Source organism: Castor canadensis, chromosome 13 (assembly GCF_047511655.1).
Source record: "Castor canadensis chromosome 13, mCasCan1.hap1v2, whole genome shotgun sequence".
Classification (NCBI taxonomy): domain Eukaryota; kingdom Metazoa; phylum Chordata; class Mammalia; order Rodentia; family Castoridae; genus Castor; species Castor canadensis.
The window spans coordinates 4,019,518-4,159,002 of record NC_133398.1 but is presented as its reverse complement, the minus strand read 5'-3'; the positions used below and the strand labels follow the sequence as shown (position 1 = coordinate 4,159,002).

At 51.8% G+C, this 139,485-nt stretch overlaps 4 protein-coding genes across 11 annotated transcripts; 2 read left to right on the top strand and 2 right to left on the bottom strand.

Moving 5' to 3' along the window:
- The first annotated feature begins 26,380 nt into the window (after positions 1-26,380).
- Positions 26,381-44,055, top strand: Gtf3c5 (general transcription factor IIIC subunit 5). The gene is made up of 12 exons (XM_020170681.2): positions 26,381-26,830; positions 28,516-28,735; positions 30,452-30,650; positions 35,922-36,117; positions 37,319-37,423; positions 38,508-38,622; positions 39,074-39,154; positions 39,351-39,448; positions 40,620-40,702; positions 41,476-41,618; positions 42,460-42,644; positions 43,186-44,055. Exons 1-11 carry the CDS (start codon positions 26,678-26,680, stop codon positions 42,615-42,617), a joined length of 1,551 nt encoding a protein of 516 aa, XP_020026270.2. The 5' UTR covers positions 26,381-26,677; the 3' UTR covers positions 42,618-42,644; positions 43,186-44,055.
- Positions 44,056-48,060: 4,005 nt separating this feature from the next.
- Positions 48,061-56,244, top strand: Cel (carboxyl ester lipase). Its single transcript, XM_020170683.2, has 11 exons — positions 48,061-49,194; positions 51,253-51,403; positions 51,487-51,609; positions 51,843-52,040; positions 52,622-52,752; positions 52,909-53,016; positions 53,185-53,302; positions 54,266-54,452; positions 54,644-54,847; positions 55,305-55,502; positions 55,843-56,244. Exons 1-11 carry the CDS (start codon positions 49,132-49,134, stop codon positions 56,156-56,158), a joined length of 1,797 nt encoding a protein of 598 aa, XP_020026272.2. The 5' UTR covers positions 48,061-49,131; the 3' UTR covers positions 56,159-56,244.
- Positions 56,245-60,944: 4,700 nt separating this feature from the next.
- Positions 60,945-105,114, bottom strand: Ralgds (ral guanine nucleotide dissociation stimulator). 7 transcript variants are annotated; one of them, XM_020170675.2, is made up of 18 exons: positions 104,951-105,114; positions 73,047-73,157; positions 71,955-72,148; positions 71,299-71,394; positions 70,611-70,804; positions 69,973-70,373; positions 69,039-69,254; positions 68,613-68,716; positions 68,095-68,179; positions 66,674-66,742; positions 66,179-66,265; positions 65,679-65,711; positions 65,257-65,378; positions 64,983-65,078; positions 64,528-64,729; positions 64,107-64,349; positions 62,854-62,968; positions 60,945-61,944 (listed from the first exon to the last, which is right to left on the bottom strand). In XM_020170675.2, exons 1-18 carry the CDS (start codon positions 104,966-104,968, stop codon positions 61,769-61,771), a joined length of 2,562 nt encoding a protein of 853 aa, XP_020026264.1. In that variant the 5' UTR covers positions 104,969-105,114; the 3' UTR covers positions 60,945-61,768. The 7 variants fall into 7 exon arrangements, with proteins under 7 accessions (XP_020026264.1, XP_073909007.1, XP_020026265.1 ...); XM_074052906.1 differs by lacking the exon at positions 104,951-105,114 and adding an exon at positions 88,752-89,018 and having other exon boundaries at positions 71,955-72,193; XM_020170676.2 differs by lacking the exon at positions 104,951-105,114 and adding an exon at positions 88,752-89,012.
- A 3,422-nt stretch (positions 105,115-108,536) lies between these two features.
- Gbgt1 (globoside alpha-1,3-N-acetylgalactosaminyltransferase 1 (FORS blood group)) lies at positions 108,537-118,092 on the bottom strand. Of its 2 annotated transcripts, XM_020170677.2 has the most exons (7): positions 117,574-118,092; positions 116,630-116,792; positions 116,078-116,143; positions 111,924-111,974; positions 111,811-111,846; positions 111,037-111,171; positions 108,537-109,836 (listed from the first exon to the last, which is right to left on the bottom strand). In XM_020170677.2, exons 2-7 carry the CDS (start codon positions 116,698-116,700, stop codon positions 109,152-109,154), a joined length of 1,044 nt encoding a protein of 347 aa, XP_020026266.1. In that variant the 5' UTR covers positions 116,701-116,792; positions 117,574-118,092; the 3' UTR covers positions 108,537-109,151. The 2 variants fall into 2 exon arrangements, with proteins under 2 accessions (XP_020026266.1, XP_020026267.1); XM_020170678.2 differs by lacking the exons at positions 116,630-116,792; positions 117,574-118,092 and adding an exon at positions 113,278-113,356 and having other exon boundaries at positions 116,078-116,128.
- Between the last annotated feature and the right edge of the window lie 21,393 nt (positions 118,093-139,485).

Sequence of the window (139,485 nt, the reverse complement as noted above, 5' to 3'; positions counted from 1 at the left end):
CAGAGCCAAGGCAGGGAGTGCTGCACACAGAGCACTAGTGTAAAGGACCAGAGTGACAGGGTGCAAAGGTGGGGCCAGGTCCATTGTGGGCTTTATCAGTCTCCCGTGGCCACTGTAACAAATCACCCACATGGTGTGATTTGTGGTGTTGCTTCATGCAACACCAACTCACCCGCTTATGATTGCAGCGGTCAGAACACACAGCGAGCCTTACCCAGAGAAATCTAGGTGCAGCAGGCTGCGACCCGCTGGAGGCCCCAGGGCAGTCCCTTTCCTTGTCTTTTTTCAGCTTCTGGAGGCTACCTGTGTCCCTCAACTCATGGTCCCTCCCTTTACCACTGACCTCTCCTTCTGCCTTAGGCCTTTGAGCTTTCCTCTTATAAGGACTCTTGTACATGGGGTCCACCTGCATAATCCAGAACAATTGTCCACCTCAGGGTCCTCAGTGTAATCCCCGTGGGAGGCAGAATAACGGCCCCTGAAGTCTACATTCATGGTATCATCCCCACAACCTGTGAGCCTTACCTTGTATGGCAAAAGGGACCTAGCACATGTGACTAAGTTAAGCCTGGTGCTGCCACCTTACTACCTGTGTGACTTTGGGGGTTGGTGGGGGGGGGGGCTGTCCTCCCTGGGGCTCAGCTTTCTCCTCTGTAAATTATAAATGTAACAGCTGACATGGTGGAGTTGTTGGAAAGATTCCCAAGACCCAGCCCCCCACAAGTGTAGCCAAGTCACAGACATCCTTATTTGAAGATCTGCCCTTCAAATAAGGCTGTTCAATGCCACCTCCTCTGTGAAGCCTTCCTGGGTCCTGCAGTAGATCCTCTCCCACATGTGATACCCAGCCATTTGGGCTCCTTGCTTCCTGCTCAAGGGCCCCTAACCATGGATGGCAGGATTTTGTAGGTAGCTTTCATCTTAGTAGAAGGCAGTCTCTGGGCTCTGCCTCCCTCCCTTCCAGCAGGTATGTCTGAATGAATTCCTTCCAAGTGTTGAGTTAGCTGAAGGTTTCCACAAAAATTCTCTGTAAATCTCTGCCAGGGAGTAGTCTTTGTCCCCTTTTACAGATGGAGTAAGTGATGCCCAGAGGGGTCAGCCATGAGAGCGTTATAAGCAAGAGGGCTTACACCTTCCCAGACGGAGGGGGGCTGGTATTTGCAAAAAAAACTTAACTGTAAAACAAAACCATGTGCCTAATATGCTTGAGGCTCTGGGTTCAATCTCCAGCAGCACAAAACAAAACAAAAGCCTCAAAGAAACTCCACTGTTGTCAGAAAGCTCCTCTGCAGGATGTCCCTTAACCCTGGGCTCCAAAACCATCTCATTAGCCAATGTCTGACCCCTAGCCACTCTGTGAGGCTCTACTGTCAAGAAATGTCCCCAAGAAAAGGCCACAGGCAGCTGCTGGACAGCACTAGAAGCCATTTTTGCACTGGCCTCATCCTCCTGCCTCAGGACAGTGAATGCTGACCACTCCAGGTTCACGTGCACTGTCACCAAGGGGCCCGTGGAGCTTGCTGGACTGCCAGCGCAAGGGTTCCTCATGGTGTGCTCACAGACCTCCCAAAGGTGCCATGTTTCAAGGGAGCAAAGGGAACAGTGGCCCGGTGACCTAGGGATGCTGGGTTAGAGGTAAGTGGAAACTTTTATCACATGACCTTTTTCTTTTGGTGGCACTGGGGCTTAAATTCAGGACCTCACGCTTGCTTGAGCCACTCCACCAGCCCACCACATGACACGACTTCTTAATGCCTTTTGGGTATAATATGCACGGGTCTACCTCCAAGAAGTGGAGTCAGCGTTCAAGGTTTTCCTAACATTTCATTTGAGCAGAGAGTTGGGGGGAGAGAGGGAGGAGGAGGAGGAGGAGGAGGAGAAAGGTGTCAACCAGCATCCCAAGGTCACACAGTGGGTGAGTCAGAGTGGGGATCAGGGTTAAATTCTGAGTCCAGGATGTCTTCTTCAAGCCTCAGTTTACCCTCCTGTCCTCTGAAACCCACAGGAGTTTCCTCTAGTTCTGTCCTCTGGCATAGGCCTCTGTGGGTTTGAGGCTGAAGTTGAGGCTCACATCTGGCCTCCAGCCACTCACAAGCAGAGGCAGATCCCACCTCCGCCCCCAGGCTGCCCAGTCCCCAATGTAAAAGCTCTTCCTGTTTCCCCAGAATTTTCCCAAACCAACCTGTCAGGGGTGTGGAGCTGGGAGGGCAATTTGTGTAAGAGGATGGGCTGGCCTTTTCCTTGGTGTCCTGCAGGGCAGCCTCTTGAAGGCAGGGAAAGACGGATTCTAGCTCAAGTGCCCAGGGCACCCGAACCAGCAAACCTTGGAGACATTCCCTACCCCTCCTCCTGCCCATGGGGACAGTGACACCCAGAGAAGGCAAGAGTTTTGCCCACAGCCACCCTTGTGGGACCAGACCCCACACCTCTCCAGTTAGGAGAAAATGTGAGGTTAGGTGATGGGGGAGGAGGTATGTTGTGCCTCTTACACATCTTACACGCACACTAATGCACACCCACCCCCCCCCACACACACAGGGATTGGGAGCTGTTTTGCATGCTCCTTGTTTGCTAAACAAAACCAAATAATACCAGGATTTCAGCCACTTCTGCGGCAGAGCTGGGCGTGGAGAAGCAGCACTGTGAGGGGAAGGCAGACTCTGGTCCTGCTTGTGGGCGAGGTTGGGAGAGATTGGGGTTGAGCTTGTCTGCCTTTTCCACTGACTGAGTGCCTATGTAGCAGAGAGGGAGGGGCCACAGCAGCCTCGGAGCTTAGGGGCTTGGCACTCCATTTGCATATGGCAGAGAGGAGCCTGTGTGAGGGCAGGTATTCGGGAAGCCAGGAAAACTTGCTTCCAGAGGAAGACTGGGCCCAGAAAGAAAAGGCTTGGGAAGGTCATTGCTGGTACAGCATGCTCGGAGCTTGCTGTACCTCAGTGCTCTGAGCTGGGATGGGGTGCCCTGATCCTTCATCACCCACTGCCTGGCTGGTGGAACCCGGGGGCTGTCACAGGATGGACTGACTCCACATGCGGAGCTGGAGTTGTCCCCTGGAGACAACTTGCAGTCTGGCACCAGCTTACATGTCAGTGGCTGTTTTTGTGCCCATGGGAGCAGAATTCTCTCCAGGTGTTTTGTCTCCTTCACGCCCTGTGGGGCAGTGCTCATCACATGGGGATGGGTGGGAGGGGGACTCCTCTGTAGGTGCAGTGGAACACCACCCACCTTCTGAGATTTCAGGGGAGTTCAAGTTCCCCATTCTCCACTTCCTGTTGATGCTCCCTGGCTTCCTGACTGGCCTGAAATTGCCACCACCTGAGTCACAATGTGATCTGGAAGGTACCATCCAGCCCTATGAAGAAGATTGTGCCACCTCCATTTGCCACACAGGGAACAGAGGCTCAGAGAGGGGAGCCATCAGCTCAAGGTCACATTGGCAAGGTCAGATGGAATCCATGTTTCTGACTCCTAGTCCCTGTGGCCTTTCCACAAGAGCCACTGGGTTGCTGGATTTCGGGAGCTCCATCTACATAGAACGTGGAGCTGTGGCCTCCAGAATTGCATGGTGTGATGAAGGGGCTGCCAGGCTCCCAAGACTGTAACCCTGATCCTGCTGTAGAGGGCTGGGTGGGGGCAAGTGGGGCATGGGGAGATCTACCAGAGTCTTAATCTAAATGGTAAATGACAAAAATCATTATTTTAATGCTAAAACAAACTGGCCATGCATGTTAGGGACCAGAACATAGCATCCAAGTTAATTCTCAGCTAAAATGTCTTGTTAGAGGTGACTGCTTAAGGCTGCAGCCCCAGCCCCTGGGCTCTGCAGGCCACATGCCAGCAGGGCAGCGCCCCCATAGAAATCACTGATAAGGACAGAAAGGCTCTCTGGGGTTCAGCCATGGACTGAATTAGCCCCAGCCTGTCCCCATCTGCTAGTGTCAGGAGTGTGTTAGCAGGGAAGATGGAGGGTGTGGGCAGATGGAGGCCAGGAGACTGGGACCGGGTGCTGGCAGCTGGGGAAGTAAAGAAGGGTTCTGTGTTATCTATAAGATCGGAGCCCCTTCTGAAGGTTCCCTAGATACCAGTTGTGTTCCCTCACCCCATCACCCAGATAATTGAGCCCTAGTGCCAGCTGCTCACCATTACTCAGCTTTAGGGGGTGACCCCAGCCCCTGACTTCAAAGACCTCACTCTATCTCCACCCCATATGGAGGCTCTCCCAGTTTGACTTGGGTGAAGACCACCCTGAGGGAAGGAACTGAGAATGATGGAAAATTTGGGATAGCCAGCAGCCTTCCAGCAAGGCTGAGGGACTATTGACCTGTGGGCCCGGAAGTGGCAGGGGAGCTGAGCTTTGAAAGACCATCCAAGGTGGGCACACAGTGTGGCACTGGGGTTTGCTTGAGGAGTGGAGGGTGTCCAGAGATGGAGGAGAGGCAGAAGGCAGGGAAAAGGCCCAGGAGAACCAAGGCTCTACCAGGCCCTGCTACCCTGGGGTTCAAGATAAGCAGCAGGGTCTTTCCTGTTATTACCCCAAAAGGCTTTTAGAAAATTCTAAATGCTCTTTCTCACCCTTGCACCTGTGCCCCTAGTGATCCCTCTACCTGAATGCCCTTTTCTCTCTCCCAAACCCTGGTAGACTTTAGTCCCAGCTCAGACACACAAACAAAGCTCTCAAAATCTGATCACCCCTTGACCCTCCATGTCACTCTTAGGAATGCAACTTAAATAGTTACGAGTGGACACACAGACTGGCCACAGAGCATCTTTGAAGCCTGTTTCCACTGGGAAAAAAAGAAAAAGAAAAGGGGGTGAGGAAGCCATCCTAAATGCCCACTGACTGAACAGCTGATGGTACAGCCATATGACAGTGTCTATGCCATCCTGAAAAGAAGCAAGTGTGCTTTATAAGAACTGGCCTGAAAAGGGGTCAAGGAAGCTGCTCTGAAGTGAAAACAGTATGAGGCCTGATAGAAGCCAGATCTGTAAAAACAGCACCGCATATATTGGTACAGCTTACGGTGTACTCACAGGTTCTGCATCTGTGGATTCAACCAATTGAAAATATACGAAAAAGAACATCTGTACTGAACACATGCAGATTGCTTCTCATTGTTATTCCCAAACAATACAGCGTTACAACTGCTCGTGTGGCTCTTAGATTGCATTAGGCATTAAGTCACCTAGCGGGGACCAGAGAACAGGAGAGGACATGCAACTGTTATTTGCAAATCCTGGGCCATTTCATATAAGAGATTGAGCATCCATGGATTTTGGCGTCCCCTGGCTGTCCCAGACTGAATCCCCATAGATAAAAAGGACCAGTGGGAGTGCTTACAAAAGCAAACCTGAGGAAGGCCACAAGCTGTTGATAATACCTGCTCCTGATGGCTGAGAAAGACGGGGCTCTCACATTCCCCACGCTACCTGTTGAAGAGACAGATTTGTTGTGTCTGTGTGGTTTTGTTTTTTAACTGAGAAAATGTAAATGAAAATCGATTTTGTAGTATAAATGTATCCATGGAGGAAGCCATTCATAATTCAAGGGGAAAAGTGGTTGAAAATCAGTATATATCCTGTGACCCCATTGTGTGCGTTGTATGCACACATACAGAAAGGAAGTGTTAAGGACAGGGAGCAGGGCTGCCAGCTAGGAAAGGGGTGTGTGTGCTTTTTTTCCTTTAATTTTCAGTGTGTATGTTTTATTTCTCTGCAATGGGCATGCATGATAACATTATCACTGCTATTAAAAAAAGACTCACTCAGCTCAAATATAATTTGACCTTTGTATTTGACCTTTTATATTAACTTGAGGTTTGCTTTTCCTCTCTTTCCCTCAAAACTGCTGGTCCCTCCAGGCTTCTGTCACATGAGTAGACAGCTCCTTGGGGACGGAGTGTCTTTCTGCCATGCCAATGCCAGCAGGCTTCCCCACCCCCAATCCCAAGAGCCACCTCCCAGCAGATGCTGGGTCCCATTTTTTGGGGACAATGCCTAGCTATCCCCAATAAATTTAGGATAGATGTGCACTGCCCCACACTGGGGACCCCTGGCTCCTTCTTGGTAGCTGGGGTAAGACCTCCAAGACAAAGCAAAGGCCTGGTTCGGGAAGTGAGGGCTGAGTCTCTTCCCCCCAGCTGGGGTGGGGGCTGTCCCCCACAGTCTCCACGGGTGTCTAGCTTGGGTTGGACCCTGCCAAGTTCCTGGGGAGGTGGGCTGCAGGAAGGTGGTGGAAGGGAAATCTGAGGCAGGGCACGTTCCGACCCAGCGCGCTCAGGTTTGGACTGATAAGTTTATCACCCGATGCCGGCTGCCAACTGTCAGCATGGAGCAAGCCAGCGGGCCAGGCAGGAGGGCGCTCCTAGGTCGATAGTGCCTTCCAAGTGTTATCAGGGGCCTGGTGGCCCAGAGAGCGGGAAAGGGAGAGAGAGCAGGGGAGAGAGAGAGAGAGAGAGAGAGAGAGAGAGAGAGAGAGAGAGAGAGACAGAGACAGAGAGAGACAGAGACAGAGAGAGACAGAGACAGAGAGAGAAGGATTCAAAGCATCAAAACACTTCACCCAAAGACTAGAGCGCCTGGGAGGAAAAGACCCTGACCACCCCTGTGGCACCAGCACATGCAGCTGTCCCAGGCAGGCACTGCCTGAGTATCCATTAAATCCCACTATAAGCTTCCAAGGCAGGAAATGGAGCTGATGCATCCCAGCTCTTGTGCAAGGTGTAAGGCAAAAGTCCCTTTTTGGAAGGTCCAGGGCCCCAGAGCACCGGAGAAAAAGCAGGAGAAGGGACTCCCTGTCCTTCAACCCCCTCTCTGCCATTCTTTCCCAAATCACCCTTTCACCCTTTCTTTTCCTTCCTCAGGTAAGAATCAGACTCAGTTTACATTTAGTGAGCCCCTCTGGAAGGTCCAGCCCAGCACTTGTCACCATTTGGGAAGGCACAACTTTTCCAACATGATTGTCCCTGCCCATGAATGAGGACACTGAACCTGGGGGCTTGGTCCCACAGCACAGCCCCCATGGCAGCCTGATTTCCAGCTTTGTGCAGCCTCTGTCAAGGATCATAGATGCCCATAGCCACAGGGTAGCTTTGGGGTGGGTTTTTACACTCTTCTTCACTTTTTCTGGGTTGCCACAGTCTCTACAGTGACAATGCATGTTAGAGAGGGAGAGAAAGGGGATGGTTCCTGCCAAGGCTCCCTGGCCTGTTGGGACCAGGGACTGGGCCTCCTAACCCAGGATCAGTCTGCAGGGCCCACTTCTGCCTAAGGAGGTGCCCAGGGTGTCTGCAGAGTGGGTAGCATGTCCCTTGGAGTCACATGAAAGCTGGGCCCAGGACCCATGCAGAGGTGCATAGACCATCCTAACAGGTTGGAAATCACTCACTCATCCACTCATATCTATTGAGGGCCACTAGCCAGGCAGCATTCTAGGTGGTAAGGACAGGGCAGTGGGAAACCAGATCAAATCTCTGCCCACCCACCCCATTCCCCATCCCAAACTCAGAAGCAGAGAGCAAACAGAGTTAGGAAAAAGGGGATTAGTCAGGGTGATGGTGGCGGTGGCCTGGGGAGGACCCACCAGAAGCTCTGGGTGTGAATGGGGAGCTCTGGGAAGGAAGGCAGGAGTGAGGCATGGCATACGGACCCCACAAGGCTGGGTGACTTTGGTCAGATACTTTCCTCTGGTCCTCAGTGTCTCCCACCAGCAAGGTGCCATTTGTGATTTTTTTAGAAATCTCAAAGTTCTACCTACATCCTCCAGGGCCCCAAGATCACCTTTTATCAGTTCTCAGATAAGGGAAGGGCTGCAAGAGAGAAGATGAAACCTGCACATTTGTAAGGGTCCACATCGTGGCACACATAGGACACACTTTAAAGATAGGGACAACAGAACAGAAGTCCTTGATGCATATTTGCTGCTTAAACTTCTATCTAGCATCTCTGATAATAAGCTAATATCTAATATTTCTTGAAAGCGGATGAAATGCCAGGCAATAGCATTTATTTATATAAGTTAGGTCTTTGGGGGTGTTTGTTATTGGCACCCCCTTTTTTGATGGGAAAACTGAGACCAGAGAATTTAAATAACTTAATGGGTCCACAGATGGCCCGCTGCACCTGCCAGCACCTCTTTTTTTTTTTTCTTTTAATTTTTGGTGGTACTGGGGTTTGAACTCAGGGCCTCACGCTTGTTAGGCAGGCATGCTACCACTTGAGCCACTCCACCAGCAAAAATTAAATTTGGTTACAGTTTAACCTTTAAGTAGCTGATTTTTTTTTTTTTTTTTTTTTTTGGTGGTACTGGGGTTTGAACTCAGGGCCTCATGCTTGCTAGGCAGATGCTCTACCACTTGATACTGGGCCTCTGCTTCTGCTCCTTCTGTCTCTTCTACCCAAAAATCTCTCCCCCCAGACCATTTTGCTCTGCTCTTTCATAATCATCCTGGGCCAGCTCAAACCCACTGCTTCCAGAGGCTTCCTAGGTGGCTGGTTCCTCTCTGCCTCATGTGCCATGATTTCAGAGCCTTCATGCAGGGGGTAGCACACAAACATGCTGGTCATTGTTATCATCATCACCAATAGCTCTGTTCTTGGGGCACAGATCTGACCCTCCCAGGCCAGGGCTGGGGAGCAGCTGGGGCCCTGCCACTGTGTGATGAGCCCAAATGAGCCATGTTCCTTGCTGGGCCCTGCCACCAGCTGCAGCCACAGACGCCAGGCAGAGGCACAGAGCTATTTCTGCAAAGGGTGACTTGGAACTTCCTCCCGGATCTCTTAAAAATAGAGGGGTTATCGTGGCCCTCAGGCCCCTTCCTCCACATGGGGAGCTCTGACATGATTTCTGGGGAAGGCCTGAGCCCCCTGGCTTCTCTCAGCCCCGCAAGGACTTATCTCTGAGCTCAGTTGGGCAGCAGGAAGGGAGCAAAGCGACCACCGTGGGCAGCTCTTCCTGCCCCCAAAGCCCCTTTTGGGAGCAGCAGGGGATGTGGCCACTGACTCAGGGGCGTCAATCACCCCTCTTTGCTGGGGCTGTGGTTGCCCACCAGACTTGAGGGAATCAGAAATAAGCTGGGTTGAGAGCATCCTGGGGAAGCCCCCCCAGCACCATCCAGCCTGGCCTTTCCGCCTTCCCCCTGTGTCCAGTATGACCCCCCCAGACTCTGTGTGGCCCACTGCAGTTCTGGGTAGGCATGTCTTCATTACATTGTCAGGCCCCAGAGAGGGTGGTGGGCCAGACACGTGGAGGCTGGACCAGGCCACTCTGTAGAGAGAGTGTGGGGCAAGGAGGCAGAGATGGAGGGGAGGCAGGCAAGGCCTGGGCTGGGCCAACCTCTCCCAGTCTCTGGGTCTGTTCTGCATCCAACGAGAGGCCCTGACTGGCTGGTCATCTCCTCTGGAGATTTCTTCCTACCATGCAGGCCCCAGACAACATCCCTCAGGGTCAGAGGAGAAACCCTAAGGCTCCATTCAACACATGTTTGCTGAGCATCTGCTCTGGGCTGGACTGGGGAGGGGGGAGACCCAGTAGAGAGGACACTCAAAGGGACTTGGGAGGTCGCCAAGTCCAGCCCCAGGGGTCAAGGAACTCTTCCTGGAGGAAGCAGGCATGGGAAGAATTGGATCAGCCAAAACACAGCAGGTGCAAAGGCCAAGGGAGACCAGAGCCCTTTGATCTGCCCAAGCTGCTCCCAGCCTGCTGATGCGCCTCAACCAGCCAATGTGTAAACCCAAGGTGACCTGGAGTGCTCTTAACATGGCCACTGTCTCTGGACTGCTTTCCAGTCCCTGCTGGATCACAGGAGCCCCAGGGTGAGGTTTGGCTGGCATCTGTGACTACCTGCAGCCCAGCCCTGCCCTGGAATCCTCTAGAAGGAAGGTTCAGGATCCCTGGGTTCAGACTCCCCAGGGCAGCTCTACAGAAGCGACAATCTTGGCTGGAAACCGTCAGAGCTTGGGGTTTCCTCCCTCAGGCTCCCCAGTGCCCCTCAGCCCAGCCTCAAACTTATCACTGCTCTCCAGCTGCCTTGCCCCCAGCCCCCTCCAACCACCTCCCCTGCATGATTCAGCAAATCTTCCCTTCATGGGGGGAAAAACAGGGTGAGAAAATCACAATGTCAGATTACAAGGTTCCAACCGTAAGCCAGGCCCCGGGCAGGGAGATAAGGGTCTGCTCTCCACCCTCAAAGCCCCTTGGGTAGATAAGCCTCGACTAGCCTGGGTGCTGCAGGTATGGGCTAGGGAGTCCCAGCCTGTCTCGTCAGTGTCTGGGCAGGGGAGGCAAGGCCGTTGGGTGGCCCTGCTAGGGGCTGAGGGCCCAGGACTCCACTACTGCCCAGCAAGCTGGCCAAAGAGGAAGCACTAGGGCCAGCTCTGGTGTTGCCATCCGCCTCCGTCCACAGAGGGAGAAAGAGAAGGGCGGGGGCCTTCTTAGAAAGTTTGTAGGGAGGGTACCCCACAAATGCCCTCCACCCCAAGTGTGGGTGTCCCTCTGCCAGCTCATCTGCAAACCATGCTGCCTGCAGGGCCCAGCTGCACCCGCTCTGCGCAGCCCAGCAGTTGCTGTGTTGAGGAAGTGGAGGTGCACGACCTCTGGAGGCCAGACTAGTGGAGGGAGGACAGGGGATGGCATTCCCAGCTGGAGCCCCCTCCTCACCAAAGATGGTGTGGGGCCAAAGGTGGGTCAGCAGGGTCATCCCTGAAAATCTTGGGGAACCCTTGCACTCCAGACTAGAGATCTGAAGATGCTTGACACAGGAGACCCTCTGGTCATGGGCAGGAGGCTGGGTGGAGCCAGGGGAAGGTGGAAATGACAGATTGGAAGTTGGGCTGTGTGCTGGGCTCTGCCACCCTAAGCAAGTCATTGTGCTCTTGGCCCCGTTGTTAGTCTGTAAGATGGGAGAGTTGGTGTCTTGGGGAGCAAAGGTGCCCTTGGCAAGCAGGGGTGGTCCTAGGCTTGGATCTCTGTGGCATAGGACTGGAGGCCAATGCTCGGATGGAATGGGGCACTTGATGTACAGGGTCCAGGATCCACCTGTCTAGCCCTGTAAGGACTGCTCTCCTTTATCTGGGGACACTTTCCCACATCATTTCTTAGAACCCACAGATGGCCAGAGTGGAGCAGGCAGCTGAGTGCACACAGGCGTTGGCCTTGGTTTCCAGGCTTGATGCCTGTGTAAGTCTTCCCATGGGTTTGAACTCCTTGAGCCTCTGCTGTGACTTTGAGGAAGTCCCTTTCTTCCTCTGAGCCTCAGTTTCCCGAGCTGCAGAAGGGAGAGAGCTGGTCACGTGAAGCCTCCAAGCTCTTTACTCTAGAATTCTGCAAACTACCAAACTGCTCAGATGGGGATGTAGCTTAGGTGTAGAGTACTTGCCTAGCATAGGCAAGGCCCTGGGTTCAATTGCCAGCACTACAAAACACAAAAAACCAAAAACCTACTCATTGTGACTGTAGTTGGCCCAAGGTATGCACTGAAGAGGCAAGAAAAGCCAGCAGGAGTCATGGCAGCAACAGTGCATAGGTCTTAGTAGTCAGAAGGTGGCAGTAACCTGAGTGATCACTGACGGATGAATGCTTAAGTGTGGAGGGAAAAGGAAGGAAATTCTAACACGTGCTACAACATGGATAAACCTTGAAGAAATTGTGCTGAACTAAGCCAATCACAAAAGACAAAAACTGTGGAATTCTACTTCTGTGAGGTCCCTACCTAGCTAAATTCATGGAGACAGAAAGCAGAATAATGGTAGCCAGGGATGGGGAGGGAAATGGGGAGCTGGGAAGTTAGTGTTTAATGGAAGGGGGGCGGGGCAAAGTTTCAGTTTGGTAAATTTTAATTTTGTATACATATGCACACATATGCACACGTGTGCGCACACACACACACACACACACACACAAAATACAAATCAGAAATCAAGCAATTGGTCTTTGCTGAATAAAATCTTGAGTATCAGAGCCCATCCCTAAACATCTCACCATCCAGGTAGAGAGACAGGGCAGGTTCTGTCCCCTGGACTAATGGCTCAAGGCAGGAGCAGGGAGACACCTCAGGGCCTTGGGAGAGCTGCAAGAGAGCTTCTTCTCTCTAGGGGTGAGTCCGAGCAAGCACCAGACAGCAGTATCAGAACCCCAGCGTCCTTCTCCTAGACTGGCTTTGCCTGCCTCTGAGCCCTCAGGGATGCTGTTCTTTGTGCCTGGAAGGCAAGTTCCTCAATTCTTCACCTCTGCATTTCAATTCCACCCACATGCACTGCACAAGGAAGCTTCTCTGCCCCAGTTATAGACTCTTCCTTCTGGTGCTAGTCATAATTGTCATTAAACAGGGTTGGGTGTGGTGGCACACACTTGTAACCTCAGCACTCAGGAGGCTGAGGCAAGAGGATGGAGAATTTTTCCATGGATGATAGACAGTTGGGTGGACTGGGGTTAGATGATAGGGTAGATGGTCCTGTATGGGTGGACTTTTTATAGCCTTTTGCCTGGGACCATAAACTGGAGTTCAGAGCCTCTGTTAGTCCCTCCTGAGACTGTGGCCTGTGCTATGGGGGGAGGATGTCAGGATCCCAGCCCAGAGCTGCACCTAGAGGATAGCCCCCATCTCCCACAGGGAGAAGGAGCCTCCATCTGAGCTCCATCCAAGTGTCACCGTCTACCCACACTGAGCCCTTGCTGTGTGTGTCCTGCTTACCACTAACTGAGCATTTCCCATGTAAATGGCAAGAGCCACTTACCCTGGCTGGAAACAGAGCACCAACCTGACCAAGGTTCACTGCACTTTAAAGGACCTTTCCCAAAGACTTTTTAATGACTAAGGAAACTAGGGTTTGGTGATGGCTCTCCTTCCAAGACCCTGGGACTGAACAGCAAGTTCGCTCAGTATAGGAACTGGGCAGGCTTCCAGGGTCAGGAAGGGTGCAGCTCAGCAAGGCAGCAGGTCGGAGAAGCCCAACCCTGTCCCATTTCCTCCCTCTTTCTCTTCCTCCCATCCAAGTACTAACCAGGCCCGACCCTGCCTCTTTCTCTTCCTGATTGCGGGTGTTGTGGCCCTGGGGGAAACTCCGGAATTATTTGATGACAGGTTCATTCATCCTGTCTCTCAGGACCTACCCACCTGAGCGCTGGCCAGGCCGCGGTCCTGTCTCCCTGCAGCCCCCTGGCCCAGGATCCTGGTCCGCGCGGAGCCACAGTGGTGGGGGGGGGCGGCGCCCCCTGGTGGCCGCGCCGCGCCGCGGGGGCTGCGGGAGCTACGGCTCTGGGCGCCTTCGCTGTTCATCAGCGACGCACTGGGGGACCTGCCATCCACAGCAGTCCCAACCGGGGTGCGCTGCAGAGCCTAGCCTCTTCAACGTGAGGGCACAAAACCGTCCAGTCGTCATCTGGAGCTGAGGTCTTGGAGAGGCCCTGGCATCGCAGGGTTAGGAATTTGGGAGAAAGGGACGAAACGAATGTGGTTGGGAGGCGCAGGATCCCCGAGAGTCTGTTTAAGGTTGGGGGTTCCCACCCCACAGCAATGGAGAGCCACAGTAGGTCTTAGGCAGGGTAGGGAGGAATCAGATTTGTTTGGGGGAGAAAAGCCCTTCTGACTTTTTGTGTGTTATGTATGTATGTTGGGGGAGGGGGATGTCAAAGGCAAATAAAACCCTAAAAGTGACGTTACCAGAGGGAAGTCCTGCAGCTCCAAGGAGATGAAAGCCACTGCTGGAGGATGGCCTCATGCCTCAGAGGCCTCTGTGACCCTGACGCAGGCAGCAGAGTGATACAAACAGTTGTGGCCCCAATGAGGAAATTTAGAAAGGTCTATTAAAATCACAGATGCACACACCCTTCCACCAACACCACCTTACAGATTTCTCCCCAAGTGTGAAATCACATGCTACAGTGATTCATTGCAACAGTGTTTGTAATGGGAGGCTTGGAAACAACCTAGGAGCCCACCCAGGAGGGCTGGCTAACTAAATCATGGTCAGGCACACAGGGGAACAGTGTCTGTTGGAAGAAATGAGGAAGCCTTCTCTGAATTGACACAAAGTGATTTCCATGACATGTTGCCAAGTGAAAAAAGGAAGGTAGAAAGGGAGTGTCCAGTAGGTCCCATCTATAGTCAATGATTGATTGCTGACTTTAATAGACCAAGGAGTCATAGTATAACCTCAAGAGAAGCCAGTGAAAGCAACTATTTATTACAGAACAAACAATGATAAAACTCAGCTGTGGGCTGTTGAATGGGATGGGGAAAATATATATGTGCACAATTTTTTTGGGGGGGGATGGCATACTCAGAACCTCGAGCTTGCTAGGCAGACACTCTTCCACTTGAGCCATGCCCCCAGCCCTTTTTGCTTTGGTTATTTTTGAGACAGGGTTTCACTTTATGTCCAGCCAGCCTGGACTGTGATCCCCCCATGTATGCTTCCTGCGTACCCTCAGGATGACAGGCACGTGCCACCATTGGTTGAAATGGGGTCTCAAGAACTTTTTGTCAGGGCTGGCCTGGAACTGTGATCCTTTCCATCTCTGCCTTCCAAGCAGCTAGGATTACAGGTTTGCTCACCATGCCCAGCCCAATTTTGCCTATAACTACGTAGATTTTTCTCCAGAGAGATAAACAAGAAATCATTTGCATTAATCACCTCCAGGGAAAAGGTGGCCCAAGTGTCTTGGGGAGGGGGTAAGGAGGGAGACTGAGTCTTTTGGGTTTTGAATCATAAGCATGTAGCTACCTGTCCCCAAATGTGAGGGTGTGTAGAAGACCTTTCAGAAGGCTGTACACAATAGTAGAGCTGAGAGGTGTGAGCTCACTGAGGGTTGTGGAAGCCAATGGAAAGAGAAGTATCCCTGGTGCACCTGGGAGAAGCAGGCAGCTGATGTGGCAGTGGCTGTACAAGATGGGAGTAGGGGGATGGGGAACCTGGGCTGAGAGACATTTCCCCTCCTGGGTGGTCTTAGAGGACTGGCACTTCCCAGACTGGCCCTGCCTGTCTGGGTTAGCCCTGGGTTCAGAGGCTTCCTTTGCTGCCCTGTAGCCCCATCTGACAAATCGAGTTTTGGGGCTCAGTAAGCGATGCAAAGGATCCAGTCACCCTCCACCGGCCTGTTCCCCTGGCCACATTGCTTAGGTGACTCACCTCAAAGGAACCAGGGAATTCTTTGGGTGAGTGAAATACTCTGCTATGATTGCAGGATGATCTCGGTCATCTATTTGTAAACTCAGAACTGTACACTTACCCTGAGCACGTGTATTGTATGTAAGTTATACCTCATAAAGTTGATTTAAAAGTACATATACTCACCTCCACATATGTCATCATAACAATAGCACAAAAACTAGGAGGCATCCCAATATGTCTTTACATTGCCATGGAAGTGGCAAAAAGTATTAATTTGTACAAATTAGTAGGTCTATCCACTTTGATAGATCAAGGAATCATACTATAATTTCATAGGGCAGCCAGTAAAAGTTTATTCAACTATTTATTAGATGGAAAGTAGGGCAATAAAATATAATTAGTGTGAAAGAAGGAGAGAAGAGAGGAGGGAAAGGACATATAACAAATAGGACAAACAGAAAACAAGTAGATGTAAACCCAAGTATATCAGCATTACATTAAATTCAAAAGGATCAAATATTACAGCTAAAAGACAAAGGCTATTAGACAGGAAGGAAAAAACAGCATACATGCTGCTTACAAGAGACAGACTTAAAACATAAGGATACAGAAAGACTGAAAGTGAAAGGCAGAAAGAGATATATACCATGAAAAATACTGAAAAAAATCTCTTGTGACTATAATAACCATATAGCTTAAACTTTAGTAGAGATAAAGAGGAAATTTCATGATGATTAAAGGAGCACTTACCAGGAATATGTAGCATTTAAGTTTTTACATGAGTATAATAACAACCTCACATATATCTGAAACAAAACTGACAGAATTAAAAGGAGAAATAGGCAAATTTGCAGTCATAGTGGGAAAATTTAATGCACCTCTCATAGCATAAGCAGACTGAAACCTGACAACAAATCAAGAAAAATATGGAACACTGTACCTGATGCTAGGAGAATACATCGTCTTTTCAAGTGTACCTGGTACACTTTTCTGGACTGACCATATGCTAGCCACAAAGCAAGTCTAGGTAAACTTCAAAGGTTTATCTGACCTTGGTGGAATTAAGCTGGAAGATGATGATGACAGAAAAGATTATTTAAAAATTGAGCAAGACATGAAGAGCAGTGGAACAGAATAGAGGATCCAGATATGAAGCCACACAACTATAAGCAACTTATCTTTGACAAAGGAGCTAAAAATATACGATGGAGAAATAGCAGCCTCTTCAACAAAAACTGCTGGGAAAACTGGTTAGCAGTCTGCAAAAAACTGAAACTAGATCCATGTATATCACCCTATACCAAGATTAACTCAAAATGGATCAAGGATCTTAATATCAGACCCCAAACTCTTAAGTTGATACAAGAAAGAGTAGGAAATACTCTGGAGTTAGTAGGTATAGGTAAGAACTTTCTCAATGAAACCCCAGCAGCACAGCAACTAAGAGACAGCATAGATAAATGGGACCTCATAAAACTAAAAAGCTTCTGTTCATCAAAAGAAATGGTCTCTAAACTGAAGAGAACACCCACAGAGTGGGAGAAAATATTTGCCAACTATACATCAGACAAAGGACTGATAACCAGAATATACAGGGAACTTAAAAAACTAAATTCTCCCAAAACTAATGAACCAATAAAGAAATGGGCAAGTGAACTAAACAGAACTTTCTCAAAAGAAGAAATTCAAATGGCCAGAAAACACATGAAAAAATGCTCACCATCTCTAGCAATAAAGGAAATGCAAATTAAAACCAAGCTAAGATTCCACCTCACCCCTGTTAGAATAGCCATCATCAGCAACACCACCAACAACAGGTGTTGGCAAGGATGCGGGGAAAAAGGAACCCTCTTACACTGTTGGTGGGAATGTAGACTAGTACAACCACTCTGGAAAAAAATTTGGAGGCTACTTAAAAAGCTGGACATCGATCTACCATTTGATCCAGCAATACCACTCTTGGGGATATACCCAAAAGACTGTTACTCCAGAGGCACCTGCACATCCATGTTTATTGCGGCACTATTCACAATAGCCAAGTTATGGAAACAGCCAAGATGCCCCACCACTGACAAATGGATTAAGAAAATGTGGTATCTATACACAATGGAATTCTATGCAGCCATGAAGAAGAACGAAATGTTATCATTCACTGGTAAATGGATGGAATTGGAGAACATCATTCTGAGTGAGGTTAGCCTGGCTCAAAAAACCAAAAATCGTATGTTCTCCCTCATATGTGGACATTAGATCAAGGGCAAACACAACAAGGGGATTGGACTATGAGCACATGATAAAAGCGAGAGCACACAAGGGAGGGGTGAGGATAGGTAAGACACCTAAAAAACTAGATAGCATTTGTTGCCCTTAACGCAGAGAAACTAAAGCAGATACCTTAAAGCAACTGAGGCCAATAGGAAAAGGGGAACAGGTACTAGAGAAAAGGTTAGATCAAAAAGAATTAACCTAGAAGGTAACACCCACGCACAGGAAATCAATGTGAGTCAATGCCCTGTATAGCTATCCTTATCTCAACCAGCAAAAACCCTTGTTCCTTCCTATTATTGCTTATACTCTCTCTACAACAAAATTAGAAATAAGGGCAAAATAGTTTCTGCTGGGTATTGATGGGGGGGAGAGGGAGGGGGCGGAGTGGGTGGTAAGGGAGGGGGTGGGGGCAGGGGGGAAAATGACCCAAGCCTTGTATGCACATATGAATAATAAAAGAAAAATGAAAAAAAAATTGAGCAAGAGACTTCTAAATAACCAGAGTAGATATTGTAATAAATACACTTCCAAGTGGAGAGAAAGAGAGAGAGAGAGAACACATAGTTCTGAAGAAAGGCAACTACTATTCCCATCATAACAATGACAAAACTTGGGATGGATTAAAACTATAAAGCTTCTAGAAGAAAAAACCCTTCATGAATTTAGAGATAAGAAAAGGTTTCTGAAGACAGCACAAAATGAGCCATTTTAATGCAACAGATTTTAGCTAAACATTATGCTATTAAATATTACATATTTTAGCTGTGTCAAAGCTGAAACTTCTGCTCTCAAAGGCAGCATAAGAAAGTAGAAAACATACACAAGAGGAAGGTTTTACAATCCATGTCTCTGACAAAAGAACTTGAATCCAGAAAACACAAAGACTTCCTAACATAAAATATAATAAAGTTATATTTTGTTGAAACATAAACCCAACTTTAAAAATAGGCAAAAAGGCATTATTCACAATAGCCAAGTTATGGAAACAGCCAAGATGCCCCACCACTGACAAATGGATTAAGAAAATGTGGTATCTATACACAATGGAATTTTATGCAGCCATGAAGAAGAACAAAATGTTATCATTCGCTGGTAAATGGATGGAATTGGAGAACATCATTCTGAGTGAGGTTAGCCTGGCTCAAAAGACCAAAAATCATATGTTCTCCCTCATATGTGGACATTAGATCAAGGGCAAACACAACTAGGGGACTGGACTTTGAGCACATGATAAAAGCGAGAGCACACAGGGAGGGGTGAGGATAGGTAAGACACCTAAAAAACTAGCTAGCAGTTGTTGCCCTTAACGCAGAGAAACTAAAGCAGATACCTTAAAAGCAGCTGAGGCCAATAGGAAAAGGGGAACAGGTACTAGAGAAAAGGTTAGATCAAAAAGAATTAACCTAGAAGGTAACACCCACGCACAGGAAATCAATGTGAGTCAACTCCCTGTATAGCTATCCTTATCTCAACCAGCAAAACCCCTTGTTCCTTCCTATTATTGCTTATACTCTCTCTACAACAAAATTAGAAATAAGGGCAAAATAGTTTCTGCTGGGTATCGAGGGGGTGGGGGGCAGAGGGAGGGGGCAGAGTGGGTGGTAAGGGAGGGGGTGGGGGCAGGGGGGAGAAATGACCCAAGCCTTGTATGCACATATGAACAATAAAAGAAAAAAATAAAATAAAATAAAAATAGGCAAAAAGACTCAAAGAGACATTTTACAGAGTAAGTTATCCAAGTGGCCAATAAGCAGCAAAAGATACTCAATATCGTTGGTGAGGAAGAAGTGCAGACTCAGGACACGATGGCACACCACTGCCACCTACTAGAGAGGCAGACACAAAAATACTGAGGATACCAAGTGTGGCTGAAGAAGTGGAGTAACGGGAATCCTGCAATGCTGCTGGCGGGCGGGCGTGAGGAACGGTACAGCCGCTTTGGAACACAGGTCTCCCATCTGGTCAGCACACACCTCTATCTGACCCCTGATGGATAAGGGCTGCTATGCAGGCAATGACCTACAAGGATGATCACAGCAGCCCTCTCTACCCCACTGTCAAACTAGAAACCGTGTGCTCTGATTACGCTGGCTGTCTACCAGATGGTCCCCCAAATAGAGGCTGAAAACAACAGTGACCATTTATTTTCTGTCATAGTGTCTGATGATCAGACAGGGCCACAGGCCAATGATTCTCTCTCCTCTGGAACGTCTGACACCTCAGCTACAAGGCCAGAAGACTGGCAGTTGGCAGCATCTGAAAGCCAGAAGGTGACCCTCATAGGATGTGCCTGAATAAACCTTTATCCCTTGTAAATTACCCAGTCAACGGCATTCAGTTATAGCAACAGAAAATGGACAAAGACAATGTGCTTTTGGATGTGTACCTTATGCTTAAATTACAAAGGCCATTTTTAAGAAGAGAGATGCCGCCAACATCCATGGAGAGCGGGAGTGGGAGATGAGTAGAGATGGAGGTGGAAGAGTTGAAGCATGAAACGAGACGTTCTGGGGAGGGAACAGCATGTGATATGATCATGCAGACGGTGTCACTTAACAACAGGGACACCTTCTGAGAAATGGGTCATCAGGCGATTTCGTCATTGTTCAAACATCATAGAGTATGCTCACACAAACTAAGACACTATGGCACCACTAGGTGATAAAATCTTATGGTGCCATCGTCATCATACATGTGCTCCATCATTGACTAGACACCTTTATGTGGCTGTGGCTGTACTCATTTGTTCACGTTTACTTCGTGTCTCTGGGATCACAGATGGCCCCAACTTTTGCAAGTCTTGAATATTATACAATTTTAGGGTCCTTCTTTAGCCAAACACACAAAATTAAGAATACAAAATAGGATGTAGCTTAGTGGTAGAGTCTAACATGTGCAAGGTCCTGGATTTAATCACCAACAGAAGAAAAAAAAGAGGGCTGGTGGAGTGGCTCAAGTGGTAGAATGCCTGCCTAGCAAGCATGAGGCACTGAGTTCAAACCCTCGTGCTGCAAAAAAAAAAAAAGATACAAAATTAGGTATGGAGCCAGGTGCGGCAGGAGAATAGCAAGTTCAAGGCCAGCCTGACTTAAGAGACCCTCTCTTAAAATCAAAAAAAAAAAAAAGATGTGAAAGAAATAACTATTTAGGACAAGAAAGGTAATAATAAGTTATCAATTCTATATGATAGAATTATATTTACATTAATGAATTGCTGGGCATCTCTCTCTCTCTCTCTCTCTCTCTGGGCAGTACTGGGGTTTGACAGGACTCAGGGCCTCATGCTTGCCAGGCAGGTGCTCTACCACTTGACTCATGCCCCTAGTCCCAGCCCTTTTGCTTTCGTTATTTTTCAATTAGGGTCGTGTTTTAATGCTTGGGCCTGCCTAGACTGAGATTACAAGAGTGAGCTACTGCACTGAGTGCTGGTCATCTCCTTACAGTATCTTTACCCTAGATTTTTTGGCTACACTCTTTGCTCACCTCTGTAATCTCTCGGTCATCATAGTTGACTGAGTCTTGGTTGTTGTTACTGTTAGCTAAAAACATTTTTCTCAGCTTCAAAATTTATTGATAATGCTATGCTAAGATATGATCAAATACCTTATGTAATCAACTTATGAAGACAAGGTTTTACTCTGGTTCACGGCTTTGGAGGTTCCAGTCTGACTGGATGGACACTCTGCTTTTAGGCCTCTGCAGCACATCTTGGTATAAGTGCAAGTCAGAGTAAACCTGCTCACCTGATGAAGTGAGAGGGGCAGAGGGAGGGGCTGGCCCCAACTGTCCCCTTCATGATCATGCCCCAGTGACTGAAGGCCCTCCTACCACCTCCCCATAATGCCCAGCCTATACCACACTGGCCTTGGAGGACATGTCAGGCCCAAACTATAGCAGCTGAGGAGCACAAAGCCTTACACCCAGATGTGCTCACTGACAGAGGTGGGTCAGAGAAATTCTATTTTGTGTGATCCCATAAAAAACAAGAACAAATGTGGGTATGTTTATAATCGTGTACTCTGCATTATTCATTTATTCCTGACAGTAGAGAATGTCTGTCCTTACTGGAGGTCAATGAGAGCCAAATCTGCAGCTAGTCTGTTTTAAAAACTTGTGGTGAAACACACACAGCATAAAACTTACCATCCTAACCATTCATCAGTGGTGTTTTCAGTAGTGTTGAGGATATGCACTGTTGTAGGACTATCACACCATCCGTCCACAGGGCTTTTCCATCCTGCTCAACTGCACCTTTGTCCCCATTAGACCCTAACTGTCTGTTACCCCTCTCTCAGTCCCTGGCATCCATCATTCTACCTTCTGTCTCTTCAACTCTGACGACTTTAGGGACCTCATGCAATTGGAACCATATGGTGTTTGCCGTTTTATAGCTTAGTATTATAACCTCAAAGTTCATCCATGTTGTAGCATGTGTTGGGGTTCCATTCGTTTTTAAGGCTGAACAATAGTCCATTCATGGATAGACCTTACTCTTTTTATCCATCTGTCCATTGATGGACACAGGTTGCTTCTACCTTCTGGATATTGGGAATTACGCTGCTATGACTACGTGTGTGCAAACAGCTCTTTGAGACCCTGCTTTCAGTGCTTTTGGATGTATATACCCAGTGCAACAGCTGCACCATATGGCAATTCTTTTTAAATTTTCTGAGAAAATGCCATACGGTTTCCCACATTTTACCTTCCCCCTTTTCAGTTTTACATGTCTGCTCATTGGTGGAATTTCCGAGTCTGGATTACAGCTCCGAGAACTGTATCTCCTTTGGTCCTAGACTTTGATGTCACAGCACCAGTAAATTATCACAGACTGAGGAAGGACTGTGTATTCCTGGAGGCCATTCCTACATATGATGACCAGCAATGATTTACTACACATAGAAATGATTGCAAATCACACCTACCTATTCCATTCAATCTAAACTAACTGCACTCCTAGATTACCTCTCCTTAGTCAAATACCCCACACACCTGTGATTTGTGTCTCCAAACACAAGGGAAGCATGGTAGAGACCAGGAAAGGCACAGCTGTCTTAATCAATGGCAGCTCAAATATCTTACTTTTTTCAGCCTTTATAAAAACACTTGTCATGGGAACAATGAGAAGTGACCTCCTAGGGCCTTCAAAAAGGGCACATGCAATAGTACCTTGTTTTGTTTTTAATATTTTAGCCTGGATGCTTAAGTTTTATTTGCTTCATTGTAAGTTTGCCTCTGTCAGACACATTTGCGAAAATATTTAACTTGGCAACATATACTGTAGGAACAAACTTTCAAATCCAGTCCTGTCTGTATTTGGTTTCACTTTGCTTTGGAAAGAAAAGTGGATTATGAAGGAGAATGACCTTTTGAACAGTTTGTTCCACTTGAAAGTAAACTGTAAGACTTCTGTGTAGACCCCATGCCCAGGTCCCATCATTCGTCATCCAGTGATGATACTGTGTGAGTTCCTGAACCTGAGCTTGCATGTAAGTGTGCATGGTGGGAACTGATGGGTGCCCCAAGCTACCTAGGGAACAGGATGCTGACCCCTGGTCCAGCACACACCTTTCAGGAGGCTGTCAAATTCCCTGGGCCCTGGCCTTTTCTTTCAGGTGTCCATAAACATCACCACTAGGTAGAGGTGTTCTCTACACGGAGGCTCTGTCGCCATCTCCTGACCAAAAGTAAACACTACTCCTGCATCGGGTGTCAGGAGTAGGTGAGGAAGAGCTGAGGAATATTAAACACTCCCTATGTGCTCCATTGACTGACCTAGAGGCTCCGGAAAGAATACTCAGATTCTGGAACCCGAAGAATTATTATTTTCTGTGCTGTGCGTCCCCCCTCTCCCCTAGAAGTAGCTTCCCCCAAGAGCATTCAGTATTCAGATGCTGGACAGGAAACAGGTATCAAGGAATTAGGAAGGCCAGAATGGCCAGGCTGCTCCCCACCACTCCTGTCCCATGGGATTTGGCCCTGCTAGTCATCCAGCAGCCCCTTCCACTGCCCTGGGTCACCTCAAAGGACAGGACGGCTGTGTGTTCTCCCCAAGTCAGTACATGGAGGCATGGACTGGTATTCAGCTGGACATTGGGACAATTAAGGACTGGGCACTGCATGTCCTTAATACTTGGGCGGGCCAATGGATGAAAGGGCATTAGGGACCTGGTTGTCCCATCTGCCAGGATGCCCTAGCTACCCAGGGAGGGCCTGGCCTGGTGAAGAACTCACCTGTGACTCCCTGGGTCTGGAGGAGTGTGCTGGGACCTGTTGGGAAAATGTGTCTGGCATGGCTGATGGCAGGAAAACAGCTAAAATGCACTGAACACTCAAATGAGTCAAGTGACTCATTCAGTAAATCTTTCCTGAGCACATGCTTTGTGCCCAGCTCTGTGCCAGGGCCTGGGAAGCCACTGTTAAACTAGACAGAAGTAGTCCCTGACCTAAGGAAGCTGCCACACTAGTGGAGGAGAAGTGGGGGCCAGTAAAAATGAAAGAAACAGTGCTGCAGACCCATGGCAGGTGACTTTGGGTGCCTTGGGCACAGAGGACAACACCAAACTAATCTTATGGGATCAGGGAGGAGCCCCAGGCAGGAGGAAGTCTTATGTAGAAACCTGAAGGAGATGAGGAGCAATCATCCTGGTGGCAGTGGTGGTCATGGTGGTAGAGGGGAGCCACTGGAGACAGGGATGGAGGGAGAGTTTATTCTAGAAAGATCACTTTTGCTTCCCTAAGGAGAATAGATTACAGCAGAAAACCTAGAGGGAAAGGCAGGCTCCTAAGGTTCCAGGTAGTTTGTAATCTACTTTCTAGGTTCAGAATCTCAATTCCTTCACACCCAGAAGTAGTGTTAGTGGAACTCCCAACCACAAAGCTAGGCTTTGGGTTTGAATGCTCACTTGCATTAAGAGAAAAAGTGTATCTGTATCCAGCTGTCTATGGAAAAAATGAATTTATAGTTTTGGCCAAAATTGGGGAAGAGAAAAAATTCTTAATTTGTCTCCGCCTTGCCCACAGCACTGTTATGACTTACAGAAAAGATGAAACAAAAGCTAGGAAATAGTGCATACATAAATTAAGGTGTGTACCCAGTTCCTGACACTAGGAGACAGACCTTCTCCTGTGGCTAGAGCTCAGGACAGGGCCATTTTCATTACTAGAGTTGTATTTCCTAAGAGGGATCCTAATTCCTATTAGGAAAGAAAAACACACATAGCTATAGTAGAACCTCAGATGAACAATGAATAAATGTTTAATATTAATACATTCCAAATACTGCATGCGATGCACATCCAATATTTTACAGACTAACTCTGCTGATAGTGACTCATGTGTCCCAAACCTACAAGAATCTGATGATATAAATACATTTATTTATTAATTTACAACTGCAGGCAGGGGTATCCGAGAGTATGTGGTTCCAAAGAGACTGCTGGCGAAAAACAGCGAATGCTCAGAATGCATTAGAGTTCAGTACTGTAGTGCAGATGCCTGAAATCTCAAATTTTCATTTTGTCACCTAAATTAAACACATTAACTTTTACATTGCTTGACTGGCACCACTTCCTTTTGGGGAGGCAGATTTTCACAAAATTAAGGTCAGGGAAACACTGAGCAGATCAGATGACGACTTCAACACAACTGATGATATCCTCAGATTGACTGAGAGCTTCTCTGCACCAACTGAGCTGTGTAATGCACGTGCGGAAATTAAAATATTTTGTTTTTGAAATTTCTTTTGATTTTTAAAATTTAGTTTTTGCCCATACTTGATCAAAACTGCATGTAATGAATCTGTGAATAAGGTGGGCTTACTGTATATATGGTATTCAGATTCTCCTTTCTGGAAAAATCAAACCATCACAAGATTTCCTGGAGAGCACAAAACAAAAGGACAGGAGAAATTTGAAAGGAAATTTCATCTCAGGGTGTGGGGAATTCTGAAAAAGTAACAGGGCTTCACTCCCCAGAATCTCCTTTGTGGCAGAATGCACAAGTCTCCATTGAGAGGGCAGGTGGGGAACCGTCAAGACCTTATCTACAGCTCTCTGTTGAAATATGCGGTTCTGGCAGCTCACCCATCCCTTGCTGTTGGTGGATTCCACATTGTACTCTCAGAAAGGGCCTTTCAAAGGTGTGGGGCTCCTGGGTGAGCAGCCAAGACACTAGGTCATGCCTTTATTTACTTATTTTAAAAATGTATTTCGTGGACTAAACCTTGCAGTCATTTATGCTGCTTTCTTAAACCCATCATTTCAGAAACTTGGGGTGCCCATACCCAAGGGGTCGCTTGTCCTTCTGATCTTTATGTCCTAACATCCTCAACTCAAGCCCTTCTTTCCACCCTCACTGCCACTTCCCCATCTCTTACTTGGATTACCCACTTTGCCCTCTCTGATCCACTCTCCACACATAAATGCATAAAATGATCATAGCTCTTTTGGCATAAAACTCTTCAAATCCGTCGACCCCCGTGTATGGGGGAGGGGGGACCTGCCTTTCATCCTTTTCCCGACCTGTCTAACCCTGATCTCCCCGCCTTTGTTCCTGGCTTTCGGGCTTCGCACCAGCCGCTCACTCGACAACTATGCTTGTGCGCAGTGGCCAGCACACAGCAGGCGCTTAATGTATGCCTGTCTCATACAGGAACGGGGACGCCTGCATCCTGACCCCAGCTCCCGGTGCTTCCGAGTCTTCTGGGTGTGAAGGTACGGCGAGCACTTAACCCACAATTCTCTCCCTCCCGACATTTCCGCACAAAACTTCTTGCCTGCTGTTAGAAACCTGGTCCCCGCACCTGAGGTCGGAACCCAACAGAGGCGACTCACAGACGAGAGAAACTAACCCACCGCTCGAACCTTTCCACGCCAGGAGGCGGGCCGGAAGTCTGGCCTGGGCCCGCCCCCAAGCTCTCATTGGGCGGAATCCCCGGAAGCGAGCAGGAGGGGAAAGAGAGGAACGTGGCTACCTACGGACTCCTCATTGGTCAAAAACTCAGCCGTGGGGTCTCACTGGCTAAAATCGAGCTCTGGGTAGGAGAGAGAAGCCCTCGTCCCACCCCTTTGTCCAACCCTCTTCATTTTAAACAAAAAGTCGGGGACGTACCTGTTGTTTATCTTGAAGTCCTTGGGGCCTCCCCACGGGCCTTTGCTCCCCGGGGGTCTTCAAGTCTCGCTGAACCCAAGGACTTAGGGTGAGCGGTGAGGGAGGCCGGAACAATTCCTTCGCGGAACCATCGAGGCGAGGCCTCTGGGAGCGCTTTGAGAGAAGGACCGTGGCGGGCCGGGCCGAACTGGTAGGGATGGCGACGGAGGCGACGGACGCGGGGCCGAGGGCTGCAGTCCCTGTGGAGCTGCGGCGGGAGCGGCGCTTAGTGTGCGTGGAGTACCCGGGCGTGGTGCGCGACGTGACCAAGATGCTGCACACTCTGGGCGGCGAGGAAGGCGTTTCCCGAGTAAGGGGCTGGGAATCTCCGGGACGATGCGGGAGGGGCCTAGCTGTAGGACTACGGCCTAAGGGGCGGGAACACCTGGCTGGGACTGGTTTCCTTGGCAACGAAGAATGGCGCGGACTCTGGGGTGGCCAGTGGGCGGGGCTTTGATTTCCCTGGGAGATCTTTCCCATCCTGACCCCAAATATCTATGCCCCACACCTTCGGCATCTGTGCCATGAATTCAGCTGCAGTCCCGCAAGGTTAAAAGTGGTCTTATTAGCAGACATCTTTACTGTGCCAGACACGTTCTAGCTGTTTACTTATCATTCCTTCTTAGAACCTGCAAGGGTAGGAACTGTCAAAGTGTGGCCTCTTCAAGGCCTCACAGCACGTATCGGAAGTGGGATAAGGTTCTGTCTATGCTTTACATGTGCCAGATAGTTTTGTTTTGTTTCAGACAGTGTCGTGCTGTGTAGCCCAGGCCGGCCAGGAATTCGCAATCCTCCTGCTTTGGCCTCTCCAGTGCTGCGGTTCCAGGCGTGCACCACCATGCCCAGCTTATGTGTGCCGAGTCTAGAGATGTCTCATCTTTAGAAAGGCTTTCTCTGACTGCCTAACCTAAGTTGCCTCTGACAGTTAATATCTGCCTTCTCATCCTGTTGATTCCAGTCTGAAATTTTCGTTTTGACATATTGTGGTTTAGCAAGTTGGCCTTGAGACTGTGGACTCCCTGAGAGCAAGGACCCAGACTAGCACGTGGGTGACCTCATGAACGTTGATGGTGCTTTCAAACACACGCAACTGACACTCATTGTGTCTTACCCTGTATGAGGGAAGCATTCATTCACATGTAGGCGAGGTATTGAGAGTTTACCAGAAGTTAGGTACCAGGCTAAGTGCATTAAGCCTACTTTCATTTAATCATTGTAACAGCTGTATGAGGTATGGACTTATTATTGAGTGTTTTAGGTTATTTATTTATTTATTGGTGGTTTGGGGTTTGAACTCAGGGCCTCACGCTTGCTAGGCAGGCACTTCACCAGTTGAGCCATTCTGCCTGTATTTGTAGGGTTTTTAAGGAGAAAGAGCTGGGGCCTTGAAAGCTCTGGGCAATAGCTAGTCAATGCAAAATTGGTTATTACTGACTGATTTACTCCCCTTTGGACCTAGAAACATCTGCATAAGAGACTGAATACTGTATTCAGCCCTGGAGCAGGGCCGGATGGTTCCTGGAGTAGGTAGCCCTAGACGAGTAGCTCAACCCTGAGACTGCCTGTGGAGCATTGCTAAGAAAGTCCCCTTGTGCGCCACACTGAAGAGTCACTTGATAGATGGTGCTTTTATTTAATTGGCTGTTATCTCTCAGTTTACAACCTATTGGTAGGAAGGATACTGTTTATCCTCATTTTCTCTACTACACAAACATGGAGAGACACTTAAGTTTAAAAAAAATGAGTCTGGGAGACTGATGGTGTGGCTCAAGTGGAAGAGTGCATACCTAGCAAGTGCAAGGCCATGAGTTCAAAAAACTCCAGTAGTACCACCAAAAAAAAAAGAGTCTTTGGGGAATTAAAAGCTCAGAGGAAACATGAGTTCCTCACTCTTCCTAGCTGGGTCATGGTCAGGCTTTGTGGAGAGAGGAGCTGCTTCCTGCTGTGTGCTCGGCTGCTCATTGCTTCTCTCTGTGTCCCTCTGTCTTGCTGTAGATCTACATGGACCCCACCAAGAGGCTAGAACTATACTTCCGGCCCAAGGACCCATACTGTCATCCTGTGTGTGCCAACCGCTTCAGTACCAGCAGCTTGCTGCTCCGGATCAAGAAAAGAACAAGGCGACGGAAAGGGGAGCTGGGTGCTGAGGCCAACCCCGAGGTCACGTTTGACATGGAGATCCTTGGCATTGTCTCCACCATTTACAAATTTCAGGGTAACTGCAAGATGTCTCGTGGGGAAGGGTTATTTAATGCCTGCCGTGAAGTCGCCAGGGTCATCTGCACCAGGGACAGAGGCTAAGGGGCACCAGGCCTAAGGGGCAGGGAGGACACAGGCCCTATTCCAGAAGTGACCTTTCCTCCCTCCAACCAGCTGTAACTTGGAGACCATGGGCCCACTGCTATACAACCTTCTGTGTTCTTAAAAGCTACAAATAATAGAATTCTATGAGAAGTCTCCTAGCTTTAAGTAAAACCATTGTGTGGGGCCACATCAAACTGGTAGCTTCAGTGTTTTGGAGCCCTCTCTCAGTCTTTTGTTTGTGGTACTTGAGTTTGAATTCAGGGCCTTGTCCCTGCTAGCAGGGACTGTACAACTTGAACCACATCCCCAGTTCCCTTCCACGCCCACTCTTTTTTAATGAGATGGGTCTTGTTGGGTTGTACAGGCTGGTCTGGAACTCCAAGGGTCAAGTAATCCTGGCTTAGCCTCTCAAGTTGCTGGGATTATAGAAGTATGGAACTACACCCGGCTCCTCTTTCAGTTTTAACACCTGCTAGCCTCACCACCTCTCTGAAGTCTTCCTAACTGACCTCAGCTCCATGCATCTCATTCTCATTTGAACTGGATATCTCCTGAGGGGTCCTGAGTCAAGTTTGCTACTTACAGGGTACCCCAGGAAGGGGGCAGGTAGGCAGGGGCTGAGAGGCTAGGTCAAAGAGAGCATGGACTTTGGAATTGTTTCTGCCTGGGCCACGTATTTCTTTGGGTGTGTGGCTTGGCTTCTTTCAGCTCAGTCTCCTTGTCTGTACTGTGGAGGTTGCACAGCACAGTTCATGAAGCCCTCAAGAAGATTCAGAGAGATAGTGCCTGTTAAAGGGGTGGGCCCAGGCACATGGAAGGTGCTTGGCAAATTACCAAACACCTTAGACATGTCTGTAGTGACAGCTGCCATTCTAAGGCAGAAGCTGAAGCAACTAAGGACTGAGAAAGGAAAAGCGGACTTGAAGGAGGAAAGAGGGGAAGAGGAAAGTGCAGAGATGGGGAACAGGACCTGGGGTCTCCCAGGCCGGGCATTGGTGCCAGCCATCATGGTAGAATGGGGTATTCACTAGCAAGGACTGCTCTTTCTGGTACAGAGACTTCCAAATGACTCCTAAATTACTATATGTGGTACTTTTCTCCTTTTAATCGAGCCTATGGCCCTGGAGCTTGGTGGAAAGGCAGCACCTGAGAAGCTGCATGTAGCCAGGCCCAAGGTGATTTTATGCTGTGTTTTAAGAAGCCCTGCTCTGGCTACTCAGGAGGCACAGATCAGGAAGATGACAGTTCAAAGCCAACCTAGGCACATATTTTTTGAGGCTCTATCTCAAGAATACCCAAAATAAAACAGGGCTGGTGGAGTGTATCAAATGGTAGAGCACCTGCCTAGCAAGCGTCAGGCCCTGAGTTCAAACCCCCATACTGCCAAAGGGGAAAAAAAAGAAGCAGCCCTGTCCTGGACTTTACCCTGACTGTCCTGAGCTCGTCTATCACTTTATATTGAAGTGACTTGGGTTGCACCCAGCTGATTTGCACATGCACTGGAAGATGGTTGCTGCATGGCCACTTAGCACCTCCTTGAAAGGATGTGGTGTCGGTGTGGCAGCTGCCAGTTCCTGGGCAACTATCCCTGGTAGCAGTATTGCCATCTGCCCACTTTTCTTTCCAGGGATGTCTGACTTCCAGTACTTGGCAGTGCACACAGAGGCCGGCGGCGGGCACGTGTCCATGTATGACAAAGTGCTCATGCTCAGGCCTGAAAAGGAGGCCTTCTTCCACCAGGAGCTGCCGCTCTACATCCCTCCACCCATCTTCTCCCGGCTGGACACTCCAGTGGACTACTTCTATCGCCCAGAGACACAGCATCGGTAAGGACCCTCCTCAGTGCAACATCAGGAATAGCAAGAGTGCTGCAGCCAGAGGGCCTGGGGCTAAGGCTCCAAGTTAGGAGGCCTCAGAGGTGCCTCTTGTCCTCAGTTTCCCATTTTAAAAAAGGATAACAATAGTATTACTCAAGAATTAGGATTAAATTGAAAAAATCACATGTCCTCAGGATAGTAGAAGCTCTTCATAAGCAGTGACCTGCTGATCACTAGATTGGCTTTGTCCTAGGGACCCCTGAAATACAGAGAACTTGGCTGTGGGATTTGAGGGTTCTGGCTAAGGAATGGTCTCTTTGGGCTGGTGGAGTGGCTCAGGTGGTAGAGCACCTGCCTAGCAATCGTGAGGCCCTGAGTTCAAACCCCAGTACTGGGGAAAAAAAAAAAACAATGATCTAGTTGGTTTAATTCCAGGTCATTGCTGACCAGCCACTCTCTGGACCTGTAGACACCAGCAATGACATACTAAGAAATGCCATTTGAGAATGTCACATTCTGCCCCTAGCCCTTTTCCTCTTTCACCCACCTCATGGCCTTGCTGCTCCCATCTGAGGTAGAGATTTCATGGCCATCTTTGTTATCTGTCCTTTTCTGTTGTTTCCTTTGCCACGCTCACCTACAGAACCTCAGCCCCAGTTTGCCCTTGCTTTTGCCGCCTCCTGTCTGCTTATGAAGTTGCTTCCAAGACTGTCCAATCCCCCATCCATCTCCCAGTGCTGTCCCCTCAAGCTGACCATGACTTTCTCTGGATCTTACGCAGTTGAACTTGGCTATAGTTTCTATCTTGTCCCCTCTGGAATGTAGGCCTCTCTGTAATCAGAGGTGGGCTTCTCCTGCATGGAAGGTTGTGAAAAACCAGATGGGCACATCCCTAATAAGGTCACATGTAATTCAAATAAAATAAACTCTTCAATTTAGACAATATTGACATAGTAGAGAGCCCCATGGGTGGTTGGAAAGGCAGGCCTGGCATTGGCAAATGTTGGTTTTTCCCTGGAGGCCAGTCACACATTGATGTGAAAGAGTAGGATCTCTTGTGTAGAAAAGCCAATACTGAATAGTATGGAAAAAAATGAAAAAAAAAAAGACTTTGCAAATAGCCAACTTGAGATTAGCAGCATTCACCAGCCCTGCTGGAGTTAATCAGCATACCCATGGGGAAACGCTGCTGTTGCTTTGTCCAGGCCTTACAGCAACTCACCTGCTCTGTCACCCCCATTTTACAAATGAAGTTGAGACCTTTTGCAGTTCCCAGGCCACATGAGAAGCACTGAACCCAGTCTTGCTCGCTGTTTGGGCCTTGCTTGATCCTTAGTGCTACACTGCCCTTATTTTTGTATGTTTTCTTTTAAAAAAACATACACTAAGACATTCAAAAAAAATTCTCACTCTGTTGTGAGTTCCCCAAAGGTAGCAATTTGGCCTGCTTTGTTCTCTGCTATAACCTTGGTACCTAGATCAAAGCCTACCCTGAGAGGCACTTTGCTGTATTTGTGGGCTTGTGAAGGAAGCTTTTGGGTAGGAAGATTAGTACTGACAAATAAGCAAAAGGAAAACATTTGCTAAATGGGCAGTAGGTGGTGATGTTCCTCAAAGAGTTTCCCTGTAGTTGGTTTTGAGAGTCTTCAGAAGATGGGGCTCCGTGTACTGACGTGGTACAAGTTTCCTTGCTCTGTGAAAAAGTCAGGTGCTGGAGCGGATTTGGTGGCATAAAAATTAACTGTACTGTGATAGTAGACACCTCAAAAGTCTGGAAGATGGGATCAGAATGGTTATCTCTGGAGGGTGGGAGGGCAGGAACTTACCCTCTCCTCATAAACTTTCCTTCATTAAGTCCTGACCATCTATTGTGGCCCAAGGTACTCCTTGAACACTGATGTCAGGAGACCACATGGCAATGAGGCTCCTCCATTCTGGACTGGGGACCAGAGAGGCCCTTGGAGGAGCTGATGAACAGGGCCGGGCAGGTGAAGTTTCAGGAACAGTGTTCCAGACCAGGGGTTTGGTACATGAAGAGGAGGCTTCTGGAGCTGGTGCCACTGGTATTTGGGTATTAGGGTATTAGAGGTCTGGTCTCCTAGACCATGGCAACAAATTTAGGTCTCATCTTAAGAGGGGCATTGTTCTCTGCTTTAAGGAAAATACTATGAGTGGGCCATGGTGGCATTTGCCTGTGGTCCCAGCTACTGGGGAGGCTGAGGCAGGGGCATCGCTTGAGCCGAGGAGTTCAAGACCAGTATATAGAACGTAGCAAGACCCAGCCTCAAAAAAAATTTGTTTTTTTAATTATGGCAAGTTAGAGAATTGAATTATGTAAGAGACCCTCATCTGCCCATCATAAGGGCGCAACATCCTAACTCCTGTTTCCTTGTTCCCCGTCCCCACCCCAGCAGCACAGCCTGCTTCAAGGAGCAAGCCTGAGCCAGGCCTGCAATTTTAGCTAACTGGGAGGCTGAGATCAGGAGGAGTGCGGTTCAAGACCAGCCCAGGCAAATAATTCACGAGACCTCCTCCCCATCTCCAAAATAACCAGATCAAAACAGACTGTGTAACGCAAGCAGTAGAATGCCTGTTTTGCAAGTGCGAAAGCCTTGAGTTCAAACCCCAGTCCCATTGGAAAAAAAAAAACAAGTCTGAGTGCATTTCTAAACATGCCTGCAGCAGGAATATGGCCCAGCACCCCAGAAATAAGGACACACTGTGCCAGACCTTGCTTAGTTTCCCCAGTTGTTTCAAAAGCAGCACAGGAGCCAGAAGAGGGCTCCAGGCACTGCTTTTAGTTGATGTCCCCTAGGTCTGTCTGTTTGATCTGTCACACACCCCTACCCTGTCCCCAACTATTTTTCTGGTTCTGTGAATTAGTAAATTGTGCTTGCTAGGAAAAAGCAACTATTGTGAAAAAATAACTAAAAAGAACAAAGTGACATTACCTTCCTGCTGAAAACCCTGTCTGTGGAATGATACACATTTCCATAAGTGTAGTGTGCCCAGTGTGAGAGTTTTAAGCTGAGGTGTATGGGATGAGGGATAATGACTGTTTCTTTAACGTTACATATATCTGAAATATTTTGATTTTTTTTTCCTTCCACAAGCAATTTACTCCTGTAGATGGAAACAAACAAAGATACAGAAGAAGAAAGGGAAACACCTTCTGTGCTGCACCCTGGCACTGGGTGGTAGCCCAGAAGTGCCTGCCCTGTCTGTGGGGCCAGCAGGAGCTATTTCCAAGCTTCTGGGGTGGGACAAGGGAATAGGGCCAGCCACCCTTGAGCCCTAGGCCCTTCATCTTCCACATGTGATCTGTTGATTTTCCAGCATGTGGAAACAACCTGTCCTTTTTCCCAAGGCTGCTATAGATTTTTGTGCAGTGCTGGCCTTCCAGGGGGAACCAGGCCTGGCTGTCACCTCACAGGCCCCTCCCTGGTTCTTGGGAGGTTGAAGGTGGGGAGCAGAGGGGAGGCTGGGAGTCTGGCAGGTTGTTGAATCCTGCTCAACATCTGTTCTTCAGGGGCCCTCCATGGACTCCAGCTGGAGATAGAGAGAGTCAACAGAGGCAGCCCAGGGCCTTTCCCTGCAGGGACCAGCACAGTTGGCCCCTCCTGTCTGCTGTTCTTTAAGGCCACTGTGGGCCACCTGCCTTCCTTGGGGATGTCAGGGCCTCAGAGAGGGATCTTGGAAAGCAAGATAAAGTTGCCACCTACCTGAGATGGCTTTACTGACAGGCACATTTGAAAAAAGCAGGCTCGATCCCGTGTTTCAAATTTTGCTCCCCATTGTGACAATCGCTTGTTACTCTTTTTGTATGAGGATGGTATATACTCAAGTACAAAAATACGATAAAATCTAAACCAGGCAGGGGGCATGTGTCTGTTGTTCCAGCAACTCAGGGGGCCAAGGAGGCTCACTTGAGCTAGGAGTTCAAGGCCAGCCTAGGCGACGTAGTAGTGGGACTGTTTTAGGAAAAAAAAAAAAGGTAAAAAGGAAATAAATTTAAAGGTACTAATCACCTGACTGAAATTGTTAAAATGCACTTTGGAATGTTGTGGTTTGGAGTGGGTATGGAGGAAGTAGAGGTAGCGGTGATGGTTGAAGCTGGTGATGAACATAGCAGGGTTCTTGGTACCAGTCTCCCTGCTTCTCTTTGATGTTTCTGACATCCAGCCTTAGAAGTAACAACTGCAAGTATTTTGGAAAACATCCACCTAGTTGTGTTCTGTGCCAACACTCATACAGAGTTCTAGAACTCTTGCTTTATGTACATGTGTGTTTTAAGACTTACTTTTTTGCAGCAGTTTTAGGTTCACAGATGAAGGTACAGAGGTTTCTCATATACCCTAAATATGAGAAATGCACACCCAGCCCTTATTGACATCCCCACTGGAGTGGTCCATGTGTTCCAGTGGACAGACCTGCATGACGTCACCACTTGGAATCGTAGTTTCTGTAGAGTCCCTCTTGCTGCTGGATGTGCTGTGGGTGTGGATAGGAAGAGCTCGTGCTCTGAACCTCTGCGCTCTGACGAGACCATCAGCAGCATCCTTTGTTTGTTTGCCTGTGTGTCGTCAGCTGCTTCTGAGCCAGAGTCACGCTCTGGTAGGTGGCAGGACAGGTGGCTAAGGGAGGGCTGCAGCCACTCTCCCTGGGGCTGAGTCCCACCTCCTCTGTCACATGCTCTTTGGGCAACTTTCCTAATTCCTGTGGCCTCAGATACTTCCCCAGACAATTCTTCCTTGTAGGATTGTTTTGAAAGTTAAATAAGTGAGTCATGTAAAAGTCAATGTCAGTAGGCGTAGCTTTTGTCACTGAATTAACAGCTGATTGGATTCTCTTGTGTGGCTGTGCCTTAGCTAATGTCACTTCCCAGCTCATGGACATTTAGATCGTGTCCAGCTTCTCACTGGCTGGACGATGCCATGCAGAACTCGATGCAGTTGCAATTGGAAGGCTACCAGTCTCGTGAAAGGTGCCCTTTCCTGCATCCCAGTCTCTGGGACCTTTGGACCTTGCCCACCTTCAGGGCCTCAGGACAGCTTCTGAGTGGCCACCGGCAGTCTCAGCTCCCACTGGGCAGTCTAGAGTGTGTGATTCTTCACTAGACAGCGCTGAGATTCTCTCCTTACTGGGTCTCCAGGGAAGAGGCACACAGTGTGGGCCACCAGCACCGTAGGCCTACTGAGTTTCCTGCCTCCTGGCCGGGCGTGTGCCTGGAGTGGTCCTCATGCTCCTGCCCTCAGAGCTCTCTCCCCTTCCCTCCCCCAGGGAAGGCTACAGCAACCCCACCATTTCAGGCGAGAACCTCATTGGCTTGAGTAGGGCCCGACGCCCCCACAACGCCATCTTTGTCAACTTTGAGGACGCTGAGGTACCTGTGCAACCTCTGGAGGCTGCCGTGCATACATGGAAGAAGGCCTGCACCAACCCCATAGATCAGAAGGTAGAGGAGGAGCTGAGGAAGGTGAGGCTCGTGTCCCGTCTAGCCCTGCTGGGCTGCTTTGCATACACGCTGTGTTTACCTAGCTGCTTTGTTTGCCTTGCTGTGAGATTGGCTGTACTTACTTTTCTGAAACTGGTTCATTAGTACATGGGAATTTTTTAACCTCCAGATGTCACATCCATCAACCATGTCAGCTTAAGTCCAGCCTTCTGAAGGTTGAAAAACCTTAAAATTCTTCAGTGAATGCTTTTGAGTGGTAAAGAAATGGGTGCATTGTTGGAGTGTGACCTAAATGTGGATCTGGGATCCAGTGGGTCTTTGTGACTCCATTTCCTCGCTACAGCAAACCACATGGAGTCTAGTCGTATGCAGGCCCCAGGGCCTTCACCCTGGTAGAGCTGGGGCCGTGTTGCTTGGCATCCTACCTCCCTTCCGGCCTCAAGTGCTGTGAGGATGGCGGCTGGGGCCTCTGTTTCTTGGGCCCACCGGCCTGAACGCAAGTTCTCAGTGGAGTGTGCCCTGTTGACTGAGGCTGGCTTCCCTTGTTGAAACTGAAGTCACACTCTGTTCCTTGGGGGAGGGGTAGTGTGTTTCTTAAGACACAGGTGCAGCTCTCATTGAATTTCCAGCAGTTACTGGCAGGCCGACATTCTCTGTGGCTCTTCATTGTCCCCTGGACATAGTTTACTTCCTGATCCTACCTCACAAGACCCTGTCTGCCCTAGCCTTCCATATTCTGGCCATAGTGGATTTTTTTTTTCCCTCTCTCCCCCTTTCCCTCTCTCCCTCTTTCTCTCCCTCCCTGTCCTGGGTCAGGCCATCCTCTTCGCCTTTGTGATGGTCTGACTCGGGCAGTCATAAAATCTTCCAAGTTGAGGGTGATCAGGAATCCTGAGACTCCAGTATATCTTCTCTCAGCCCTGTTCCCACTGTAGTGTGAGCTGTGTAAGGAAAGGGACCATGACCTTCATGGTTGCTTTAGGTCCCCCAGGGACTTGACATGTGCAAGGTATACAGTCCATCTCTTTGTAGAAAGGGAGGAAGTGGGAAATGAGGAGTGAGGGGCTGAGTGCAGCAAGTTCCAGAGGCTAGTTCCTCATTAAGCACTGCCTTCCATCAACTTCTCTCTAGAAGGGTCCACTGGGTCCTAGACATGCTGGGGAAGCTGGTGTAGGAAGGCCAGGAGCTGTTGGTGCTCATCTCAGCCCTTGACTTTCCCCAGCTGTTTGACATCCGTCCCATCTGGTCACGAAATGCTGTCAAGGCCAACATCAGTGTCCATCCTGACAAGCTCAAGGTCTTGCTTCCCTTCATGGCCTATTACATGGTAAGTGGTAGCCAGCTGCATACCACCTTGGTTTGTACCAGTGTGATCCTCAATACCTGATGTGACATCTTAGAGCCCTGGCAAGAGCCTGACTCCTGGAAGCCCGAGACAGCTTATTAAAGCCAGCTAGAACGGTTTCTAGCTCTTCAAGTCCGTGGTGTACTTACACCTAACGGTGTGTTTAGTTACATTTGGGTGACTTCAGGGTGAAGGGGTAATTATCTCACTAGTATGTAAGGAGATCCTGTGCTCTAGAATGACCTTGTAGGGAGAACTTTTTAAGGACCAGGCACTGGGTAAGACTGCACATCTCATCCTTTATTCCTCCCTGGAGGTGGCAGCAAGAGTCCTTTTTTCTCTGAGGAAAAGCCCAGGCCCAGAAAGGTGACATGCCATGCCATGGTTTTGCAGCCAATAAGTGGCAGAACCCCCTGAGGTCCCAGCCTATGTGACCATGGAGCCCAGACTAGTAATGACAGCACCCTATACCTGAGTGACACTCAGTGGGGGCAGATCCACCTTTGGTTCAGCCCAGGAGGGAATGCAGATGGGAGTTGTTAGGGCAGGTTCCAAGGATGCAGAAGAAAAGGGGTCCTATCTGCCAGCGGTCCCCATGCAGAGCATTAGGGGAGCCAGAATAAGATGTGATTATGAGGGTTGACAACAGATGGAGGGGCACAAGAAAGGCTCATCTCTCTTGTCCTGTTGGATTCTAGACTCTAAAGCCACCTTCTGTTACTGAGTTGTGGTATCTTAGGCCTTTACATGTCTATTCTGGGATAGAAGACATCCCATGTATCCTGATACTAACATTGTGCCCTGTGAGCCAGGTGCTGTAGTAGAGGTTCTGATTTCTTGTTGCTGTCTTCTGATGAGCAGACCAAGGCTTGGAAAGGCCAGGTTGCCTGTCCAAAGTGGCAGAGTGCACATGTGGCAGAACTGGGTGGGAGTTCAGAGCCATGTCCCCAGCTCTTTGGAGGAGGAAGGGATTCTGCTGCCTCAGTGTAGGGGTCAGCCCCTGAGCACATACAAGGGGACCCGGGTTCTTGGCCCCTCCTCACACTCCCACCTTTCCTGTCTCCAGATAACAGGCCCCTGGAGAAGCCTATGGATTCGATTTGGCTATGACCCCCGAAAACACCCAGAGGCCAAGATTTATCAAGTCCTTGACTTCCGAATCCGTTGTGGAATGAAATATGGTAAAAACAAAAAGCTTTGCTGTCTTTCTCTCTCAGTGTCTTCATTTCTAGCATTCTCTTCTGTAGCACAACTCTGTATGTATGGAGAGGATAAAAAAGTGTCATTCCCCCTCTGTGAGTCTGTGGAACACAGTAGCATAGAAATGGAGGTCCTAGTTTTGCCCTGGCTACACTGCTGATCCTTCAGTTTCTGAGCCACAGGCAGTGACCTGTGGTCCTGTGCCATGGTTGGGCCCTGCTAAGTGTCTGAGCTAATGAGCTAGTGAATGGCAGTGAGACCACACAGGAACGTCTGCTCCCACCTGCATGTACCCCGTCCTCCTGTGGGTGACAGCTGGGGGCCGTTCTCAGGAGGTGGCCCTATGAGCTAGATCTTGCCTTAAGGCATAGTCCTGGCTTTTGGCCAGGCCCTGCCCCTGCCTTCTCCCGACACACCCGCCCCTGGCTGTAGGCTATGGCTCCAGTGAAATGCCTGTTAAAGCGAAGCGCAGCACCTACAACTATAGCCTGCCCATCACCGTGAAGAAGACGCGTAAGTGGCCAGGTCTACTGCACATCGGGCTGCCACCCAGGGAGGTGGGCACTGGGCAGCAAGATGGGAGCTACCCTCTGGGATCACTCCAGGGCTCTGTCGGCCATTCCTTCTGGTGGCAGAGGGGGTGGGCTGAAGGAGGGCAGGCAGGATGGTCACTGCCCCTGTATGCCAGCACTGCTTTGCCCTCATGCAGCCAGCCAGCTTGTTACCATGCATGACCTGAAGCAGGGCCTGGGCTCATCGGGGGTAGCTGGTCCACGGAAATTGATCTCCAACAAGTACAAGCTCAAGGTGGGTGTCCTTGAGCTCTTGAGGGGAGGCCGAGGGTGGGGATAAGGTGCCTCCCTTGTAGAATTGGGCTTCTGTGGGTGATACTGGGGTGGGACTTTGATTGAAGGGCTACTCCCACTTTGAGACCCTCCAAAAACTGAGAGAGAACTCAGGGTGCTAACCACCTGGAGCCATGGAAAATTAGGGTTATCTGGGTGGAGAGGTGGTGGCAAGTCTCAGAGAGGGACATCTGGCACCAGCAACTGTGTGTGGCTTCCCCTGTGGGCCTGGGCCCCACTGAGGCCTGTAACTGACGCTGGGATGCCAAGAATCAGGTGCACACATGAGTACAGGAGCAAATCAGACCATCTGGGGCACAGCTGTAGGCTGGCGTGGGTGCTGGGGTGGACCTGGACCCTCCCAGTCTCACATGTTCATCAGTACCATCACCCAACAGTATTTGGCCCACTCGAAAACCATTCCATGCTTGGGCCCCTGTGATAACTCCATGTCCTGGGAGAGGCTGAGCAGGTCATTCCACTTTGGAATCTCTGTGGGAACACACAATGTGAGTGCAGCAGGACGGTCCACATCAGGCAATCAGGCATGCAGCTATCCCCTAGTGCCATCATGTCCTAGTGCCACAGTGCTGCTGGACCCCATGCCTGCTCCCCCAGAGTTTTCAAGACCTTGACTCTTTGTAGTGAGGGGGTAACTGTGTCAACCTGAACAAGTGTCCTTTTCCCCAAGGGCTTTCATTCACGCACCTGTGCCTGCCTCTAGAGTTGCATGCCTGGGTGGGGAAAAGAGAAAATCAGTGCTCACCTTTCCTTCCTCCCAGAAGAGACTTCAAGGCAGTGAGCAGGGCATAGGGTGGCCCTTTAGTAGCAGTTGATGAGGATAAGGAGGCCAGCTCCTGTAGGAAGGCACAGAAAGCAGAGTCCAGTACAGGCCAGGGCCAGCCCCATGCCATAAGCAGGAGGCTTCCCAGTGGTCCTAGAGGACCTGGCTGTTTCTTCTGCTTTCCCAGAGCCTCCAGGGACTGAACTTGTTTTCTCCACATCTGTTCCCCAGCCTCTGCCTGTCTGCCCACCCGGGTGTTTGTGACCACCCAACTTCTTGGAGACCCCATAGGAGCCCCCAGTGTGGGCATTTCCAACACCACTATTTTCTCTCCCCCTCCTTTCCACAGGACTCAGTCTACATCTTCCGGGAGGGGGCCTTACCACCCTATCGACAGATGTTCTACCAGTTATGTGATTTGAACGTGGAAGAGTACGTACTTGAGGGGCCTTCCACCACCGTTGGGCCCGTGGGACTCTGAGCAGTGCTAGGAAATTGCCCAAGACCAGTGTTTCCTGCAGCTTTTCCACTTCATGCCAGCCCTAAGCTCTCACCAAAAAGACTTGGCCCTCAGGAGTTAGGTGCTCTGAGGGTCCTGCCCCATGTGGTTTGTGTGGCCCTTAGTAGCCATGTGCATTGTCAGCAAGCTGCACTTCTGAGTGCTGGCTGGGTTATGTAGAAAGCAGACTTGCTGGCTGGCAGGGATCATTCTTGCTATGGAGCCTTTGCCCCTCCTCCACCATTGCCCACATGAGGGTCCATGACATGGTGCTGAATTCCATGGTGATCAGAATCCCAGAAACTTTGGTTCACTTGCTCTTAATATTTAAAAAACAGTGGGGGTGGGTCACTGTCATGAGAGGTGACAGGATAGCATGTGAAATACAGCTTGAAATCTGGGGAAAGCCATGACTCTTACTAGGAAAATGTGCCTGGGCACACACCCAGCTTTGTATGCAGTTGAGGGGTCGAGACCACACAAGTTAAGGAGCCCAGCTGGGAACATACAGCCCTGCCTACTCTTCACTGTGTGCCCACCTTAGAGACTTCCCTCTGAGTGCTTTGTCTCTCAGCACAACCACATCTGCAGAAGTGGTACTGGCACCTGTGAACAGAGGCCCACCCTGAACTCTATCCTATAGCTCCTTCCCCCTCCCAGAGACTCGCCCTGGGACTCTAGCCCATGCAGCCTACTTTGCCCACAGGTTGCAGACAATAATCCACCGAAATGATGGGGCAGAGAATGTGTGCACAGAGCGGGATGGGTGGTGCCTCTCCAAGACCACTGACGAGCTGAGGGACACCATGTCCCTCATGATCCGGCAGACCATCCGCTCCAAGAGGCCTGGTGAGAGCTGCATGTGGTAAACGAGCCCAGGGACCTATTCCCAAGAAATAGCTCCTGGAAGATACTCTTGCCCTTGCCCTTGGCGGGAGGGAAGCCTTGTGAGCTCTGGCTTGGCCCTGGGGTCAAGGCAGGAGGTGCAGAGGGAAGGGCTGTGTCAGAGGGAGAAGTTGCAGTCTGAGGCCTCCAAATGATATCTTGGTCCCGTCTTCCCTTCCAGCACAGGTAGGCTGGCTGTCCCATCTCCTTCTTATCTTAGACCCCATGCACTAGAGGAGGAACAGAGACAGCAGGGTCTGTGGGCCGTCGCCCTGTACTGCATTTCCTGGCTCCTTCTCAGGACCAGGGCCAGCACTGGTCACTGGGGTGCTGGGAAATGGGACTAGCACTTGCTGGGGTGAGGGTCTGAGAAGGCTGGGGAGAGCAAGAGGCCCCTTGTAGGGCCTTCCTCCCATGCTTGGGCAGGGGACATCCCAGCATCTGACTAGCGAGGTTTTTTTTTGTAGTTGTTTGTTTTGGAGACAGAGAATTGCTGTGTAGTATGTAATCCAGGCTGGCCTCTGCCTCCCTAATGTTGGGATTCTCCACGCCTGGCCAAACTGCTTGATACTGCCCATGGCTCCCCTGGCAAAGCAGCTTCAAACCTCCCTACCTCAGTATTTTCTGAGATGCTTACTAGGCCCCATCTGCCTGGGCTGCCCACTTTCTGTAGTAGTTTCACCAGCACATGGACCCGGGTACCGGTTAGTGTAGATGGGCTCCCTGGGAGCTGTACAAGGCCTGTTTGAGGCCACCCAGGAAGCCTGCCTTGGGACATACGAGACCTTGTTTCCTCCTGGTCCAGCTCTCTTTTCCAGCCCAGGCAAGACTGACCATGCAAAAGGACAGTTGATGTTTGAGTCCGGGGAGGAAGAGGAGGAGGAGGAAGAAGAGGAGGAAGATTTCAAGCCCTCAGATGGGAGTGAGAATGAGATGGAGACAGAGATTCTGGACTATGTGTGAAGAAGCTTTGGTCCCCAGGCTGACCAGGTGAGAATGGCATTCAGTCTGATAAGGAAGGCAGGGCGAGCCATGCTCCCCCTGTCACCTGCAGTAACAAGGATGGCCCTTGAAGCTGCTCTGAGGAAAGCTGTACTCCCACAGTCAGGCCTTGGCCCCAGCTGTGACATGGTGCTTGGTGCTGCCTTCTGCACTGGCTCCATGTACTGATGATCCAGCACAGTGCCTGGCAGACTGAGCTGGCACTCTCAGCCTCCCTGACTGAGACCAGCAAAAACCAGAGGTGGACGTAGTGCAGCAGGGGCACAGCCCATCCTGACTTGGTTCTTGTGACCCTCGTGGCAGAGCTGGCATGAGGAGCCTGGTTAATTCACACATGGCCAAAGAAGGCTCTTGGCTTCAGCTGCCATCAGTTGGGGTGGTTTTGATAAAAGCCAACCCTAGCCAGAACTGTCCCTCTAAGTCAATATTCCTGAGGAATCTGGGTGTCTTAATACAAGGGTGAGGCCATAGGGGAGGTTCCTCTTGCCTTGAGTTCCCCAGCATCTTGTTTGTTCTTTTGCTCCTTCAGGGACATGCTGTAGTGCTGGCACAGTTGGGTGAGTTGAGGATGCAGGCCAGGCCTGTTTCTGACTTCTCCAAATGGCTTCGCTCTTCAGAAGTTCCCTGGAAATAGGCCCAGTTGTCCCATGCTTCCAAGTATGGAGCCAGAGACTTGTTAGGCCCTACCAAGCCCATCTCCCTGGAGAGCATTCCCATGTAGTGATCTCTGTGCCCAGGGGGCAGCCACCCCACTTCCTGCAGGCACCTGAGCCAGAGACAGGCCATTAGCCTGTTTCTCTGTGTGACCCTTAGTGCATGTAACAGCTTGGCATCCAAAATAAAATCACACTATTTCCAAAGCCAAGTGCCTCAAGCCAGCCCGATCCTGTGGACCAGGTTCCTGGGAAACCCCTCCCATGAAACAGCCGGGAACCCTGTGGCTCATTTGACCCACAGTGACCAGTCCTAGAACCAGCTATGCAGGGGGAAACAGCCAGGCTGTCCCCAGTAGCCCCTGGTGGCCTGCTCCCTGCTGCTGTGGAGAAAGCGCTTCCTGGAGGCCAGGTGAGAAGCAGTTCTTCCCTCAAGTGAGGCAAGTTGGCCTGTGCCCCTCTGTGGGACCTCCCTGTGGAGCAAGTGGTCTCTGCAAGATGTCGTCTGGGGCTGCTCCCACTTCTGAGTCCTCAGGGAGGACATTGTGCACATCTGAGGAAGGTAGCTGGCAGGGACCACCCCACTCCCACTGCCCTCTACTGCAACTGGGCCTTACCCTCCAGAGCCCTGCCAAACCAGCTTAGGTCTGTCAGATTAGAAGGGCTTCCTAAAGTTTACCCAAATTGTGATTCCTCTCCTAGGAAACCCCTTTAAATAAAAGCTTTTTGTTATGAAAAATATGAAACATACACAAGTACTGAGTACTTTGTGAGCTGTTTACCCATCTCCCACCTTCAACAGTTACATTTTGCCAGTCTTGTTGCATCCCCCCACCAGGTTTTTGTTTTCTTTTTGTGTTTGTTTTGCTGAAATTGTTTTGAGGAAGCACCATTACTTTCTTATCTCTGACACATGAGAACTTTTTCTTTATTTGAACTGCAATAACACTGTTATTAGACTTGTACTAGTCAGGATTTCCCAGAGAAGTAGAACTGTTAAGCTGTGTGTAAACATAGAGGCTTACAGTTTGTGGAAGTGCCAGTCCAAAGTCTGCAGGTGTGGTAGGCTGGAGACCCAGGAAGACCACAGTCCAGAGGCTGTGTGCTGGCAGCATCCTTCCTGCTCAGGGAGGTCAGTTCTGCCATCCAGCAGTTTACTGAACAAGGCCCACACACGGAGGGCAAGCTGGTTTATCAAAGTCCACTGATTTAAATAGCAGTGTCACCAAAAAACACCTGCTCAGAGACCTCCAGAATAACATCTGACCAAAAATCTGGACAGTTGACACATAAAGTTGACCAACACAGTACCTAACAAAATTGAGTAACGCCTTAGTACCTGACTCTGCTCCATATTTACATGTCCTTCATTGTCTCAGAAACCTTTTTATTTCTGGGTGAAGATTCAAACAAGTCTTTCTGTGTCTTACTTGCCTTCTGCATTCTTCCATGAGGTGAAAGAGCACACGCCCCAGCAGAAGCTGAGCAGATGCTGGCACCATGTTCTTGGAAGTGAGGCAAAATAAACCCCCTTTCTTTATAAATTACCCAACCTCAGATATTCTGTTGTAACAACTGAAAGCAGAGTGAGACAAATGGCCACCTGTCATATAATGTCCTGTTTTGGATTTGACCTTGCTTCCTTGTGATGGTGTTTGACTGTGCCGTTCTTCCTCCATATCTCCTGGAGGAGGCTTGGCCAAACTCAGGTTTAAGGTCTCATCCTAGGTAGTGTACCCATTCGGGAGACATAGAATGCCTTATGGTCAGGTGTGGCCAGCCTGATCCATTGTTCTTTTGTGTGTGTGTGCAGTACCAGGGTTTGAACTCCAGGCTTTTGTTTTGGTTTTATTAGATTTTTTTTTTTTTTTTTAAATGAGACAGGGTCTCACTATATAGCCCAGGCTGGCCTGGAACTGACCATCCTACTGCCTTACCCTCCCAAGTGCTGGGATTACAGATGTATACCGCCACACCCAGTACTGAAGGCCATTTAGGTTTTTTTTGTTTTGTTTTGTTTTTTTGAGATAGGATCCTTTAGTGCAGGAATTACAGGAGTGTCCCACACTCTCTTTTACTAGCTGGAATTCTATAAGGGCCTTCCTCATCATCTACTTGATTACCCTGAAATACCATCTAGACATTGAAGGCAGGAAAACGCTGGCTGTTTTCCCCTTTATCAGTTTTGAAAAGCTGGGAAACTAGTGTTTTTTTACAAAGAAGAAAAAGTCCATATAGCTGTTTCCCAATTAAATGTAAGATTATGGGGTTTTTCTTCAATTTTATACTGCTTTCTTTTTCTTTTTCCTCCTATACCAAAAAGTTTGACTCCTGATAACACCAGCATCATTACTTACTTTCTCCTGCAACATAACATGTACTATTTTCAAAATTAAAAATGTAAAGTATTTAAGTTAACAGCTGATAAATTTTATAAGGTGATGTGGTAAAATAAGATGACTGAGGATCATTTAAACTGTTCTGCTTTTTCCTTCGGGTAAGTTCTGCTACAGGTTCACCACTGACCCTCCAGGTTGCTTGAGGGGGCTTGTTCTCCATGTGGTTAGACTATCCACAGATACACAGCTGGGTCCCTCCAACTTTTTTCTTTTTTTTTGTGGCGGTGGTACTAGGTTTTGAACTCAGGGCCCTGTGCTTGCCAGGCAGTGAAGGTGCATTTTGCTTTCACAGGCAAAGTTTTTCCCTTGGAAAAAATTTGTGCCCCCACCCTCCAAGAAAAACTTTTTAAAAAGTTATTTGCCTAAATTCTGTGTGTCATTAAATCAATTAGCCTACTTTTCTACTTTGTCAACTCTTATCAATCTAAAACTTTGATATTAGAGGCTTTCCTAAGAGGGAGAGCAACAGCTGAGGTTGAGATGTAGTGGGCCCCCACAGTCTGCTTCAGGGGCAGAGGGGTCCAGATGCACAGGCAACCCTGCACAGGGGTGTGTCCTAGAGCTCCAGGGAGGTCCCAGACCTCACACATGGGACAAATCTGTGGTTGAAATTAATGTTCCCATGTGTCAATTCTCTAACTAGGAAACTAACTTGTGCCTTTTATTTGTGGATGGACGGTTTTTGTCTCTTCTGGATGTTTTTGAGAACACTCATTTGTTCTTCATTCTGTTTTTTGATCACCTACTCTGTGCAGGACCACGTGGGCTCCTCAGTAAATAAATAACCACCTCTTTTTGTTAACGTGTAGTCCTTAGAGGCCCTGGATAATTGGACTTCCACATGTGACAAAATGAAACTTGAATTGCTTACAGGTTCACCCAAAGTGGGTCATAGACCTAAATGTGAAATGCCAAACTATAAAACTCCTGGAAGAGAGCATGAGAGAAAATCTAGATGACCCTGGGTTTGGTAATGACTTTTTAGATGCACCAAAGCTAAGATACATGAAATGAATAATTGATAAGTTGGACTTCATTAAAATTAAATTTTTTCTCCCTGGCAAAAGAAAGAATATAAAACAAGCCATAGACTGAGAAAATATTTCAAAAGATGTGATCTAATGAAGGACTGCTATCCAAAATATACAAAGAGCACTTAAAACTCAGTAATAAAACAACCTGATACAACTGGCCAAAGAGCTTAACAGACACCTCTCCAAAGAAGCTGTGTAGGCAGCGGCCAAGCAGAACGTGCTCTGTCCACTGCCATCCACTGTGCACTGTTACAACGGCCAAATCCACAAAACTGACCGCCCAGTGCTGGTGAGGCTGTGGAGCCATAGGGACCCTCACTCATTGCTGGGGGAATGCAAGATGATACAGCCGCTTGGAAGACAGGATAGCAATTCCTTAAAAATGCAGTGCTCTTTTACCACACAATCCAGCAGTCACACTTGTTGGTTTTTAGGCAAAGAAGCAAAAAACTTAGGTTCACACATGCACTGAATGTTTATAGCCTCGTTATTCATAATTTCTCAAACTTGGAAGCTACCAGGTCCATGCTACTTGCTGTGGTCCATGCAAACAATGCTTATTGTTCAGTCTTGATACAATGAGCTATCAAGCTACGAAAAACAGGAAACTTAAATGCATGTTACTAAGTGAAAGAAACCAATTGGAAAAAGCTACTGTGATTCCAACTCTGACATTCTGGGAAAGGCAAACCTCTGGAGACAGCAGAAATCCTGTGGTGAAGGGGTTAGGGAGGAGGAATGGACAGGTGGCCTGTAGAGGATCTCGGGGGCGGGTAGTGACACTTCTGGATGAAACTACGATACGCTACCCAGCACATAGCACGTCCAACCCAAGAGTGACCCCTCCTGCACACTGGGCTCTGTGTGACAGTGGTGTGTCAGTGTGGTCCACTGCAGTGATGTCCACTCTTGGCAGGGGCATTGATTGTGGAGGAAGTGACTCAGTGGGTAGGGGATATGAGAACCCTGTCCTTTCTGCTAATTTTGCTATGAACCTAAAACTTCTCTAAAAGAGTAGATTTTTTTAAAAAGCCTCTTTCCCCCTCTCCCCTGCCTCCCCTCCTTTCTTTTCTCCTTGTTACTATGAATAACACTAAATAGAATATTCTTGCACAAAAGCCCAGCCCCCCCCCCAATTCAGAATTGCTTCCTTTAGCACTGGTTTTCAGAATTAGAGTAGCTGGCAAAGACCAGTTAATGAGTGCATTTCCTGCTCACACCCGACCCTGTCCCATCTCTTCTCTCCCGCCTTCATGCACCCTCCGTCTGCCCACTGTGCATCATGAAGACCTCATACAGATGTCCTTCGAGGCACGGATCTGTAGGTCCTTTGGGACTCTGGCTACAGTGCCAGAAGGCACAAGTGGGGCTGAGATCAGAGTTGGAGGCAAGAGTTCCCAGATAGGAGGGGGGCTGCAAGGCCCAGAGGGGTTGCTGGCCTGGGAGGACTTTGGATGCCCCGCCACTTGTCCCCATCACAGAAGGGGAATGTGCAGTGGGCAGAGTGCCCGTTGAGTATCTGCAGTGAGAGGTGAGCTCACATGCAGCCAACTTCTCACAGACACCCTCTGGAGATTTTGTTCATGGCCATCTGTTGCTGTGATAACCTTTTTGGGTTGCCAGAGTGACACATACATCAGCCTCCTTTCTCATGACCTGGTCTGACCTCTACCTCTGCTCAGTTCTCCCACCCTCCCTCCATGGTGTCTCTTCCCCTCCTTGCTGTCCCCTCTGCCTGGGTGTACCCCAGGTATGGCTGGTCAGTCTTTCCTCAGGGACACCCTCCAGGCAGCCCTTGCCCACTTCACATCCACCTAGAGCCTCCTATCCTCCCCTCCCAGGCTCCTGCACATGGCTTTGCCTTGTGCAGCTCTGGCCCTGCTCCCAGCTTAGGCAGCATGTGGACCATCTAATATGCCCACTAGTTGATCCTGCATAAGGAAATCACCATGGTGAGAGCTGCCCGAGCCAGCAAAGTCTGTGTGCCAGTGTACGTCATCACCCAGTCATCTCTGATCCAGACATCACATTCCTGTCCTGTAGGAACCCCCATCTAGGGAGGAGGCATCAGAGCATCAAGACAAAGGGTGCTTGTTTCTCTGAAGTTGACACCAAGAGAGTCACAATGCAGGGCACTGGGCACCCAGCCAGGCCCCAGCCCTGGCATCCCCTCCACCATTTGTGCCATCTGCCTCTGTTCCCAAGTAGGTAGCAACCTGTGCAGGTGCACTGTGGGCACCAAGCAGGGTGCCTGGAAGCAGCTGCCCTGGGAAAGATGGCCCGTTCCACACCTGCCTCTGAGCACGTGTGTGGGCAGGCACATGACCTTGGCTCCGCTCGATAAATACCTGAAGTGCAGAGGGAGGGCCACCAGAGGAAGACGTTCACCATGGGGCTCCTGGGGCTGGCTGTCTTGGGCCTCGCCTGCTTGGCAGTGGCACATGCTGCAAAGGTAAGCAAGGGCCAGCTAGAGCGAGAGAACCCAGCAAACCCCCAGCATTCCCTGGGCTCTGGCCCTGCACAGGCCCCGCCTGGCTCGCCTCACTTCCCTGAGGTCCAGTACAGTACGTGCAACTACATTTGAATTTCAGAGCAGTTTTTGGTGTAAGTACGTCCTGTGCAATCTTTAGAGTATATTTATACTTTAAAAAAAAGTCCATTGCTGACCTGAAATTCGGGTGTGCCTGGTCCTCTGAAGTTCATTTGCCAAGTCTGGCAACCCTACCTACTGACCTGGCTGAGGTCAACTTGTGCCCATTTTGCAGATAGGAAAACAGGGGCCCAGGAGACAAGCAATTTGTCTGACATCACACAGTGACAACTTTGTGTTCCTGAATAAGAATCTGAAACCTGGTCTATCCAAACCAGGGGTCTGGATCCTGGCAGCCTCCATTTCCTGCTTCTCCTGAGAGTTCCCCTACGTGCAGGGTTCCCCTGGAGCGCCGGTCAAGAGGCTGCACCAGTTCTTCTGGGGCATCCGTACAGTCTGCCCTGTAACTGCCTCTCCCAAGTGTGGGTGTGAGAACATAGCACAGAAACCTAATTTGCCCAGCCCCTGCCCCAGCAGGACTCGCACAGGGAACCCAGCCCCTTACCATACTGTTACTCTAGCCGTTCCAACACTGTGTTGCCCTCTTGGGCCCTGAGTATCCTCTCCAATGCCCTCCTACTTCTGGGACCTGCCTTTTGAAGCTGGAAGTTGGGGTGCTGGTCCTGAGCTTCTGCCATGGGAGGGAGGTTGCCCTTTTTCCTGGAAGAATTCTTTTGGGGTGCTGAAGGAATCTGGGTTTCATCCCTACTGCTCCAGCAGCCAGTCATCAGCCCTCTACCCTGCTGCTTTGGCCGGAGTCCCCACACCCTGGGGATTGCCCTCAGGTCAATCTCGACCACACACAGCCATTTCAGAGAGAGGACTTCCCAGGCCCTCGGGCACTGACCTGGCCCTCTGCCCTTCCCAGCAGCTGGGGGGCTGGAACAAGGAAGCTCAGATGCCCGGCCAGTGCTGCCCAGGGCACCTGGCAGGGGTTGGTCTGGCTGCTTCCTCTCTCCAGTTCTGGCCTGCCCCACTCTCCCACACAGCATGCAGAGGCCCCTCAGCCCAGACTTCAGAGGGCTGCTGGGACCCAGGCTGGGCCTGGGGGTGCAGGCCAGCTGCTTTCCCCTGCCTAGAACTGGGCACAGGTGAGAGGCAGGATGCAGTGGCTACCGCTGCTGCCTGGGCAAGCAGACAGGAGGCAGCACTGGGAGGGGACAGAGAGCTGGACACTGAGATTAGACAACCACTTACTCAGCAGAGTGACTTCAAGGAGGAAAGCCCTTAAGCCTCAGTACCCCAGGGATAGTAGGCAGATGAGCACCTGCCTCCTCAGAGGTGGCCCCTGAGAGGACAGATGTGTTGGCCCATGCCATGCAGCTCACCACCAAGGCTAGACACTCAGTGACAGGACTGATGGGCCAAGTGAGGTGGGGGCCACTTCAGAGAGATACCTTTCCCAGCTTGGAGCACAGGACCGTGAGGACTGCCAAGTCCAGGTCCAGATGGCTAGGCGCTGTAGGAAGGTGAGGGATAGAGAAAGAAAAAAGGGCCCCCTTGGGTATGAGACATTCTGTACACATGGAACATTCACCACTGTCCACAGCTGGACAGGTCTCCCACTGGATGGCCAACCAGCCACAGGGAAGGCATGGCTGTGGTCCATTTTACAGATGGGGAAACCGAGGCTCCAGGTATAGTAGGCAGCTATAGTGAGAACCCAGACCTCCTGAGTGGAACATGGGCTGAATCAGTTTTCTCCAGATACAGAAGCAGAACACTCTGGGGTGGGGTGGAGGGAGTGGTGAGCCAGCCCCCCAAATATGGAAAAGTGGCAGGGAGCTGCATTGTCTTGGCCCTCTTTGAAGCTGTTTCTGGGAAGCCTGTGGACACCCTGGAGCCGGTTGAGTTGGCCACCCCAAGTTCGGGCCGGTCAGGTCTGAGCCCACCCAACTCTGACACAACTCCTCACCCCAGCTGGGAGTTGTGTACACGGAAGGCGGTTTTGTGGAAGGCGTCAACAAGAAGCTCAGCCTCTTGGGTGGCGAGTCTGTTGACATCTTCAGGGGCATCCCCTTTGCCACTGCCAAGACCCTGGAGAATCCCCAGAGTCACCCTGGCTGGCAAGGTGCGGCACTGGGCACTGGGTAGGCCTTGGGTGGGGGTGCTGAAGGGCTTCCCTCCTCACACCAGCCCCTTCTGTTACCACAGGGACCCTGAGTGCCAAGGACTTCAAGAGGCGATGCCTACAGGCCACCCTCACCCAGAGTAGCACCTATGGGGATGAAGATTGCCTCTACCTTAACATCTGGGTCCCTCAGGGCAGGAAGCAAGGTCTGACTTCCTACTCTCTGAAGGAACCTCCAGTCAGAGCTCGGGACCCTGCCCTGGGTTTATGTGGGGGCTGCAATGTTGAACTCCCCTGAAATCAGCACAGGGGTGGGGAGGGGGTGCTCCCACTATTGCTCCCCAGCCTGGGGGAAGATACCCGCTGCATAGGGTCAGTGGGTTGGCCAGGGAGAGGGTCAGTCAGGCATTTGGGGTCACCCGCCTGCTCACCATCTCAGTCTCCCAGGACCTGCCTGTGATGATCTGGATCTATGGAGGTGCCTTCCTCATGGGGGCTGGCCACGGGGCCAACTTCCTCGACATCTACCTGTATGACGGGGAGGAGATTGCCACTCGAGGCAATGTCATTGTGGTCACCTTCAACTACCGTGTTGGCCCCCTGGGCTTCCTCAGCACTGGGGATGCCAACCTGCCAGGTTTGATGGGCATCGGTGGCGCTGGGGGTGGGACAGCAAGTGTGCAGGATGCCGTGAGCTCTGAGCCAAGCAGAGGGACGCGCCTCTGCACTTCTCACCCCAACCAGTGCCTGACAGCCAGGCAGAATGCCAAAAAGATCCAGAATGCCGTTTGCAGAGCCAGGAAGCTGGAGTTGAACTGTGAGGCACAGGAGCCCCTTGGCGCAGCTATAGGGAAAGAAAAGAGATTATGGGACAGATAGAGACACAGAGATTGGCCAAGGGGAACAGTACAGAGAAGCCCAGTGAGAGGCAGAATGACACACCTCAGCAGAGAAGGGTAGACATGAGAGTGATAGGACAGACAGACAAAAGGAGGGACCATGGCAGAGGTGAGCAGGGCCTGCTCATTTTATTTCCCTTTCCTGTCTGAACTCCCTGCTCCTCCTGCCCCACCCAGCCTCCTGGGAGGCTCAGAGCAGTTGAGGACATGTATTGATTTGCACCTGCTGTGCACAGGCTCTGGGCCGCTCATCTCTAGCACCCTCCAGCCTTAGTTGAGGATCCTGGATGAAGGCCCCTCCCCCCTGCCCTGCCCACAGGTAACTATGGCCTTCGAGATCAGCACATGGCCATTGCCTGGGTGAAGAGGAATATTGCAGCCTTTGGAGGGGACCCTGATAACATCACCATCTTTGGGGAGTCAGCCGGAGGTGCCAGTGTCTCTCTACAGGTCTGGGGGCTCTGGAGGGGAGGGCTCACTTCCAAGATTTGGGGAGGGAGGCAGTGGGATGGAGAGAATGGATGGAGGAGAGCAGGGCTGGAGTGGACAGACTAGGGTTTCCTCAGCCTGGGTACAGCCTGCTGACAGGACTTCCGGGTGTTGCAGACCCTCTCCCCCTACAACAAAGGCCTCATCCGGAGAGCAATTAGCCAGAGTGGAGTGGCACTGAGCCCCTGGGTTATCCAGAAAAACCCACTCTCCTGGGCGGAAGAGGTATGCGGAGGGGGCAGGGGTGGGCAGTGGAGGGGGCAGGGGTGGGCAGCAGAGGGGGTGTGCTTAGGTCCTGGTGGAGACTTCTTTGTCTTAATTCTGTATCCTGGATCCTGTATTTGCCCCCAAATTGTTCTGTGACCTCGCTGCCTACCTTGCACCTTCCCCTAGATTGCTCAGAAGGTAGGCTGCCCCACAGATGATACCAGCAGGCTGGCGAGTTGTCTGAAGATTACTGACCCCCGTGCTGTCACACTGGCCTACAAGATGCCCCTCTCAGGCCTGGAGTGTGAGTGGGTGCTGCTGGGCAGGCAACATGGAGGACTGGGATGGGGGAGGCCGCTGTCAGGCAAAACCAAGTTCTGGGGGGAGAGAGGAGGGGGCCACTGACCTGTTTGTTGTGCTTACTACCACCGGCTGGTAGGCCTCGGGGACCCCAGTGGTAAGGCAAGGGGGTGTTGTTGGTGAACATTGCTGGCCCCACACCCCCCAGCAATGCATACGTGTGCGGCGGCAGTTTGCACAAAGTTTGGGGTTGATTCACGGACCCCAGACTCAGCATTTTGTGCCAGGTAGCTTATTCACTCTTCCCTTCCCTCACTCATTTAGTGAACATGCTGCAGTGTTTGGCTCTTCCAAACGCTTGGGACCCCAGCAGCAAATGCCTATGAACGCCAGCATGGCAGCTGACAGCTGGACTTTCCTCTTCCTCACTCTTCTCAGGCAAAGCCTAAGCCCTACCAGTTTTTTTTTTTTAATCCGTCCCCCTGCAGTGATGGGGATGGAACCGAGGACCTTGTGCACTCTACCTCTGAACCATACTCCAAGCCACACAACCAACTATTTTGTTTGTTGCTCAACTGAAGAAAAACAGGCCCTGCTGGACCTAAAGAAAGCTAGGGCCTCCACTTGTGCCCAAGCCAGCTACCTGGTCTTCTAGGGATCAGTCAGAGGAGTCTGGAGGGCATGCAGACCTTGTATATGTTTTGGCTAACAGCTGAGAACCCACCCCCAGGAGAGGGTCCCACTTTTTCCTTCAGCTGCTTCAAAATCTTCCTCATTCCCACACTGCCCAGGACAGGTCTGTGCCTCACCAATTTGAGATTAACCAGTCCCAAAGGTCCCTAGTGCTGGGGCTGAGAGACCCTGGTCTAGATCAGAGAAGGAAGGAGATCAGTTCTAGCCATAAGGAGCCAAGGGCAGGGCCAGACAGAACTGGAGGGTACAAGGACCTATTGGCTTTCCCACTCAGATCCTGCAATACACTACCTGGGCTTTATCCCTGTGGTTGATGGGGACTTCATCCCCGAGGACCCTATCAACCTGTATGCCAATGCTGCTGACATAGACTACATAGCGGGCACCAATGACATGGATGGCCACCTCTTTTCCACTATCGACATGCCAGCCGTTGACAGGTCCAACAAGGACATCACAGAGTAAGCAGAGGGCCCGGGTCCAGGGCAGGCAGCATGTGCTGGAGGACAGCTGGGCCTCAGGAGCCTGGCTTGGAGACGGGAGGTCTTAGCAGAGGGTGGGAGTGAGGAGGGGACCTATGTTGGGGGGCGGGTTGCAGATGCCCTCCTGTTGGCTAGTAGAGTGGGGTCCAATGCCTATTTGGTCTCTGCAGGGAAGACTTCTACAGATTGGTCAGTGGGTTCACCACCACCAAGGGGCTCAGCGGTGCCAGGGCCACCTTTGACCTCTACACCCAGTCCTGGGCAGAGGACTCATCCCAGGAGACCAAGAAGAAGACTGTGGTGAACTTGGAGACCGACATCCTCTTTCTGATGCCCACAGAGATGGCTCTGGCCCAGCACAAAGCCAATGCCAAGTTAGAGCCCTGGAAAGGGGTGGATCCTTGGGAGGGCCGTAAGGTGCTGCACCTTCCTGCTGAGGACTTTTGGCTAACTAAGCAATAAGTTTTTAGCTCTGAGCTTCCTGTCAGTCAAGGCGGCCAGGGAAACAGATGAGGGCATATGTCTTGTCCAATCAAATGAAAAACATGAATTCACATAGGAAAAAAATCTTTCTTGATACTGAATCGCAGGTGGGTGCCTCCAAGCTTTTTGTAGAGGTGAGGAACAAATGAAATGGAAACTGTGGCACCTATGAATTCAGGATTCAGCTTTCCCTCCCCTGCTCTAAGAGGCTCACTTTCTTTGTGAGACTTGGCAGGAATTCCCCAGACCCTTCTCTGCTCCCCTCTGACTCCCTCCAGGGCCCATCACTGGGTTGGGCAGTCCCAGGTGAGGATCCTACCAACTTATGCTACCTTGCCTCCCCCTCAGGAGTGCCAAGACCTACTCCTACCTGTTCTCCCATCCCTCTCGGATGCCCCTATACCCCAACTGGGTGGGGGCCGATCACGCCGACGACCTCCAGTACGTCTTCGGAAAACCCTTCTCCACCCCACTGGGCTACCGGGCCCAAGAGAGGACTGTCTCCAAGGCCATGATCGCTTACTGGACCAACTTTGCCAGAAGTGGGTAAGCTGTGGGGTTGAGCTCAGGGCTGAGGGCAGTAGACTTGAGGGCCTCTTCCAAGCGTGGCCCTGCAGGCCTGAGTTCCAGCCCTGTTTCTTCACTTGGGAGACTTTGAGCAAGTTGCTACCCCTCCCTGAGCCTCGGCATCTCAGTCCGTACATGAAGATAAGAGCTGCTGACCTGAGTCCCAAGGCCATGCCCTGCTCATCAGGACTGGGGCATGGTGAGGTGGGCTCAGAGGACCGGGGCTGCCTACGCATTCGGGTGCAGAGGTGGCTGAGAGCAGAGGTCTCCAGCTTTCCAGAGGTCCTCAGCCCCCACCCAGCCTCTTCTCACTCTGCAGGGACCCCAACGTGGGTGACTCATCTGTGCCCACACACTGGTACCCCTACACCATGGCGAATGGCAGCTACCTTGAGATCAATAAGGAGATGGACAGCCAGTCTATGAAGGAGCACCTGAGGTCCAAGTACCTGCAGTACTGGGCCCTGACCTACAAACAGCTGCCCACTGTGATTGGTGAGGAGGCTGTCCCTGTGCCCCCTACAGATGACTCCCAGGCTGCCCCTGTCCCCCCAGCAGATGACTCTGAGGCCGCCCCCGTGCCCCCAGCAGACGACTCTCAGGGGGCTCAGATGCCTGTAGTCATTGGTTTCTAGTGTCTCTTGGCACCAAGAGGTCACCCACCTCCTCTCCTGAGCTCTTCCTGAATAAAATCTCAAGCTCTTCCAGTGCAGCGTGTCTTTGCTCCTGGGAACAGGCTGGAGGAAGGAGGGGCTATCAGTCCTTATCAGTAACAGGCACTTGATCCTCTCCTTCCCCATACAGTCCCCAGGCTGGGAAGTTCAATGAACAATCCTCAGAGGAGGAGACAGATCCAGAGAAGCGGAGTGTGGGGGTCTTTCATAGGTGGGATCGTCCCTACCCTGGAAAGCCAGCATTCAGTGGCACCCTTGAGGTTCCCTAGCCAGTTCTGAGTGGTCAGGACACACGTGGGAGGGAGGTGGGGGGATGGGAAGGACACTATGGAGGGAGGCCCGCTGCAGTCTCAAGCGCTGGGTCACATCTGCCCAAGCACAAAATCAGCAGGGAAAGGAATTCTGGGGTTCGGTGCAAGGATTCCAGGATTTTCATCTAGGGGAAGGTGTCAGCTGTAGCCCGAGGGGATCAAAGAGGCGATGTCCTGCCAGTCCACACACCTAGGTTTGATCTGTTTGCAGTTTTTCTCTCCTTCCTGTGAGTTCCAGAGTATGACTTTGAAGTTTACCTGTTCCTAATTGTGGTCACATATCCAGTGTGACAAGCATAAAATTCTTTTCTTCCTCTGAAGCTGTGGAAAGTCAGTCCTGTGTCAGGAAGTAGCCTTTGCAAGTGTTTTTGGGTTTTGACATGGGTTTTGCTATGTTGCCCAGATGGCTCTCAAATTCCTATGCTTAAGCTGTCCGCCCACCTTGGCTTCCCTAGCAGCTGGGTCTACAGGAGCTCACCACCATTGCCCCACTGCAAGTTTTTCTTTTAAGTTTTAATTTTTTGTAGGTACTGGGGTCTGAACTTAGGGCATCACACTTGCCAGGCAGATGCTCTACCATTTGAGCCTCTCCACTAGCCCTTTGGCTATGGGTACTTTGGAGAAAGGGTCTCACTTTTTTCCCAGATGAGCTGGACCAAAATCCTCCTATTTTAAGCTTCCCACTGTTGCTGGGATGCCAGGCACACGCCATCACACCCAGCTATTTGTTGAGATGGGGTCTCATGAACCGTTTTCCCCACACTGGTCTTGAATTGTGGTCCTCTAGATCTCAGCCTCTCAAGTAGCCAGGATTACAGATGTGAGCCACCATGCTGGACCACAAATATTATTTTTTAAAAATTGGGATAAAATTCATATAACATAAGTCTGACTTAACCACTTTTAAGAGTGGTAGTGCATTAATTCCAATATCACACTGTTGGGAAACCATCACTACTGTCTATTTCCAGAATTCTTCAATTCAACTAGAAACTCTGTATCCATTAAACGCTAACTCCCCCTTTCCTCTCCCAGCCCCTGGTAACCTCTACCCTGTCTCTAGGAATTCACCTATTCCAGATGCTTCTTCTAAGTGGAATCTTAATGTTCCCAAGGCTTGTCCACCTTCTAGCATGCATCCATCTATGGCTGCTTATGGCTGAATAATATTCCATTGTGGTTAGCATGCAGTGCTGCACAGAATTCTCTTATAATCCTTTTGTTTCTGCAAAGTTGGTAATAACATTCCCACTTCATTTTCAAATTCTGCAACTTCAGCCTTCTTACTTCTTTGTCAATCTTGCTAAAGGTTTGTCAGTTTTGTTAATCTTTTTCAAAGAACCAACTTTTGGTTTTACTGTTTTTCTCTTGCTTTCTATTCTGTTTCATTGAGCTCTGCCATAATACTTACCATTTCCTTCCTTCTGCCACCTTGGGTTTACTTTTGCTGTTGTTCCTTAAAGTGTAGAGTTTGATTGCTGCTTTGAGATGAGATCGGTTGTTTTCTAATGCAGGCGTTTAGAGGTGTAAATGTCCCACGAGCAGATATTTTGATTTCTCTGCATGTCTTAAATGTTGGTATGTTGTGTTTCTGTCCTCATTGTCTCGAGGAACATTATTTCCCTCGGGATCTGTTTGACCCACTGGTAACTTAACAGTGTGCTGTTTAAGTTCCACTTATTTATAAATATTCCAGTTTTCCTTCTGCTGATGGCTTCCGGTTCCATTCCACTGGAGCTGGAAAACAACTGGGTACGCGTTGTCTTCTGGACGCATTAAGACTCGTTGGTGACCTAACGCGTGGTCTGTCCTGGAGAGTTCCACGTGCACTGGGGAGCAGGTGCGCTCTGCTGTGCTGAACTGAGGTCCTGTGTCTGCCGGGCTCGCGGCTTCACGGTGCTGCTCAAGCCCCCTTCCCCTCGGATCTCTGTCTGCTCATTGCAGCCATTACTGAAGTGCAGAATTACGTTCTCCAGCTGTGTGCTTCTCCCTCCAGTCATGCCGATTTTTGCTTCATATATTTAGGGGTATTGTGTTTACAATTTTTCTATCTGTTTGATGAATTGAAACTTTTATCAACATATACTTTTCTTTTTCTTTGCTACCTCTTTGACATAAAACCCATTTTTCCTGATAATATAATCACTATTTAAGTATACTATTTTCATGGAATACATTTCCATATTTTGTCTTTTTGCACCTTTGTACTCAAAATGGATCGCTTTGAACACAGCACATATGTCACAGGTTTTAAAATGCATGCTGCCAATCTCTGCCTCTTAATAAGACAGTTTAGCTCACTTACATTTGCAGTAATTACTGGGCAGGAAGGTCTTCTGCCATTTAACTTTGTTTTCTGTAGGTCTTACATGCTTTTTGTTCAATTCATCCATCACCACTTTTTATGGATTTCGTTGAGTTTTTTTTTCCTTCCTCCAGAGCTGGGGATTGATCCAGGTCCTCACGCATGCTAGGGAAGCACTCTGCCACTGAGATATACCACCAGGTCTTTTAGTTGAGTTTTGTGTAGTGTGCTATTTTGATTCTTTTTCTCTTTTCCTATATGCCTTTTATTTTTTTAGCAGTCTTTGGGATTGCAAGTAATATCTTAAAATTTTAATAACCTACTTTGAACAAAGCCAGTTTAGTTTCAGTGGCCTCAAATACTGTCCTCAAACATCTGTCTACATTCCCTCTTTATATTGTCACTGTCAGACCGTATCTTTATATATTGTGCTCTTAACATAGATTTGTCATTAGTTTGATAAATTTTACTTTTAAATCATAAATATATACACACGTGCACACATACAATACATAAATAAAAGAGTTAGAAACTCAAAGTACAATACTGGCTTTTCTATAAGCAGGTCACCACCTAGTCTGTGGCTGTTTTTCTTCATATGGGTTTGAGTTCCTTTCTAGTATTTTCATTTCATTCTGAAAGAGTTGCTTCAGCATTTCTTAAAGGGCACATCTACTAATACAAACTCCCTTACGTTCTAGGAATGTCTTAATTTCTCCAGCACATTTTACATATGTCATCCCACAGCCTCGGGATTCCATGTTTTCTGAAGAGAAATGAGCTGTTAATCTTACTGAGATTACTTTGTATGTGAAGGATTGCTTTATACGAGATTTTCTGTCTTTTGACAATCTGATCATATTTTGGTTTGGTTGGATCTCTTTCAAGTTTATACTGTTTGAAGTTTATTGAACTTAGATGTACCTATTCATGTCTTTCATCAAAATTTGGAAGTTTTTGACCAGTTTCTTCAAATAATCTGCCTTTTCTTCTGGAACTCTGTGTGTGCACGTTGGTAGTTAGGCCGGTATTTCAGCACTCTGGCTTTGTTCATATCTTCATCTTTTCTCCCCGCATCTCAGATCTCAGTCACCTTATCTTCAAGTTCACTGGTTCTTCTTCTTCTGAACCCTCTCGTGAACCTCTCACTTCAGGTACTGTACTCTGCAGCTCCAGAATGTTTGGTTCCCTCTTCATTCCAGTTCTGTCTCTTCACTGAATTCATTCCTTCACACATCCTCCTCCTGAGTTCCTCTAGGTCTTTGGCCCATGGCTTCCTTCAGCTCACTAAGTGTATTTAGAACAGATGACTTACTGTCTTTGATGACAAATCCCAATGTCTGGGCTTCCTCAGGGACAGTTTTTGTGAAACCCTTTTTTTTCTCTTCTGTTAATGAGCCATGTTTTCCTTTGCAAGCTTTGTAATTTTTTGAGAACTGAACACTGAGTTTTACAATGTGGTCCCTCTGGAAATCACTTTGTCCCAATTCAGGAATAGTTTTTGTTGCCTTTTGAAGGCTTCATTCAGTTTTCTGTTCCTATAGTAACTTTCCAATTTTTTTTGAAGCCCGGATTCTGTATTTGTGGAGTCACTGAGTTTTCTGTTCCATTGTCTGGTCAGCCTGTGACCTGACAGTTTCTTAACTATGAACTTTAGCAGTGTCCGCCTTCATCAAGCACTCTCCTGGTTACAGTGTCTGATCACCTTCCAGTGTCCTCAAATTCTTGCTTCTGGCAACTGTTTCCCCCAAAGCTTACTAGTTGCTTCCTGAGAGATTAGACCCTGCCCCTTCCTATCCTTGTCATTTTCTGTTGCAAATGTAATTTTAAGACTCCCAAATTTCAGAGTTTGTTCCATGCTCTATGACAAACTCTCCAGCCTGGAGTCCAGGATTCTGGGGGGCCGTTCCAGCACATCACTGGTTTAGTGACACTGACATGAACACGTGCTCTGCACAAGGTGGACATATGCGTCCTTCAGCCCAGCTGAGGAGCGGCGTGGCTGGCTCTCCCTACTTCTGCATAAAACAGACTGAGTATTCTACAAAATATCTTATTTCAACATGAAATGTTAGAGTCTTTATGTCATTATCAACACAGGAAATAAAGAGCAAAACCACAATGACCAGGCTATAGTAGAAACAAGATTTTAATATAATATTCAAGTCTAGCATTTTCTATTTACAACAAATAAATATTGCCCCACCCCAATCAGTAAACATTTTTCTTTTTGCTTTTTATACAAATATTCGGTCGACCTCCCCCTTCTCCCAAACCCTCCTCTCCCCCCAACCCCCGAACTTGTGTGGTCTTCTACAGCCCAGGATGCAGTGGTGAATGGCACTTTCAGAGGCATGAGATTTGTCACCAGTGGAACTGTCTGCACTGCGGGGTGAAGAGTGTGGTCTCAGAGGGCTTCTTGCTCTGCCCGGGAGGGCTGGGGTTCTGTTGGGTAGCACTCCCTCACTCTCAGTTGGCCCTGAAGATGGCATCTTTGGTGCAGCCTGAAAAAGGCTAGAGTGGCAGGAGGAGGGGCAGGGACTCCTGTGAAGATCACAGACCAGTGCCCATGGGCATGAGGAGAGAACTGCAGTGGTCAGCCCCATTGGGAGAGTGGGTGCCCTGGGGTGCCTGCGAGCACAGGTGGCAGTGACTTGCACCTGGAAGGTATGGAGGGCAGTGCCCCGGGGCAGACAGGGCACCGTGCCCTTGCCATTGCTCCTTGGCAAAAGTCACCCAGTCCTCTGGTTCCAGAGCACAAGGCACCTAAGGCAGCGAGTGGTCCCAGGAAGGCCAGGTCAGCCTGTCCAACAGCAGGTGTCAATCCCGGCAGCAGGAGAAGTTTGGGGTGAAACTGGAGTCTGGAGATGGCCTGGGCTGGCAGGTGGGCAGAAGGCACCTGCTTGGGCCTGGGCCACTGGAGTCTGTAAGTGCTTAGCCCTGGCCAGCCGGCCCTTAGAAGATGCCTCTGGCAATCTTGAGTCCCTTCTGCTTCATGCGCGGGAGGGTGGAGCTGGCTCCATGCTCGGCCTTCGCCCCCTTGGTGAAGGTTCGCTTCTTCAGGATGAAGTCGTAGTTGACGGTAGAGTTCATGGCGTAGAACACGTTGGCATTTTCGGGGATCTTCAGCCCTGGAGGGAGAGGAGCAGAGGGGCGGTCAGCTGTGCTCACAGGGACTGGGACACCCTGACCACTTGAGAGCCAGATCTGAGCCACAGCCCTGAGATCCCTCCAGTCCAGCTCCAGGACCACCAAGGACCCCTCCCAGTGACTCCTGCCTGGGACAGAACACGCTGAGGCCTGGTAAAACTTAATGACTCTCTTAGAAAGGGGTTTGAGCTCATCCCAGCTCAGCCGGGAGCTGGCAAGGGTCTTCCCCTCCTGCCCTCCCTTCCACCTGTGCTGGTCAGAGGCTCTAGCTTCTAGAATCCAGACCACCTCCTCCGAGAGCTGCCCTACTAATCCAGACCGCCTCCTGAATGCCATCCTGCACTTTTATGCAGAATGGAGTCCCACCGATCCTGCCCACCTAACAAAAACGGTGCCAGAAGCCACAAGAGGGTTTATGATCCAGCCTCTACGGAAGTTCCAAGGCCTGAGCCTAGACGACCTGGGCCTGGGATTGCACTTGATTCTGTTGGTTTCTAGAACCCTGACTCAGCTCTCTACGTGTGTGCTTTCTGTGTCATATGCGTGGATTTTAACACGTGACACTTCAGTTCATGCACTTTGGATTCTTTCTGAAGCACACGATTTCTTAGCTAGAAAGGGGCCACCCTGCCCCATCAAATAAACCCTTTCTCTTTGCTCCTCACAGATGTTCTCTCTGCACTGCCTGTTCACACCCTGGGCAGGGCAAGGGCAGGGAGGTTCAGCAGCTGCTGGGGCTGTGAGAAGAGCCTGGGTCTTTCAGGGCCGTTCTATGGCAGGGTGCTGTGTACACAGTGCCCGCCCTTATCCTGGGCCTTGGGTCGGGGTCTGGGTGAGGTGTTGACTCTGCCCCTCTGCCATCACCCTGTCCGTCTGACTCTCTAACTCACTGCGATCCTCTGAGATGATCTGCACCAGCTCATAGTCCTCTGGCTCGTCCTCGTCTAGGTTGTGTTTGTCCATGGCCTTGCGGATGACAGTTGGGGCTTTATCTTGGCTGGTCACCTGGATGTAGTTGAGGGACAGGTAATCAGGGAAAGGGCCCTGGAGTGGCTCCTCAGGGTACAGTGGGCACAAGCCCTCTGGAGCCACCTCAGGCATGAGAATGGAGGCTCACTTTTTCCTGCTTCCATAATGAGAACAGCTCTTCCCCAACATTCCTAGTCCCATCCTCCCAAAATAACACAGCCCTAATCCCAGGCAGCGTGGGAGCCATTTGTTCTTCAGGGATGGACAGTCAGCAAGCCTGGGCACCAGACAGTCTTGTCCAATCCCAAGAGAAGAGGACTCAGCTGGATGCCCAGTAGCCTCCCACATGCTGCGTCCATGCTGGCTCTGCTCTGGGCTGAGGCTGCAGTGGTGGGAGGCAGACGCTGGACCCTGCCTGCCTCCACCCTGAGGGTCAGAGCCCAGGTAGGAATCAAAGTCACCGAGGTGATTGTTAATTGCAGCCATTCCAGCTCCAGACAGCTTGGTCAGGGTGCAGTGTAGTGAAGCACCTGACCCAGACAGGGGGAGGGCAGATCTGCAAATGGCTCATTTGCATCTGGAGACCTGAGGATGACCGAGCCTCCCCCCCTCCCCGCCCCCCGTCATGTCCATTCACTTGTGAGCAGATCCCACGGGGTTCCATGTCCGATGACACCCAGACTCTGACACGGTATGACCCACATCCACGGCCTTCAGCCTGCTGTGTCCCTGCTCTCCCTGCCTGGACCACAGTGACTGCCCCTAAGCAGCTTCCAGCATCTGGGACAGTAGCCCGCCCTCCAGGGAGTCACTGAAAAGTCACTGCTGACCTCTTCTGCCCCAACTGCCCCATCTTCCTCCAGAGAAAGTCAAGGTCCTCACAGATCTCTAGACAGTTCCTGACCTCATTTGCCCCAGCCCTGCTCCTTCACCCCTGGCCTCCTCACTGTCCCCCAACCTGCAGGCCCACTCCCGCCTGGGGGCTGGGCATGCTGCTCTCCTCCCTCTTCTCAGGTCAGCCTCTGAGCACTGGCCACTGCCTTCCACAGTGCTGTCTGTCCTTCCTGACCCACTAGACGGTCAACTCCAGGAGGGCAGGGAGGGTTGCGGGGCTCCCTGCAGGTCTGTGGCTGGCTGAGTGAGGGCACCGGGGAACGCCCTGCAGCCCGCTTACCAGGATGCTCTTGTACATGTTGCCGTTGTCCACGTCCAGGCTGACACGGATGATGCAGCAGTCGCCCACCTGCTGGTTGTACAGTGGCAGTGAGGAGCTGTGGCTGCAGACCCCTGAGACAGAGCGCTTGTGGGTGCGTGTGGCGGCCACGGGCGTGGTGGAGGCTGAAGATGAGGAGGTGCTGCTGGAGGCTGAGCTGATGCCGGAGGTCTCTGGGGAGGATTGGGAGGCAGACTCCCAGAACTGTGGGGGACAGCAACATCAGCAGAAGCCCCCACCCTGCAGGGTACCCCAGCCTGGAAGACAGCTCTAGGGGTTTCCAGAAGCTGTGTTTGGAGCCAGGGCTTCAGGTCCCTTGTGTGGACATAAGAGTGGAGTAGGCTGGCACCCAGAAGGAGGGTAGGGAAGTGAGGGCTGTCACCTTCTTTTCTTGACCGTCAGGTGACTCTGGGACAAAGCTCATGTTGATCTCCTCCACGTCGGAGCTGGAGGAACCAGCTGAGTGCACGCTGAGTGCATCAGCGATGTCCCCGCTGCTGAGGTAGGGGCCGCACCTGAGCTGGTCACAGGACTTAGAGTGGGAGCTGCTGCTGGTACTGAGCTCCGTGTTGGGGGCCTGGCGGCTGGATGGAGGGGCTGGCTTACTTGTGGGGCCTCCCCAAGGACACATCCCACCCACCACCCTCCATGTGCTTAAGGTACCCTACTAGGTGGTTGGGCAATCACCAGTACCCTATTCTCCCCAGCCATCTGAGGGTCACCGCATTTCACAGAAGAGCTGGGCCACAGAGAGAGTCAGAGAGCTGAGGCCCAGTCAGAAATGAGATCCCAGCACCGGCCTGTCTGGCTCCCTAGCTTACAGGCCCAGGCACTTACTCACTCCAGCGTTTGACAATGGCTGTGCTCTTCTTGGTCTTGAGTGTATTGCTGGCCGACTCAGATGGGGGCTCCAGCTCACATGACAGGTTGTAGCTAAGGCAGGGGTGGCAGCTGTGAGGCCACCAGGAGCCACACTCGAGTTCCCTCCCAGAGTCTGCCAGGAAGCTGGAGCCTGGGTTCCTGGCCTTACCAGGCCACGGGCCACAGGCTCTCAGAAGCTGACCCCAGGTACAGCCTGCACTTGCAGCCCTCAGTGCCCGCCAAGCCTCACCTTTCAGCCTCACTGAGTCGTTCTACAGTCCGGAACCAAGCTGCAAAGTGCTCCTCAGGTGTGATACTGTAATTGTTGCAGGCGGACTGCAGCAGCTTGATCTGGGCAATCACTTCGAATTCCTGGGTCAGGGAGAGGACAGGATGGTCACAGGCCTGGGTAGTGCAGGGGCAGCCTGGGATCTTTGTTTTGGGGTCCCCCGCCCCTCATTCCCATCCAGGCTCCTCCCTGTTCTTATAGCTGGGTTCAGACAGCCACTCCTAGGAACCTGTCCTAGGTCTGACCTCAGACCCCTAACCCTCCTATTGGACAGCCCCTTCTCTCTGTACCAAATGTCTCCATAAATCCAGAGAGGCATGTGGAGCTGAGTAAACTGCCCGGCTAGGCTCCCCTCCGACCCCATAAGGGCAGCAGCTGCTCACCTTCCTCCTCTTCTCGAAGTTGATCAATCTTCCCTAGAAGGCAGACAGCCAGTGTGGTTAGAAAGTAGCCCTCCACTCTTAAGGCCTCCATGCCTGGTGCTGCACTACTGGGAGCACCCACCAGGGGGCAGAGTACACACGTATGGACTAGGGTGAGCTCCAGCCCCATGGGCAGAGGTAACTTCTTGCTTAACCCTCTCGGAGAACTTGAAACTGAGGCTTCCAGTGGTAAGGCCTTCCTTGGCCTGAACGTGGAGGGCCTTGTTTCACTTTCCCACCCATGGATGCTACCTGAGGGGATGTGCTGTGTCCCGCTTGGCCAAACCTGCCTGCAGTTCTGAGGTCAGGCAGGTCTGGGGCAACACCAGGTAGGACATGTGGTGGCCATGAGAGTCTCCCAAGTGCTAGAGTTCAGGGGTCAGTTAAGAGGCTCTCTCCTTCCAAGTCTCAGAACCTGGTCCATGGCCCTGGGTCCCCACCCTGGGCCCCAGGTTACTCACATACAGATAGTCCTTCATAGCAGTGTCCAGCATCACCAGGTCAGTTAGGAACGTGCCCAGGTAGGGGACAGTGCCCTGGATGACACCCTGTGGCATTGGTTGGGGGCTGATAAGCAAGGCTCAGGGCCCTTCCCTGAAAGCTTCTCTACCTGACCTAGTCCTGCCGGGACCTTCCACTCAGAGCAGCCTGGGGACCTTTGGCCACTTCTCTTCTGAGTCTCCTCCCTGGATCCTAACACCCTAAATTGCCTCTGATCACTTTCCATGCTGGCACTTGTGGCCCTGCTAAGCTCTCCCCATAGGCTCTGTCAGGTCCGGGGTCTGGTGGCTTTAGCTCCACCTCCAAGATGCCAGCTGATCAGGGCATGGACCTGACAAGGTCCACAAGCCAAACCTGATAGGGCATTTCAGGTAGTAGGACAACAGGTGGGGAATGGCTGGGGGAGGCCCCTCTTCTGCTCCCTGGCAGCCCCAGCCTTGGGAACTGTTACTTACCATCTCCTTCGGCCGCCTCTGGGCTCTTTTGGGATTCATTTCCAGGGTGGCAAATTTGGAAGTCCCCTCCTGCCAGGGTTGAGGATGGAGTGAATGAGGACTTCCTCCTCTCACCTCTCCCCCATCCAGTGCCCTGGTCTTGGGCCTGGAGGACCCCTGGTTGGCTACACCAATGTTCATGTCACCCACACGTCAACTCCAGATCAGGCCCTGCTCCAGCACTCACTAGGGGGACCCCACACTGGTTCCCTTATCTCACTGTGCCCGTTTCCTTATCTACAAGGTACAGATGAGAGTACACCTGCCTCATGGGGACAGGAAGACTCAATGGCTGCTTCCTGCCATTGGTGCTGTGCTGACTTGTGCCCGTGGCCAGGCCCTGCTCAGAGCTTCCGTGCATCCTCCCAGGAGGTCAGCACCCGAGGCTCACCAACTTCTATTTGCCCAAAGAGGCGCAGAGATGAATGGCAACTTGCCTAGGGCTCTGCAGGTGCTCAGGGGGAGATCTTCAGTGCCCATATGGCCACTGACCAGAATCCTGCCCTGTAACCCCTAATGTATGTGCTAGGGTCCCTAGCTGAGCAGAGCTACAAAGGGAGAGGGACAGGTATTTTAAACTTCAACCTGCCCCAGACCCACCAGAATCTCTGACCCCAGGTAGGGCCTGCGGCCATGCCAAAGACTTCCTATCTCAGTGGAGCCCCTTCTGATGTTCCCTGGCTGAAGCCTATCTTTGTTCACTCAGGACCAGGAGCTCCCCAGAGGCCATTCGTGCCAAACGGTATGCCATGTGTGCAGGGCAGTGATGCTCTGCTTTCTGTTTTACATGAAAGATTCTGGAGAGGACCAGGAAAGCCCCCCAGTGAGTTCACCAGTCCCTGATACTGCTAAGCCACCTGGGCTCTTCACGGCTCTGAGGAGCATGGTAGACTCCCGCAGAGTCTGTGACCATCAGCAGCTTCTGCTCTAGGGCAGAGTGTGATACCACATGGTACCCCCAGAGCTACATCTTGGGGCTGGACGTTTGGACCCAACACCTGTGCCGTGCCTCTGCGGCTGGCTGGTCCCGGGCATCCCTGCCCCCCGTTCCCTAGCAGGCCTCTCCCCTGGGATGTGTAGCCCACAAAGAGGGCTGGAGGGTCCTGGCTTTGTGGGGACGGGTTGGGCTGGGTTGAGGAAGGCAACCATATCCCATCCAATAGGCTGGCTGGTGCTAAATCCTATCAGGAAGCTGGAGACCCCTATTCCTGTCTGCTCGTTTGTGCTCCTGGAACGCACGATTACTGGGGCCTCCTGTTCCTCAAATTGCCATTCACCTGCCAAGGGCCAAGTAGACCCCTCTTCCCTGGAGTTTTTCAAACTCACTCTCAGTGAGGAGCTAAGGGCCCCGCCCCTCCTCTGTCTGCTGCCACCTTCCCTACCTTGATGAGCAGCTCTCTGCTGAGGGAGTAGTTGTTCTCGTCAGAGAAAATCTCCGACAGCTTCTGGAACACCCGGAAGCTGTCCCTGCAGGAAGGGCAGACAGGTGACAGTTGGAAAAGTGAGCAGAAGGGCGGGAGTGTGACTCCACTTTGTTTTAGAACCAAGACTCCAACTGCCTAGACAAGAGGGCTACAAATGGTTCCACTGACCCTAAGAACCCATGGGCCCGGGGCAGTGCCTTTCTGCTGCCCAAGGCCCCGCCCACTTCCACTGTGCAGTTACGTTTGGATTTCAACTGGACAGAGTTCTGTGGCTACAACGTAAATACGTGAGGGTCTCTCATGTGGCTGCACCCGGTGCCTGATGACAAGCTGAGCCTGGCTGTAGATTTGCCAACTAGAGCAACCTCCCAGTGCTCCTCCCAGTGCCCTTGTCCTTGGACTTTGAAGCTGGGGCTTCACCAGGGAAGATACCAGGTCCTTGCACACCCAGAGCTCCTATAGAGAGAGACACCCACCTAGAGACCTCCTCCCATGTCCTCTTCAGGCGGTGGATGGCGTTGCTCTGCAGAGCAGAGAGAATGGCGTAGAGGGAGGAGAAATTCTTCAGGGCGCGGCACTCCTAGGGAAGAGGACCATGTAAGCCATGGCTGGAGCTCCTGCTGCTCTTCAGACCCTTGGAGGAGGCCAAGCATCTTCTAAGGAGATGCATGGTGGTATGCTTGGGAGGTCACAGCCACAATCCAAGGGTAAGAGAGCAGGACTCAGCTCACCCCAAGGGCAGAGCGTGAGGAGGGACTGTGCCCAGGCAGTGGCCTGGAAGCATCCGGGCAGCATGGCTTTGAGCAGGAGGGACCTGAGGTCCAGTGCAGGGATTCTGACCACAGCCCACATCTTCAAGAGAGAAGGTGAAGAGGGGTCCCCAGGCCACTCCTGCAGCCTACCCTAGCCACCTCGATCCAGTGCTCTACCACTCGGGCCCTGTCTGGGGCCTTCGTGCTCTGGTCCCCAAGGCAGGTGGTGATGACGCAGTTGGCCACACTGTTGAACTGGGTGACGGTGGCACGGATGGTGGGTGCCAGGTGCTCCTTGCCCTTCTTGTCCCGCTGGGACCAGATGGAACCCAGGCAGTGGTAAGGCACCACTTTCTTGAACAGTTCCTGGGGAAGAGGGGTCAGTGTCACCTGGCCCTGCCTTAGACCACAGCCCCAGGCCCAGGCTGGAGTCCTGTGGTACAGGCTGAAGCTCAGGAAGCCGAGGACTTGATTCAAGCCCTTGTGGGAGTCTCTGGGTTTTATTCTCTGACCCCTAAGTGCATCCAGTATGAGTGACCCAGGAAGAAATGAAGGGAACATTTCCCCTACCCAACCTCAGTCCACACAACGGAAAATGGGTCATGCCTAAACGTCCCAGGTGGCACCTTCTGCCCTCTTCACAGCACGTCTCATGCCTGCCTGCTGGTCCACAAGCAGACTTCCTGCAACTATGGGCCCATCTTGTGCCTGCCTGGGATCTGGTACATATCAGGTGCCTAATGAGTGCAGAGGCTGGAGTAGCCTCCTGGCAGATGATGGTGACTCATGGGCCTGGCTACACATTGGCTACCCCTCTATCTCCACCCACCCCAAGCCAGGCCTGGTCACCCTTTCTGTTTGTCTTAGGTTCTTGAAACTTCAGTCACTAGGGGGATGTGTGGGAATCCCATTTTTATTGTCCAGAGAAGAATTGAGGCCTCCGGGTTAGGAAACTTGCCCTTGTCACAGGATTTGCAACTGTGGAGCTGAGATTTGAATGAAGCACTGACTTTGGAGCAGTGAATAGCTGGTCTGGGCAGCAAAGTCTGGAGGGAACCCACCCCCGTCCTGCCCAGCCACTCACCGCATCCATCAGCGTGAACTGCTCTGCCACCAGGTCGGGAGGGAATGCTAAGAGGTGAGGCTTGTCCTCACTCAGCCCGTTCTCTGTGGCCACACGTGAAAGCCAGGAAGGCTCTCCTGATGGACCTGGCACCGAAGCTGGTTCAGGCTCTACAGTCTGTGAGGGAGCCAACTCCAGCTCTGGAGCAGGTGTGCGAGATGGCTCAGGCTCTAAAGCTGGCACTGGAGCCGGTTCTTGCTCCGGAGCAGGTGCTAGATCTGACTCTGGCTCTGAAGCTGGAGCTGGCTCTAGCTCTGCACGTGAAGCTGGTGCTGCCACAGGGCTGGGTGCCAGAGCCAGTGCTGGAGCTGGCTCTAGCTCTGGAGTTGGTTTTAGAGCTAGCACAGGAGCTGGTGACAGAGCTGCAGGAGGAGACAAATCCCCACATGACTGCCTTGCCCTAAGCCCTTCCAAAAGCAAAGAAGGCCCCTGCCTGCCTGAGAACTCCCACAGCAGGACTCCTTCCCAGACATGGTCCACTGCCTGTGGGGTCCCAGGTTTGTTCTTGCTCCTGGCCTAGCATCAGGTTTGGAGCCTCTTCCCTCTGGGGCCCAGCACCCACCCCTTCTCACATCTATTTTCCCATCCCAGCTCCGCACCTTCAGACTCAGCTTCGCTGGGCTCCAGGTCCTCCAGCTGGGCCAGGAGAAGGTGGGCACGGCGCTCCAGGTCTGAGCCAGGCATGTTGAGCTGCACATAAGCCACCAGCTGCTTGAGGCAGGGAAAGTCCGGAGGTTGACAGAAATCCTCTGAGTACTGGTCCAGCCAGGTGCCCAGGATGGAGGAGATGGCGCTGGGAACAGATGGATGGGCAGCAGCATCAGATGCCTGGCCCCTCCCTCCCCCAAGGCACCCCTATGGAAGCTGGGCTCCTGGGCCTGTCCCTGTCCACCCAGAGAGCAGCCAGGCAGGGGCTGCAGAGGGCCTCCATGGGAGGGAGCCCTGGGTCAACAGCGAGAGCAGCTCCCTTCTTCAGGGAGGCTCCACACACTCCTCTGTCTCCAGCCCCTCCCCACTGGCATGTTAGCTCCATGAGGACTTGTCCTGCCTGGCATCTGTAAGGTCCTGGTGGCATCCCATCTGTTGGCCCCAGTCACCCCTCAGCTCCCCACCTTCTATGGACACCCACAGCTATCTTCCTCCTCTTACACGTGAGGCCCCAGACCACAGCTCTCACATGAGGTGTAGGACCCAGCGTTTTCCCAGCCCTTCCCAGCCCAGCCCCAGTCCCCTAATTGCCCCACTCTGGAGACAGGTACCCACCCCCTTGTCCCAAAGTCCACTCACTTTCTGAGTTGGTCCTGTGGTCCGCCATCCTCGCTGGAGTAGGGGAGGATGCAGCCATATCTAGAGGAGGCCGTGAGGGCGTCACATCTACCGTACCTGCTTATGACGTCTAGTGTTACTGGCCGACTCCCCCACGGGAATGGAGCCCAGGATGGCAGGGGTTTTCCTGCTCTTTTCACTGAGTTGTGCTAAGGGCCTGGAAACGCATCTGCACACAGCAGGTGCTTCCTTTCTATCTATTTGTGCAGTGACTGAGCCTGACCAGCTCCTTCCCTCAGTGGACTTCAGTCCATCACTAGGGTTACCTGTTCTGGCTCCATCTCAGTCAGGGACTCCACCCCCTGCCCCCCATGAAAATTGGAACCTCCTTTACAAATGGGAAAACTGCTTTGCCAGAGGCCTCAGATAACCGAGGCCCAAGAGCTCTTTCAAGGGGAGGGAAGTCACACAGAAGAGGCCACAGCCCTGGGCAGCCCACTCAGCAGGGCCAGGCCTGGTCAAGCATTTCCAAGGCTCATTGCACTTGGCCCTGGCTTCAGCTTGGTCCTCTGATCACCCCAGTTCCCACAATCAAACTGGGGTACAGAGAGGTACAGGACATTCCCAAGGCTCAGCCAAGAGGTGGGGAGTGCCCTGGGCTTGGAGGTGGTGCTCACCTTTTGAATAGCAGGTCCAGCACCTGCTGGGTGGTGGTGAAGGCTCTGTAGGTGCACAGGAAGACTGTGACGTAGGAAAGGTCGCTGCCCTGGAAGGCGGGCACCAGGTGCTCCACCAGCTTCTCCAGAGTGCCAGCCTTTACAGTGCGCACCTTGCAGGTCTCATAGAGATTCAGGGCTGACTCGTTCTCACACTGGGTAACAGGGGAGGGGCAGTCAGTGGCAGCACCAAGCACTTCCTGGAGGGTCAGAGGCTGGAGCTCAGACTAGCGCCAGTCCTCTGTGGCTTGCAGCCAGAGCTGGACATGCATGTCTCCAGTAGGAAAAGCATCTCTGCTTTAAACGTTGAATCTCAAGTGTGGAAATAATAAAAAATACTGAAATCTTCAGGCAATTTGCAGGCTGAGTACAATGGTGTCTCAAATAACTAAGGGCTCTATCCAAGGGAGTCCTGAGAAACACCGTGTCCTGAAGATGGGAAGACAGAGGCTTGTTTGGAGAGGTGGGACAGCCTACAGGACATGTAGGACATTCCTCCATACTGCAGAGGCCACAGAAAGGAATCATATCACCATATAACAGCAGCGGGGCTGACTGGCTGTGGCAAGGGGCTTCCCTTTTGCAATATTACACAGGTGAATCACGCCCCTGCTTTTACCCAGAAAGGCTCTGGGGATGGGTTCTGGGAGACAAGTTGCACGTAATACCCTAAACTCCTGTTCTTTTAGGGTAAGGGACAACCCTGCTATGTGAGACTGCATGTAAGACTGGAAAAAGCTGTGGCAGGCCTACCAGACTGATGGCTAAATGGGACGCCTAAGGACAGAGATTAAACCCAGAAAACTTGTAGCCAAATGTACAAGCCCTCTTGGCCTTACACGAAATGAGAAATGAAAACTAAATGGTGTCTCCTCTCACGTTGAGACATAGATGCCAGCAAGGACTCTGCACCTAGCCAGGTGTGGGGCTGGACTGCGGAGTGGGGGAGGCAATGTCTGCCTAGAGTCCTCTGTGATAGGGACTGGCGTCTTCAAGCAGGAAAGCTCTGGGAAAAAGCCTGGGCTAAGGTGGAGATCCCACACCTGCACTCACCCCAAGCCAGCGCTGACCCTTGGTAGCTCCGTGGTGCAGCTGAACCTTACGCAGGGAAATGGAGTAGATGACCCCGTTGATCAGCTCCTCGCCGATCTCCTGTGTGGAGCTCTGCAAAGACAGTGCCGAGATACGAAGGGTCACTGCCACATGCAGTTGGCCCTGTGCAACCTTCTGTTCTCCAGAGAAACCACAGACAGGTGGCTGCACAGACCTCCAGCTGAGTGAAATGAGAGCATCAGAGCAGAAGGCCCAGTGCTCCCCTTCCTATCCGGTCATGACCTAGGGTGGGAACATGATGGGCCCCCCCCATGTTTCCAATGCTCCAACAACTTGTCCCTGCTCAGAACTGGCCTGTCCCTCATCCCATCCTCTCTCCAAAACAGGTACTGTTATTCAGTCATTTCACAGAAGGGTAAGTGGAGGCTACAAATGGAATAACTGATTCGAGGTCAAGCTGTCTTGACCTTGGTGGAGCCATGACCCCAAGGCTCTGACATAGCCATCTAGATGCAGGTGGCCTCGAAAGAAGTCACCACCTCCTCAGGGCCTGAGGCTAGGAATCACCCTTACCCTCATCTCTCTCTGTCCAGCCATGGGTCCCCCGATGACCTAGCAGCAGCGGGGACCTCCTCTTAGCCCAGCCCTGGAGTCAGCATTATGTGTTTGGAGCAGATGTGGGGTGTCCCTGACTACCACATCTGAGGCTACTTCCTTCCCCTTCTGCTCATTCATCCCCTTGTGCCCGTTTGGGCAACAGAGGGGCTCCCAGCTTGCTGCTCCTCCTCACGTGAGTGGGGTAGATGTGAACAGGGGTCCCACAGAACCCCCAAACCATGTGGCCTTGGCTGAAACAGGAAGGGGTCATCTGGCTGCTCCCTAGACTCCAAGGCAGAAAGGAAAGGTCCTTGTTTTAGGAGATAGCCCACTACATGAGAGGGCTGAGCAGGCTGCAGGGCTGGCCAAGGCCACACGGCCATGGCCACCAGGCTTCTCAGCCCCTCCCGCCTGTGCCATCTAGGGACAGGGCATGCTTATGTGGGGGAGTGGGGGAGATGGGAAGATACCGACTTCTGAAAGTTCAGCTGTGAACTGTAAGTCTAGTTTAGGGCCTTGGCCTATACACCCAATGGCAGTCCAGGGACCACTGACCACTGCCTTCTCAGGTGGGTGCAGAACCTGGTAGGCCCAGGTGAAGGTGCTGACTTAGCCTGGGTCCCACCAGCTCTTTGGGACCTGGACAGGAGCCAGGAGCACAGCACGCTGTGGGCTGTACTCTGGGCCTCGTGCCTCCTGCCCACCCTCAAAAGAGCTCTGGAGACCTGAGACCTGTCTTCTGGAAGTCCACTTCCTCTGACCCAAGGCCAGCCTCACACTCTGGGCTTTGTACCAACAGGAAAGCTGTGGACATCCCACTGGGTTTGTGACCCTCTACCCTCTCTGGAGAGAGGGCCACCTTGTTTCTTGGAAGTCAGCAGGGAAGGTGCAGACACACCCACGCACCCTAAGCAGCCCTCGCCTGGTGAGGGGAACTTCTTCCCGCCAGAGTCAGGAAAAAGAGAACAGGCACTCTCTTCCTCCCCTTGTCTAGAAAAACTGTCCTGGAGGAGACGAGCTTCAGAGGCAAGGAGGACCAGGGTCACTATGCATCCTCAGAGGTGAGAGGTCAAGGCTGGACTGGAAGAATCTCCCTTACCCAGCATTTCCAGTCACATTTGTCCAATACTCAAGTTGTAACCAGCAGTGTAGGGGTCTCATGCAGGATCTACCTGTGACAGAGGCACTGGACTTTAGGTCTCGGGAACCCAGCACAGTGCTAGCTCCCAGCAGGGCTCCATCAGTGCCTGATGGCCAGAAGCAGCTAGGCCCCAGCTAGGCCAATCCACAGGAGCAGTTGAGGCCAGGAGGCCTCAGCCATTCCACAGCAGGTCTAAATAGCGGCTCCTCAGTGAGCCATCAGCCTAGGCTGGCAGCCCAACAGCTGGCCGGAGTTGTGCATGGGTGTCATGTGATCCCTGAGCCCTTCCCCCACCCCCCAGGGGCTCCTTCTGTTAGCCGGGTGGGGGTAGGAGGTGCTGGTGGGTGCTGAGAGCCACACATGCCTGCCATGGGGGAAGCTGCCACTGTGTCACACAGATGGGGAGCTGCTCCAGCCTGTGCGGAGCTAACCCTATCCTCTCTGGCTCTTTCACAAAAGAGCAGCAGAGGCAGCAATGAAACCAGACCACTGGAGCAATGCTGAGTGCAGGCACCACTTCACACCAGCTACACAGAGATGACTGAGCTGTGGGCTTCAGTGAGCTGCCTCAGTCCTGGGCGGAAAGCAGCAGAGTGGAGCCTCTATCCGCTGCTCCCTTCCAGGGACAGAGAAGGAAAGCAGCCAAAGGATCTGCCTCAGTACTCTCTTGGGCAGGAAGGGCAGGAATCAGGAAACCAAAGACCACCTTGGGATGCCCTCTTAGCATAGCAGACAACCCATGCGGGCAATGCCAGGTCCCTAGGGATACTCTGGCAGACTGGGGAGATCTGAGGGGGAGGAGGGGAGTAGCCTAGTAAACAGCTGATACAAACAAAATGCCTTCCCCAAGGGCAAGCGTCCAGGCAGCCGCTCTGAGCTCTTAGAGAAGAATGCCACATGGCTGGCTATGTCCTCCCATCCCACTCACAGCACACACGATATCCCCAGGGTCCTGGCACCCAGTCTGCAGCTGTCCCCAGAAACATACTTGGGTCAGGAGAATGAGAGTGGAGGTGTCCCTGGGGCCCTGGTGAGCAAGGATCCCCACACATCACTGTACTTGGGGACATGGCCCAGAGCTCCCAGGATGGGAAAAGGAAGCATGGCCTGGGTGGTGTCACCTGATCAGCATTTTCAGGGTGATGAGCCAACAGGATGGGTGTCCTCAGCTGACTGAAGGAGGGAGCTGCAGCCTAGTACACAGTCCCTTGAGGTAGAACAGGGGTATAAGGGGCCCCGTGAGGCCTGCCCCAGTCCTGTCATCTCCCTCAGAAAGCACTCCCACCTGCACATGCTGAGGTGACATCTTCTCCCTTCCTTGTGACCCTTGTGGTTCTGTTCCCTGCCCCATGTACACCGCCCGTGGAAGCTACAACCAGGGCCAGGACGCCCTGTGCCTCCAGCCACACATGGGCTGCCTCCTGGCTGAGGGCCGAGGCAAAGCAAGAAGGACACAAGCCTGAATCATGGTTTCTCCCTGCACATGCAGATCGTCAGTCCCACTAGTGCAGGACCTGTTGGCTGTAAATCTCACTGCACCCACCTGGGCTACTTCCCAGGGTCACTGAGTCACCAGAAGTCATCTGAGAGCCCTTGCTGGTCCCTTGCTAACAACTTGAGGCCCTGGGCACATAGGGTCCTTCTCCAGGACCCACCAGACCTGGGCACCACCCCTCATGAGGATCCTGACTCATAGCCAGCTAGCATGGAGAATAGTAACAGCTCTCTACCAGGTGACAGGAAGAGGAGCTACACCTTGTTGAGTGTGATGGGCAACACCTGACACACCACAGAGCTGGCGATGAACCCCAAGGGAGGCCTGACTGCGGCCCCATCTAGGACTCTGGGAACCTTGGAGGAGAGTGCTTCAACAAAAACACTGCAGTGGGAGCATCTTTAGCCTTTGGTTGGAATGCAGCAACTAAAACAAGGGACCGTCAGGCCTGCTGGCTCTCAGGGGATTGATACCATTCTGTTCAGGTCCATGGTGGCAGAGCACCCCTCCCATTTTACTGAGGTAGAGACAGAGGCCCAGGGAAGGGTGCTAAGCAGAGTATCCAGGCTGAGGTGAGAACCCAAGTCCTGGTTCAGATCCCAGACCATAAGCCTCAGCAAGGGAGGGAAAGTGAAAACACCAAGCATCATGACCCTCCAACCTGCTCCCAGGGTATGAAAAGGACCCCTGTAGGGACACAGGGTCAGCCCTCCCCAAGTACTGAAGCCCACAGAGGCAGACTCAGCTGGGGACTGTATAGGTACCTGGTTGCCCTGGCAACAAGGGAGCTCCAAGACCCCAGAAAGGGAAGTCTGTGAACCAGCCTGTGCTGAGCCCTCAAAGAGGCTGACCTACACCTCCTGGAACCCTCCTTGTCAGCCTGAGCCCTGCTACTGGCCACATATGCATTTCACGGGCAGGAAAGTGTGCCTCAAGTTGGGGGACACCTAGCCCTCTAGTTCAGCAGGCACTGGCCTTGTCCACCTTGCTCTCCTGTTTGTTTACCACTGGCTAGTGTCAGGCCACCACAGGGCCAAGCCTGGGAGAGGGTGTGGCTGGTGGTAGCTAAAGATCCAGACCCAACACCACCCTCTGACCATAGCATCCAATGCATGCAGCACTCCCTAGCACACTTACTGCATTTAATTCTCCTAACACCCTGCCTGTGGAAAAGGAAACAGTCTGGCAGAGATGCCCCCAGGTAGGAGACAGGAAAAAGCAGTCAGGAGAGGGATTTGAACCTTGGCCTGTGGGGACACACCCAGGCCTGGCTGCTGCTTCTACCATAGTCACAACCTCAGAGCAGGATCCAGGGACAAGAAGGACTTCCTCAGGTCACTTGGCAAGTAGGAGGGTGGTTGGGCTAGCGCTTTCACACCTGCATGTCTGAACAGAGGTTTGTGGACACTACCTGGGGACACACCACAGCAGAGGTCAGCTGTAAGAATCAGGCCTGGGAAGCGTGATGCTGATGGAGCTAGGCAGTGTGTCCCAGGAACCCAGGAAAAGGGCACTCAGAAGGCTTAGGCCACTCCTCTGCCACCTGCTCAGAAACCCTAACTGTGGCCAATACCACACTCTGACACTGTGCTACTTGTTAGACTGCCTATCTCACTCAGTTCCATACTAGAGCCCTAAGAGAATGAGCTGGCACTGTGTCCACTGTACAGATGAGGAAACTGAGGCTCAGAGGGCAGGAGAGGTCTAGGTCTCAAAGGGGCTAAGCTGCCATTGTAGTGCAGCTGTCTTCCCTCCAGGGATCAAGCTTGTTCTCTGCTTTATGGTTCAAAAGGACAATACTCAGGCATGACTGCAAGACAGGCTGTAAAGGCATCCAAGGGAAAAGAAGATGCCAACCCAACACCCACAGCCCACTGAGTGCAGTCCTGGTCCCACTGCCCTGCTCCCTGAGCAGCCCTTGCTTGTCAGCCCTTCCCAGGAGAATCAAGTCTGCTCAAAGCTCAGCTCCTCTTGCACCAGGCTTCAGGCTATGATACGGTCTTTTCAGAATTGGATCTGAGAGAGTAGCTACTCTGGAGGTGAGTGTCTGGGAACAAAGCTTTTCTGGGCCTGCAGGACTGGAGGGAGGCCCAACCTAGGGACAGGGTGGCCACAGCAAATGGTGCCACGCTGTGGGATCCATCTGGGTGCAGCCTTCTGAAACCGCCCCCACTGACTGCTTCGGAGCCAGACTGCCATGGGCCAGTGCTAAAGCTACCTGGCCTGTTCTCCCCTGCAGCACAGACAGGGCATGAAAATTCTGTCCAATCTCCTGACTGAGGATCAGACTCTGGCCCAACTGCACAGCCTAATATCTCCCAGCGCTGTTCCCCACCACTCACTCCTGAGTCACAGCTACCCTGACTCTCCCAGGAAACTGGTCAGCATGCTCAAGTGTCCTCAACCTGGACAAGGAAAGAGGACCTAGTACCAGTCAATCTGGCCCCTTCCTGTTCTCCTGGGCCCCATGAAGAATAAAGCAAGAGGTGGGCAGGAAGGTTCTGAGGTGTCAGCAGTGAGTCAGTCCCCTCCTGAATTTGACATGTACCAAAAATCCCAGGTGCTGCCCTTTGGATTTAGCCAGGTACCCCACCTGGAAGATTACAGCATGTGACACACACACACACACACACACACACACACACACACACAGAGGCCCCTGAGGCCATGCTTCTGGATCTTCAGGTACCAAAGAACCCTGGGGCTAGTCTGAAGAGCTGCACATATATGATCAAGAGACCAGACAACCAGAGGGAGAAGCCTCTCTTACTGTGTCCCACTCATATAGCCTGAAGGCCTCACAGGCAACCTTGCCTCTACTGTGGTCCAGCTTGCTGATTTGGTACAATCTAATTGGTTATTTTATTTGTCAAATGGGCTATTAATAGTCCTGAGCCCCAAAGGACATCGTACATGCAAATTACCCAGCACAGGGCCTCCCACAAAGCCCTCTCTCCTGTTAGCTATTAGGTTAAACCTGTGGCTCCAGCTAGCAAAGTAGCAAAGAGTGTGCTTCCTCCTGGAAGCTACCCCAAGAGTTCGTTGACCTGAAGCACTTTCACCTGCCCCTGGACTATAAATAAACCTCCCTTTTCCTCACCTGACCAGAGCCTTCTGGGCTGCCTAGCCCTGCCCCATCTCTATGGTCCTCTAGCCAGCTCTGCCCTGTCCTCCTCTGATTCCTGACAGCTCTTTGATGCAGTATACACCCCACAGGGAATATAACCCATGCCCAAGTCCTGGCTGGGACACTTCTTGCTGAGGTCAGGGAATGTGCCTTTCTGCCCTCCAGTCTCCTAGATATGGGCTTGGCACCTACTACGTAGGTTGGTCGATGCCTGGTGGAATGAGCAGGCAGACCAGCAAACTCTTCTTGCCTGACAGGCAAGAAGATGACCTCGAGACAGATGACCTCGAGAAAGCACAGAATGGAGAAGGGGAAGGTCAAGTTGGGTGCATGGTGGCTTGGCTTAGAAGTGAGATGGCAGGTAGATGCCCAGATGGGTGAGGACATCTGACATCACAGAGAGGGAAAGATGGTGCAGTTTGATGGCAATAGTGATGGAGGAGGGGAGGCAAACAGCCTGGTGATTTCCAGAGAGGACAGGGACCTCAAGCAGGGCCACTTTGGCTCTGGCAAACTACTGCCACTAGGAAATCAGCCCCAGGATGGTGGGTAACTGGCAGGAGGGACAGGGACTTCCCCACCCCCTCCCCCAGACCAATGCTAAATGTTCATTGTGTTCAGTTTCCGGCAGTGGCCTCCTCTCCTGCCAGGACCCTGGTTTTCCTGCCCCAGCCAGAAGCTTCCCTTCTGATTTCTAAACAGTGGCCAAGGCTGCATCTCCCTGCTGAGGCCTGGGCAGGGAGAGCAGAGATGGACTGAGAGCAGCCGCCTGGGCAGGGATGGGCAGGGATGGAACCTCTGGATATTCAGGGATGCAGATTGACAGAGCCAGAGTGAAACAGCCCCACCCTAGCCAGGAACAAGCAGGGCCCCTGCGAGCGCTCAGGCCAGACCCTTTCAGCACACAAAGCCCGAGGCGCTGCCAGACATAATGAAAGCCAGATGAGTGCAGGGCTGGTGGCAGGCTTCCCACCCCCATGTCCCAGGGGTCCTACGCCAGCAGCCAGGAGGACCAGAGTACTGGATGGATGAGGGTCAGGGAACAGGCCTGGCTATGACACCTGCCAAGCTCGGGAGGCCTCTCCGGCCTGGCGTTCCCCCACTGAGAGTTCCCACGCAGGGCAGAAAAACACGCTTTGTCCAGGCTCTGTCTAGAGAGGGTAGGGTGAGGGGGCTGCCTGTCAGGTGCACCACCGGGCAGGAGGTGGACGGCATCACCCCAGCCCTTCCCTAGTTACTCCCACCTCCATTCATGACAGGCAAGAGCCCTCCTCCGAATCCTCCCAAATCCTTACAAATTCAGGGTGACGGCACATTTTCTAATCAGGCAGAAATGAGTCAAATACACCTGGTCCCACAGGTTGGAGGGACTGGTTGGCCTCTCTCGCTTCATTTCCCTGCCCTCTGTTAGCAGCCCCGATGTCTCCCTGGTTATTGCTTCCACATCTACTACCCAGGAGGGCTGTTCTGAAGGCCTCTGGAATCCCAATCATCATCGGGGTGTCTAAGATTGCGCCACCACAACTACTTGCTGGACACCTGCACTGTGAAGTCTCACGAGTGCAGGCCCGGGCTGGCAAGGGAGTGACATAAGACCAGGCCCCTGCGGTTGGGAAGTTCATAGGCCACAGACGTAAACACAGTGACAGCACCGCGCGGGAAAAGGCTCACTTCACTGTCACTGCAGGGGCTGAGATCTGCCACACCTGAGCTCCTTGAGGGCAGGCATTCGGACGAACTGAGGAGCACACGAAAAGCCAGCTCCGGTCCCTAACTGTTGGCCAGGGCGTGGTGGCAGCCGTCATGCCCACCTTGCTGCCTCCGCGTTGGAGCAAGCAGGGGGATTTCTGCGGAAGGAACCCCCCCCCCGCCCCTATGCTGCAGGGAGGTGGCCAGCTCAGGACGCCGGCCCCCCGTCCGGTTCTCCCGGGGCGGCCCGGTCACCCACCTCCAGGCGCGGCAGGTCCGGGTCGAGCTGCGTGAAGCTGTGCAGCACCACCGGGCAGCTGTCGGGGACGCCCACCTCCAGGCGCACGGCGTCCCACACGCTGCGGCTCCGCCGGGAGCCCGGAAACAGCGTCTCGGCGCCGCCCGCGGGCCCGGCCGCGTCGGCCCACATGCGCTGTACCATGGAAGGCTCGCGGCGCGCGGGCGGCCGGCGGGTCGCGGGACCCGGGGCGGCGCGGGCGCGGGGCCGGCCCGGCGCGGCGCGGCGGGGGCGGCTGCGCGGCCCGCGCGACTCGGCGCCGCCTGCACTCTGCGCCCGCGGCCCGGCCCCGCTGAGGTCAGGCCGGGGGCGGGGCAGAACGGAGCCGGGGCTGGAGGGGCGGGGCCTGCCAGGCCGAGGGGCGTGTCGTGTCTGAGTGTCAGAGGGTGTGTGTCGCCAGGCCTGGGTACCATGGGTCGGCCGGCGCACGCGCCGGTGCGGTGTGTGTAGGGTGCGTGTGTCCGTGCTGCTGGGCGCACAGGACAGACCCACCTCGCCGGGGCACAGTTAAGCCCCTCCCTAGCTCTGTGGCCTTCCACAAGTTGCTTAACCTCACAGAGCCTCAGTTTCTTCATCTGGAAAATACGGGTAATGAAAACGACTTCCTCAAAGAGTGGCAAGGAGGTTAGCATTAGGTCACTGATGAAGAACACCTGGCTATGTGATTATACCAGTACACTGGATGGGTGACAATGGCCTTGGTGCACGTGAGTGCACTATGACCTGCCTACCTTATCTGGAGTTTGGGCTGAGTGTCTGGAGGGACCTGGGGGGAAAAAATGCGCCCTACCCTTTTCAGGGAAAGGTCCTGCATTATCCCCTTTTGGTCTTCCAGCTACCCTTGAAGGAGGTCCAAGGGGAAAGACAGAGGAGGGGCAGGCAGGGAGCTGGGGCAGACAGCAGAGAGTCACCAGGGCTGGGGACTGCAATATTTGAGGAGGGAGAGATCATGAACCACAAGTGCTGGGCACAGCACTTAGCCACTGGTCTGGTCAGCTGGAGGCTCTGGTGGCTTGAACATTCATGGACTTGGGGTAACAGTGAGGGCCGAGTTGGACACAGGGCTAGGGAACCTCAGCTCCTCTTTCCAGCAGGGAGCCTGGTGTTGGCAGCTAGGTCAGGAGGGGTTAAGGATGGGTGTATAATGTATAAATGGGACCCTTCCACATCTCTCATCCCCTGCTGAGGCTCCCACCCACCCTTAGTCTTCCCAGAGGCTGGTGATCACTAACTGGAACCCCTGAAATGCCACCGTCCTCCCCAAGACCATCCATATTTCCAGGTCTCAGTTTCCCCACCTGTAAAAGGAGAGGGAAGGGCAAGACCACACATTGCACAAGCATGTCTTGCCCACCTACTGTGTGCCAAGCCTCAGCTATGGGTGGAACGTGTCTGTGCTGGGGCTGGGGGATGACAGTTGGGAAGCAGGCCAGCTTTCAGAGGCAGCAGCCACAGCCACATGCAGAAGTAAGGCTTGTTATTTCTGAATGAAGCTGCACACTTACTAATTTTCTCTGAGTTTCCTAATTTCCCTAAAATGTTTTTGTAATCAGGCAAGTGTCATAAATGCTGTTTTGTTTTAAGAAGAAAGATAGGTAGATCTGGTTTGGGATGGAGATGCCTAGAGGCTGTTGAGAAGCCTCCCATCCCTGCCTCCAGGGAGGGCCAGCCATATCAGAGGAGGGAGGGGTGCCTGGACATCGCCCTCAGGTCTAGGTTTCTCTCCCACGCCTGCTTCTGGGCCCAGGCTCTCAACATCCTGCAGGAGTTCAAAAGACTGCACCTGCCCAGGCTATACCATCTGGTCTGCTCATTCCTTCTCCAGGGACAGCTCTGTCCACTCCACAGTGAGTCCCAAGGCACACAGGAGTCACCACCTCTGCAACCTCGAATGTCAGGGGGTGGGGGGTTAGAGGAGAATGATGAAGGGGTGAATTCAACTATGATATATTGTAAGAACTTTTGTAAATGTCATAATGTATCCCCAGTACAACAATATGATATAAAAAAACCAAAAAGGTCCAGGGTGGGGTGACCCCAAGGGGACTGGATGAGAAAAGAGTTGCGAGTTAATCACACTGCACCCCAATGGGTTGACTGGTCTGATTGCCTCCTGACCCCTACCTGCATGTCACAGACATGATGAGGAGTGTCCCCAATTATCTACCTAATTGGTCTCTCTGGCACGCCACTCCACCAGTCCTTTTTTGTGATGGGTTTTTTTAAGATAGGGTCTTGTGAAAAATTTGCCTGGGCTGGCTTTGAACTGTCATCCTCCTCCTGATCTTTGCCTCCTGAGTAGCTAGGATTACAAGCATCAGCTACTGGCTTATAAATTCTTTTTTTTTTTAGGGGGAGGTAGGACTGGGGTTTGAACTCAGAGTCTTATACTTGCTAGGCAGGCACTCTTACCGCTTGAGCCACTCCACCAACCCAAGGTCCACCTGTTTTTACAAAGTTCTCTTCCTGCCTTGTTTGCCTGCCATTTTGTCTCCCCTCCTGATAACCCTACTCATGGTTCTCACTGCACACACACAGACACACATATACCTAGATACAGCTGCACATATAAACACATATATGGGACACACACACTCACAGAAACACAAAGAAACAGACACATACATACAGCCAGACACAACATACACACAGATACACATACAGGATACCGGCACAGACAGACAGACAGATGCACACACGGATGGCTCTAGTTCCTACAGAAGTGCACTCCATCCCTTTCTTACTCTCCCCTAGAAAAGTTACCTCATCTCGGACAGCACAGGGAAGTCACTGCACAGCATACCGGGCTCAGTGCCCCAGGCCCAGCAGGCCTGAGACTTGGCCTCATCCCATTAGCACCTTAGCACCGGGTCTGCAACCAGGACTCTCTGGATACCTCTGCATGCAAGACCCTCTCCTGAGACCTGATGCACCTTCCCTCATTACACCCCCACCCCTGGCTTTGGAAAGATTCCTTACTAAGGGCAGGGCCACCTGAAAAGAGAGGACAAGGACATGTGATGGAAGAATACCTCGCCATGCACTGCATGTATTCACCAAAACCCAAACCTAAAACCAAGTAGGCCTCTGCAAGTAGCTATCATTTTGGGGAATTACAGGGGATAGAGGCAACCTACAGAGGTTCAGGGTGTGGGAACCTCTACAAGACAAATAACCTTGTCTCTTTGACAAATATACCTTAGGGAAAAAATAAAGGGGAAACTACCTTCGAAGAAGGTAAGAGACGTCAACCAAATGCAAACTGTTAAAAAATAAAACAGACAACTGGGATTACAGTAGCCCCCCTTTATCTGAGGGAGGCCTGATTTTGAGTCTAATGCTGAGCCATATATTCAAGTATTGCCATACTGCAACATAGCTCAGATAATCCAGACAGCTAGTGATTGATAGGCAGGTAGTGCACACAGCAAGACTATGCTGGACAAAGGGATGGTTTTTACATCCCAGTGGGCACAGAGGGAAGGCCTGAGATTTCATTACGTTACTCGTAATAGCACAGAATTTAACACTTAGTAATTTTTATCGAGGCTTGGTGGCACATGCCTGTAAGTCTAGCACTCAGGAGGCAGAGACAGGAGTCACAAGTTAGAAGTCAACCTTGCTACAGAGTGAGACCCTTCTCAAGACAAAAAAAGAAAACACAAAAGCAACAACAAAAAACCCTAACTTTCTATTTCTAAAAATTTCAATTTAGAAAATTTCAAATTTCATGCACCAGTGACTCAGGCCTATAATCCTAGCTACTGAGGAGGCAGAGATCAGAAGGAGGATCATGGTTCAAAGCCAACCCAGGCAAATAGTTCTTGAGACCCTATCTCAAAAAAACCCAGCACACACACACACAAAAAAAGGGTTAGTGGAGTAGCTCAAGGTATAGGCTCTGAGTTCAAACCCCAGTGCTGCGAGAGAGAGAGAGAGAGAGAGAGAGAGAGAGAGAGAGAGAGAGATTTCAAATTTAATATTCAGTTGATCTCAGATAACTGAAACTGAGGAAAGTGAAACCACCCAGGGGGAGGGCACTGTATTTGAGCACTACTGGATGTGTGATGGCATTAGACATCATTTCTTAGGTGTGACAGTGGTACTGAGGTTATTGATAGAGTTGCATGCTGAGATATCTGTGGTCCAGGATTTGTGTAAATATCATCCCACATGGATGGTGGGAAGTGTGGGCTATAAGGCCCTTGGCTGACAACTGTTAAAGCTGGGGGGAGGGGAGTGGTCTTTATGTCATTTTTCTCTACTTTTGTGTGTATTTGGGATTATCCATAATAAAAGTTAAGAGACTAAAAAGGGCTTGGCTTGAGATTCACTCTCCCGGAGGCTCCTCCCAGCAGCTAAGTGAGAGCCATAAGCTTCAGACCATGGCCAAGACAGTGACACAGGGCCAGGTTTGCCACTTCCCAAGTTCCTTGCTTACTCTATGCCTACAGGTCAATCATAGCATCCTTAGAACAAGCCCTGCTTTGGGGGCCAGGCAGTGGGCAGCTTGGAAACCAAGTCTGGATATCCAGACTGGGCTGTAGGGGGAGCTGGGGCTGGAGGCAGCCCCAGTGACTGTGGGCAAGTGTGAAGCTCCTTTGCAATTGAGGAATTACAGAGCTCAAAGCCCTCCAGGAAGTGCGGGCTACTATGAATTGGTGTCTCTCTCTTAGCTTATTCCCAGCCCTCCCAGATATGCTCCCATGATATGCTCCCAAGAACAACGCTGTGCAGAACTTCCATGGTTAGGATGTTCCTCAAAAAAAAAAAACCTTTAAGACTGTGAACTGACAGCTGGCGAAAAGAACCAGGCTAAATCTAGCCCACACGTGTGTTTTGTTTGGCCTGCAAAATGTTTTTAAATTTTTGAGCCAACAGTAAAAGGTCAGGTGATTTCATATAAAAATCCGTATTTCCGGCTTCTTCTGTAACTTCAGATGGCCTGACCACACTGAGTCTGTCCTGCACGTCACAAGAGGCCAGGTGGAACTGACAGGCACTGTTGCCTTAGCCTAGGCCTACGCTCTGAGTCTGCCACAGACACCCTGGTCATCATTCATTGTTTCCTGGACCCACTGTGATTTATGGGAGAAGACCGCTGTGGTCTCTTTTCTCCCTGTCCTCATACCATCGCTGATCTCCCAGTCACGGCAGCCAAAGGGGTCTTGATCTCAAAGCCCACTCTGTGCTGCAGGCCTCTCCTACCACGCTCTGCAAGGTTCACACAAAACCGCTGCAGGCTCCCAGAGCTCCAGGCCTTCCATTCTCTGGGCCTTTGATAGTGTTTTCCCTTCCGCCTGGTGGGCTTCCCACTGACCACCCCCTCCCCCTTGGTGAGTACCTGGTAAGTGAGTGGTTCATAGATGCTGCCCAGTGGATATTCCAATCAGGACTTGAGCCTGCCTTTGTGCTGGGCCCCAGGGAATGGGGTTCAGGCCCAGGGTATAGTTCTGGGAGCGTAGAGCAGGTGGTAGCTCAGAACTACAACTAGGCACGAGGCAGTGTTGGGGCAAACACAGACTTAGCCATCATCTCTTTGGACCTAGGCTGGGTCATGGCCAGAGATTCCCCACGTAGTCTGAGCCCTGATGGAAAAACCTTTCACCTCTTGCTAAGATTTGTGACACATGCCTGTAAATCCCAGCAGTCATGAGGCTGAGGCAGGAGGATCATGAGTTTGAGGCCAGCCTGGCCTCAAAACAAACCGTCTCAAAATAAACAACGAGAAAGAAAACCTCTCACCTTTTGCTGGGCAGGTGGCAATCAACCTGCCCATCTGTCTGTCTGTTGTTCTACATTTAGAATGCAGGAAGGACACAGCAAGGGTGTGGCCTGGCCAAACCCCGCTGTCATTTCCCGACACAGACATCACCATTCCTGGCCTGCCTGGATCCTGGGGTGGCCCTGTGTGGGCGGGTGAGTGCACACCTTGGCAGGAGGTGACGCACCTGGGCCAGCATGGGAGGGCCAAGCACTGGCTTGGCCCAGCCTCCTCTGTCTGTGTATGTGGGAACCTCCACTGGCCTCACCATGGGCTGGAGGCTCAACTCTGAGCTGGTCAGGAGGCAGGAAGTGAAGGATTGGAATCCCAAGGAGGCCACACTGGGTGGAGGGATATGACGTCATCGTCACCCCAAATCTCTGACTTCACAGGGCGTTACTGTCCGAGGGCAATGGAAACAAGGTGCACCAAAGCCCTAGGCAGCGGGAATGGCCCAAACCAGGACATGGTGGCTCAGGATCAGCCACGTGCCCATGTGGGGTCTTGTTGTACCCCATGGAAGTGGGCACTCATAACCCTGGCTCTCTACCTCTCTGATATGGAGCAGGAGGCACTTAGAGGAGGCACAGGGCAGTCTGGGTGCCATCGTGAGAAATGCAGTCCAGGGAGCAGGAACCGGGGCCACTCTGACAACTGTCTCCCTGACACCCCTGGGGCCACCAATTCAACTTGTACTTGCCCAAGGTGGAGGGATGCAGAGAAAGAAAGAGAGGTAGTGGGGGCACAAACAGATGGAAATGGAGACCAAGATTTGAAATTAGACCCCAAACACAGAGGATGAAAAACAAAAGCCAGAGGGATGGAGCCAGGTCCCAGCTCTCCCAGAGCCCCATGTGGCTGTGCAAGGCACCAGTGGCCTGGTGAGACCCTCGGTTTTAGCTCAAACCTGCCCTCAACCCCGGGGGTTAGGAGACAGTGATATCTATCCCACAGCTGTGCAAGTAGGTCACACCTAACAAGTGTACATCATATCCAAGAGGCCTCTGCAATCCTAAGATCCATTCTCTCTCCTTCCCTAGAGGATGGTCAGCCAGCCACCAGCCCCATGCTCCTGCTCCTTTTACTAATTCAGCAAAGAATTTGTACAATTCTGGACAGTGGGCCTGGGATAAGCAGCCCCGAAGGGCCGTATTTTCCTGTATGTTTGGGAAACAAGATTTGGAGAACAGATTCGAGTCCTAGTTCCTGCTCCATGTCTTCCTAGCCTAGGTTCCACCTCTCTGAGTGTCAGAAAAATGGAAATGATGGTGGCACCAACAATATTCCACCTGGCTCTCAGGTTCTCAGGAGAGCGGCACAAAAGCCCTTGGAATCCATGTGCCATCCAAGTGGATGGCAATGCCTTGCCCCCAGGACCAGGGCCAGGTGGGAAAGCCAGCCAGAGTGTATGCATATGGGCACCCCCAAACTCCTTGTTCACAGCGGGGATGGGAGCGGGAGGCTCCCCAGTGGCTTCTTACCAAACTCTTTTGACCAGGTCTGACAAGGAAGTCCAGAAGGAGTCCAAGGGGACCAGCTCCTGAGCCCGGGGTCTGGCTGTGAACCGCATGGCCTCTCCCCAGCAGAGACTCACCTCGGTGGTGGATGCCAGCAGGGGTTCTGGCCAAGGCGTTGGGGTTCGGAGAGAGGCGCGGCGGGTGATGACCCACCGTCTGGCAGTCACCACTGAGATGCAGGCAAAGAACACCGAGCCCTTTCTCCCCCTGGGCATGGCAGACCTGGCATGGGCTTGGCCTGCTTCCCGGGCCATGGCAGGGTGGGAGCCCAGTTGGGGAGTGGGTTTCTCGGCAGGTCCTTGTCAGTGTGCCTGTCCACCCGCCTGCCCCAGTGAAGCCGAGCACCTGAGTGCCTAGGCCTAGTGTCACCACATGGCTGTCATACCTGTCTCTGTGATGGGCAGGGCCAGGAATTCCCACTTGTACCAGGCTATGGGGCAGCCAAGGACAAGTGTCTAGGGCGCTGTCCCAAGCAGGCCCAGTAGCTCTAACCCAAACCTGCTGCTCTTGGGTGGGTCCAGCTCTCTTCTCCATGGCCTCAAGGCCTCATCCCCACTGCCCTGCCCTAGAGGTCCAAAACGCACCACACAGAGCTGGAAAGGTGTGCTGGTAAGAGAAACTTGGCTCCAAAGAGGGCTTGGTAGGGACAGAGTCACCTGCTGTGTGTGAGCCCAGCCGAGGGTTGTGGGAGGAGGCAGGAGAGCCCCGCTTACTCATTCTGGAAGCCTGCCCTGGCCACCAGACTCACAGCTCCTCCATCCCTGGCACCCAGGCCAGGGGGACCAACCTAACTAGGGTTGCCAGGTACGTATGTCACCAATTAGGACAGTAAAGACATAACATGACTGCTACTGGCAGCAGTTTCAGAAAGGACACATGAAGAAGTAGGAAGGCGCATCTCAGGAAAGGGCAGCTGTGAGTGGATATGCACATTTTCAGTCTCACTGTAAACCAGACACTGGAAGGCACTGAATGAGCTCAACACACCCATTTGACACGTAGAAAAACCAGGCCCAGAAAGATCAGGGACTTGCCTAGCTCTCACAGGGAGAACCCAGGTCTATGAGGCCTTGTGTCTGCAAAGCCCACAGATACTCTTGCCATCAGCCTGCAGAGACCCCATCCTAAAGCCCAGAAAGCCCAGGGGAAGGCAAGACTGCGAGGCTGGGTTGCTCCCTTACCCGCCAGGGACCTTGGCCAGGAGGACGTGTGGACCCTGGCTGCAAGTGGAGGGCACTGATCTGGACACACAGAACCACAGAGGCAGGAAGGAGGGGGTGGTGGGCAGGGTCTCCAGTGCCTCCCCAGAGGCATGTCAGGCCCTGGGGCCCTGGCAGGGGGGCCAGCACCCTGGCTCTGCTCCTCTGAGCGTTTCACATCCTCTTCCGGTGGCTTTGTGGGGTGCAAGGGGACCTAGCTGAGCAGGCAGCTCAGGGCCTGGGAGCAAGACCTGGTTCCTGTCACTGCTTGGTGCTGCCTCCCTAAGGGACTTGCAGGTTCCCCTTCCCCGCAGCGCCTCAGTTTCCTGATCTCTGATGGTGGGGGGCAGGGAATGTATAAGGGTTTTTAAACTTAAATCCAGTCTCTTCCCTTGCCCCTTTTGTAGCCCTCTCCCTCGCCGTTTTGTAGCCAGCCTTACCATCCACCTGGATTTCTCACCCAGTGGGGGCCTGCAGGAGGATTCCTCTCATGGAAGGAAGGATGTCATGGGCTGGGGCTGGACTCCCTAGGGATGCTGATGAACATGGCGCCAGGCGGGGGGGTGGCTTCAGGCAGGGCATCAAGGACATGGAGTTATAAAGTCTCCAATGGGTCCTGCAGCAACCGTCCTTCTGCCTCCTGGTCCCCACCCTCATCCTGCAGCCAGAGCATCTCCTCTCCACTAAATCCCTCCTCCTGCTTCTGTCCCACCTAGAAGAGAATCCAAATCCTCACCTGCCCCAGGTCCCTGTTGCTCACACCAACTCTGATCCCAGCCTTGGCACAAGTCTGCTCAGAACCAATCCTCTTTCCTACATTCTCAGTCCTAGACTACTTGGAACAGCCTTCCCAGACCACCTTGAAGCAGCAACGCCACCCTGCTGCCCTGCTTTTCATCAGACTCCCTTCTTTTCATCAGCACACTTCCTGCTCTCTGCCACCTGGGAGGTCACATGTTATCTCTAGTCTCTTGTATACAATGACCTTTGAGAAACAGCAGCTAACCAGCTAGCATAAAGTTCAAATCCTGACTTCCAAGGACTCTGGGACCCTGGACCAACCATTTAGGATTTCGGGGCTCCAGTTTCCTCATCTGTAAAATGGGCACAAGGGCACTGGAGGATCCGACAAGAGCCAGCAAGGGGGTCTGCTTCCTGGACTAAGTTCAGGTGTCATACAATGATTATCCCAGGGCCGATGACTAAAGAGTCCTGCCCTAGTGCCCACTGCATAACAGACATTAGATGTTGGTAGACATTGCCCATGAGCCAGGAGTATGTTAGCCTGGCTCCAAACCAGAGAGGAAGTTCTGGAAAGCAGTCTAGGATCTACCCAGAGCTCAGAATGTGGTCTGGTAACTGGATCCCAGAAATGTCTGCTGATGTAAAAGCAAAGGCAAGAAAGGGTCACAGGGCAACCCGGTCCCTGGGAGGGAGTGGCTGATGGGGCTGGCAGGCATGTCCAGGCTCCAACCGGGTCTTCTCCTTCCAGAGACTGAGCCCCCAGTCCACCACCCAGCTCAGTATCCCTCCTCCCTCTCATGCCTGGGCAGTCCCCAAGCTCAGCTTCTCACTCCTGCACAGCCCACTGGCTGGCTGACAGCAGGCCTGTGACAGCGGCATGACTGGTACAGGTGTATCTGGGAACTCTCCCAAGCATGAGACTCATAAGTTCAAACCCTGGTATGGCAGGAAAAAAAAGGTGTGTGGAGGAGGCCCTCAACTTCAGTGAGCTGAGGAGATATGGGGACCAACAGGGCACCTGACTCCCTTGAGGTGTGCTAATTAGTGCCTTTGATGGACAAGCATTTATGGAGCACTTCCTAGGTATCGGGCACCGTACAAGGTTATCATGCTCCATGCTCTTAACACTGCCCCTCCATCCCGCTTCTAAACCAGCTTCCCCAGCCTGGTGCCCCCATGTTACCCAGCCTCCAGCCAGGCAACAGGACCCAATCCCAATCCCGGGGGCTACTCCTTTCCCAGCAGAGCAGGGCTGCCCTGGGGCAACAATACTGGGTTGGCCGGGAAGAACTGGAAAGGCTGGAGGGCTTGAGTCACAGCGAGGTCCCAGAAACAGGACCAGCTGCTGCTCAACAAAGCAGAGCCCCAGGAGGTGGGAGGGAGGGAGGGAGGGAGGGAGGGAGGGAGGGAGGAGCCAGTGGCGCAGGCACCCTCCCTCCCCGCCCATGCCCACGTGGTCCCTGTCCGCCAGCCTGCCAGAGTGGGGGAGAGCAGGCCCTTTGTTCCCTGCCGGCTTGGTGTCACCACACGATGTACCACATCACTGTCACTGCCTGGAACGAAGGTCACAAAAGCACGGCTTTGGGGGCTGGGCAGGAGGACGGTTAGGGGGGCTCTGCTTGCACCCCTGCCTAAGACAGCACCCCCAGCCCGTGCACCTACTATGTGAGACACTCACAGCCTCCCATCTCCTGGATAGCCAGGTCACCTGCTGCTAACAACCCACAATGTTCTGTCCATCACTCCAGGTGCCCCTGGGATAACGCACCCTGCCACTCATACTAGCTCAGACCAGGTGAAACCAGATCTCAGGCACCCCAGTGAGCACAAGTGTGCACCCACCCCTCAGTCCAGGCACCGGCCTTTTGGGGGGCTGCATCTGGGGGGTCTTTTCTCCTTCTCCCTCTCCTGGCTGGCCGGGTGTGAACCCATGGTTTATAAACACAAGAGGCTGTCGCTAGGAGCTGTGACTCAGAGCCGACTCAGAGCCCGGGTGGTGACTCCTCTCTAAGCTGTTTACTTCACACAACATCCTGTCCAGGAAGCAGAGAGGCCATGGCCAGCTTTGCTCCTCTTTCCTGTTGCCTGCTGACCTGAGTTGGGGTTCTGCAGGAGCCATGCTCCCCACCACTCGTGTCTGAGAACCCCAGACCATCATCAGGATCAAGACACTCAACTCACATTTGTGCCAGACCCACTCTGCTAGGTAGGGGGTGCTATGGCCATGCAGGAGCCTAGCCCCTGGGGGTGGGAGAGGGCACAGGACTGAGGCTGGGGTGCACCCATGCCTCCTGGGCGTGACTTTCAGGGAGGACAAAGCACCTTCCTCCACAGCCATCCTCCAGACAGATGAAGCCAGCATTATCTTCACTGCAAAGCTGGAGAGCATCAAGGCCCAGAAAGGGCAAACAACTTGCCTGAGGTCACAGAGCATCTCAGAGCCAAGGCCAAGTGCAAGCCCAGGTGTGTTTGGTCCCCCAAGCTGCCTGCTTTCCTCTACTCACATCACAAGTAGATTTGTGCCTGGTGGCCCAGGCAGACATGTGGCTGATGGGTTCTTGTCCCTGGGAGGAGTGGTCTGGCTCCTTAATGATTCCAGGCTGGGATTCTGACTTCCTTTCCCTGATCACCCCCACCTTTAAACTGGTGCCTAACTTGGGTCAGGAATCCCCACTCTTAACGCTATTCACTGACAAGCCAGTGTGGACACTGTATACTCATCACAATGTGCAAGTCACAGTGGCAGGTGGACTTGGGGACAGAAGCTCAGAGATGACACGGTACTCACCCAGAGCCACTCAGCAGAGCCTTTGTGGCTGGTGTCCCCAGCTGCTCCTTCCTACAACTCTCTGGGAGGTGACTTTATCCTTGAGGGGCCTCTAATGGGCAGGCTGAGTATTTCTGAGGCTCCTGGTTTACAGGAGGCCAAGAGAGTGGCGGACAGATCTCTTTGGAGTAACTTGTGGAAAGCTACACTCTCTAAGAGTGGTGGCTGGAGAAAGCAGGGGACTCCTCGGAATAGTGCAACCATAGGACCTACCTGGTCAGGCATGGGGAAAGTGGGAAAGGTCTCTGGGGAGGGGTGGGAGCACTGTGCTCACTTTGGCAGCTGGGGCCCTGTCCCAGGCCGGACACGAACTCTGTAGGCCTGTGGCCCATTCATTCACCACAGGGCTTCCCTGCTTTGGCTGCCTGCCCGCCGGCCCCTCCACCAGCCCACCAAGTCACAAGGTTGCCATGAAGCCAAGGATCTGAGAATCTGGGCTCTGCCCCAGCTGCTCCCACTGGCTTTGAGCCCAGGAGGATTCAGCACTGCTGAGGGCTAGGGCAGCTTCCCTCCCATGGCACAGGAATGGGCTCTCCTCCCGCACCACAGGCCTGCTGCCAAGAAGCCCCCAAGAAGCCCCCAAGAAGCCCAATATCCAACGAGGATTATTCAAGTAGCAGCTGTGAGCTGGGGATTGGGTAGGAGTCACTTACTAGCTGGGCAAAACTGGCAAGGCTCTCCCTTGCTGAGCCTGGGTCCTGGCCCACAAACAGGGCTAATCTCTGCCTCTGACAGGCTGCATGGAGAGATAAAATCCTGGGTGGAAAGCACTTAGGACAGGGCTTGGCATATGCCATGTGTTCAAAACATGGTAGGCCAAAGAAGACTGGTACCCCCTGTAGCAAAGAACCAGGGCTCTCCTTGTTAACTCAGAGCCGGATCATGCTTTTGCAAAATGCAACCAAAATATCACAGCAATGTCAAATTGCCATAGTAGTTTCTAAACCATACCACTTTTTCTACTCAAGTTGATGAGCAGTTGTAACAGAACTCTGTAGCTCAAACTACCTAAAGACCATAGGGGGCCCAAGGCAGCTAAGAATTTATTAGCTGAGTGCCAGTGGCTCACGCCTGTAATCCTAGCTATCCTAGCTACTAAGGAGGCAGAGATGAGGAGGACTGCAGTTCAAAGCCGGCCTCAGGCAAACAGTTTTCAAGAAAAAGCCCATCACAAAAAAAGGCTGGTGAAGTGACTCAATTTGTAGGCCCTGTGTTCAAATCCCAGTACTGCAAAAAAAAAAAAAAAAAAGGAATTTACTGAGCACCTACCACGTGCCTGGCACTGTTTGGGGTGATGATATACCAAAGAACAAAACATTAAAAAAAAAAACCCCACCACCGGCCCTGGGGCATACTGAGTAAAATACATGTTTGAAGGTGAGAGTGCTGTAGAAGTAAAAATGGAACAGGGTAGGGGCAACTGGCCACAGTGGAGGGGGCTGCTGGAATTTGAAACAGACCATGTGAGTTGTGGGCAAAGACTCCAAGGAAGAACATTAAAAACCAGTTCATCTACTGTGGGATCATTTTAGATGCCCCCCACTGGGCTGTAAGCTCCCTGGGGGCAGCTCCTGCACATGTCCTGTTCACCCATCCAAACCCAAGTGCCCCGGAATGCTATCTGGCCACAGTGAGTTCTTACATCTGCTCACAGGTAAACAGGTGAGTATGGATGCATGCCAGTGGAAGGAGAAGGAGAACTGGTGCCCCAACTCACGTCAGCTCCCTCCTTTTAAAGCTGAAGCGGGGTTGGAGGCAGAGGGCGGGAGTTGAACATAAGCCCCTTCAGAGCTTATGGTGTATGGACGCCTGGAATGGTACCCAGCACACAATGAGTTCTTAGTGAATGCCTGCATGAACAGGTGGACTCAATGTCCAGATGGCTCCAACGGCATGGGAAGATTGCCAGGAAAGCTGCTGGGAGGAGGTGATGAGGCTGGACAGCTAGAGGGATGGTATGGATAAGGGCTCAGTGGTCTCTGCCCACCCAGCCCATTAGAATGCTTTCCCAAGAGTGGGGCTGAGCACTGAGGCAGGGGGAAGTCAGAAGAGGTGGCAGCCAGGCTTTCTGGAAAGTAGGCACCTTTTTCCTTAGAAGCAGGGACCTAGAGGTTCCCAGAAGTCAGCTTTCCCTGGGATGTCAGGCCAACTCTGGTTCAAGTAGGGGATCTCCACTTTTTACATTCCTGGCCAGGAACAACTCTTGGGGAATGGGTCTCTGCTCCATTGGGTAAGTAGAGGTTGCTCTGTTATAGCCTGGCTTGGGCAGAGAAGCCCCTCTCAGAAGCACAGCCATAGCCTGAGAGGCTGGGGATGGGAGCTGAGCCCACAGTCAGGCCCCTGTGCCCAGCAGGCACTGGTCACCTGGTGCTCAAGGGCCAGGGGAGTCAGGACAAAGGGGCCCTTGTGGTGCCAGAGGCTGCCTGCGGTGCCAGGGACACTGCGTGCCCAGGGCTGCCACCAGCCTGCTGCCCGGGCCTGGGAAGCAGGACCTTTCAGAAGGGGACCTTCTGAGCTGGCCTGGCCTCTGGAGAGGGCTTGGGGTTCCAGCTGACTGCCGGGAGGTGGTGGGGCTGGTGCCCGCTGCTCTCTTTCCCACAGTTCTTTCCCAGCAAGGAAGTTCCTAAAAGGGGTGGTGGGGCAGTGACTTGGGTTCCAGGGCCCTGGAACTGAGAGAAACTGCCTTGTCCTGCTCCCCTGCCAACCCCTGGAGTTTGCTCCTTCCTTAGTTTCTTCCTCGAAGGCAAAACTCTTGAACCTCTGCTCTGTCTCCACCTGCTCACACACAGGATGCCTGACAAGGGAACAACAGCAAGACAACAGGTGTCCTTGCCTACCCAAGGCCCTCCAGGAGCTGTCAGGTCTCCATGGTATTACTTTCTAGATGCCATGAGCCAGACACGCTTATCACGTCATTAATACATGAGAAAACAGACAGGAGCTGAGGGGATGGCTGAGAATAGCAGGATTCCTCAGGGCTGGGGCCTTAGGTTTTGCAAAGGCAAAGTGCAAACACACACACACACACACACACACACACACACACACACACACACACACACACGTCCCTTCACATATGTGCTTGCAGCACCCAGGATCACACATAGCACCAGCACGTGATGATCCACAGGGTCACGTATTCACTCAACTGTGGGCACGACCATTCAAAGGTAGGGAGATACTCCCAAGACAAGCACATACCACTCTATATACGTCCCAAGACAGTAAGACACCACCCAGCTCCTACAGGCCCGGAGGCCCTGGATATACAGGCTCCTCCCTGCATATCTGCCAGACAAGGAGAGTATGTGACCTTGGAGCAAGCTCGCTCACTCCCTCAGCTCCTGCATTTGGCTTCTGTGCCCTGTGCTGCCTCTCCTGGTGCTGCACTCAGCAGGGCTTCTGAGGGGACCATGCCCCAAGAAGGGATTTCCTGGCCCTAACAGCTGGGAAGGAAATTCCTTCTGGAATCCCAAAGAATGTGAAGTGTCAGAGTTGAGGGGCAAGGGGAACCAGGCAGGCAGTGTTGGCAGCTCAGTCCCTCCCCACTGGACATTACTTGCCCATTCACCCCAGCCCTGGGCTGTCACCTCTCTGGCCAACCAAGGCATCAGGCCAGGTAAACTCCATTCTGAGCAAGTGGGGGGTCAGGGGCCAGAACCTACCCTCAGGGAAGCAGGCTTCCCAAATGGTCTGAGAAACTTACTCAATTTTTCTGGGTCCCTTTGGAAAACTCAGAGCCTGCAAGTGTCCAAGTGTCCCAGCTTCAGACCTGCACCTCAGCTCCCCAAAGACAGTCACCACTGGGGGGCTATGCAGCCATCTGCCTTTGGTGCAGAAGACAGGCTTTCCCTGGCACCTACAGAGGGCCTGCTTGTATGGTAGCAGGCGCCTCAGAAACACCTCACATATACATTTCCTTGTCCTTGAGTCTGCAGGGGAGGCCACAGAGCTCAGAGTTAAGGAACCTACTGAGTTGCGCCACCCACCCCCCATAGCCCAGACTTCCCTGGGGCTCCTGCTCCCTCATGACAGATGACAGATGATCAACGTAATCAGGGCTTGGGCCAGAGCCCAGCATGGGTGGGGAGCAGGAATCCCTTTGGAATGGATTCAGGCAGGGGCAGGCCCAAGGGCCAGCACACCCCCTCCCACCCCTACCTTCCCAGACGAGCTTGACATTTACAGGAAAAAGGCAGGAACCTCATCCCCCAATCTCCTGGGATAGATGCCTGGGGTCAGGATGGAATCCCAAGACCGGTAGGGGTAGAAGAGGAGAAATTCCTGGACTCAGGCCACTTATTGGCTAAGGATCCTTTCTCTTAACTGGACAGACTTATCACTCCCCATTCTGCTTAGTACACAAAGGACAGATGGGCACACCTGGGACCTCAAGTGGTAGCCAGAGAAGAGGCCCTGTGCTCTTCCCAGGGGAACCAATTCTGGGTTCCTCCAGCCCATGGTGGACCCTGCCCTGCCTGCATCCGTAGGGCAGGGGGAAGAGGCAAGCATGACAGGGTGTCAGTGCCTGTGCAGGGTCAGTGGGGGGCTGCACTCTCATATCTATCCCCAAACCAGCTGTGGCCTCCCAGGGCTGGGGGCATTCAGGGCCAGCCTGGGCCATTGTCTATGTCACTCTTGCCTTGTCTTGCCCCTCTGCATGCTAGGGGCTCTGCTCAAACCTGCTGCTGGCCCCCATGTGAACATGCGTGCCTGGCACAGGGCAGATGCTACCATGGGAACCTCCCAACTCCAGAGGTGTGTACACTCCTTCTGTCTGAGAAATGCAGGGGTTATAGCCCCAGTTCACCCAGTGAGAGGATGATCAGGGTCTGACTAAAGTCCTGACTCCCTAGGGCACAAGGAAACCCTTCCTAGGGCAAGGGGCCACCAACATCATACCCCTCACTGTCATGCCCAGAGAGACTGGGGGCAACTGGGCCTGACATTTCCCACTTCTGAAGTCCACCCTGCCTGCTTGGTGCCCACCTGCCCCTCTCTCCTCCCTCTGTTGCAAGGCCTTTCCTATGGCCAGAGGCTCCATTGCCTCACTCCCTCCCAGCTGGACACTTGTCATCTTTGTCCTCAGGTGGCTCTCTGCAGTGTGAAGGGTTAGGGCCCAAAAACTAAGGTTGCACCTAAGGATACCCATAGGGCCAAATCTCCTTCTGTCCTCAAGACAACCAGGAGAGGGTATTTTCCTCATGGGTAGGAGAGCTCAGGGTTGGGAGGGGGCACGCTGAGGCTCAGACGGGTTTAGTGCTCTTTCTAGGCCACCCAGTACTAAGCCCCGAGCCAGAACTCAAGGCCAGGCATTCTGCTTTGCAGCCTATGCACCTAAAGTCAGCTGCCTCGCCTGAGGCCTGGGGCCTGGTGGCCAAGCTGGATGTAGGCAAGTGGTGGCAGAGGGCATGGATGGCCTGGTTCTGGCCTTTCACTTCCCAACCAAGGCCCCGGTAGGTGACACAATCCACAGGGCAACATTTATGCACAGAATGGTGAACCCACAGAGGAATGGATGGGTCAGAGATGGGGAAACTGAGGTCAGTGAAAAGGAACATGCTAAGGTCTTCTGGCTAAGTCAGTTTCAAAACTGGCCCAGAGCCCCAGTCCCCTATTCCAGGGGCTTTCCACCCTCTCCAAACCTGCTTTGCCACCCTGCCCCAGGTTCACGGAGCCCATGAGTGCAGGGTGTGTGTATGTGGCGAGGGGGACGGTGTGCTATGCCTGCCCCTCCTCTGGCTGGCCTTACTCTGAATATCTGACATTCTGGCACTGTCAACTGCCACTCAGGTGTCCAGGAAGTGGCCTCGTTGCTAGGGGACTGGCCCCATTCCAGGTGGCTAGACGGGTGGCATGATGGGAAGAGTGGAGTGGACTGGGGTTTCCCTCAGGAAGGATCCAGCGGGTGGAGGGCTGCTGGGTCCTGTTTCAGGGTGTGTGGGGGATAATAAACCATGAGGAGTACTGGTGCAAACTCAGAACTAAGGGCCACACATAGGCCACTGGGAAGCCCCTAGTCCTCAGCCTTTCTGCAAAAAAGTATTTTGGGGACCTGCAGTTGCCAAGCAACTGCTCTAGGTAGCTATGGGAACTCTCCCTCCTTCTGGGGCTTGTTGTTTTAGGGGCATGCCACAAAGCTTCCCATACCCTTTCCTCTCTACCTTCTCAGCCTAATTTAGCTGCTTGGGTGCCTGCTGGGAGGGGACACTGAAGATCTATGAGCTTACCTCCCTGCCCTGCAGGGGCCCAACTAACCCCAACCCTAAAAGAATACTGGGGTTTAAACTTAGGGTCTCATGCTTGCTAGGCAGGCACTTTACCATTTGAGCCATGTCTCCACCCCCTTCTGCCTGTCATTTTTTTGGAGAGCCTTGTGTTTCTGCCTGGGCAGGCCTGGAGTGATCCTCCTATTTATGCTTTCTGCATACTTGGGATGACAGCTGTGTACCACCACACCCAGCTTATTGATTGAGAATGAGGTCTTGTTAAGTTTTTGACCCAGTTGGCCTCAAACTCCAGTCCTCCTGATCTCCACCTAAGTAGCTAGGATTACAGGCATGAGCCACCAGACTGGCCAAGAAGACTCTGTTTAGACTCTTTTTTTATTTTATTTTTTGAGTCAGGGTCTTGCTATGTAGCCCAGGCTGACCTTGAACTCTCAATTCTCCTACCTCAGCCCCCAGGTGCTGGGATAAGAGGTACGCACCACCACACCAGGCTAAGAGGCTCCTCTGTGAGGCTCAAAATGCGAGAGCCCTGAGTAAATGCAGAAAGCACAGTCCAAGGCCTTCATTAGAGTAGGGAGAGGATGAAAGGGCTCCCTAGGTTTGTTTATGTCTAATCCTGCAACTAACCACTACCTCGGGGGCCTCCAGCCTTGCTCTCCCCACCTCCCTGGCCAGGACCACTGGAAGCCCACTGTAATTGCAAGGAATTTGGTCCCAGCCCTGATGCCTGGCTTGCTCCTCCTGGGTTTGTCTGCAAATAGGGAGTGCCTCCCAGGCTTGCCCCTACCTAGATGTGGGAGTCCCTTCCCCACCTCAGTGCCTGGGTTTCCTCACCGGAAGTGAAGTACTGGAGAGCCTGTTTTGTAGAGTGCTGGGCAGATAAAAGAGACGCTGTGGAACAAGGCCAGGTATACAGATGGTGTGAGGGGCTGTCAGGATCAGGAGCTGCCACAACCCAGGACAGAGGTATGCATGTGGCCTAGGAGGACCATGCAGAGAAGAGCTTCTCCATGCAGAGAAGAGCTCCTCCATGACCTCACCATGCCTCAGACAGCAGAGCCACAGCTGAGCCCAGGTCCCAAGGCTCCCAGTCCACTTCTCCATCAGACAAGCTGCCTGCCTCACACCCCTGCTCCTTCAACAGGGCTGTGGTGCTCCACACAGGGCACGTGCACACAGCCCTCCTAGCTGCTGTGACTCAAATCAGTGAGCTGCTGTCAATGACTAGTGCCCCAAGGGCAGCCCAATAGCTGGGGGCTGAGATGATGGAAAGGGCCCAGTGGGATTCAGATGCAGCGGAGGGTGATAGTGAGAAGTGACCTCCACTCCCAGGCACTGGGTTCTACTTCACTGCTGTCCACAGCCCATACCTGAGAGGGAGCCTGGGCCCACTCCACATTGCCCTACCTCCTCATGTACCAAAGGGGCGCCTAAGAGGACCCTGTCAGGTGCACCACCCACTTTGGACAGGGGCTCTCTGGGGAAAGGACCCTTCGAATCATGCCCTATGTGGGGAGCCCACCTGTCCCCATGGCTGCCATCCTGATGTCTGCCTTCTGTGGGCCCCCAGACCTGGGCCCCATGGTTTGCAGTAATGGGAGAACTGTCTGGAAACCTCAGGTGTAATCTAGCTGCAGGGCCCCTGGAAAGGTCGAGAAGGGCCAGCTCAGCTTACAGTTGAAGAACCAAAGGGAATGAAAACTCCTGACTCCCCATGCAATGGGTGGTCTGTCCCTGCCAGTTTCCCCAGTGGCCAGCCAGCCACCACCCTGCGGCCCCACCTGGTCTGATTTCCTCCAGTGTGTCACCCTCGAAATGACTGTGCTCCTGGCCTGTTTGTAGTTAAGCGTCATCTCCATGGCAACCAGGTGAGTCCTTTGTCTAGTTGCCCCAGAGGTCACAGTGCCACCTGCTGGAGCTGCTACTGGAGCTACCAAGCTCCATTCACCCTAAGCCCACTAGCCTATGCCACATCCACAACCCCTCCCCCCCCACAGCTTCTGCCCCAGTCTTTGGCCTTTGGGGATCAAATTATTCCCAATACCACTGTTACAGAGTAAATTGTGTCCCCCCTCCCCAAAGACCCTGGCACCTGTGATTGGGATTTTACATGGAAATAGGGTCTATGTAGATATAATCAACGTGAGATCATACTGGATTGGGGGGCCCTAATCCAATAACTTGTGTCTTTGTGATCATGGGGAAAATTGGACGCAGACACACACAGGCAGCTATGTGAAGGCAGAGACAGAGTTGGAGTAGTGTGTTTACCAGGCAAAGATCTAAAGCTAAGGACTGCAGGCAACTACCACAAGCAGGAAGTGGCAGGAGGGACCCCTTTCCTAGAGTCTTGATTTTAGACTTCATTGTGCTGGGTCACCCACAGCACAGTATATGGCAGTTTGTCACAGAAGCCCGAGGACATTAATACAACAGATACTAGGCCCAATCACGCGCCCTTCCTTGAATGGACCTGCCACAGAGCACCTCCTTCCAGTGCCTTATTTGTTCTCACCCCTCCCTTGACAAGTTTCTTGACTCCTCCGGCGTGGCCTGGGCCCAGGATATGTACACTAACTGAACGAATGAATGATTCCCTTCTTTGCACCTCATCATATTCAGACTTCCATAAGAATCAAGGGACAGCAGAGTTAGGGGTGAAGGGAAATGGAGAGGGTGATGGCAGGTAAGGAGGAGCTGCCCAAGGTAGGAGCTTGTGGGTGGGCACAGCCACATTTACGTGCTGGGACAATCAACCACTGGGTTTCCATATCTGCAGAAGGTAAAGTCATTCGGGTCACCCACCTCCTCCCTCTGATCAGTTCTATGATCCCGGACTAGTCACTGTGCTTTTTTCAGGGCCTGCCCAGTTTCCCCATATGCACAATAGGGGTCATTCCAGCATCTGCTTTTCTGGAATGCCATATGTATATGTGTGTAGGCTGATGTCACCTGGGGCTAATGCACACATTTAGAGATGGAAGAATTACAAGAGGGAGTGGAACATGGCATGGAATACAACTTAAAATAGGCCTGACTCTGGTGTGTGCTCTAGGGACAGTCATTTTCTCCCTTGGTCTCATTTCCAAGTCTGTGCCACTAGAGGGTTGAAGAGTAAGCAAACTCAGGCACTGTCACCCTCCAGCATAAATCTCTCAATGGCTCCCCATCGTGTTTGCAATCAGACCTGTCTTTATCTCAGCCCACAGAGTATATGGCCACCACAATGGCTCCCACCATCCATACACCTCCTAGTACACAAGTCTGAGCAACTCACTCTCCCCCACACCCTAAGGTGGACCAGATTTAGTGACTGGTTTCTAACCAACAGAATATAGCAAAAGTGATGTGAGGTCACTACTGAGATTTACAGAAAACTGTGACTTCTGTTTTTATCTTGTTCTTTCCCTCACCCCACTCCCTGCTCACCTCTGGGGAAGCAGGTTCTGATGTTATAAGCTGTCCTACAGAAAGGCCCACTTGGCAAAAAGTCCTCAGAGGGCACCAGCCAATGGCCACAGTGGAACTGAGGCCTGAGGCCCAAACCTGATCCTGCCAATTAATAGGAATGAGCTCCAGGTCTTCAATGGAGGCCATAGTCCATCTCCTGAGAGATCTGGAGGCAGACCCCCGGCTGAGCCAGCCTGGATAGGGACCACAGAAACTGCGACATCATCGGAGTCTGCAGTTGTCACCTGTAAGTTAGGGGGATGGCATCACACATCAGTGGATAACTAGAGCTTTTGTGCACCTCCACCTGCAGATTGGGAGCTCCTGGAGAGTAGGTCCGTGGTGGTCACTTTCAGAGCCACACCTAGGAGTAAGGAGGCTCCTGCATGGGGCTCAGCCATAGTGCTGAGTGAAAAGGAGAGAGGATGCTAGGGCCCCTTCCTGCCTGAGTCGCTCACACTGCCCTGGGATGCTAGTGATGGGAGGCCTGGTTGGGTAGGAGGAAGGGCACACAGCAAGGGCCTGGGGGTTCCTTTCTGGCTTCACTTGCTCCACTGGGCATGGATGCACTGTTGCCCTCTGATGGCCATCTCCAGAACTACAGTCCCAGACAAGAAAAGCAGAAAACAAAACACACACCTTTGTTTGGAGGTTGTCAAGGTAGCTGCTCTCCCACGCCCCGGGAGGGGCTAAGGAGCAGGGTGTACAGGTTCCAGGAGTAATGAGAAAGACCTCAGAAGCCTCACTTGCTCCCCTCCTCCCTCTGCTGGCTCTGGGGTGTGGGGTTCACTCATGGAAGCCTCCTCACCCCAGCGAGGGCAATGACCACAGCCCCACTTCCAAATGAGGACCTGTGGTTCCAAAAAGGATGGTCTCACCCCTAGATGCTGGGGGAATGGGCCAGTGCGCTGCCACCCTCTGCATGACCCAGGTCCTCTGTTCCCGCCCCCCCCCGAAACTGCTCTCTGCTCAGGAAGTCATCTAGGGAGGTGACAGAGTTTTGTCCTAGGATCTTGGTGGGCAGGAGCTCACTGATGGAGAACCAAAGCCAACAGACACTTTACAAGCTTGTGGGACCCTTGGGGTCACCAGAGCCAAGCACCCCAATTTGCAGAGGAGGAAACTAAAGTCTTTCCCCCTGACAGTTCCCTCCACACTAGGAAGGGATGCTTATCCTAGTTCTAGGTGCCCAGAGTAGTGGGTGCAGGACTACGGCCCTGTCCTCCCTAGGCTGCCCTGCTCTCTGCCAGGCAGAAAATTTTGAGTACCCCTCTGCCCATCAGCCTGGCATGTCTCCTCCTCCCGTGCAACGGTCCCGGCATGTTGCTAGGAGACTGGACGCCTCTGCCCCTTGGCAGAGTTGCCTCAGACCTTTTTTTCTTCCCCCTTGTCACCTCCCTACTGTCCCGCCCTCCTCTCATACCTAGGAAGTTTATGTACGTGAGTAGGTGTGTACGCTCGCGCCTGTGCGTACCTGTGGAGCCCCACAGAAAAGGGCCCCACATGGAGGTGGTGGGAAGGGGTCCCCCCAACATCTCAGCGGCTGTCATACCCAAAGCAAACTCTAAGGGACAGTTGAGCCGTGGTACAGGAGGCCGGAACTCTCCCTTCTTCCTAGGACTCTGTTCACCTGGCGTGCTCCGGGCCAGTCCCTGCCTTTTTCCTGCGCTCAGTTTCCCAATTGTACCAGGCTGGGTGGACGCGGAACTGCGTAAGCGCGCGCCCTGTGTGGACGCCACGCCGACTCCCTCCCCCGGGTGGGGTGTGGGCGGGGGCGTGCGGGCCTCCTCCGCCCCTCGCGGCCATCCGGCCCGACGCGGACTCACCTGGCAATCTACCATCATCCTCAGCCTTGGCAGCTCATCGCCGGCTCCAGGGCGGGGCCCGGGACTCGCAGAGGCCGCTCGCCTCGGCCGGCGCGCGGCGCAGGGGGGCGCTCGGCTGGGGGGCTCATGGCGCGGTCTCCAGTCCACGCCAGGCCTGGCGCTCCGCGGCCCTTGCTGCCGCCCGGACTGCCGCCAGCGCCGCTCCCATTGTCTGCGCCGCGCCGCGCCGCCGGCCACTCGGGCCCCGCCGCTTGGTTCCGCCCGGGCTCCGGGGGCTCGGGCCGGGTGGGCGGGGACAGCACGGCCACGCCCAGGCCCCGCCTAGGCCGCTCGCAGGTGCGAGGGGCGGGCCCCGCCGCGCGAGCTCGGGGACGCGCCTGGCCCGTCTTCCTCGGGCGCGGAGGCGGCCGGCCTCGGGTACTCGGCCGGGCGCGCACCCGGGGCCTGCGCAGGACCGCGGCGGGCGATGCGCGTACGTGACCCCCCGCCTCGCCGCGCGCACGCGCCGCTCAAGGAGTGCGCTGCGCAAAGAGTGCTCCGCTTGATTGGTCTCTCTTGTCCCTCCGCGCCAGCACCTGTCTAGGACCTAGGGCCACTCTCACGGTTGCTAGGTGGAGACCGCCGGGCTGGGTGGACGTGGAAAGCCCGGAGACAGCGGAGTAACCGAATATACACCCTCACTCCATCACCCAGATATCCCCAATACTACCTGCAGGACTTAGGTCCGTGGATGGCTGGGGTCAGGGAAATGGCAGGTTGACCCTCCCCTCCTCCTATCCCCTGCCCCTTTTTTTTCAAGTCACCACAAGGTCCAGCCTGTCCCTGGCTGCTGCGAGGAGTGGGAGCCTAGAAAGAGGACCCCCTACAACTGAGGCTGAGTATGTATTGGGGGTGGTCACTGTTACTAGGGAGCCTCCTGGGTATTCAGACACCAGCGCTCAAGGCCAAACCCTGTGTGCCTGGGGGACTGGGAATCATTGCTCTTCGCCATCACTCTCTGACAGGCAGGGCCTTGTCCTGTGTTGGGGTCTCTCCAGCCAGGTCACCTCTTGGGCCCAGTCCTTTGGACACCCTCATCTCCCTGCTTGACTCCCAGCACACCCTCATGAAGCAATCACTGACCCATTCTCAGTTGAGGAAACATAGGCTCTGTGAAGTCACCCATAGCCTGCCTGTCACAGGGCTGTGGTGAGGCCCAGCTGTGGGTTTGAACCCAACTTACTGGACTCCTAGACTGTCTGCACAGGAGCCAAGGAGACGGTCTCTGGACTCACTGAGAGCCCATGCTGGATGGGACTTCCAGGCGGGATACTGTAGGCAGGGGCTTTGGAGGGGGGGACACAAGGGCATAGCAGGGGGCTCCCTGAGTGAGAAAGGCTCCAGGGAGCAGAGCTGTGTGGGTGCCTTGGGGAGGGCATCTGGATCAGATTCCACAAGGCTCTCATTTCAGACAAGCAGTCAAGGGCTTACTGCAAGCTAGTGGCGGGGGAGCACAGAACCCCATCCAGGTAGTCTTCTCAGAGCCACAGAGTCCTAGTGGAAGGCCAAGTGGGCACATTACCACCCACCCTAGTATGGTCCACTGAGCACCTACTTTGGTGCCCTTCTGTACACTGGGGCTATGGCAGCTGTGCCTCCTCCCAGGTGGGGTCTTGCTGCCAAACCCAGAGCTAGTGACACATCTAAGTAGCTGCCCAAGAAGGGCGAGTGCCCAGAGGTCTTCCAGCCATTGTCTCATTTAAAAATCCTAACCCTTGCAGCTCAGAGAGGTGGGGTAACCTGCCCAACATCCCACGGGTACTAGGACAGACTCCTAAACTGATGCTCTTTTAGTCATTCAGCAAGCATTTGTGGAGTGCTTCCTGGGTGCCAGGTTCCTAGGGGAAGCCCAGCTGGCTAGGTAATCAGTTCCCTCTTGGAGCTCACTGCCTGGGGAACAGGCAGCATAGCATTGCAAATGATGCTACAGGATGAGGATTTATTGGGAAAGCAGAAAGTCACCTACTCTGAATGGGACCACACTCAAGGCAGGCTTCCAGATTTGACATCAGGAGCAATACCCCCCCAGAGATGGGGTACTGTGATGGACAGGCCTGATTTGTGGTTAGGGAGCAGAGGTGTGCTGGGCCAGGCCCCATGGGCTGAACAACAATGCTGGATGTAACTTATGATGAGGAAAGGCCTGGTTGTGAAGGGACCTCTGTGGCAGAGGGCCCTGAAGACATCTGTAAAATATGTGTGTTACTTGAAGAGGTATCTCTATTTGTGTGTGTGGTACTGGGGGTTGAACATAGGGCCTCATGCTTGCTAGGCTGTATCACTTGAGCCGCTCCACCAAGACATATCTGCAATTTTAAAACCTTCACAGCCTGTAAGACTTTCATCAGCCCCGGAAAGTTTGGTGTCTGAGGTTACACAAAGCTCAAATCTGATTCTGCCAGACAGGGGCTAAGAAGTCCCCACTGGGACTCTGTCTCTGGCCACCTTCCTCTGCTGGGCCAAACCCCTTTACTTCTGCTGACCATGGAACAGCTCTGACTCCAGGACTTTGCTCCTTTCTGGAAGGCAAGGTGGACCATGGTTTGGCTCTAGGGTTTGGTTCTGTCACTCACTGTGCACTGGGAATGGGGAGTAGGATTAGCCATTGTTCCTGGTGGATTAGACCCAGGCTAAAAAGGCTCACAGCTGGGTTTGGGAGAGGCTGTGACTACCAAGCTGGCTAGGCATGGGTCAGAGCTAGACTGGGAGTCAGCTGGGAGCAGACTTGTCTCCAGAAAGGTGTATGCTGCCCAAGCCTCAGGGCCTCTCCTCTGGAGGTTTTTCCTGGCCTCCTGTCCAAGAGCCTCCTTCTGTTTCAACACAGCCCTGCTTTGCAGACCCCTCCTGTGACCAGCATCCCTGAGCAGGTATTCCTTAACTCTGCCCAAAAATGTCAGGGCTTTTCCAGTCCAGATGATGTCTTGTAACAGTAACTCTACCTGCTCACTCTTGTGTCCATCCCTGCTCACCAGCTGAATTGTAGATTGCAGAAGAATGGGCCCAAGATGGCCCCCTAGCTTTGCCAGGGAGGCTATGGCAGGTGGTGGCTACCCATCCTGGCATGACTGCGTAGAGTACCCCAACCCTACCTTGTGTCTTCTTCTATGGAAAAGCTAGTGCTGTCCCCACAGGAGTAGGCACTAGGCAAGCCCTTAATCCATGCTCCCACCCCATCTCTGCCTGGCCAGAGGTCCAAGTTCTGGCTGGAATGTCCACCCTGGCAGGCCTTCTAGTCTCAGCCTGCAGCACTGCCCTGGGGTGAGCCTGAGGTGGCCTCGGATACAGGAGGGCCAAAAGACACACCCCTTTGTGTGCCCAGGACCTGAGCCCATGAAGCTCTCCAGCTGACTCCGCAGGCAGAAGTGTGGCATGTCTGTCTGTCTCCTGCTTCAACCTGGCTCGTCAGAGGACCAGAATGAACCTGTCTGTGGCAGCAGCCAGTTCTAGCCGAGGTTTGCTGGAATAACTGTATCCTCTACTCCAGATTATGTTTGAAATCTAGTCTGCCTGTATCCCCAGAGTGGTCAGACATATGAACAGTCAGATGTACAGGTAAAAACCCTAGTTAGGGCCCAGTCCATATCACCTTTATTGAAGCCACCCCAAACCCTATTAGGAAGAAGGCAGCTAGTCCCTGAGAGTGTGGCTCAACCCAGGGTAGTGTGGACCAGGGGGAGCCTAGACATAGCCCATTTTAGAGCTGGCTCTGGGGTCTTGAGTGAAGAACTAGTACCCTGGGTACTAGTACTCTGGGTAGCTGGAGAAAGGGGTCCGGAGTGCTTTTCACAGGGGGTATTAAAGTGCAACTTCCAGGCTATATGCAGCAAGTTGGGGGACAGCAGCAGGACTTCAGGCACTTTGAATGGGGCTGAGACTCCAGGGCCTGTCCCTCTGAAGGCCCATCCCCTGGGTGAGGCCTGCCAGGCCCTGCCTCATAACCTCGTTTTCCTCCTGTCCAGCCATTCTTGTGCCAGATCACTGTATGATCATAGGTGCATAACCCTTTACAGTCTAGAACCACCTCTCCCACACCCGTTTTCCAGTTGGGCTCTCCTGGTAGACTGAGGTAGGCAGGATAGGGCTGGTCTCTGCCTAAGCCTCAAACTGGGGCAGATGGCTGCAGGGCTTTGGGTTGCTGTCCATGGCAGCCCCGGCTCTGCTGTCAGCTCCTCAGCCAGCTGGTATCCTTGTCCAGGGTAGAAAAGCGGATCAGTTTTAGGCTGGGTGGTTGAGGCTTCCTGTCGTCCCAGAGGTACTCAGGGGACAGCACCTTCGATGGTTTGTGGGAGATGAAGCGGCGGTTCAGGTGGCTCTCCTCCTGCCAGGCCGCCATGATGCCGTTGGCTTTGTCTGCCAGGATAGCCATGTGGCAGCCCCTGGTAAACTCATACACTTTGGCCACTCGCCCCCCAAAGACCGCACCACCATAATAGAAGTCCCCCTCACCTTCCGCTACAAAGGCCGTGGAAACTTGCCTGCGCTCATAGGGGAACTGCTGGCGTGGTACAGTGAAGTAGCCTGGGTGAATGGCAGCCACCAGGTCCCCCAGGGTCTCGGGACCCCACGGGTTCCGGAACACCATGTCCACATCAAGGCAGAAGAGGTAGTCCACCTCCTGGTGTGCCCTCTTGGCAATGTGCTGGCTGATGGTCTCCATCCGACGCATGGAGACCTCCTCCCAGTGGGTGTGACCCTGGATGGGAAGGACGCTGAGGAGTCGGCCGGGGCCCAGCGGGACCCTGGGAATGGCTGTGGGGTCGTGTGTGAAGATGTAGTAGTGGGCCTGGTAACCGCGCATGAAGAACAACTCCGCCGACTCCAGGAAGTGCTGGACGAACTGGGTATATCTGGTGAGGACAATCCTGTCATCGATGGCTGTCCCAGCAAGGCACCGCTTGGGTCCCTGCTGTATGCTGGCATCACATGGAACCCAGTGTTCCCCACCTTCAGAAGTCACTCAGGTCAGACCTTGAGGTCCTCATCTGTCAAATTCCCACAATCCAGCACAGTTGAGCTCCTCTAATCTGAAAACCCAACTTCAGATGCTTGGATTAGGGATGCGTAATTGGTAAACGCTACACACATTTTTGAAACCCAAAAAATTCCAAAATGTGAAATACTTCTGGTCCCAAGTATTTTGGATCAGTGACATTCACCTTGTACCGACCACTAAGACTGTTGTTAAGATTGATCCTTAATGGTGATTTTTTTCTTTTGTGTGTGGTATTGGGGTTTGAACTCAGGACCTCATGCTTGCTAGGCAGGTGTTCTACCACTTGAGCCAATGGTGATTTTTATATTCCTAAGTGACACTACCTTTTATTGAGTGATTATTAAATGCCGCAGACAGTGTTCTTAGGGATTCTTGTGACCTTTGATCTTCATAAGGTGCCTGTAAGCTTGTCCATTCTATTTATTTATTTTTAGCTTGCCCATTTTATAGGCAGGAACATGAAGATCAGCAGGAAGAAAGAAGCCAAGAAGCAGGCAGGAAGGGGGTGGAGTGGCTCAAGTGGTAGAGTACCTGCCTAGTAAGTGTGAGGCCCTGAGTTTAGCCTCAATACCACTAAAAACGGAGGAGAGGGGAGGGGAGGGGAAGGGAAGGGAGGGAGGGAAGGGAAGGGAAGGGAGGGAGCAAGCAGGAGGCGGAACCAAGGGAAGGTGGGTACAGGATGCTGGGGTATGAATGGAGTATGGAGCAGAAGTGAATAACATGGATCTCCCCAGGTAGACCATTTGTCATCTGGCCAGTGCTTTAGGCCCTGGGTGGACCTAAAAGAAAGGCCAGGTGGGGTCAAGGAAGAGAGGGAAGTCCAGGAGGCCTCAGGGAGGCAGGAAGGACAGGGACCTCCTGTCAGCGGTACTGCTGTTACTCATCTGGGCTGATTCTGCCTCCCCTTTCATGCCAGGGTGAGACCCTTTCTCCAGGAAGCCCTGCCCCCATCACATTCTACTCAGTGCCTTCCCAGGAGCTGCCTCTCCCATGGACCATAAATCCTAGCTGCTCAAGAAGACCCTGCCCCACTCTCACCTAGCCCACTACTCACTTCCCCACGGCAAACACCGTGACTCCAATGGTCAAGTTCAGTGGCTGGTAGATGTGCTGCAGGAGCTCTGGGTTGAAGGTTCCCTCGGAGACGATGGGTGCCAACCAGGGTGTGAGGGTCAGCAGCTCTGTAGGCCTGGCAGCAGGGGAGGCATGAGTGTTAAGATATCCCCACCCAAGCTAGGTGGTATCCTGGCTCTGCTCTCCACCATTGTGTGACCTGGGGCAACCTCATTCCTGCTACTGGGCCTCAGTTTCCCCATGTGTGAAGTGGAGATAATAACAGCTACTATCCATCAGGGTTGGGAGGGCAGGGAGATGGCACAGCATGCCAAGTGTACAGAGGAACCTGGTGTTCACTATGTAAGCCTAGGGTTGGCAGGAGGGACACCATGTGACACAATACTGTGCAGCCCAGGATAGCCTTAAATGCACTTTATAGCCCCACCTGGCCTTGAACTCATGATCCTCCTGCCTTTGCCTCCTACATGCTAGTATTCCAGGTGAGTGCCACCACGCCTGGCTACAATACCATTTCATCTGCTCCATTAGCCTCATACAAGGTAGGTACAATTATGATCACATGAACAGGAAAAGCTCAAAGCCAGATGGCTAACCTGTCCAAGGTGACAGAGTTAGTGACAGAGTTGGAGCCCAGGTCCCTGTCTCTCTTATCCCTAGGGCCACTCTTTCGTTGGTACCTCCATCATCTTATAAATAAATCAGAGCTGTTGCACCTCTCCACACCTCTGTCAGGTCTCTCTTTGATGCCTACCTCTGCTCCAGCAGCTTGGGCTGAGGGTACTGTGACCTGCAACCAAGAAAAGCCAGCATGAGGGAAACAGCCCCCACCCAAGGCCACAAAGGGGGAAGTGACAATCTTCTTACCGTGCCACAGGCTGGAACTGCTTCTCTCCTCTGAACTGCAGCTTCATGTTGCTGTTGCAGAGGCAAGAAGGAGCTGTTAGTGCTGGGCAGGAAGAAGAGGGGGTCCAGATTTTCTTTAGCCCTCCCCACAGCTCCACCCACTTTTTTCTAGAGGAAGGCTAGGGGATCCCACCGCACTGTCTGACCAGGTCACTGAGGGAGCAAGTGCATTTTGAGACCCTGCACACTTGGCCATATTGGGGTTTGAACTCAGGGCCTCAGACTTGCTACGCAGGCACTCTGCCATTTAAGCCACTCTACCAGCCCTGTTTTGTAATGGGTTTTTTCAAGATAGGGTCTTATGAACTATTTGCCCAGGGCTGGCTTCGAACTGCGATCCCCCTGATCTCTGCCTCCTACATAGCTAGGATTACAAGCGTGAGCCACTGGCAACCCAGCTAAAGCTGACAGTTTGTCAACCATGTTGCTCTGTAGGATCCCAGCACTGGGCACAGCTAAGATGCCACAAAGGCCTGGGAGCCAAGACCTTGGATGAACTGATCACAACCCCAGCCCACTGGTGACGGTCAGTTGTGTACATCACCTTGGTGTAGATGAGATTAATCTGGGTAGATTTATGAGGTAGATTTTCCTGGGGAACCTGGGTGGGCCCCATGCCATTAGCTAAAACACCTTAAAGGTAGAACTTAAAGTTTCCTGAGGAAAAAGAGATTCCACCTGTTGCCTGCCACATCAGCTCCCACCTACAAGTCCCAGCTTGCCCTGTGGGTTTCAGAAGAGACCAGCCCTCACAATCACAGAAGCCGATGCCTTGTGATAGAAAATTCTGTCTCTACACCAGACTGTGTCTTACTGGTTCTGTTTCTTAATGGAATCCAGACTGAGAGACACACTTTTCCTCATCTGTAAAATGGGTAACATTCTAAACTCCAGAGTGGCCAGAGTTAAACAAGGCAGGTGAGTAAGGGGCACTGGGCCATGCCCAGCGCTTGGTCAGACTTCAGGGAGGACAGGCAGCCTGGCAGTCAGTGTCCGCCAGCTTCAACAAAGGCCAAACTCTGTGGAGAAGTAAGAAAGGGGTCCTTGAAGGAGGCTGAAGGGCTACAGGGCCAGACTTCTGGGTTCCTGCTGACTCTGCCACCAACTGGCTGAGGGACCTGGTACCAGACTTCTGGTGGCACAGGCTTTAGGATTCTTATCCAGAAACCATTCACACAGGTGAGTGACAAGGGGGTGTCCAGAGAGGGGACAGGCCTGTCTAAGGCAGTCCAGTGAGCAGTATGGTGGCCGAGCCAGCTCCAGAAGAGGCCAGAGGTGGACTGTCTCAAGGCAGTCCTAATGATCAAGCAAGCACCTGGTGATACAGTTGTCTCCATTCACCTGGAGGATGGCTTCAGTCTCCTTGAGTTCTCTTTCTTTAGTCTGATCTTTTTCTGAGTGGTAAAATACACCAACATAAGATTTACTAGTTCTGTCATTTTTAAGTGTACAGTTCAGTGCATTAAGAAACCACCATCTGTATCTAGGATTTTTAAAATCACTCTAAAAGGAAATGTGGCACCTAACATACAGTAGCTTCCTGTGGGTCCTCCCCACTGGAGGAGTGACCATCATTCTACTTCTGCCTCTATGGATTTGGCTAGTAGGTCCCCATATAAAAGGAACTGCACAGTATTTGTCCTTTTGTACTAGTCTCTACCCTTGAATTGACAATTTTTCAAACATAATTCATCAAATTGGACCTCTGCCCTAGTCTCTTACAAGTAAGCATTTTTTCAGGTCCCTGCTCAAAAAGTGATGGGATTCCAAGGAGGTGGTCAGAAGAAACTGGCCAGGACGCTGGCACCAGCCAGCCCAGCATTCTGCTGCCCCAACAATGAGCTCCTCTCTCCACAAGCCTGGACACACTCCAGCTGCATTATAGTTAGACACAGGAATAAGAAAGCTGGGGCTGGGGCATGGCTCAGTAGCAGGGTTCTTGTCTAGCATGTACAAGCCCTGGGTAGGATCTCTAGCCCCCCAAACAAACAAAACAGATTTTATATTTCTAAACCTCTGAAAGTAATAAAATGTAAATTACAAGAAGAGGGGAAGATTTGACCAATTACTCCAATCTATTAAAAAAAAGTTCAGTAGAACCAAAAGAAAAGAAAATATGCCTGGCCAAAGGTGATGAGTGAGAACTCAGGAACAGACTGATGAGAGAAGGTAGGGGGTAAGCATTTCCCAGAAGAGGAACTCAATAGGAAGACTGGGGAATGAGGACCTCACAGTAATCACAGAAATGAAACTGAAGCCAGAAAGAGCATTTCCAATCTCTGGAATTAGCAAGATGGGTCCATTTTTGATTTTCATAACACCCAGTATTCCCAGCAGTAGCTCAGGCACTGCTCAGGCCGAGGTGTATGAGTGTTTAACGTGCTACAGTTCTTCTAGGAAACCCCATGAGATGGACCAAGAGCCTGTTCACATTGTCTGGCTCAGTGAGAGAACATATCAAAATGAAATGACCCTTCCTGTGGGGAAGGGGTGATGCCCACAGCTGCTCTTTACACTGAGAACACACAGAAAGTGGAACCAACTAAATGTCCAAAAGTTGTTGGTAGAAATGGGAGAGAGGCTCAGGCCTTAGGACCCAGCCCTGGTGGGATAAGATGATGGTGACCACGAACAGTAGGAACACACACCAACAAAGTCAGCTCTGGGAAAACAGAATACAAAGAGCAAAACCAAAATAGTCACAGGCATTTTCAACAGCAAGCAGTCCTTTTGCTTTTAGAAGCATGTATTATGTAGAACTTGTTCAATTAGAAATGACAGCAAGTAAGCAGCAAAAACCTCAGGAAGTGGAGTGTAATTCAGACAGATGGAACCTGGGAAGTTTCTGTGTCTTTTCTGTTTTCCAGCTTAATTGCTATAGTTTGGACAAAGTTTGTCCATGTCCCTGGGGTTCATATGTTGACATTTAATTTCCTTTGTGCGGTATTAAGAGGGTAGAAACTTAATTTCACTGTGGTGTTTAGAGGTGGGGCCTCAGAAGGTGATTAATATAGGCTGTCAGGTTAGAGCCCCCATGACTGAATCCTGGAGGCTTTATAGGAAGAGAGAAGAGATCAGAAGATACATACATGTGTGCACTCCTTGTCTCTCAACCATGCGATGCCCTGCGTCACCCGAGGACTCTGCTAGCAAAAAGGCCATAACCAGACGCAGCCATTCAACCTTGGACCAGAATTGTGAGCCAAAATAAAACCATGGGTTTGTGATATCATGTTATTAGCATTAGGAAATGGATTAGCACATTATCACATCATGTTTATAATAATAAAACATGCCCTGTTGCTAATTAGGAGCCTGTAATCCAGATGTTTAATTTTCCTTTAGCTGGACTGAGAAAGAAAAGACCATGGGGTCAGATGCCCCTTGATGCTATCCCAACCCACTTTTTCATCCTTAGTTGTCAAATAATTAGCTTCACAAAGTAGAAAAGGCTTTAGTCAAATGTTAATCAGTTCCTTGTATCCACACAGAACACAAAATTGAGCAAAAAGAGCTGGATGTGGTAATGCATGGCTATAATTCCAGGTACTCAGGAGGCAGAGGTAGGAGGATCACAGTCTGAGGCTGGCGGGGCAAAAGAATGAGACCTTATGCATGGAAAATGAACTAAAAGCAAAAAAAAAAAAAAAAAAGGACTCAGAGCATGGCGCAAGTGGAAGCATACCTGCCTAGCAATGTGAAGCCCTGAGTTCAGTACCACAAAAAACAAAAGACCAAAAATAACAGCAAAAAGGGCCAGTCCTAAAAGCAGTGTTTACTGACCACCTTCCAAACACCTTCTGACTATTCATGGACACCATCACACTCCATGTCCTCAGTGGACCACAAAAGGCATCTCTGCCATTCCATCTTAGAATCAGCAGATGAGACTCAGAGGATGCACCTGTCTTAGAGGGCTGAAAGGATGCTCAAAACTGAAATGGTAATTCACCCCACATGTGTGGCAGTCTGTAGGTTACCTAAACACTGTGGCATTTCTTAGAACCATAAGCTGAGGACCCAGGAAGCCATGGACAATGTGACCTTAAGAGCGCTCCTGTCTCTCCAAATGTGAGCAGTCCCAAGGGCCCCCAATCCCCTAGCTTCATACTTACAATATCTCTGGGCAGGGGAGGTAATAGGGGATGTAGGACATAGGCAGCCAGTTCTCCACATACACCCTAGGAGGGAAAAACACCTGGTGACTCTGCTTTGCTTCAGAGGTTGACACTCACTTGGTGCACATTAATGGAAGTGAAGACCAACAGTGCATTGGGGGAAGGGTCCCATGTCATTCTAGGGTCTGGCTGACCGCATAGGACAAGCCTCCTGGCATGTAGTTATCTATTCACCTATATGGTCATTTACTCCTGGGGTACGTATGTCCAGATCCCACACAAACAGTGGGGTTGGGAGCATAGCCTCCGAAATCACAGAAGGGCGGCAGGGTGAGTGTGAATTTGGGAGCACAAATGGGGTTCCTCATAGCATGGGTTAAAGGACAGTCTAGGCAGAGGACACTGCAAGTCAAAGGGCAGGAGGCAAAATTCAGAAGCCAAGACTAGTTAGTCTGGCTGGGGCAGGGGGATTCCGAGCCAGGAGAGGTTGAGGGATCATGGGAGGAGTGCTGGATGGGAAGGGAAAAAGAATTCCAAGAGGTGACTCACCACAGGACCCAGAGGCTTGTGCTGGTCAGTAGGCACAACCCCAGGCCCAGCGCCAGTCTCCAGCGTGGCATTGCTGGGTGCTGTACCGGAGCCTAGGAACCCGTAGAGACCCCCCCTGGGCCTTGGCCAATCAGGTTTTCCGGTTCAAGCCTGCGTCTCACCTCTGCAAAGGAATGCAATTTACTCCAGAACAGCCGACCACTCCGCGCCCCCGCCCTTCCTTGAACCCACCCATCCCGGAAAAGCGGACCCCAGTCTCTTCTCCTTCAGCTGACCCGAGGCTCAGCTTGGTGGCTGTCCCTTGAGACAGGTGCTAACGCCCACTTCCCGAAAGCGGCGGCCCCTCCCTAGGCTCAATCCATTCGCTAAGGATGTGAGCAGAAGACCCGCCTCGCAACCAACCGCAGGATGATGGGGCGGAGCTTAGAGGACTCTCCAGGGCGATCTCCCCTGGGTGAGGACAACAGGGTCACACCCAGTCCCCCCGCTTCCCGGGGCTACGCGGGGAGGGGCGGCTAGGATTTCTCAGAGGTTTGAGGTGGCTGCAGGACACTCCCTCGGGAAGCAGGGTCTGGGTTCTTTCAGGGGAAGGCGCTTCAGCTCTCACTAGCTCAGTGACCTTGGGCAAGGCCTTAAGGTTCTCTTCGGCTAAGCGAAGGGGAGAGCTGGTGGAATGGCTTCAAGTGATAGAGCGCCTGCCTAGCAAGCGTGAGTTCAAACCCCAGTACCACCAAAAAAAATTAAAGGGAGGGGGACAGACCCACCGCCTGTAAGAACGATGCGCTGGGATGGCACTTGGAACAGCCTGCACCACACTGAGCGCAGGTCTCCTGGCAGGCCTGCCACAGTCGGCCCAATGTCAGAGAAAAATTCCAGGTCTAGGGTTGCGGGGCTTAGGCCTCTGCTCACTCGGAAATCTCCAGCAAGCCCGCTCCCTTTCTTACCCTCTCGGGCCTCAGTTTCCAAACCCGGCCGCAGTGCACAGCGTCCTCCAAGCCTCTCCTCCACTTCCCGTTCAGCTAAAATTCTGGCCTCCGCCTGGGCCCAAGCCCCAGGGCTTCTCGCCGACGCAGGGCACAGGCCCGAGCCCTGCCCGCCCCAGCCAGGGGTCCAGATCTAGGAAGCTGGGGCCGAAACGCGCAATTCGATTTGCGCCCTCACGTGCGGGCTCCAGGTGCTCCTCCTCTGCTCCAGCGCGAGGCGGGGACAGGGTGGGGCAGGGCCGGGGAAGGGCGACTGTTCCTTTTCAGACTCACTCACTCCTCGAGGCGGGACCAGCGTTAGGAAAGACAGAGGGACGTACTCCAGAAGCCCAGAAACCACGCACTCGGCTGGACTGGGCTCGCTACGTCGGGTGGACGCGCTGCGCACGCAGGGTGGAGCCTGGGGGAGGGCGGAGAGCAGGGCTGTGAGTCTCCGGGGCCCAGCCTGGACAGTCCGCAAGCGGAAAAGGGAGTCGCGCACCCGGGCCACCGTCCACAGCCCCTCCCACCGCACGCGCCCCGCCCTACCCGCGCGTCCCCAGCTGGAACAGTCAGGCTGGCTGCTGGGGTCAGAGCGCCTGATCTTGAGCAGTGGCTTCCGCTTGCCTGTGGGACTCTGTCTGGGATGCAGGCAACCCAGCTCGCAAGCTAGAAGTACACTCCTAGGAATCAGGGCAGAGCTTGGGAGGAGAAATGAGACGGGATTTTGGTGGGAAGCTTTTCTGTATTTAGAAGAGCTTCCAGGCAGGCATTGAGGTTTAGGATTGATCTGCTGCGTGCTTGGTGGGAGAAGAAGTACAGGAGGGTCAAAAGGAGGGGGCCCTGAGGGTAAAGAAGGGAGAGGGCAGTAAAAGAAGTGAGAGGGGAAGAAACCAATCAGAGAAACAGCAAGAAAAACAAGAAGTACCAGCACAGTGTGCTCAGAGAGGTTATGGGTTTGCTCAGGGCCACAAGGCAGCTTGAAGCCCCAAACTCAGATCTACCTAGAGTCTGGTTGCAGCCTTCCAGGTCCCGGGGTTTCCCTTGAGGACCACAGGTTCCCATATAGCTGAGTCTGTTTCATCAGTCTGCAGGTTCCAGGCAGAGGCCAGGGAGCCAGCTGGTGCTGGCTGAAAGGCCCTCCTTCCTTTTCAGCTACAAACACTGGCTCCCTGGGACCCGTGGTATCTCCTGGTTCCCCCCCCCACCTTATTTGGTTTATGTTTGCAAAGTTCCTAGGTCTGCCTTGGAGATGGTGGCACCTTTCTGGTCACTGTTCTTTAATAAGAGGCAACAACAGTAGGGGACACTTATCCCTGTGGCCCTGGAAGCTGGTCCAGGAAGCTCTGCAAGACACATTTAGCCTGATGACTATGCCTGCCTGGAAGGGAGGTTAAAAATATACCGAGCAACAACTAGGAGGAAAAAGGAAGGTGGGAGAAAGCCAGGAGGTGCATTTGGAGTTAATTAGGGCCTTGGGCAGAGATTCAAAGTGTTCAAGGTAACAAGCAGGAGGGCGAAGAGGACAAAATTATTCTAATTACAGGGTCAAGGTGGTCATGGGGAGATGGGTCGGTACCAGTTTGCTAGCTCTCTCTACTCTCTCTCTCTCTCTCTCTCTCTCTCTCTCTCTCTCCACACACACATAGAGTACATTGTTGAGCTCAAGTGATCCTTTTGCCTCAGCCCTCTGAGTAGCTGTGATTACAGGCATGTAGTATATACATGACTGGTATATATTCTTTTTTGAAGACTCATATCTTTTGAGAATGAGACAGCCACTGAGGCTGGGGCCCAGGTCAAGGACCCAAAACTGGCTGTGGTGAGATGTTATCCCACCTGTTAAGTTATGAGCACCCAGGACAGGGAATACTCTTGTATTCCAGGTGCCTGCAACACTGGGGTGCAGTGTATACTATATCTGTGCAAGTGTTGTATGCATGCATGAATGAAGGGATGAATGAATGAGCCCAAGACTGCTTTGTGCCTCAAGCTTCTCATCTGGAAAATAGCAGCACCTCCCTCACAGGGTTGTGGAGAGGGTTCCACTGTTCATTCTTCTGTGTATTCTGTAAACAGTGTTTACCGTGTGCTAGACTCTGTTCTGGAGGCTTGGGGATACAGCACCCATTCATATGGAGCTGACTTTGGTGGAGATTAAGTGAGGGAATGCAGCTCACAGGCTGTGACCTGAGCTCGTCTGGGAGCAGCTACTTGGAAGTTCTGCACAAGTTCAAGGCTAGCAGCTCAGGAGAAGCCCGTGGAATGAGGGAATCCATGGTGCTATGTTTGGATAAGTGTCCCCCAGAGGCTCACATGTTTTAGGCTTATTCCTCGCGGTGATGTTAAAGGGAGGCAGTAGAAACTTTGAGAATTGGTGTCTTGAGTGTTGCAGGGGGAGGTCTTCCCATCACTGTAGACATGCCCTTGAAGGGAATTGTGAAACCACAGCCCCTTCCTCTTCCTGTGTCTGTCTTTTGCATCCTGGCCATGAGGTGGACAGGCTTCCTCTGCCTGCGGGCTTCGCAATGGAGCCACTGGGTGCTGGTGTTTAATGCCTGTAATCCTAGCTACTCGGGAGGCAGAGATCAGGAGGATCGATGCTCAAGTCAAACAGCAATATCCTATCTCAAAATTATCCAGCACCAAAAGAAAGGGCTGGCAGAGTGGCTCAAGTGATAGAGTGCCTGCCTAGCAAGTTTGAGGTTCTGAGTTCAAACTCCAGAACTGGAAAAAAAAAAAAGCAATAGCACCACTTGCCCATAAACTGAAACCTCCAAAAGTGTGACTCCGGATAACTTCCTCTTTACAAATTGATTATCTCAGCTAATTGTTACAGTAACAAAGCTGACTGACACACCTCATGTGTAAAATCATGTTACCAACATGCCCACGTGATTGATCCCCTTCTGTTTTTCATTTGTGAAATGGACATGAGGAGATCTGTCTGTTGGTTTCATAGGAAAGTTGGCCTTGGTCCTCTGCATGGGGCAAAGGCGTGGTCTGTTTTTTCACTGGCAACCCTGGAGGGCTGAGGTTTGGGTTTATGAAGGGAACTGGGAAATGAATGACTATTCAGGGGCTGACTAAGATCCCCTTCTGGTTATAAGCAAAGCCCAGTCCCTGGGCTCCCCACCATGTATCGACCTTCCACAACTGGTCTCCATCTTGACTCCTCTCTAAGGTGCCAGATAATGCCCCAGAGTAGTCCGCTCAGGAAGGGACTCCACGGTCAGGTAACTCTGGATACCGTTGGATGAGCCTGGTGGCAGGACTCCTAGGTGTTTTAACCCACAGAAGGGGAAGGCATGTAGAGTGTCCCCAGCCACTGAGCTCCAGTAGTGGGAGCTCAACAGGGCACACTGGGCTCTCTAGCTCACGGTATGATTCTTGCCTTCCTTCTATTTATAGCAAGAGCCAGCATCCTCCTGGGTGACAAGCAGAAATCTTTGCAATTTTTTTTTGTGGTACTAGGGTTTGAACTCACGGCCTATACCTTGAGCCACTCCACCAGCCCTTTTTTTGTGATGGGTGTTTTTGAGATAGGGTGTAGCAGAACTTTTTGCCCTGGCTGGCTCTGAACCACGATCCTCCTAATCTCTGCCTCCTGAGTAGCTAGGATTACAGGCGTGATCCACTGGTGCCCAGTAACAAATCTTAATAATTGAGACCCAGATATTGATTTTTACCCTCCTGGGCCTTGGCGCCTGGAGGTGGGCAGCAATGACAGATTCTAAGTCTCGGCCCAGGTGCCCAGGAGTAATGAGACTCTTCCTCTGAATCCTAGCCAGCGTAATTCCATCTTGCAGCAAGCTGCTTTTCATGCCAGACTGCCACAAAACAAGCCATCCTTCCCAAGGTCGGACAGTGTTTGCTGAGACCGGCAGCATCTCTGCTAAGGGCAAGGCCAGAGTAAACAAACATAAACTCTGTTTTTGCCTGTGTTTTATGTTACTTGAACCTGTAGTTACTTGCACTGTTTAGACACTAAGTGGCAGGCTAAGCCCAGGTTTCCACTGTAGACTTGGAGCCACATAAAATAAGGAGCTTGGTAAGCGGGGTGGTGGTGACTTGGGTGACTTCTGGGACTTTCAGTCTATTGTTCAGGAATTAACTCTATTAAACTCATTTTAATTCTTTGGGCTGTTCCTGTTCAGAAACAGATGTTTCTTTTAGGATGTCCTGGAAAGTCACACCACACCAGGGTTCTGCCCTTGATTCATTCACTGGGTAACCTTGGATAAAACTTCAGTTTTCTCCACCATGAATGTGAGGTGACACATACCTCCATTGCTGGTTGGGTTGTGGCTTCAGGAGCCCTGGTGGAGGACCCTGGTGGGCATATGAGAGTGGGAATCCAGGCCTCATACCAGTTTCACCCTTATCAAATATATCCTGTGTTTGACACACTGGGGCTCTATGGCATGTATCATCAGAAATTGTAACAAAAAAGTGGGCTTTAGAAATGACAGGCTTGGTGGCTGCAGGCTAGCCCGGTCCCTCTGGGCTCTCTGTGCACAGTTCCTCCTTAACCTGTCTGTTCACAGACCATACACCTGGGCCTCCCAGAACCCAGCAGGATTCAGGAGTCACTGTTACTCCCAGCCCATCATCCTGCACTAGCCAAGGCCTGGCTGGATGCAAGAAGAGTCCTCTGCACCGTGGGCTGCTAAGATCTGAGAGAGGAGGGAGCCTGAAAGGCTGGGATCTGAGCCCTCAGCACATGGAGGAGGAGCATTCTTGCTCTGCTGGAGCCCAGCAGTAACCTTGACGGGGGGGGGGGGGGGGGGGGGGGGGGGGGGGGGGGGGGGACGCCCAGAGAAGGCGTGGTCAGCAGGCTCATGAGGATGGGTTTAGGGGAGGGGCCACACTGAAATGCTCAGGATGATAATCCAGCCTCTCTTTTCTGCACGAGGAAACGAGACAACGAGTTAGATGGCAGCTCTCACCCCCAAACTTGCAGCAACTTCCCCCAAACTCCTGATATTAGAAACCTTTAGGGTGGCGAAGGGGATGGACACTCCCAGCAGCAGGAGAGGGTCTGCCCTGTCTGCCTGGGTGCTGACTCAGCAATAGGACCCCAGTGTCCTCCCCTGTCATTCAGAAACCAGAGGGAAGAATGAGCGGTGTGAACACGGCTTAGTGTGAGGATGGTTGTCTGTGACTGTCAGAGCCCCGTGTGGGTCACCTCCAATGTCCAGTGGGGGATCTGGAGACCATGGTAGAGGGAACAGGCTGACAGACAGAGGCCCTTACACTGCTATCAACACCCTAGTGGTCCCCAAACAGTGTTAGTGGAGTAGGTTGGGGTTGAAAATAAAGCAGCCTCCTGGGCAGGCCCGGTTTGGTGTGGGCTGCTGGGTGTGCATGTGCGTGTGTATGTGTGTGTGTGTGTATGTGTGTGTGAGCTTGGGGACACATGTGAAGTGTGTTCCAGAGTGAAGTCAGGTCATAAGAAAGGCAGGGGAGGGGAGGTGCTGAGGTAGCCCAGATACCTGTGCAGGTGGTCCTTGGTCTCTAACATCACTGCTCAGCACTCCATGTTCCCCAGGGAGGGGAAGCTCAGGCAGAAGGGGACACAAAGGTGCAAAGCCTTGTTCCTTTAGCCCAGAGGGGCCTGGCTTTAACCCCAGCACTCACTAGTTACTGACCAGGAGGCATCTTGGCACCACTTCCCACTCAGAGCCATATAGTCCACTGGAACACTTGTGTTCCTCTGTCCCTGTGTGTTCTCCCTGGCACCTTCATCCTGGTGCTTCCTTTCTTGCAAGGCAGCACCAGTCAATGTCCTGGGAACATCACTCTACCTTGGGGACAGAGCTCATCCTGGAGAGATGAAGTCTCTAGTAAGGCTGAGCTGGGGGTTCACCTCTTACTTGCTTATCCAGATCTTTCTGGCTTTCCCCTTCCCACCTCACCTTTCCATGACCTTACTTGGTCTTCCCAGGATCATTGGCAACAAGTGACACAACCCTGAGTCCTTATCTGCTTTTAGGAACCTGAACTCTGCCAAGGCTCCACAGTGACTGCATGACTTGAGTAGGTCATCTGGACCTTTCGGATGTGAGGTTACTCATATGTAATATGGGGGCCATAGAGTGACCTCATGAAGTTGTTAAAGAAGACATGGCATGGGAACAGGCCAGGTGATGCAATTATTGAGCCCAACCAGCTCCTTCCCAGATATTTCGGTGGGCCTTGTCTCCCTCAGGCATCCCCCAGGCTTCCCTGTGCTGGCTATATCTAGGTCAGCAGATGGAATGTAGAACCTTTTAACAAATGGGAAAACTGCTTTGCCAGAGGCCTCAGATCGTGAAGCCCAAGAGCTCTTTCAAGGGTGGAGGAGTCACACAGAAGAGGCCACAGACCTGGGCAGCCCAATCTGCAGGGCCAGGCCTGGTCCTGGCTACAGAGAGAGTGGTCTTCTGAGTGCCCCAGGTCCCACCATCAAACTGGGGCTCAGAGAGGTGCAGGGTATTCCCAAGGCCCTGCAGGAGGTGGGGAATCTCCTGATCTTGGAGGTGGTGCTCACTTCATGAACAGCAGGTCCAGCACCTGTTGGGGGGTGGTGAACCTTTGGTATGTGCATAGGAACATGGAGAAGAAGAAGAAGGTGTCTCTGATCAGCAGGGCAGGCATCAGGTGGTCTACCAGCTGCACCAGCATGTTTGTCTTGAGGATCTCTACACTGCAGGAGTCATCCAACATCAGGACTAACTCATTTTTACCCTAGTATAGACCAAGGAGGTACAGTTCAAACATGGAAACTGGAAAGAATTTTCCTGGATATGGATTTGATGCTATCTGGAGAATCAGACTGGTGGTCTGGTCTGCTTTCACCTGCCTTGGGCTATACTGTGTCATCTTTTGGGTCCTCTGGGTAAATTGCCAGAGGTGTTTGGGTTGAGGGCCAACTCAGCATCACCAAACTGAGATGAGGCTCCCAGTCTTGTCACCCTAAGGCAGCAAGAGAACATCCTGCTCTCTCCAGTCTCTGGGCAAGTGAGCTGGCTGGGGCTGAGCTGGAATGTGGGCGTCAGGTCACCAGGGTTCTAAATTCCGTTTGGTTCATTGTCAAAGAAGTCAGATCATCTCTGGAGGGCTGCTCACCTAAGCCTGTTTCTCAGATAAGACCTCCCCAAAGGTCCCCTGAGTTGCTGATTGCTCAGCCTTAGATCAAAAGCATAATTGGACACAGTTAAACCCATATATCCCACCCTGTCCCCCCGGCAGGCCTGGGTGCAGTCAGCACCACAGTTTTGAGGCAACAGAGCTGGTTCATACCCAAACACTCATCCTGATGAAGTATGTGTGTGACTTGACAAGGCATTGTGCTTCTCAGCTCTGCACCACCCCTCCCCACTCCCTGATCATCCTAGCATCTGTTTCCTAGGATGTCATCAAGTACATGCCTATAAGTACCTGTGCACAAAGGCTGCACACTAATGCACTAACTTAGGGGACAATCACAGGAAGGGAAGACACAAGGAATGAAATGTAGACTGGATATGGTGGTATATGACTGCAATCCCAGTACCTGGGAGGCTGGGGCACGAGGATAGTGAGTTCAAGGCCAGCCTGGACTACATAGTGAGACCCTGTCATAAAACAAAACAAAACAAACAGAATGAAACACACTCAACCCAAACCTGGAATCCACAGTGGGATCTAATGAAAGTCACAAGTGCATACACAGAGACATATACACACAGACATGGAAAGTCATATGTGAACACACACACCTTGGCGTGCACACACACACGCACACACACGCACAGATGCACATAAATGTAGACACATAGACCGCACTGAAAGATGCACACAAAGACACCCAAGCATGTACATAAGCCCCCACCTATGTGAACAAGAGCAAGACGATGCAAGTGCACTATGGTGCAAGATCTGGGAGGATGAAGGGAGGTGGGAACAGAGAGCAGGCCTGTCTCCTGATGCCTCCTGGAGCCTGGAGTGTGGGTAGGGGTGGCAGCCCTGGGAGAAGTGGATTTGGGCATCTATGGTTTCGTCTGACATGCTGATGAGGGTAGGACTTAGGGTATGGAGAGCTGGTGAAGCCTGCAGGGTCCTTGCAGGGGAACAGGTGGGAAGACAGGACACAGGAGCCTGGGTATTGGAGGGGAAAGAGAGCAGCACAGCTCAGTGGGAGTGAGGTGGGGGCGGGCGGCTACAGGATGTTGTCATGCCTGGACTGGAAGCTGTGTCACAAGGAAAACACCCTCTCAAACTCCAAGAGACAATCTTTTTTTTGCTAAGCAGTCTTCTGATCTAGATAAGGTACTTGCCTGGTCAGCCCATAGACATCTAGGCCCCCAAATGCTGCTGTAAAACCAGATGCAAGATGAAACCAGGCAAAACTGGTTCCAGCCAAAATGGACACCATGCAGTGTCCTATTCACCCATAGACTCACGACCAAATCACTGTAATATAAAACTCCCACCTGTCAGCACCTGGCCCATCTGCTTCTGCCTCAGACTGAACCTGGCCCATATAAGGATTAAAGGAAGTCCCTCGTCTCCAGGATGGACCCCATCCCCTCCCCAGAAAAAGTCATGAGTTATCACCAACTCATTAACAAAAACACTCCTCTATTTCCCCTTACTCTTAAAAGGGACCCCCATCCTTTGTGCAGATGGGAAGCTGGTCCATGAGCTATTTCTCCCAGCAATTCCTGATTCTCTGACAAAGGATAAACTTTCCTTCACTGCATAATTGGACAAAGCTTCTTTGGTTTTTCCTTTCCATGATTCCAAAAGGGAGAAAGAACTCACTTTAAATCATAAATTGCTAAAAGCTATGCCTGGAGTTTGAAGGTCTGGCACGAATGGGGAGGAATAGTGACTTCTCTTGTGGTAGGAACTAGGGCCTGGGTGTGGACTGTGACCTCAGTGAGTGCTTCAGGACCAGGACTGGTCCTTGCTCCTAGGTCTGGAAAGGAGTACAAGGAACCCTTCTTGTCACACTCTGGGCTCCAGATTCAGAAGCTGAACATTTCCTACTCTGACAGCATTGTCCCTTTGATTCTTCTTTTGGGCAAAGCTTCTTCAATTGAATCAAATGACAGCCAGGATGGCTAATTACACAAATTAGCGCAGTCTATTCAGGAGCATCCAAACAAAACCATGCCATCACCCTAGAGAGCACGGATTGTGGGAGCCTTTGTGCAGGTGAAGGAGGGCTGGGTTCGGAGCCTCCTGGGCCATCCAGTGCCTGATAAACAAGCTGCAGGGAGCCTGGGAGCACAGAGCTTTGTGGGAACCATGCATCTGCAGATGCTGACCGTGGGCTTGAGTCTGCTGTCTGCAGTACAAGCAACCAAATAGCCTCCAGTGACTGCTGCCAATTCTGAGGAGGTGACAGACCTGGGGAGGACTGAGGGTGGGACCCAGGTTTCTGAGGTCAGGCCCCTGGATGGGATGAGAGTTTCAGGGCTGTTGGTCGAAGCCTTAGATGGACTTCCATGGGGTTCCCTGTATTCAGAGCTGAGTACCAGCCCTGGGTACTCAGTGGCTGAGTACCAGCAGCAGCTTAGAAAGGCCCCATCAGACTGTCCCGGCTTGGGTCTTGCCAGCCCACATCTTCTCTCTATCAGTTTGTGGGCTCTAGAGAAGCTTCTTTTGTTCACCAGATAAGATTCTACTCAGAATTTCTGTTTTCCATTAAAAGATCCATGAATGATGACCTACACAAAACCTCAGATTGTTCAGGAATATATATATATATATTTATATACACATACACTATACATATATTGGGGGGTTGGTGCTTGCTAGGCAGTGCTCTACCTCTAGAGGCACTCCACCAGCTCTTTTTGCTTTGGTTTTGTTGGAAACAGGGTTTTGTTTTTTTTTTGCACAGACTGGTCTGGACTGCCATCCTACTATTTTATACTTTCTGCCATAGCTAGGATGACGGGGGGGTGCCACCACACCCAGCTCTTTTCCCATTGAGATAGGGTCTTAGCCTTCCAAGTAGCTGGGATTCCAGGCATTAGACACTGGCACCCAGCTTTGTCCAGTAATATTTTACTTTAAAGATTTATGATTGCTTTATGGCAAGATTTAAGACCTTGGAGATGATCAGCTGTCAACCCAGGCCCTGTCACTGATCGATAAAGTCACATGGTTGCAGTTTCCCTCACCTTTGATGTCCTCTTCCTGGAAGCTAAACTGACCTGGTCCCAAATAGGTCCTGAGGTTAAAAGGCACCCTGGGTCCCTCTTGCGACAAGTCCAACTTCTGGGTGAAACCATCCTAACACCAAGACCTTCCCATGGTGACCACAAATCCTCCTTTTCCCTCTCAGGGGGGCTGGCCAGTTGTTGGCCAAGCTGTGGACTACCTGGGTCTAAGGACCCAGCATCACTCTCTAACCTTTCCACCAAACCCTTGGCCTGGATTCTTCCTGTCCCTCTCACAAAGAGACTGGGGGAAGCCATCCCAGGCCTCACACACAGGCCTGAGCCCCTGGACACAGGAGACAAATAAGGCCAGTGGTGTTTGGATTCCAGGAACTAGGAACAAGAGTAAGGGCTGGTGCTGAAGCTGCTGTGGGGGTCATATGTTCATGGTCCCTGTGACTGTGGTGTGCCCATGGGAACAGGGACAACACCAACTGCTGACTGGTTCTGGGACAGCACTGATGAATCCAGTCCTTAAGGAACTGGCCCACAGAGGGGAAGGAGGGAGGGACTGGGCCTAGTCACACCTAGCAATGGTGATTGTCACCATGTGTGTTTGGGAGCCCAAGATTACTAACAGTGTGATCCTTCCATCCACTCATGCATGGTTAAACCCCAGAGCTCTGTCCACTCTGATCCCAGTCCTGTCCTCCTATCTCATCTTCCTATATATAAAGGTGTGACCTGGTCCTTTAGGCAACTTTTCTCAACTCCCTGTGGGTAGCCTGTGCAAAACTCCTTATCAGAGCCCCTCCTAGAAGGAGTGTGACCCATGAGGGCCCCTGCCCAGGCTTGTAGGGCTTCTCTGCTGACAATTGAGAGTGGTCAGCCTGTGCCTAGGATCCTCCTGCTCCTCAAAGGTCTCAGGTCCTTCATCCTGCACTGAGACCATAACCAAGCCTGGCTTCTTCCTCTGCTCCCACCTCAGTCCCAGGCTCCCCCAACCCAATGCCCTGCAGTCCTGCTCAGGGATGGCTCCTCCCTCCAGCTCCTAGAAAAGTGGTATGTAAGGCGCTGGGCAGGAGACATGCCCATTCCCCCAGTGAAGAAAACCAGCCCGCTGCCTCCCTTCACGTTTGTCAGAAACAATCTCAGTAAGTTGGAGTTCAGGATGAAGATCAAGTGAGTACCCTGCCTGAGGCAGCCCTCTGTGTCCTGGCTGTGTCTTTTCCAGGCGCAACCCTCATCTTGTTCATGGAACATTCCATACCACATGGAATATGGCATTCCCTCATGTTATCTCGGTAATGTGCCGGGTGACCTCCATTCTTTGGGAATGATGCTCACAGAGACATGGAGAAGGGCAGGAGGCTTGTGGTGCCCACCTTCCATGTTCTGTGCATTTGGAGATTCAGAGCAGACCTGGCCTCCTTGGTAGGAAAAGGCCGGGGTCGGGGGGCACACTGGTCTATCCTGAACTTGGAGTGCAGGCTGGTCATCTGTTATGTACCTGCCCAATTTCTTGCCTGTGGCTGCCACCCGAAACACACAGGAAGGGGGCATGGGGCTCTATGTAGAGTCAAGTTCCAGGGTTGTGGCCTGTTGTTATAAAGAGGGACTGGTCAGGAGGTCCTGAGTCTCACGCATTGGAATAGTTTAGGATCCATTGGTTGGCTTCAGAGAATCTGGTCTATACTACAGAGTCTTGCTTGGGCCTGTTTCCTGCTGGGTGCCCCATCCTGACTGGCCACACCACATAAAGGGCCTTTGTGCCTATAATAGGGGCAATCTGAATCTGTTGCAGACATCCTTTGGTAACCCCAAGCTCCAGAGGCCTGGAAATCTGAGGGTCTCCTGGTGACTCTAGTCCAAAGTTGAAGAGCCAGGACTGGCCACAGGGCATCATTTATCGGGAGGCAGTGGATGGCTGACCTCACTGCCGGAGCCTCATGTGTGGGAGCAGGGAAGGATTGTACAGGTGTGTATGTGGGGGGAGTACCATTCTTTGGTTGTGTGTTCCAGGAAACCCATTGGATGTGTTCTGTTCCAGCTGCCTCTGGATGACTTTGATGTTGATGGTACCCATGCATGTAAGGGGCCAGATTCACATTTCTTCTTTCAATAGAGCCTGCAGAAAGAGAACTGATAGTCACGGGATTTGCGTCACCCACAGAATCAGGACACTTCATTGTCATCACATTTCTGCCTGGGAAGGACCATGCCATTGCCTACTACAAAGGCAAGATGGATGAAACCACCCACAAGATGATGATGCTCACGGGTGTGTTACTGCCCTTTCTGGAAATTTTTATGTGATATTTGAGGATGAGACGGGCCGAGAGCTTACAACTCCATCTCCCACCCAGATTCCACGAGTCATTGTTGGCTATGTGGGAACGGGAGAGGGCTGGGCAGGACAGTGCACTCTGTCCACGTCCAACACCACACTGGGATTCAGGGTCTTCAGCAGGATTTGGAGGTAATGTGCACATTTCCAGTCAGGAGGAGTGCTAGGTAAAGCCTCTGAGACCAGGTCTCCACAGGGAGAGCCCCAGGTCAAGTATACACTAAAGGGGTCACTGAGGAGCCGCGGTCACACAGGGGCCCTCCCTCTACAGGATGAGCATCTTTGTGGGGCAGGAGATGGACTCCTATGGGCCAGGTTGGGAGATGGAGTCCTGCTCAGGAGGGGCTGGGAGCACTGCTACAGGGAGGGGTCACTCATCAGTGTCTTCCCATTCTGTGCTTCTCCCAGCTGTCAACTCAGGGCTGACCCTCGGGGAGGTATGGGCACTGGGTGGGGCAGGGAATCTCTGAACCCAGGATGTACCCATGCATGGAATTCTGTAGCCCTTTCTCAGCTCTCCAGAGCCAGAGCAGGTGGGAGCCCTTTCTTGTGGAGGCTGTGGCTCAAGGAGGCTCATCTCCTAAGGTGGCTTGAGTCTCAAACAGATGCCAACACCATTCTTGGCTGAAGGCTCCCACCCGCTGACTTTCTTCTCAGGAGGTTTGGGCTGGGGAAACCCTGTCCCTGTCTTGAATCATCTGAAGGCCTGGAGAGCGCTGAGGGACTTGTTAGTGATCTGAGTGTAGGGAGAGGCCTTCCCAGTCCTGTATCCCCAGCCCTTTGTGGACTAGGAGAGACAGCATTCCCACCCCACCTTCATCCATGTGGCCTGCAGGCCGCACCCTGGATGAAGACCCAGGACCTGTGAGATTTTTCAAACAGTTTGTGGAGAGGAAAGGGCTGAATGAAACATACGTCATTAACCCTCGCTATGATGGTAAGAAAAGGCAATTTTCCTTATTTCTCCCTCCCTGTTATTCAAGATTTCCTTGTGACATGATGACTATACAAACACTCCTCCTAGCCCCTTGTCTCTTCTGAGTCTACAGATGCCTGTGTGTTGACCAGAGGTTCTTAGTAAGGACACAGAGAGAATGACGCAGATAGTACCAAGGACCAGGGTAGTAGCTGCCCTCTGCATCTGCAGGCAGAACTCCAGGTGGCACAGAGAACAGGGCCCAGTACCCATGTGTCCCCAAGCCTCTGCTTTGAATAAAGCTGGTCAATGGCCCATGGCCACATGTGTCACATGGGGTCTAATGGGCCCAAGGTGTGTTTTAATACAGGTGCTCAGTCATGACTGTGATGATCAGGAAGGAATTCTTATCACACTCACATCTCTACACAGATGGCATGCCATGGCATGCAGCAGGGCTGGCTGGGCAGGTGGAGACAGGGGCTGGGAAGGAGGCTGTGTGGTGGTTAGTGAGGGGAGAAAAGAGCAGACAGGTCACAGGAGGCTTGAGATGGGACAGTATGGGAGATTTCAGAGCCTGGTTCCCATGATGGTCCCTGATGATGGACTGAGGTCCAGGTGAGCTCACAGAGGCGTGTAGGGGTGGACTCTTTGCACATGAAGGTGGGACTTACAGGTGAGGTCTTTACTATGTCTAGGAATTACCTAACCTGGGGGTTTGGACCCTCTGGGGACAGTGGAGCTCAGAGGCCAGAGCATCAGAAATAGAGAAAACAAGAAAGCAAACAAGCAAAAGGTTGAGCCCTGATTCAAAGGGAGTAGATATTGACTCTGCCTCTCCACAGAGGAAGTTCCCATAAATGTGTCCAATTCTTACGTGTACCATAGTCTCTCCTCAGTTTCTATAGTTTTTCCTTGCAAAATACACTCAGATCTTCCAGAGAGCATCCCCCAAGTCCTATGGCAGCACGAGGCTTAGCTGAATGACTCAGGATAGGATGGAGTCTGCCTGTGGAGGGCAGGTTTCTGAGGGCCAAGCCCGCTTGACTGGAGACGTGTTCAGTAAAAAAATAGCTCTGTCCCCAGGTTCCTTGTTCGTGGGAGCCAACTGTGTGGGATCCATAGTGGATGTGCTCACTCAAGGAGGAAGGGGGTGGAAGGACACCAGAGGACCAGTCCCTCCCCAGGATGGGCATCTGCATGGACCATGTATGGAGGCAGGTCCTTCTCATGAGGGGCTGGGGGGGTCCCAGAACCCAAGAGCCTCCTCCTAACTCTGTCTTGGTCCCTCTAGCTGTCCCTCAGGAGGGACTGGAGTGGGTCAGGACAGGGTGTTCCTAAACCCAGGATGTTCCTGGGCAGAAATTCTGCATCTTTCTTCTGTTGTCCAGAGAGGGACCTTGGGACCCTTTTCATGCAGAGTCTTGGGATGAAGGAACCACCTAGGGCTGACAGCCTTGCAGGAGGCTCATTTGCTTAGATGGCGCCTGTCCCAAATGAGCCTCAAATGCCCTTTGTATCCTAAGGCTGGGGTCAGCCAGTGGGATTTGAGGTCCCTTCAGGTATTGGGATCCTGAGTAGAAATCCTGCTTGGTGCCATGGACATCCTAGATGATGGAGTCCCCTGTGGGGTTGGGCTGGCCCTGCCCCATTGACTGAACACAGAACACAAGAAGGATCTAGAGTGTAGGGAGGACCCACATTTGGAGCAGCCTCTGATGGAGTGAAGTAGCGGCAGGGGGTTGGTTTTCTCCAGGGTTTCCCCCCAACATCGACACAGGGTCAGGGATCCTGGAAATGGAAGGCAGTGAGGACAAGCACAGAGGATGCTTCTCTTGTTCAGATTCCTTTCCTGGGATCCTGTGTCTGATAGGGGGTAAAGGTTCTTTTGACCAGTTAACCCCACACAATGAGCCTCAGGGAAATGTGAGACAGAATTCTTGTTACTTGTAGCTACAACAAAGAGAGCGGCTGCCAGGCAGGGCCATATGGGGTTGAATAATTTTGGAGGGGCGTTTCAGGGCAAAGGGGTTGTTCCTAGTTGCCAAATAAGGGCTCTTGTATACAGCCCAGAGTGTGAAAGCAGATGAGGGCCACAGTTGGGGTTGGACCAATGAGCTGCTCAGGAAGAGAACTGACTGGCCCCAAAGCTGGATCAACACACTGTTTTCAAACAAGGCTATTCCACTTGGACTCCGCCTTTAGTATCTCAAGAATAGGTTTGGTTCTCATGAGCTGTCTGAAGCTCCTTCTTGCAGATCACACCAATGTCCAGTGCTGTATCCCACCAACCGGGCTCCGAGGCCACGTGCAGGGATTGCACAGTAACTATGTAGGCTGACACATCCCTCTCAGGTCCCCAAGTCTCTCTGCATCCCTCCCAGGCACTACAAGATCACTGCCAAGAGCCCAGAGAGGTAGGTGTGGCTCAGAGGTGCTGTGAGCCCCTGACCTCAGAGAGGAACTGGGCTGCCACCCTGTAGGCCAGTGCCAGAGCCCATGCCTGGGTGACAGTGTGGTGACTTCCTGGAGAGGACAAATGATGGGGTGTCAGTGGGGAAGAAGGCAGCACCAACTGGGGCTCACCCCAGAAGGGAGCTGCCACTCTAAGGGGAAATACTGAGACTCTCATGGGGACCAGAGTGCCAGTTACAGGGGAGCTGAAGACAGCCACTTGGAAGGTGCTGGACCAGAAGTGGCCATCTTAGGGGGAGGTGCAGTGTCTGTGGAAAGAGACCATTTTGAAAGAGGAGGTGTCCCTCAGAGGATGAGGGGTGAAAGAAAGAGCGGTAAACAAGTGACCAATGTGAAAAATCTTAGGAAAGAGCAATAGATTGCCCAGCAAGCACCAACCCTCCACTCTGTGAGATTCCATCTCAATTCAACTGTTAGGTTTTTAGGGATCCCTTCTAAGTAGCTGCTCTAGGGACTCCCATAGCATCCTTAACTTCACCTCTACTTGGAAGGAAGGTGTGTCACCTTCCTCGAGTGTGGACACCTTACAGCCATGGAGGTATGATTTCTCCATCCCACTTGATGGAATGCCATGACTGTGTAGGCTTTTGACATGTATCATGTCTATGTATATTAAAAACATCGCAGCAGAATGCTATATGTGAGAGAGAAGTAAGAGGGAAAACAGTGTCTTACATTTACCCACACACTTACCACTTCCGATGCGCTGAGATTTTTCTTGAAGGTCCTGGTTTCCATGAAATATAATTTCCCTTCACCCCGAAGAAATCTTTTATAAGTTAGGTACACTCTCTGCTTGTAGAGATTAATAGCAGTAACTAACAATAAAATAGGATAATTAAAACAATACATTATGGTTAAAGGTATATAAACATGTTTTCTATCTCTTTGTATCTTACTGCACTGTACTCACCCTCCTTCTTCTTGTGATGATGTGAGGTGACGCAGGACCCATGTGGTTTGATGATGCAATGCCTACAGGAGGAGATGAAGTGTGTGTGCAATGTGAGCAGAGTGACACGGCATTGGGCTACAATGTAAGGGTCACTTCAACCCAACACTGTGGCACTACCACAGCAGATCTGATAACATAGATGGCTCCTAGGTGCCTGAGGAGCAGATAGCGTATACAACATGGACACTGGTGACACTGGGAGGGATGGAGTGATTCGGCATGCCGTTTAACCACACTATTCAGAGTGTTGTGAAATTTTAAGGCTCATGAAGCTTATTTCTGGAAGTTTCCATTGAACATGTTTGGACCAAAGTTGGCTATAGGAAATTAAAGTCATAGAAACCAAAACCACATGGGGGGAATGACTAACCCAAAGCTCTAATCTGCAGCACCCGAAGCTACAGGGATGGAAAATCCATAGCTGTGAGAGGTTCTCTTATAAAGAGCTAAATGCTTAATCAATGTCTCAACCCTCTACCATGTGACCAAAGGGAGCAGAGAGAGAAGAAATGGACAGTAGGGGTGGGTGAGGGTGCGGGTCACCTATGACAAGTTCACCCCAACTTTTTGTCTCTGAGCCTTTTGAATTCAGTGCCAGTTTTGGATTTCCTGCCCCTCAGGTCCAAATCCATCCTTCATTGTCCTACAGGTAACACTGGAACTAGAGATCCTGTCTGATCGAGGCTGCAGGGTTAGGCCTCGTCAGTGTGATGACACTAGAGGGCTGGAGGGAGAAGGGGATGATCCGGCATAATCTCTTTCTCAAGATCCTTAATTCAACCACATCTGCAAAGTCCCCTTTCCTATAACAGGCACAGGTCCTGGGGGTGAGGAACGGACAGCTTTTGGGGCCGTTAAGTAGCCCATCCCATCAGGAAAATTGACAACCAATGGGGTTGCAATGAAGAAACAGGAAAACTCCAGGGACCGATGGGCCCTCAATGAATCCCCCAAAGGGAAGTGATGGGGAGTGGAGTGGCAACACCTTTCCGCAGGGAGATTGTTCCTGAGAGGTGCTCTGTGAATTTCCTAGGGAGACATAAAAGAAACTTCTGCCTCTGAATCAAGATGGTGCAATGGCTCAAATAATCACTTAGAGAAGTCAGGCTTGCCAAGTAAATGAGTTTTGTTCAAGGTTACTTAAAGGATGGTAGGTGACAGTCAAGCAGCTACCCAAGGGGACTCGCACCTCTCACTCCTTGACTACACTTTTTCTTTCATATGGCTTTGAGGAATCTTTGGCGTCTAAGTCTATAGTGGCAAGCAGAGAGGGAATGATTAAATGTCTCTCCAGGACAGCAATTACTTATATTTATGGTAACTAGGCTAGGTATTTTTGTGTTACTGTGACAAAATACCTGAGCTACTTTTTTTTTTTTGGCGATACTGGAGTTTGCACTCAGGGCTTTGTGCTTGCTAGACAGGCATTCTACCACTTCACCCACGCTCCCCATATAAGGGTTATTTTGGAGATGAGGTCTTGCTTTTTGCCCAGGTCGATCTGGACAGTGACCCTCCTATTTCAGGCTTCCTGCTGTAGTTGGGGTGACAGGTGTGTACCACCATGCCCGGTTTTTTCCCATTCAGATAGCATCTCATGAAATTTTTTTTTTTCACTCAGGCTGGCCTGGAACTGTAATTCTCCCCATTTTAGCCTCTTGCACAGTGTGGAATGACAAGCATGTGTTATCATACCCAGATCTTGGTTGAGATGGGGTCTCATAAACTTTTTGCCTCTCTGGCCTCAAACAGAGATCCTTCTGATCTCAGTCTTTCAAGTAGCTAGGATTACACATGTGAGCCACTGGTGCCCATCTCTGAATTACTTTTATTGTCGCTGTGACAGAATGCCTGATATAAGCAACTTAAGGTGAGGAATTACTGATTTTGGCTCACAGTTTCAGAGGTGTCAGTCCATCATCGCAGGCAGGGCTGGCTGAGAAGAACAGTCCACATTTTGATAGCCAAAAAGCAGAGAAAGAGGACGCAGGAATAGGTCAGGGCAAGCTGTTTCCATATGCCCCCAGTGACTTCCTCGCGAGGCCCCACCTCCTACCTTTTGTCACCTGCCAGTAACACCATCATATTAGGAATCCATCAATGGATTAAACCACTGATTAGGTCAGAATCCTCAAGATCTAATCATCTCTGGAAATGCCATCACAGACCCCCAGAGGTGTGTTTTACTAATCTCCTAGGCATTTCTCAATTCAATCAAGTTGACATTTAAGATTAACCATCACAGTTGTGTATAGTGATTCACACCTATAATCCTAGCTACTTGGGAAGTGGAGATCAGGAGGATGGAGGCTCAAAGCCATCCCAGGCAAAAAGTTCCCAAGACCCCGTTTCAGTCAATAAAAGCTGGGTGCAGTGGCACACCTGTCATCCCAGCTAATTGGGAATCAAATAGGAGGGACTCATACCAGGTCAGTTTATGCATAAATATGAGACCCTATTTGAAAAAAACCAAAAAAACTATAGCAGGAAGGCTGGAGGTGTGGCCCAAGTGGTAGAGTGCCTACAAGTTCAAGGCCCTGAGTTCAAATTCTAGTGCTGAAAACAACTATTGCAGTAACCATGCCCTGTCTCTGCATCTAATCTCAGTCTCGATTATCCTGTTGGTTTCATGTATAGTTTTGTTTATGTTCTTGCCTTGGCTGTAGCTGTGGGTCGGGGTCTCTGACTGGCCACCATAGTGGCTCTGGCCTCAAAATGGGGATGGTCCTTTGAGGCCTGGAAGACAGTTTTCCCACAGGAGGCCTCTCCAAGGAGGTGACCAAAACATTTTTTATTGAGACATAATTTACATATCGTAAATTTCACCCTTAAAAGTTCTGTAATTCACTGGTTTTCAATGTGGCTCCAAGGCTGTGAAACCATTCCCACCTAACCCAGAGTGTTCTCATACTGTCACAGGTTCCTCACCCCCATTAGCACTCACTCCCCTTCTTCCCTCCCTCAGGTCCTGATGGCCACCCTCTGCCTTCTGTCTCCGTGGACTTTGCCTGTTCTGGACATTGGACAAAACAGAATCACACAACATGTGGTCTTTTGTTACTGGCCTCTTTTCTTTGGCATAGGTTTCATGGTTCACCTTGTCATGTGTGTCACAACTCCACTCCTTTTTAAGCTGAGTAATTTTGCATTGTGTGAACAGTACCACATACTGTTCACCTTGCTGACCCATTCGTGCACCGATGGACATTTAAGTTGTTTCTGCTTCTCAGGTATAACATTGCTGTGAACACTCGTAGAAATTTTCGTATGACTATATGTTTCCACATATCTTGGGTATGTGCTTGGGGGTGGAATTGCTGGGTCTTATGATAATTCTGTGCTTAACTCTTGGGTAAATGGCTGGGCAACTTTTTTCTGAGAAGCTGCACCATTTTATATTCCTCCCAGCAGCGTATGAGGACTAATTCCTTCACTTCTCTGACAGTCCTTGTTATTATCTGCCTTTGATTCTATCCATCCTAGTGGGTGAAGTGGTATTTTATGTGGCTTTGATTTGCATTTCCCTAATTACTAATGATTTCGAGCATTTAAAAATATGCACTCATTGGTCATTTTTATATCTTCTCTGATGAAATGTTTACTCAAATGCATTGCACTTTCCTTCCTCCCTCCCTCCCTCCTTCCCTCCCTTCCTTCCTTCTGCCCCTGTGGTCCTGGGATTTAAACTTGCTAGGCAAGTATTCTACCACTTCAGTTACACCTCCAGCTCTCTTTTGCTTTAGTTATATTTCTGATAGGGTCATGAATTTTTACCCGGGGCCAGCTTCAGTCCAAGATCCTCCTTCCTATGGTCTCCATAGCTGGGGTCATAGGCGCACACCACTGTGCCCAGCTTCCATTGTCCAGTATTGATTGGGCTTTTTATCTTTGTTAATGTTGAGTTATAAGAGTATTTTATATTATTGACATTAGACCCTTATCAGACATGTGATTTATAAGTATCTTCTCACATCCTGTGTCTTGCCATTTACTTTCCTTCAGAGTCCTTTGATGAATTTGTCTATGAAATGATTTTTTTCTTGTTCTATGGATGTCATAAATAAGCATGGATCATCAAAGCCACAGAGATTTGTACAGCTTCTGGGAGTTCTGTAGTTTGACCTTCTAACCCATTTTGAGTGAGTGTTTGCACACGGTGTGAGGTCCAATTTCATTCTTCACGAGTGGAATGTCAGTTGTCCCAGACCACTTGCTGAAGTCGGTTCTTTCCTCACTGAATTGTCTCAGCCCCTCCAGAATTCTTGCTATGTTGCTTTCTTTACCATTCTTGGAGTTGTTTCTTCCTAAGATTGTCTCCCCTGGACTGTGGAGCTCACCCTCTGCTCTGTGGCCTCCCATTTTGCTGGCTGCTCACTTGAGCCTCAGCACATTTCTAGGGTTCTTCCCGTGATGCCCTGTCCTGGTGTTTGCCTCACACACTCTAGTCACGGCTACTGCCAAGCTCCACTTTCATGTCCTCCGCTCAACAAGGGTGCCTTGACCTGTTGGATCCCACCTCTGTTAAGGCGTTGAAATTCCCTCTGGACTTCAAGTACAGTGAGAACGGCTGACACCATCTGCTCCATTCACTCAGGGATCCAGCTGCTCTGTCTGAGGCACAATCACTTCATTGGGTCTAAACATTTTCATTTTATTATGGGTACATAAGCCCCTGCTTTGTCATTCTCTTATTCCAAGTAGACCTGGACTAATGCAGCATCTTTCCAACTGGTTTCTCTACTTCTGTATTTACTCCTGCCCGCTCCAAATCTGTCCCTAATGCAGTCACTGGAGTGACCCTTTGAAAAATAAATTCACATCCTGACTCTGTCAAAGTCCTCCAGGGTATGCCCATTTCTCTCATTAAGTAAAGGCTAAAGTCCTTGCCATGATCCTTTTTCCGCCCTCTCTCTGACCTGGTCATTGGCCAGTCTTCTGCATGATCTAGCCCAGCCGCTCTGTCCTCCAGTCTGTTCTGGCACCTGCCAGCCACCCTCTCACCCTCTCCCTAGATCTGCACTGTATGCTCCCTTCCCCCTGGACTCTGATTCGTTCACAGCTCATT

What these genes read in the sequence shown, in the direction of transcription:
- Gtf3c5 (XM_020170681.2), top strand. Translation starts at nt 26,678, where the DNA reads ATGGCGACGGAGGCGACGGACGCGGGGCCGAGGGCTGCAGTCCCTGTG. An exon ending in CGCCCAGAGACACAGCATCG is followed by an intron (nt 30,651 to 35,921) that starts GTAAGGACCCTC and finishes TCCCTCCCCCAG; the next exon opens with GGAAGGCTACAGCAACCCCA. An exon ending in TAGAGGAGGAGCTGAGGAAG is followed by an intron (nt 36,118 to 37,318) that starts GTGAGGCTCGTG and finishes GACTTTCCCCAG; the next exon opens with CTGTTTGACATCCGTCCCAT.
- Ralgds (XM_074052905.1), bottom strand. Translation starts at nt 81,537, where the DNA reads ATGGTACAGCGCATGTGGGCCGACGCGGCCGGGCCCGCGGGCGGCGCC. An exon ending in CCACAGGACCAACTCAGAAA is followed by an intron (nt 70,805 to 71,298) that starts GTGAGTGGACTT and finishes ATCTGTTCCCAG; the next exon opens with CGCCATCTCCTCCATCCTGG. An exon ending in CGACTCAGTGAGGCTGAAAG is followed by an intron (nt 65,079 to 65,256) that starts GTGAGGCTTGGC and finishes CCCCTGCCTTAG; the next exon opens with CTACAACCTGTCATGTGAGC.
- Gbgt1 (XM_020170677.2), bottom strand. Translation starts at nt 116,700, where the DNA reads ATGCCACGCTGGAGACTGGCGCTGGGCCTGGGGTTGTGCCTACTGACC. An exon ending in ACAAGCCTCTGGGTCCTGTG is followed by an intron (nt 116,144 to 116,629) that starts GTGAGTCACCTC and finishes TTTCCCTCCTAG; the next exon opens with GGTGTATGTGGAGAACTGGC. An exon ending in ACGGTGTTTGCCGTGGGGAA is followed by an intron (nt 109,837 to 111,036) that starts GTGAGTAGTGGG and finishes TGTCCTCACCAG; the next exon opens with ATATACCCAGTTCGTCCAGC.
- Cel (XM_020170683.2), top strand. Translation starts at nt 49,132, where the DNA reads ATGGGGCTCCTGGGGCTGGCTGTCTTGGGCCTCGCCTGCTTGGCAGTG. An exon ending in GAGTCACCCTGGCTGGCAAG is followed by an intron (nt 51,404 to 51,486) that starts GTGCGGCACTGG and finishes CTGTTACCACAG; the next exon opens with GGACCCTGAGTGCCAAGGAC. An exon ending in TGGGGATGCCAACCTGCCAG is followed by an intron (nt 52,041 to 52,621) that starts GTTTGATGGGCA and finishes CCCTGCCCACAG; the next exon opens with GTAACTATGGCCTTCGAGAT.